This window comes from Phyllostomus hastatus, unplaced genomic scaffold (genome assembly GCF_019186645.2).
Source record: "Phyllostomus hastatus isolate PE091 unplaced genomic scaffold, TTU_PhHast_1.1 phas_scaffold_585, whole genome shotgun sequence".
NCBI classification, from domain to species: Eukaryota; Metazoa; Chordata; class Mammalia; order Chiroptera; family Phyllostomidae; genus Phyllostomus; species Phyllostomus hastatus.
The window spans coordinates 21,326,822-21,469,796 of NW_025334037.1; the positions used below are offsets into that span (position 1 = coordinate 21,326,822).

At 47.2% G+C, this 142,975-nt stretch overlaps 2 protein-coding genes across 10 annotated transcripts; one reads left to right on the forward strand and one right to left on the reverse strand.

The window, feature by feature from the left end:
* Window positions 1-22,766: 22,766 nt before the first annotated feature.
* PRR5L (proline rich 5 like) lies at window positions 22,767-92,441 on the forward strand. Of its 9 annotated transcripts, XM_045825632.1 has the most exons (12): window positions 31,926-31,941; window positions 32,323-32,487; window positions 32,799-32,931; window positions 33,875-34,091; window positions 42,624-42,916; window positions 44,301-44,381; window positions 61,079-61,127; window positions 71,980-72,037; window positions 76,424-76,515; window positions 79,457-79,597; window positions 83,749-83,875; window positions 89,649-92,441. In XM_045825632.1, exons 5-12 carry the CDS (start codon window positions 42,753-42,755, stop codon window positions 90,041-90,043), a joined length of 1,107 nt encoding a protein of 368 aa, XP_045681588.1. In that variant the 5' UTR covers window positions 31,926-31,941; window positions 32,323-32,487; window positions 32,799-32,931; window positions 33,875-34,091; window positions 42,624-42,752; the 3' UTR covers window positions 90,044-92,441. The 9 variants fall into 9 exon arrangements, with proteins under 9 accessions (XP_045681595.1, XP_045681593.1, XP_045681587.1 ...); XM_045825633.1 differs by lacking the exon at window positions 33,875-34,091; XM_045825634.1 differs by lacking the exon at window positions 31,926-31,941 and having other exon boundaries at window positions 32,419-32,499.
* A 15,326-nt stretch (window positions 92,442-107,767) lies between these two features.
* Window positions 107,768-130,235, reverse strand: TRAF6 (TNF receptor associated factor 6). Its single transcript, XM_045825253.1, has 7 exons — window positions 129,860-130,235; window positions 123,464-123,781; window positions 120,365-120,515; window positions 119,499-119,657; window positions 117,813-117,884; window positions 115,716-115,793; window positions 107,768-114,382 (listed from the first exon to the last, which is right to left on the reverse strand). The coding sequence occupies exons 2-7, from the start codon at window positions 123,757-123,759 to the stop codon at window positions 113,513-113,515; spliced, it is 1,626 nt and encodes a 541-aa protein (XP_045681209.1). The 5' UTR covers window positions 123,760-123,781; window positions 129,860-130,235; the 3' UTR covers window positions 107,768-113,512.
* Between the last annotated feature and the right edge of the window lie 12,740 nt (window positions 130,236-142,975).

The following is a 142,975-nucleotide window of genomic DNA, read 5'->3' on the forward strand; positions in this document are numbered from 1 at the left end:
TGTATTGCCCTGGCTGGTGTGGCTCAGTGGAGTAAGTGCAGGCCTGCAAACCAAAGGGTTGCTGGGTTGATCCCCAGTCAGGGCACATGCCTGGGTTGTCCGCCAGGTACTCAATAGGGGGCGTGTGAGAGGCAGCCTTGCATTGAGGTTGCTCTCCCTCTCTCCCTCCCCACCCTCTATAAATATATAAATAAGGTCTTTTTTAAAAAAAAAAACCCATGTATTGTTTAAGAACTAGGTGCCAGGAACTGTGGACATTTTCAGAGCGGCGGGTGGATGAGAAGGCTTTCAAGGGTTTATAAAGCAAGTGATGGGACAGTGAATAATCATCCCTGAGATTTACAGAGTCTCACAGGGAATGGGAGAAGCCAGAGAGGAATTCAACAGTTCGATGATGTAGATAGAAAACCAGAGAACGTACAGCCACGGGAGTCCACCTAGGATTGAGCTGCTCAGAGCATGGACTTCAAAGTCAGGTGCACCTGGGTCTGAATCTTGGCTTAATAGGACTTGGGCAAATGGTTTGCGTAACCTCAGTTTCCTTATCTGTAGAATAAAGATAATAGCAATACTCAGCTCATGGCTGTCTTGCAGATTCAGTAAGATAATGCATGTAGAGCTCTTTGCACAGAGCCTGGGACGTGGTAAACACCCAAGAGTCCCACAGAAGCTTCTCTAATCATCTCTCAGCTTTTTCTACTGTTTTATATAGTTAAGAACAAAGTCATGCCCTGCCTGGTATAGCTCAGTGGATTGAGCGCGGGCTGCGAACCAAAGCATCGCAGGTTTGATTCCCAGTCAGGGCATATGCCTGGGTTGCAGGCCATGGCCCCCAGCAACTGCACATTGATGTTTCTCTCTCTCTCTCTCTCTCTCTCTCTCTCTCTCTCTCTCTCTCTCTCCCTCCCTTCCCTCTCTAAATAAATAAATAAATAAAATCTTTAAAAAAAGAACAACAAAGTTGTGCTCTCAGCAAAAGCACACCCACCACCACTGAAGAGAAGAGTAAGTCATGGGGTACTTATCTTAGTTTCAGCCAACTGATTGGCCCTTATTTGCGGCTTGTTGGTTGTATGAGTGCTTGGTTTTGAGGTGCCTTGTGAGTATTACTAAATCCTTTCCTATGTGCACAACAGCGATGAGAGTTTGAATGTGTTACTTATGAGAAATGTTTGCTCATAATGGAAATGAAAGTAGAGGTCACTTTTTGAAATCGAAAGTCAGAACATGCAGAATTTTGCACGGGTCTGTGAGGCAAAGCATTGGACCCTGGGGACCATGATACCTGTCAAGTTATTAGAGACAAGCTTGGCACCTAGTAGGCACTCAAGAAGTATCTTCCAACATCATCTTCTTCATCATCATCACCGTGCAGAACAAAGAGGGAATGCTAGGTATGTGGAAAACACTGAGCTTCTGCATTCTACGGTTACCAGCCGGAGGCAAGGAAAAGCGACAAGCAAATTGGAAAGCATCTCAAATATGTGGCAAGAGCTGAACCTCAGCCCCAGAAGCCTCATGCAAATGTAGGAGCCGGCTGGGGAGTGGAGATGCCAGGAGGGTTCAGCTTGCAGAAAGTGGAGACTGCCTTCGGAGATGTTTGTCGCCAGCCATGGGTGTTCCACGAATTTAGGGTTCGCTTTAATCTGTTCCTCATTAACATGGATCTCTGAGGCCCTTATGGAAACCATCTGGGAAGGGAGTGTCATGATTTGCCTCAACAGATTTCCACATTGATCTATTTTAAGGAAATATGCCCAAGAGAGGGATGTATGAACACAGCAAGGAGAAACATTGATTTCAGAGCATACACTAACACCTTCTATTCCATGGATGGATGTGCGAAGGGGTACTGCCAACTTAACTCTTCTTGGTGCACTTAGATTTACAACAACTCAAATTTATTGACTGTGTAATATGTGCCAGATAGCGTTCTTCACATATGTATGGACTTTCATCAAAACCCTGTGAGCTGGGTACTGGTATGTTCCCATTTGGTCTATGTGAAAGCTGAGGTACCACTTGCTCAAGGGATCCATCCAGTCAATCGTGCAAGTAAGAGGTGATCCAAGCGGTCTGGCTCCGAAGCCCTTGCTACTAACAGCTGCACTTACACATGGCCTTGTAACACCTGAGCTGTTTTTAAATATAAAAGCTTCTGCGTTATATCATCATATTGCTATTAGGGAAGCAGGTCACTGATGTCAGGAAGAGTGACAACCAAGTCAGAGCCATTTGATTTCGAAACAAGCACATTGTTGACCCTTGAATGGGTGGTTTCGGAGAGCTCTGGGGTGGCTCGTGGAAGTCAAGGGGGTGAGAAGAGGGAGGCCCCAGTGTATACATCACTTCCAGGAGTTTGGCAGGAACAGGCGATACAGAAATAGAATTATGACTACTGGGTTGGCCAAAAGTTTCTTTTTTTTTTTCTGTCAGATAGCTCTTAGTAGCTCTTAGTTGTCTTTAACATCATTTGAAATGATTTTGTTAGATTGTATTGTGACAGTTGTCATAGCAGCGTGTATTTAAAAAAACAAAAAAATTGGTGAATTTTTGTGTGGCCAGTTTAATATTGAAGATGGAAGAAAATACACAACACTTGCAGCATATCATGTGTTATTATTTCAAGAAAAGTAAAAACATGACTGAAATGCAAAAAAAGATTTGTGCGGTGTATTGGAGAAGGTACCATAACTGATCGAATGTGTCAAAAATGGTTGGCGAAGTTTTGTGCTGGGGATTTCTCGCTCGACAACGCTCTGAGGCCGGGTAGACCAGTAGAAGTTGAGAGCGATGAAATCGAGACATTAGTGGAGAACAATCAACATTACACCACACAGGAGGTAGCCCACATACTCAAAATGTCCAGATCAATAAAGTTATTGGTGAAAATGAAAAATGTCTCTTTTATACGATGGAAGAAAACGAAACAGACTTTTTGGCCAACCCGAGCAGCCAGCCCTGTGAACACTGCTTCTTCTCCCCCAGGAGATGAATGCACATTGGAGGGAAGAACAGGGGACTGGGAGCGGGGAGGAGGATGAGATGCTGAAAAGGAAGGGGAGAGGTTTCATAGGAACACCTGGGAGGGGCGGTGTTCATGGCACTGGTGGGAGGTTGACATCGGCTGGGTTTGGAGCTGTTTGGGGCTTTACTTGTTAACAATCCACCAATGAATCAGTGGTTACATTTTTAGTGATCTGGGCCCACCCTGAACTGAAAGCCCATATTCCCCCAGTGTGGGTGGTTCACTATCTATCTAACTATTAGAAGAACTGGGTGTGGCCCGCCGAGTTGCTTTATTACATAGCTCTGTGATCTGGACAAATTAAGTCCCTTTTTATCTCTGAGCCTCAATTTCTCCATCCGTGAAATGGCAGATTTAAAGGAAAGATCTTGGGTCTTTTGTACTTGCAAAGTAGTAACTTTTAATAGGAGTAAAAGAATGTCCTGCCATTTTAGATGAAGAATTAATACCCGTAGTATTGTGTGGTTTTTATCGTAGAGTGGGAGAGAGGCCACTGTCACTTCCTTCTATGCTAGAGACGTTATTTGACCAGAATCGTAAACGGATCTGCTCTATATTTACAAACATGTATTATGTTCACCGAAACTGTCTACTTTGTTACCAAGATTCTAAAGGCATCGTTCTAAATACTATAAAAACTTATGACCTTTAGTGGCCGTGCACATATCTGAGGTTCGGGCACACGCTGAAACACGGGTAGCTTGTTGCTGGAGAACGATGCACACTGCCACCGCGGTCAGTACACGAGTCCACCCGTCAGTGGTGGGATTACTGACCTCCCTAGGAGCCTAGTTCTCAGGAAGGAGAACCAAATGGCATATTCTACTTGTGTTGCCAACCATCTGGGTCATTAACAACATCTAATAAGTATCCCTCTGGTTACCAGCATGGTAAAATTCAACCCAGCAAATGCAGAGAGTGGCTACTATGTGTCAGACACCCAACAGGAAAATGCGGACTATAGAGATCAGTTTTGTTGATCAAAGCCTGTAACCACAATAAAAACACAAAACAGGAAACCATGACAAGTATCTGACTATCTGGTGTGCGACCATTAGGAACACAGGGGTGCCACCTGTCAGCTGGAGGGGTGTGTGGTCAGCGTGGACTGACAGGCTGGATAAGGCAGGTTTTGCAGTAGGTACCCACGGAGAAAATCTGCACAAGTTATGTTTGTACTGTGCTACAGCTACACTGTCGCTCAAGACCACTGACACCTGATGTTCCAGCAGCTCCAATACCACCCCCCCTCCCCCACCCCCCACCCACACACACTCCTAAATCTCTAGTGCCTTGGTGTGCACTCACGGCCCACAGCCAGGCATTTGGTTCAAAATGCACGTAGTAACCATAGTAGCACTTCCCAAAGTGTGGGGCAGGGGCCTTTGAAGTTGCCCTTGGGGCCTGGGCAGTCACACACAGGGTGCCATGATCAGTTCGATGCTCTGCTGCGGTTGTCTTGCAATTCTTAACAGCTCTTGAGCAAGGCACCCCACATTTTCAGTTTGCTCTGCAAATTTTGTAGCTGGTCTTTGTTGCTTGATACCCTTTCATGGGGTCCGTGAGCTCAAAACTATTTTAATAATAATAATACTCATACGCAATAATAACACATAGTTTGCCCTTTCCACTTTCATTCTCACACAAGCACACAGTGGGGTTTCCAGAGGCTATGTGACGTTGGTATTGCAACAGGTCGAATGCAGAAGCGGATGTGAGAATCCAGCTGTTTTCTCTTCAGCCAGGCATTAGAGAGATTCTGCAACCCCCCCAAAAAAACCCAACCAAACAAAAAACAATGCCACTCTTCTCATTGCATATACTTTGCTTTTGGAAAAATATTGTCAGTTTTTACAAAAAAAAATATGTTAGTTATGCTCTTTGTTATTAAATGAATTAAATCATTTAAATTTTTTCTCAGTTTCAGTTTTTAATATATTAAATAAGGATAGATACAGTTCACAAAAACTGAAGGTTTTGGGGGGTCATCAATATATTTTAAGAGTACAAAGGGTACTGAGTTCACGAAGTTTGAGAGCCACGGTTCCATAGGTAGGTATTTACTATTTCTACTAGAAGAAAAAAACTGTTATGGAATGTGGTCAAAAGATACAGTGTGTTTGTTGATACCTGTTGTATTAGGCACGGCTCACCAGAGAAACAGCACCATGAGGGTATGAGTATAAATGGAGATTTAGTATAGGGATCAGCTCACGTGACTGTGGAGGCTGTGAAGTCCCACCATCTGCCCTCTGCCAGCCGGAGAGCCAGGGACGCAGGTGGTGCCATTCAGTTTGAGTCCTAAGGCCTGAGGTCTTGGAGCACCCATGTCCAAGGGCAGGGGCAGGGGGCCGTCCCAGCTCAAGCAGAGAACAAATTCACAAATTCACCCTTCCTCTGTTTTTTGTTGTTGTTGTTGCTGTTGTTCTATTCACACCCTCAGTGGACTGGATGATGCTCACCCACATGGGGGAAGGGGATCTTCTCGGCTCAGTGCACCAATTCAAAGGCTAATCTCTTCCAGAAACATCCTCACAGACACGGCCAGAAATAATCAGCTACCTGGGCATCCTTTAGCCTAGTTGAGATGACACTTAAAATTACTCATGAGACTTGTTCTTTCATGTAGAAGAAGATATGTCTATTAAAAAAAGGAAGCAAAGACCTAATCTTCCCCTTCCCCTTGAACTTCTGCACAATGGCCCAAAGTGTTATCTAAGACCATTGTGTTGTTTTGACTTGTTTTTCTCCTTCGAAGATGTTTCAGAGGGGCAGGTTTGGGGTTGTCGCTGGCCACTGGAGCTTTCCGGCATGGAGTGGCTTCTTCCAGAGGGAGCACACACCTCCTCCCTCCAAGGGCTACGGTGGAAGCCAGCTGCCCACTGCGGGAGGGAGGGCCGCTGGAGAGGATTCCAGCACGAGGCAGCGAGTTGGACAAAGTGACCTGAGAGGTCCCGGCCCGTCTGGAATGTTAGTAAACAGGGGAGTGTTTCCGCTTACCCCCTGCAAACTCACAGGGCTGAAGTAGTAATGAATGGGTACATAACTTAAAAGGAAAACAAGAAAGAGAGAAAGAGAGAGAAAAGATACTCTGTCAGCACCAACGCAGTGGAGTGGACACGAGAGACCCTGCACGTGCACAGGATGGCGGGGCCCCAGCGGGAGCCTGCCAAGAGAACCATCTCCTCCAGACGTGCACGAGGAAGAATGGGGTGTGGGCGGGGCAGGACGCAGTGGCGATGGAAATGCCACGTTCTCCTTCTCACGACTCTGTCTCACTGAGATTGACATTTTTTAGAGTACACAGATCTTTCTCTTCCCTTTTAGCGGTTCCTTTCCTCTACTTTTAGCATCAAAGTGTTGACATGCTTTCTCCCCACCTGCCTTTTGAAAATCCAGCTTGTACAGGAATGCTGAGGTATTTATTGGCTGCTGACAGTTGAACACATCACCCCTGGGAAGGAAGCAAGGAGACCCTGCAAGTAGTATCTTACTGCAAGGAACACAGCTCCCACGGAGGACATTTCAGATGCTGAGTAGGCAGAATAAGGCATTTGGATGGGAGGGTAGGAGTTTTCTAGCATTTCCCAATCACACCTGTGGTTTTAAAGGGGTACTTAATTTTGTCTGCCCTCTCTTCCTCTCTGCATCTGTCTATTCTTCATTCCCATTCTTCCTCTTTTCTTCCATAAACTCTTTTAAAGAGCCTCCTGTTTTACGCCGGGCACTGCCTAGGTATGGGGGATTCAGAGATCAATAACGTGGCATCATTGACGTCATTAATTGGTGAGCAGAAACAGAGAGGTGAACTGATCGCTGTAACAGATGGAGGCAAATGCTGTAGGGGAAGGTGTGCCAAGGCTAGGGCAGCCCGCCTGGGAGGGAGGGGATGGGCACTCCTGTCCCTGCTCCTGGAAAGGAAGTGGGTGTTTATACTGGGAACAAGAGGACAAGGAGCTCCAGGCCCAGAGGGGTGAAGTCAGGCACCCAAGTTCACACTGGCGTGTTGCTGGACCAGAGCTGATAGTTGGTTTCAGAGCCTGTACTCTTGACCTAAACATAAGCAGCTCACCTGGCATAAGAAAAGAAAGAGTGACCAGGAATGAGTCAAGACGTCACATAGCATCCCTTTAGTTATGAATGGTCCACAAAAAAGAAGGCAAACACGCATGGACCAGAGGAAAACAAAGTCCATTTCTTCAAGGTGCTGTTAATGTATGTTCGCGCCCCAAGTTACTGGACACACAGCCATTGGGCGCCTGCCCTGTGCCGGGACAGACACCACTCCCTCCACTCTTGGAGCTCACGTCTCTCCAGAGTAGCTGGGGACAGCTCCTGGGCTCAGCAGGACTCACTGTTAATGGCTCAACATCATTTCTGTAGAGGTTGTGGTTGCAGCTTCTCACCGCTTCCTCAGAAGACCTCTGCCCCTCCTCCTAACAAAAAACCCCCAACTCACATCTTCCCCCCCCCCCTTTCCTTCCTCCCGCTCCCTCTATCTGAAGTGCGGATGAGCTGTGAACTGACCCCGCGGCAGGTTTCCTGCGAAGGCGGAAGGAAGGGGTCCACCGGAATGAGCAAGTGTCTCTGCCTGCTCAGCTCGCTTGACAAAGGGACTTGGCCCTGTTCACCTGCCTGACGCTGGCTGAGAGCTTACTCTTCTAGAAACAGCAGGCCCGGGGAGCCCGGCCCGCCCCTCCCACAAGAATGCAAACTAACAATTGGCTATTAATTTCCAGTAGGAAGAACAGGAACCCATTCAGCCAGGAAATCTAAATTGAAGAGTGATGAAGTAATTCAAGCTCCCCGGTCCCTTTAACTCCCAGGAGGGCAGATGGCTCCGCATTCCTCTGAAAGACCATCTAGCCACTGATCTTGGGAGCGGACTTCACTTTTAGGTGAGGTGCCTCCCTGTGCTCTGAGGTGGTTCAGCCAGACCTCTCGGTTTGGAATCCTGCTCTGCCGCTTTCTGTGTGATTTTTGGGCAGATTACTCAGCTCTCTGGGCCTCGACTAAAAAACGGAAATAATAATAGAACCAGTCTCACACTGTTTTTGTGTGTGTGTGTGTGTGTGTGTGGTATTGTGAGAACTATACTAGTTGATATTCGTGATGTGCTTAGAATGATATACACATTTTTTAACACTTTTTACAAAGATTTTATTTATTTATTTTTAGAGAGGGAAGGGAGGGAGAAAGAGAGAGAAACATCAATGTGTGGTTGCTGGGGGCCGTCACCTGCAACCCAAGCATATACCCTGACTGGGAATTGAACCTGCGATTCTTTGGTTCACAGCCCGTGCTCAATCCTCTGAGCTACGCCAGCCAGGGCAATATACACATTTTTAAGGGTTAAACTTATAAAATAAACATATTATCCAGCTGCAGGTTGGGTCTTGCTTGGGTCTTTTCCTGTTCTCGGTATCTGTCATTGGACAGAAGGAATGGATTTTGTAAAAAGGATTCAGAGCAGGAATTTTGGGACCAAATGGCCTCAGTTCAAATACTGACTCCACCACTTAATTAGAGGTTGTCAGCTAATCTCTCTCATCCTCAGTTTCTTCATCCATAAAATGGGGTTGTGATTGTAGCTATTTCTCAGAATGGTCTCAGGGAATGAGCTGGGTCAAGTTCTCAGTGTAGTGCATGGAACGTAGAAAGTACACACTAAATTTCAGTTCTTAATTTTTAGGCATCCTGGGGAAAAAAAAGTGTTGTATAAACACAGCCATTTTGATTGCACAAGTTAAAATAATGCCAAAGCTAACGTATGGAGCAAATGTGGCCTGAGTCTCCAGCCAGCCCCTAGCGTTACCACAATCTTGGCAGCGTGGCGAGGTGTGGAAGAGCTCAGTTCTTTTGCCTTTTGAGTTCCGGCTCTCCTGCTGGCGAGAGGCGTGATGTTGGGCAAGTTAACATCTCCAAACCTCAATTCGTTTCCTTCCTCCCACCCTTCCTTCCTTTAATAAAGATTTATTGAGTGTCTACTCAGTGGAGGCACAGCGCCAGGCTCTCATCTTCCCCTGAGGGACAAGTCAATATGCGTCCCAGGCAGGCGGTAAGACTCAAAGAAGTCCCTGTCTGCTGGGAGCCTAGTAGCAAGTGGGCAGAGGGACCTGGGCCCTGGGCCCTGGGCCCTGTGTGCCCTGCTCACACTGGTTTGCTATCAGATGTCCTCAGATCACATCTCCAGTCAGTTTCCTCGTCCCTTCTCATGGCTGGTTCTCATTCATTTCTCCAGCCCAGATGAGACGCTTAGGCAGGTCAGGGGAAATAATTGTTCAAGGTTCATCGTTTTGTTTTTGCAATGGAAAGTAGGCAGGGATATTTTTCCCCCAGTAAATTTAGAATACTATTAGTAGATTAGTCACCCAAGAAAGTAAAAAAGCAGAAAGCACAGTCTACTGAATGGACTCAGTTAAGATTTCCCCTTGATCTTATTTAGTCCCGGGCCTTTTTCAAAGCAAATTTGACCAACATACAATTCTTCTGTCTAGGACAGCATTTCCCCATTTGTAATTCGTGGAACTCTAGATCCTAAACTGTTAATCGAATTCCATGGGAAGAAATGAAATTATTGAATGTTTTTTTTCCAGCAGACCACTTCCAAGTTCTTAATATATGAATGCACATTATGCTATTGTATGCAGTCTTCCCATAAATTATTTGACGAAGGAACCTTTCTCCAGGAAGACTAACCACATCCTGTGGTATTACCCTTCCTCAGAGGCCAGTTTAAGACATGTCCATCTAGGAGATCTGAGCCAGACTCCATTGACGGAAGCCACGCTGAAACACCCCAACTCTAGTAACATGAGTATCATATTTATAAGAAGTGAAGCCCTGGCTGGCGTAGCTCAGTGGATTGAGCGCGGGCTGCGAACCAAAGTGTCGCAGGTTCGATTTCCAATCAGGGTACATGCCTGAGTTGCAGGCCATGACCCCCAGCAACTGCACATTGATGTTTCTCTTTCTCTCCCTCTTTCTCCCTCCCTTCCCTCTCTAAAAATAAATAAATAAAATCTTAAAAAAAAAGAAGTGAAACAGGTGTTGAGTGAGGGGCTGGTCTGTGTTCTTATCAGACCAGAACGGCCCAGTTAACGCTGGAGAACACACAGAGTTCTTTGTGAGTGGCAGCCATTGACATGCTGGCTTGGCTCCTCTTGACTGGGGAAGACACTCGGGCACTGCCGGGCACAGTTGTCCTGTGGGACAGAGCATCTTCGCTCTGCCCGCTTGCTACTGCTGCAGAATTCTTCTCGTTTCCCACGTCCAGCAGGAAGCTTCCCTATGGTTGGTGGTTTGGGTGAGAGTATTTATCTTCCCTCAAATAGCTCTGCTACTTCCTTTTCCTGAACGGGGAGGTCAAGATGGCTAAAAGTTGGGAAGAATTTACAATGGGAAATAAAACCTTGTAATTGGTGGTTATTTCTACCTCTGAACAGTGGTGTGACCTTGGGAAAGGACTGAACCATTTATTTTAGCCTCAGTTTCTTCATCTGTGAAATGGGGATAATAATAGCAAGCATGTTGTGGTGCTGTCCGAGGAGTGAGATAGTGCTTGCAAAGCACCTGGCATGGTGTCAGCATTTTGTACGTCTGCAATTAATGCTAGTGTCAGTTGTGATTGTTATTATAGAGTCTGCATTTGTGTGCGTGTGTGTGTGTGTCTGAGAGAGAGAGAGAGAGGGAGAGAGAGAGAGAGAGAGAGATGATAGAGAGAGGCAGAGAGAAGGGAGAGAGGAAGGAAGAGTGAGGCATACGTAATGCTTAGGGTATAATGGGAATTCTGTCTTGCAAAGGAAGATTTAGATGGAAATGGAAACTGAATAAATTTCCTACTAATGCTGAGTCTTTCACCTAAAAAGATGATTTATAAATGTGATTCTAGGCAGAGTCCCAGGGACCAATATTATTGATTAAACACTAATATCTTAGTTTACACATCAATCTCTGGAAAATGTAGTTAGTATGAGTCAATCCCCAAAAGCTCACTTTCCATGGGATGCACCTTGTTGGGGTCTCATGGTACCCAGGAGGCTGAGTTGGTGGTGAGAGGGTTGTTTGGTGGGCACTGGCTCCAAGGAAAGGGGCCAGGTTGCTGCAAGGGATTTTTCGTCTGACCGCTTGACCATAGTCTAGAGGAACTATCTGGACCAGAACCCTTGTACAGCTGCAGTCCGTCTGTCTCTTTCTCCTTGTTTCTCCTTTTCCCTTCGGTCACCTCCCCACCTCCTCCCTCCTCTTGCCCAACAGGGATAAATAAGCATCAACTCACTCTCACTTATCCCACTTGCCTTTGTGTACATCCAATGCAGACTATCGTCTTATGTCATCATATTCATAGAGAATTATGCTCCTTATTGTTATTTTATCTGTTTTTGAAGTAGGGAGAGTGTAAATGTCATGTCTTTATTTTAGAATTATCATTTATTTCTATACTCTTAGACCACTTAATTGAAATCTCCTTTATTTTCAACAGTATTTTTGAATATAAAAATACTTTTGTATATTTGTATTGCAGTTATACAATAAATATTAGAGTATTAAAAAAAGCTAAAACGTTGTGAACCCAACTGAGAATTGAGCACAATACTAGGCTTTACCATAAAGTAATTGGCATTCATTATCTAGGAAAACAAACATTACAGACAATAAACACACAGAAATCTCTTATTTTTAATCTGGTGATCATTATTTTTCTATTGACAAGTTTCTATAGTGCCAAGCACTCTGCCAAATATTTCACATAATTCTCCTAAACCTCACTGAGACCTTAGAAAGTCCCTGAACACCAGGCTGTGTCTGCAACTGAGATTCAGATAGATTGAGAAACTGCCCACTACGTCTAAACCGAAGTTTGGGTTTCTTCCCCAGAAGGGAATATGGCTTGGCTTTTATGAGGAGGGATAACCCTTCTGCTCAAGATATCTGCGGTGTGAAGGCCAGCCTGACATGTACCCTGCACCCCACTGTCTCAGATGAAAGGGGCCCCGGGGCCTCTCACAGGAACCAGGCAAAGGGGGCTTCACGACAGCTGGGGCCAGGAAGAGGTCTCTCTCGCCCCCTTGCCCTCTCCCTCTCCCTCTGTGTGTGTGTCTGTGTGTGCATGTGCACTCACACGTGTAACTTTTCTATCATGAGATCCTCACTATCTGAGGATCATTCATTCATTCCTTCAACAAGTATATGTTGAGCTCCCCTGTGACATGGAGATCCTGGGTGATGCTGACAGGTAGTCTCATCAGGATGGAGAGGATGAAAGCCTGATTGGAGAGGGTGTGAGAAAGGAAAATGAAAAGAAGTATCAGGGACAATGAAAATTCTTTCAAGTTGTTTACACGGCCTAAACCAGAAGGGTGGGGGTGGGGGACATGCTCCATGCTCCACTAGGAGATGGGGAGTGTAGGGGGACAGGTCTGGTGTCCAGTGGAAGGTGTAGCCCCAGATCTGGCACTGGCGGTTCCTCCCCAGCAGCAGGAGGGAGGCAGAAAGTCGCTGCAGGTTCTAGCAAGTGGGTGGGCACTGCAGTGCTAGTACTCATGTCTTAGCTCAGGCCGCTGTAACAAACACTACAGACAGGAGGCCTAAACAGCAGTCATCCATCTTCTCACAGTCATGGAGGCTGGGAAGTCCATGATCAAGGTACTGGCAGACTTAATTCTTTGTGAGGTCTCTCTTCATGGCTTGTAGGTACCACTTTCTTGCTCTGTGTTCACATGACCTTTCTTTGGTAGGAGAGAGAGATTGAGAGAGAGAGGGGGAGGGAGAGAGATCTTCTGCCTCTTTCTCTTTTTAAAGGGGCACTAATCCCATCTGAAGGCCCCGTCCTCATGACCTCATCTAGCCCTAATTACCTCCCAAAGTTCCCTCCTCCAAATGCCATCCACTGGGGACAAAGGGTTCACCATATGACCTGGGGGAGGGACCACCAACATTCAGTCAATATCATTATGGACATTTTTTTTTATTACCTGTTTCTGTATTCTCATGCAAAGAAGGAAGGAAGCTTCTCAGATGAGAGTGAGGATGTGGGAGAAAACTTTGGAATGTGGGAGCCAGCGTGAGAGTGAACAGACCGGAGACATTTATTTGACGTGGGTGCAGGACAGCGGGGTGGTGTGCATTTCTCTAGCCATATTTATACTGACACAGGCACTGAGTAGGAGAACAGAGGGACTGAACAACTTTGACTTAGCAAATCAAATAGAGTGAAGTGGGAAAGGGGCAAGGGAGTCCCGGATGCATGCAAGGAAGTTAACATAATAATGGGATCTACTCTGGGTGAAGAGAGAAGTGAGGACATGAGAGGAATGAGAGATCATAAAAAGGTAGTATATCTCAGGGAGCTGAAGAATTATGGGAGTCAGAGTCCTGGAGGGAGTGAAGTGGAAAGTTAGAGAGTGGGGTAGGGTGGCAATAGGAAATGACAAGGTCAAGGCTGACCACGAGAGTGAAAATCCATGGTGAGTGTGGAAGACAAGGTCACCGGGGCAGAAGTCAAGGATCTGAGGTGCCAGGATATTGAATAGGATTCTTCCTATGGACATTGAAATGACCACACATTATGACAGGGGCAGTAGCTAAGGGCGTGACCGTGGACCAGGCGTTAGAGCTTCAGGGGAAGAAGGGGATAACCCAAGAGTCAGCCATGACCACAACGAGGAGGGGAAATGAGAAGAATAGCCTGATATTTTGATGGGGATTTTTTTAGGGAGGAACTGTGGTTTTAAAGTGGCACAGGGAGCAAGGAAAACAACCACTCTGCCTCACAGTCCCGTGACACAGGAGGGTTGGACAGATACTACTACCATGTGAGAAGACTTGTGGGGAGGTAAACCAGGGTTCACTTAGAACAGTAATTCTCAAAGTGCGGTTTGGGAACCCCAGGGAGCCTCTGCAACCTGTCAGAGACTCACAGATCCCAAATTGTTTTCATGGTAATACTAAGCTATTATTTGCCTTTCAGTCTTATTAGCTCACAAATGTACAGTGGAATTTTCCAGAGGCTATATGATGTGTGATAATGCAACAGATTGAATGCAGAAGTGGATAGGAGAATCCAGCTGTCTTCTATTAAGCCAGAAGTTAAAGAGATTTGCAGACATGTAAAATAATGCCATTCTTCCCATGAGTTAGAAGAATACATAGTTATTTTTTCATAAAATATGTTGTGATAGTTTTATTATAGTTATTTTAAATAAACTAATTTTAATGGTTAATTCCAAATCCAGTAAGAATTGGCAGATATAACCTACACAAACAAAAGCTCTTTGGGGTCCCCAATAATTTTTTAGAGTATCTTGAGACTAAAACATGTGAGGACCATTGAATTAAGGCATAACGTCTAATGAAACATGCAGAGAAAAACAAAGTGAGGGTATAGGGTGGATGGACTATGGGTCCATCCACCCCATGGGTATAGGGTGGTGGGTATAGGATGATGGACTATGAGTTGCTGACCACATACAACAGAAGGTTTTGGAGGATGGGGAAGGGCTAGGAGACAGCTAAGAAATGGGAATGAAAAAGGCCATGTGGTGATGACAGTCTGGGGGATGAAGGTAACCTTGAGCCTTGGTTTCTTGTGTTTCTTAGGAAGCCAGGAGTACACTGAGCCAGCTCCTGCTGGGGGAGGCATGAAGCCAGGAGACTGGCCAACTAACACAGTCACCAAGTCCCTTAGTTTCCATTCACAAAGGGCCTGTCTGATTGGCACTCCTCACCTGTCAACTGCCAGGATCAGTCACTGGCCACAATTCACAGGATGGTCTGCTGCCCCACCCTGCAGACCCTGAGGTGTGTGATGACTCCTAATAGAGGGTGTATAATATGGTTGGGCATTCCCAAATGCCTACTACAGTGACAAAGGAGGGTGATAACAGTTTTTTGGAACAACTTTGAGTATCTCTTTGGATGTTTCCCATTGAGTCCTGCCCTAGGTGCGGAGATGGGTTGACTGTGTGCTGATCTTACACTGTGACATAAGAACTGGGATACGTGGTTTGCTGTGAACATCTTGCATCATCTGGATGCAGGGCCTTCTGAGAGATGAACTGGGCAGTGCAATGCCAGCATCTTTGGATGTGTATAGCCAGATTCCTACACCACTGGAGAAAGTATGGAGCTGGATCTACACCAATGGTTGGCTGGTGAAGGAGCTGGCCCAGAGAATCTTTAGGTTAAGTCTGCCATATTGCAGAACTCCAGGAGACACCATTCACTGTGGGTCCAGGGACCCATATGTGTTGCAGTTATGTAATGCAGCAGCCCTGGTATGAGACCCTTCCCTGGACGGTTCAACATCTTACGGCCACACTGTTTCCTCTGTCATCGTTTCACCATAGTCTCAACCGGACAATTCACTTATTTATTTATTTATTTATTTATTTATTTATCAACAGGCCAATATATTGCATTTAAAAATGTGTTTCAATGGGCCACATTTGGAGAATGTATTCAAGAGAGTGCTTATTTCCCCACTCTCATCCCAGAAACTGAGTAGAGTACATAAATCAGTTTCCCTCTCTGCTGGATAATTCCCACCAGGCTGCAAAACATGCCTTGCTATTTATCACCCAATTAAAGAGAATCAGTCAAATAATCAAATCAACAGGATTTCTCTTGACCCTGCACCCCCTTCCAGGTATAGCCCCATTTCTCTGCTTTCCTTTTTTTTTCTTTTAAGCTTTTATTTATTTATTTTTAGAGAGGGAAGGGAAGGAGATAGAGAGAGAGAGAGAAACATCAATGTGTGGTTGCTGGGGGTTATGGCCTGCAACCCAGGCATGTACCCTAGCTGGGAATCGAACCTGCGACACTTTGGTTCGCAGCCCGAGCTCATTCCACTGAGCTACGCCAGCCAGGGCTTCTCTGCTTTCCTTTATAGCAAAACTCTTGAAAGGGTTGTTAGTATTCTCTGTCTTCATTTCAACTTTCTTTCTCTCCTCAACCCACTCTGTCAGGGTTTCCTCCCATGCCGCTTCACGGATAGGACCTTCATCAATGTCACCAGTGACCCATATTTTGCCAAAGAAAAGTTAATTCGAATTTTGCTTGAAATTCCAACAGCACTGGACATACTTGACTGATCCTTCCTTCTCCGAACACCTTCTCTCTGTCAGCTTCTGTATTCCACCCTCTTGGATTTCCTGGTCTCGTTAGCAACTTGCTTCTTTTTTCTTCCTCAGTTGGTTCCTTTTCTTTTGCTAGATCCTCTATTTTTCCTGGTATCTCTTCTCCATCCATAGTTACTCTCCAAGGCATCCCACCTTCTGCCTTGGTTTTCCTGCAGAAGTAATGCCAGTGAGTGTGGTTGGTAGGGTATGTGAATGTGGTTGGTAGGGTATGTGAATGTCTCACACACGATGGACAGCAATTTGAACATTTCACCTAAAATGTCATATGGTGTGTTTGAGTGTGATATTGTTATGTTACAGAATTACATGCTTATGATTTTGTAATAAAAGATTTTTATGTAATAAACAAGGGATGTTATTTGTGCCAGACCCTGTATATATGCGGAGAGGTCTGAAATGTGTCTCTCTGGGCCTTAATGTCATCTCATACATTCAAATGTCTACTTGACATCTCTCCTTGCCTCTCAACCAGGCATTTCAGACTTAACATAGCTAAAGCAGAGCTATTAATTCTCCTAACTTCACTCTTTACCCTGTTTTTCTCATCCTAGTAAATGACACACCTGTACACACCATTGCACAGACAGAAGCATCACGCATAACCCCTATGTTTTCCTCACACATGCAACTAATCGGAAAGTCCTATCATTTCTAGTTCCATAATGTTCTACAAACATAATTACTGCAAGCCTACTCTAAGCATCATCACCTCTTCCTTCGTTTACCGTGGCCACCTCCTTAAAAGAACCGAAAGCCCTTATTTTTGCCCCTTTTCTAGCTTATCTACCACATATCAGCCAGAGGGATCTTTCTAATACAGAAATCAGTCATGTCACTTTATACCTAAAACCCTCTGGTTATTTCCCACTGTGACCAAACTTTTACCATAACTTATCAGGTCTTATTTGATCCGACCCTAACCTATTTCTTGTATCTCATCTCAACTTCCCTTCTCCATCTGTCTGTTATTTTCAATCCTCCTGGCTTTCTTTGTTCCCCCTAACTGACTAGGCTTCTTCTTTTTTAAAGATTTTATTTATTTATTTTTTAGAGATGGGAGGGAGGGAAAAAGAGAGAAAGAGAGAGAAACATCCATGTGCGGTTGCTGGGGGCCATGGCCTGCAACCCAGGGAATGTACCCTGACACTTTGGTTCGCAGCCCACACTCAATCCACTGAGCTACACCAGCCAGGGCTAGCTTCTTCTTTTTAAAAAAAAATATTTTATTGATTATGCTATTACAGTTATCCCATTTCCCTCCTTTATTCCCCTCCACCCTGCACACCCCCTCCTACCCACATCCCCCCAGCCTTAGTTCATGTCCATGGGTCATACATATAAGTTCTTTGGCTTCTGAATTTCCTATACTATTCTTAACCCCTCCCTGTCTATTTTCTACCTACCATTTCTGCTTCTTATTCCCTGTACCTTTTCCCCCATTCTCCCTTCTCCACCTCCCCACTGATACCCCTCCATGTGATCTCCATTTCTGTGATTCTTTTCCTGTTCTAGTTGTTTCCTTTTGTTTTTGTTTTTTAGGTTTGGTTGTTGATGGTTGTGAGTTTGTTGTCATTTTACTGGTCATATTTTTTATCTTCTTTTTCTTAGATAAGTCCCTTTAACATTTCATAGAGTAAGGGTTTGGTGATGATGAACTCTTTTAACTTGACCTTATCTGGAGAGCACTTTACCTGCTCTTCGATTCTAAATGAAAGCTTTGCTGGATAGAATAACCTTAGATGTAGGTCCTTGCCTTTTATCACTTTGAATACTTCTTTCCAGCTCCTTCTTGCCTGTGAGGTTTCTTCTGAGGAATCAGCTCATAGCCTTATGGTCCCTCCTTTGTAGGTAACTGTCTCCTTTCTTCTTGCTGCTTTTAAGATTCTCTACTTATCTTTAATCTTGGCTAATGAAATTATGATGTGCCTTGGTGTGTGCTTCCTTGGGTCCAATTTCTTTGGGATTCTCTGAGCTTCCTGGACTCCCTGGAAGTCTATTTCCTTTGCCAGATCGGGGAAGTTCTCCTTCATTATTTTTTCAAATAAGTTTTCAATTTCTTGCTCTTCCTCTTCTCCTTCTGGCACCCCCATGATTTGGATGTTGGAATGTTTAAAGTTGTCCTAGTAGTTCCTAAGCCTCTCCTCATTTTTTTGAATTCTTATTTCTTCATTTTGTTCTGGTTGAATGTTTATTTCTTCCTTTTGGTCCAAACCATTAATTTGAGTCCTGGTTTTCTTCCCTTCACTGTTGATTCCCTGCATATTTTCCTTTATTTCACTTTTCACAGCTTTCACTTTTTCCTCTATTTTGCAATCATACTCAACCAATTTTGTGAGCATCCTGACTGCCAGTGTTTTGATCTGTGCACCCAATAGGTTGGCTATGTCTTCATCACTTAGTTGTATTTTTTCTGGTGCTTAGGTCTGTTCTTTCATTTGGGTCATTTTTTTTTTTGGTCTGGCATGCCTGTCACATATAAGGGGTGGAGCTTTAGGTATTTTCCAGGTCGGGGCAACCTATGTCACTGTGTTGTTGTGCTGTGTGTGGGGGAGGGGTCCGAGAGAGAATAGTGCCGCTAGCTTAGCTCTCTGCTGGTTTTCAGTCACTTGTCTCACTACCTTCAAGCAAATTGGGCTCTTCTGGTGCTGATTCCCGGGTGGGTAGACTTGTGTACATTCTAGGACCCTGTGAGTCTCTCCAATGAACTCTCTTTTGAGGCTGGGAGTTTCTCCCACTGCTGCCTCAACCCCCACAGGTGTTTTCGATCAGAGGTTTGAGGCTTGATTTCCCTGTGCTGGAGCCCTGGGTTGCATGGTCTTTTCTCGCTCCCCAGTTGTTCCTCCCAGTTTATCCACACACAGATGTGGGCCCGCCTGGTCTGACAGCCTCAGCGTCACCTGCCCTGGTCCTCCAGCTGCCACCTTGCCTAGAGTCCTTTCCACCCCAGCTGCCCATCTCTGCCCCTCCTACCGGTCTGGGTGAGTATGTCTTCTTTAACTCCTTGGTTGTTGGACTTCCATACAGTTCAATTTTCTGTCCGTTGTGGTTTTGTTTTTAAATTTGTTGTTGTCCTTCTTTGGGTTGTGCAAGGAGGCACAGTATGTCTTCCTATGCCTTCATCTTGGCCAGAAATCCTCAAGCTTCTTCTTGACTCAAGGCCTGTGTACTGGTCATTTATTCTGTTTGGAATGTACTTTTGTTCCAAAGGAATGCAGCCCTTCTTTTATTTAAATCTCAACTCCTAAGTTATCTTCTCTGAGAGACTATCCTGATGACTTTAAATGAAGTCCTTTTCTTCTTCCCCCTAGTCCCTCTAGAATTCCACTTTGTCCTGGTCATGGCACAAAACGGTACTTCAAATGACGTCCTTTATGAGTTTGTTTCCATATTTATTGTTTGCCTTCTGCCTGTTGACGTTCGAGACTTTGTGTTCCTTGTTCACTGTGGCACTCCCAGTACTTGATACTAATAAGTGACCAGTCCGTACTTGGCAACCAACTCACTGATTTAGAATTGTGGAAAGGAATAATTGAAATTTGGGTAATCCAGGGGAAATTTGTATAAGGTTGCTAAAATTCTTTTCACATTTTTAAAAAAGGTTTAATTAATTTATTTTTGGAGAGAGGGGGAAGGAGAGAGAAAGAGAGGGAGAAAATCATCAATGTGTGGTTGCTTCTCACACTCCCCTAATGGGGACCTGGCCTGAAACCCAGGCATGTGCCCTGACTGGGAATCAAACAGGTGACCCTTTGGTTCCCAGGCCAGCTCTCAACCCACTGAGCCATGCCAGCCAGGGCTCTTTTCACATTTAAGCTTTGCTCATTCAAGTCATTCTCAAAATACAGTCAGATCAAAGTGAATACCAGCCTCATTAGAGTGGGTGACAGATACTTCCCAAAGCCAAAGACAAAAAGGAGGGTAAAAACCAACATACCAGAAATACCCCATTGTTATTAAGAAAAGGGTGAAAACTATGCTTTGTTCGTATCCTCCAAAATTCTTCCAAAAACCCAACTTCAAGGTTCTCAGTGTTTCTACTGTGGAAGTTAAAAGGAGAGCCAAAGGAAGGTCACTTAGTTTTCATTTGTGTATTAGGTTTTCCTGCTGTACCAAAGGTCACCGATTTTACACCCTGGTGTTAGATCAGATGCTGAGCTGATTTCTCAAATGGTCCTGTTTTTATGGGCGGTGCAGTACTGTTGATATATATGGAGTGCTTATGCAAGTTCTATATTTAGATGAGTATTCCTCATGAGTAACTACATTAACTTATTTTATGACTGGAACTCTGAAAACTTGAAAAACTGTGCGCTTTAAGTCTGCACAGGCCTGGGGGACCTGCTGTACCCCTCACAGCCTCCATACCACGCATAGCAAAGGCTCTTTCCAGGGCCTCTATTTTTCCATCTACATAGAGGAGCTAACTTATGGACGGGTGTGATGTTTCCTTCCCTGGAATAATTTTCTGACATGGTGTGAGATATTGAAGTATTATGAAAGGAGGCCCAGGCTGGAGGTCAGACCTTGAACACCTTAATTCACCAGACATTTATTTCCTACCTATCGTAGATCAGATCCTAAGACATTAACTGCTATGACTCTGTAAGACTGAAGTGAATTTCACCATTATGCAGAGATGGAAGTGTTCAGTCAGACCAAGAGGGAGTATAGTGTGGTTCAAGAGCACTGAACTGGGATCAGGGATCCCTACCCTGTCCTTTCTTGTCTGTGTGTAACTCTGGACAAGCACCCAGCCCTTCCCTGAACTCAGTCTGATAAGATGTGGGGGGTAGAAATGTGCGAAGGGGGATGGGGTGGGCAGGCATTGTTATGGGAACAAAGGAGGGATGGAAGAGCAGGCCTCTGGAGGAGCAGGAAGTGGATGGTGGTTTTGATGCCAAGGCAGCCCCCTAGGGAGGCTCTCTGCTCCTTCTCCCTGTCTCGTCGCCCACTGGCCTCCCCTTTCCCCCCCAGTTTCTTTTACTTCCGTGCTGGTCAAATTATGTGAGTCCAAGCAAATCTCGGTTAAAAAACCCTGTTGCCATGGAGCTGGGGACAAAAATGGTATGAACCCCTGCCATTTTATGGCATAATTTCTGCTTACTCATACCTCTGGCCCCTCCTGATATGCGCGAGCCTCCCTTCTGTAGCTGCATCAGGGCGGGAGGAGGTGGGTGAGCAGGCTGGGAAAGAGAGAGGAGGGAGTGCCCTGGCTTGTGGCATATTGGAAACTGCGTCCCCATCTCAAGGGGAGAGAAGTGCTTCAGCTCTAGCTGATTGTGGCTGTGTGGGCCTGCGGCACAAGAGATGGCAGGTTTTCCCGGCTTTTCGAGGCAAGTTGAACGTCTGTGTTTTTCGTGAACTTTTCTGATTTTTTTATGTGTGAGCGATTGTTGTTAAAAGTGTTGACACAACAGTGGCAATTAAAGTATATACATCTAATATACATCTAGCTGGTCCTCCCAGACCTGTGGGATAATTATAGTAATAATAGCTTAATATCTGTTGAATCCCAGCAGAGATTCTAAGTGCTTTCTCCGTAGGAATTCATTAAAGCCTCACAACAACTCTAGGCGATAGCTACTACCTTGTCTTCACTTTCGTGATTGCGAACTGAAGCATAGCAAAATTAAGTGACTTGGTTCCTGTCCTGCAGCTAGTAAGAGGAGGTGGTACACACACCTTGACCTTCTGACTCCAGGCTTTGGCTCAGAAGCCCTCAGCTGCCTTGAAGACCTAGCTCATCTCCCCTCCCAGGTCCTGCCTCCTCAAGCTTTTCTTTCCCCAGCACGTGCCTAGGGCCAAGTTCGTTCATTGTATACCATTCCCGGGATAAGATTTGAAGTCTCTCCTTCATCCTGGAGTTTGTACCAAGAAAACTGGAGCTTTCACTAATGTCACTGGGCAAGTGGGGTACCCAGAGCTCCACCAATTCCTCCTCCCCTTTGGGCCCACCCTGACCAACAACCCTTCCATAGGCTTTGTAAGGTCACCATGCTCAAAATAAACACGATTTTTTTTCTCTGTTTTGACTTAAAAAGACACATCTTTTCTTCAGCAAATGTCACTGTGGTTTCAAAGCCTAAGTGTGATGTGTAAGCGGGCAACATTTTTAAAGTATTTCCTGCTCAACCATAGGGTGAAATTATGCAAGCCAGTGAGTCCTGAAAAACAGCTGCATCAAATTCTTAACACCTGCAAAAAAAAAAAAGATTTGAAAATAATTTTACATTGTTTTTAATTTGGGGATTGGTTGGTTTTCTGTTCTTTCAAACGCTGAAGGACCTCCCAATTTATGAAACCTTCAGTGATGAATTTGGGAGCTTTAAAAAGAGGTTTGCAAATCTGAGGGCGAGACTTCACTGAATTTGTATTTTCACGAATGCACTTAAAACAACTTCTGGAATGGGCCTGGGGTCCGTTCCTCAAAACAACAAAAGTGTCCGGGCTCCAGTTCCCCAGTGAGTCTCAGCATCGCATCGCCCTTGGGCTTCTTGGTAGTGTTTCCTGTTGTGGGGGCCTGGGGGGGGGGGTGATACCATCGTGGGGGGTGGGGGGATCTTGTCCTGTGTGAGGGAAATGCAGGACCGAGCTCCCTTGACCTGTTGCATCCTCCCGGGCTTTTCAAGTTAAAGAGTTGGATTTCCTGAAATTGTTGAACTGGATGACGGTGCGGGCGCCCCCTTCCCCCTTCTCCCCCTCCCTAGCAGGGCGCGAGCTGCTGCTGGGGAGGAGTGGGATGGAGGGCGGTGGGAGCCCTTGGAGAGAAACTGAAGCGATGAACCCAGGACAGGAAAAGTGGGAGGAGGAGGAGGCGGGGGTGGGAGGGGGAGGAGGCCGTAAGCTGAGAGAGGAGGGAAACGTGTCACCATCCCGGCTCTGGGAGCTCCGCGGCCGCTGGGGTTGTTGACTCGCGCTGGAGAGCACTTGAGGCTGGATGGGACCCTGCGGAGGGCAGAGCTACGAGAGGACCGAGGTGGGTGAGCTGGACGGAGCGTGGCGGGGTGCGCCATCCAAGTTGCTCCTTTCTCTCGGGTGAGAAAACTTTCTCGGGAAGACCGGAAACTTTTTCCTGGGCTCGCCGAGTCTGGGGAGGAGGTGAGCTGCGGGTGTGCACGACTCGAAGTGACTCACTCTCGGGACTCAAGGGGGTGACTGGGGAAGTCTCCGGAAGGGGCAGAGTTGTTGGTTCAGCAGTGGCACAGGATTGAGAACGAAATCGCTGGGCACGCCGGGCACAATCCGGTGGGGCACCAGGGAAACAGGGCGTCGCATTTGGGGCTACTGGCTAGGGACCCCTGCGAGGTTGAGTATCTTTGGATTAGACGCTGCCAGCAGGCGTAGAGTACTGGACTCGAGAGCCCCTAGTGGGAAGGGGAAAGGCTAGCCCCGCGTCCACGACTTACTGTGGGCGAGGCACCATTGTGGGCTGGGATGGAGGATGCCACCAATCGTGGGACCCACGCTGAATCAAGAGATCGAAAAAGAAAGTTTGCTTGTTTGTCTCTCTCATTCTCCATCGGCCTGCGGGATAGCCCCGAAAGAGCCCATCTTTTCCTGCTGTTCCCCTTTTTTCCGGAGGGAGGCGTGGGAGGTGAGTGCGGGGAAAGGAGCAGCTTTGTCCCACGCGCGGCTGGACGTGCGCCGACTCGGGGCTGGGGCGCCGCACGCGGGAGACCGGGCTGGGGCGGGTGGCTCTCAGCTCCTGCCGCATATCCTTTCACTTCATCTTTCCCGCCCGCCCTCCATTTGGCCAGGCTTTCTCCTGCGCACCTACTATGGGCGCGCAGCGTGCTCACTGCACACAGGGGGCGCTCTGGAGCCCCCGCCTCAGCGACTGGCGATCCTGCCGTCCCAGCCTTCCTCCTAGGGGCGGCCGCTTCGGGTCAGAACTGGTTGTGTACTTGGAAATAGTGCTTCAGAAGTCGGCCCTGCGTGCCTCCCTGGTTGGGAGTAGGGTTTTCCCCTGCTCTACCCGGCCTCTGCCCTCGGTCACATGCCGCCGTCTCTACCCCCGCGGTGCCAGGAACCCGCGTTTTGTTCGTCAGCAGTGAGGCGGCGAGTATTTATAGATGCCACTGCAATCCTGCGGTACGCAGGGTTTCAATTATACCATACGCCCTATAAGACCGACGGCTCACGCGCGCCGCTCAGCCGCGCATCTGCTCAGAAGGCCAGTGCAGAAAAAGCTCTAGCCTGGGGGTTTCCTAGTGGAGGCACAGTTCTGGACCACACCAGACATGCAAATTCAAATGACCCATGCAAAGGACCAAAGCAATCACGAAAGCTAGGGGTACAGATTGTCCCCATCTTCTGCCATCCACCCCCACCAAAAGGTGCTTGCTGATCAAGCCTCGGAAACTGCCCTTTTTGACCTCCTTTCGGTGGTCCTGACCACCCTGCGTTGCAGACTTGACATTTCATCGGCCTAAATGCGGCAAAATGTCACAGGGCTGCGCTCTGGTAAATTGTTGTTCTAGGGTGGGAGGCTCTGTTGATAACATGCAGCAGCATGTGAGTCAGGAGGGGAAATGGAGCTTGCAGAAACTAATGTAGCCACGTTTTAAATTTAGCTTGTGGTGTGAGGTTCCTAGTGCGACTGAGAACAGCGCGGCTCTCCTCTGTGGAACCTGAATGGCCTGCCTTCTCGTTGCAAGATTGAGCTGTAGAATCTGACCTAGCGTGCTGTGCAGAGCATGGAATGTGGCAGATAAGGGAAACTATGCCTGCCTGGTCAATTCACAACTGTTGTAGGTTTTTCCTACGGCATCCTTTCAGTATTTTATTGACGCTTCTAATAGGCGGAACCATTAGCAGTGTAAAAAAGAAAGGCATCAGAGATAAATTAGTCTATTTTTCTTTCTCTCTCCCTCTCTCTGCTTTCTCTCTCTCTCTTCCTTCTGTCCTTCCTTTGTCACATAATAGTGGCTCAATTATTTGGGATAAAAAACCCCCATCCTGTCTTTAGAACCCTTTTAAATTGCTATGTGAGAATTTCATGCTGGTCATCCGGAACTAAATCATAGTCTTTTTTGTTCATTGATGATGGATGTGGAATACTTGAACCATTTATCAATAGCAAATTGAATTTAGTAAGGACTCTGTGGATTTCTTAATTATTTCTCTAGCCTAAGGTTTTGTGGCATGCATGTACATATTTCCCTGTGGCCATTCCTTTCGTGCTGTCCTAGTACGAGATAAAATATATCAAAATCTTTCTAGAATTGCAAACTTTTCCCTTTTAATCTTTTTTTGCAGAGCTAGGTTAGTGGAGAATTGATTTGAGAAATAGAGCTTGAGCCCCTCTGAAATTTCCCTACTGTGTTTAACCTGTCATTGAAGTTTGTTCCCTAGAGTTGCCTCTCTATATACAGAATGCAAATGCTTGGTAAAGACAACACTTATAGAAACTATCATTTGTTAACAAGTTAGTGTGAATTCATATCTCAGTTTGTTGAAATTCAGGAATCAAATATTTTGTGAGTTTTTTATGGGAGATGGGGTTAAGAATTTGGGAACAGAGAGAGTGTTACCCTCTTTTTTAAAAAAAGATTTTATTTATTTATTTTTTAGAGAGGGAAGGGAGGGAGAAAGAGAGAGAGAGAGAAACATCAATGTGTGGTTGCTGGGGGTCATGGCCTGCAACCCAGGCATGCACCCTGACTGGGAATAGAACCTGCGACACTTTGGTTCACAGCCCACGCTCAATCCATTGAGCTATGCCAGCCAGGGCTGAGTGTTACCCTCTTTACAAGGCAAGATCCCACTTGGAGCCAAGAGGGAGGAAGGGAGCGTAGATGATGCAAAGTGGTGCTGGCACATTAGAGGTGAATTTGAGTTAATTCACATTTTTGTTAAGGGCTGGGGATCTGAGGCTTGTTTTGAAACGTGAACAGTTAAATGAGCCAACTTACGTATTGGGCAAATACTGAGAGCCAGGTACAACCATGGTGACATTATCTGAGCCTTCCAACAACCTGAGTGGTTAGATATTCTATTCTCCACTTTAAGGTGTGAAAATGGAGCTTCAAGAGGCGCTTGACTTTCCTGAAGTAACACAGCCATTAACTTAAGCTCTTTGTTCTTTCCAGTACATTTTGATCTCTAACCTTGAAGGCCTTCCAGGAAGAACCCAGGGTCAAGGTACTCAAGAAGATCTTAGGTGTTCACATGTAAGTTTCTGGATGGGAAGTTGATCCCAGAGCAGAGCAGGAACTCTGAAAGGAGGGGACAGGATGGGAGGTGGGTGAGCAACGGAGACACTGAAGGGACAGTCTGCAGAATTCTGGCAGTAGCTTTTCCACGGAAGATGGAGAGAGGCGCTGTAGGTAGTGTGACCTGGCAGGGGATGGCTTTCACGTTCCAGAGCAGGACCTGGCAACCAGCCTCACGTGCCAGACCAGGTGCCCAGGGGAGAAGAGCTGGGGAGGAAGTACCTCAGCCTCCCTTGGCATGCCTTCTGTGCTGGAGATGCCAGTTAGAATCCTCAGGTTAGAGTCCATGTAAATTAGGGCACCCGCGAGACCTGTTTTCATTTTAATTGGACTTGGGCCTTTGAGGCTGCATTTGTCCAGTCACTCTCTTTAAACACTCTTTTCTTATGCTTTGCCAGTGTTTTGGCCTTTGTAGATCAATTCTTGCATTATATTTAGAGGAGAGGGAGAGAGAGAGAGAGAGGGAGAGAGAGAGTGTGAGGGAGCGAAAGTGAGAGAGAGGAAAGAAAGCAGAGGTTAGTGATTACCTAAATTGGATTAAGTTCTGTCTAGCAGGGTTTGAAGAAATACTGTTTGCTCTCTAATTACCATCAACCAGGAATTTAAATGGTCTATTAAATTTGACTTCTTTTTTTTTTTTTATATCCTTGATTGTTCCAGCTCCAACATATCCTGGGATTTTGGAGGCTTTTTTCTCTTCCTGAAAGTGCAGAGGACATTCTCAGCCTCTGTACTACCCTCTTTTAAAAAAAAATAGTGCATTTCTGTAGCAGGATAATAAATATTGTATATACTGGTGCCATTCAAAAGCAGAAGCTCACAGCCGGGTTCAGCTGGCCCTGTTCGCCTCTGGGGAGCAAGGCAGTCAACCAGGTTCTTTGTCAGGAATTGAAGGACACCTGTACAAAGCTTTCTGGACAGTGGGGCTTGTTCATTTTTTTCCCTATAGTAAAAGGATAGGCCTAGAATGAACATCAGCCACCTTTACTCTGTGTTTGCACTTTGAGAAAACATGTGAGTGTGTGGTGTGTGCACTGTGGGGATGGGACTAGGCTGTGGCAATTTGAGGCGTCAAGGGGGTGAACCTGGGCGTCACCCGGAGAGAGTGCCTCATGGGCCTGACCCTGTTCTCGGCCCTGGGGTGCCGAGGGGTCAGCTGTGCCCAGAAGCGTTTGGAAGAGCAATGAAACTCACGGAAAGATCTCCCTCTTTTGATCGTGGGCCTATGGGAAAATGTGGGCTTATGTCAACATCTCCCCCCGCTACTGCCCAGTCAACCTGTTGTAATTACCTGTGCGGTTTGTTTTGCGTAGAATCATACAGTACATAAAAAGCATGTATTGGCCTTGCCAGGCTGTCATTTTCTTTTCCTCCCCTCAGTTTTGAGGCGTGGACATTTCTGTCACGCACCTGTTGGTGTTCTGGTTCCACTCTGGCTGCTTGCCAGACACCAGCAACACCTTCCGTTTCTTGCTTCTCTCCGCGCTGGTCCCAGAACTGCCTGCTATTTTGTGGGTTCTTTTCGCCGCAGGCCAGGTTCTGTGTTCTGTGGAAGGGTCCGTGCCAGCTGTGAGGTTTCTAGCAGATACTAGGATTCAGGGACCCCTTTGGGCTTCCTCAGCCGTTCAGGAACTAGGCTGTACATCAGCTTAAGCTGAGCCAGCCAGGGAGAATACCTGAGAGAATTTGTCTCTGTCTTTTTCCCAAGGACTGGGGCACGAGTCCAGCAGGGGCTGTGACGTGCGTCTGCATTTTTCTGAACTGAGCTGCCTCAAACCCTGCCACAACCTGTTCATGACCTCAGCTGCGTAAATCCTCCGCGTAAACCCTTTTACACTTGGCGGTTAATTCTAAACACTGCTTTGGAACGGGCTCGGGATCACTCCCCAGCTGTCTCCCGGGGAGACCGTGCCAACTGCTGCCATCAGTCGGGAGGACTCTGCTCCGGCTTGCTGGCCGCTGGGGTCGCCACTATGGCAGCCGCATGGTCACGTTCATTGTAAAGTATCTGGAGGAAAAATTAGTGGGCCACCTCGGTCCTCCTTTGTGGTGTTCTGAGATAAGTTAATAAAAAATTCTTTTGTTGAAAATAATTGTTATTTTATTACAGTTGTCCCAATTTTTCCCCTTTGCTCTCTCCTGCCTGCCACCCCCACTCCCACAGTCAATCCCCACCCTGGTGCCTATGCCCATGGGTCCTTCATACAGGTTCCTTGACTAGACCCTTCCCTTTCTTCTCCCCCTTATCACCCTCCCCTTCCCTAATAAAAAAAATTCTTGACCAACAGGACAGTCATTTCCTTCTAGGCTTCACAAAAGCCCCCTAAACACCTAAAAGGTCGGTATCCACTTTGCAGAGAGGAGAGCTGTTGAAGCAGTTCGAGCACTGGTCCCAAGTGGCATCTTGGGACGACACAGGTCAGGGAATTGAAATTGCGGTCTGATCTGGGCTCTACCGTGGGCAAGCCATGGGACCAGGGGCCAGTTGCTCTGTTGTCCAGGGTCCCAGTTTTCCTGTCTGCAAAACCACGAGATTGTCCTACTGTGGAAGTTCCTTTCTGTTCCGAAATTCTGGGTTGGCCAAGGGAGTGTGGTGGCCTAGAGCAGGGCTCAGACTGCATAGAAATTACCTTTGGGTCTCATTAAACCAAAAATCGGACTCAGTGATGCTAGGTTGGGGCCAGAATTTCTAACAAGCTCCGAGGTAGTGTTAATTCTGCTGATTCTCAGATCACAGGTTAAGAAGCCAGGCGCTAGAGTCTAAATCATGGTTTCCCAGCCTTGGCCGTATTGACATTTCCAGCTGGACAACTTGTTGTGGGGCACTGTCCTGTGCATTGCAGAATATTTAGCAGCATCCCTGGCCTCTGCCCAGGAGATGCCTGTAGCATCATCCATCCCCACTCCTCACAGTTATGACAACCCAACATGCTTCCAGACATTGCTGAACGTCTCCTGGGGGAAGGGAGGGGGCGGCAACATCACCCCAGTTAGGAACGTTGGTCTAGACCAGTGTTTTCAAGCCTGGTTATATATCAGAGTCACTTAGAAGATGTCTAGTAAGTGCAATAGCTTGGAGGTCTTCTCTTTGAAATTCTAGAAAAGCAGATGTTCTGGACTTGAGTCCCAGTGTGACCCTCCATAGCTGTGGGACCAGAGTTCACAGGCTCCAAACCAGAAATTCTTCAGTTCTAAAATAGGGGTAATGGTACCCCTAATGGTACCTGCTTCATCAGGCTGTTGGGAAGATCAAGTGAGATGAATTGACATTGAACTTGGAAACTATAAAGTACTGTGCAGATGTTAGTGGTGAATATTATACCACAGGCCTCTGGAGTTTTGTTTGATTGGTCCAGTTCCTTTGTTTATTTTTCCCAGGACTGGGTTCATCTTCCCTCTGGCCTGCTGCAGTGACCTTCGCCCTGTCTCTCCTCTGCATTCCTCCAGTCTTGGGCATGGTCCTGGGCACGGTGTCCTGCAGTCACTCTAACCCGAGGGCCTCACACTCGCATTGCAGCCTGTGGGCCAAGCTCTGCCATCAGATGGGTTTTGTTTGGTGTGAATGGTGTTTTCCACTTGTTGCCATCCCCCCTTGGCCTTCTAACCATGCTTGTGTTCCCTGCCTCAACCCCCTCCCCCCTCCCCCCAAGGCATCGAGTTTGCCATCCCTGCCTTTGGCCTCCTGTCCTTTCCTTTATCTTTAATCACGACCAGTTATTCTTCCCTTTTGTGCATTACTGGTAGAACCATATCTGGCTCATCTTGGTGCCTGGGGGAGTAGGTGCTCAGCAGATGTTTGTCGAAATGTGGTATGTTCATTCCACCCTTGCCCGTCACAGATAAAAAAGGATATTCATTGAGCTTTACTTATGGCAGCTTGTTTTGCCTTCCCAAAATTTCTTTCCCGGTTTCTAATGTCCATATTCTTGAGCAGAACAGGGCAAGAAAACGGGGAACTCCTTTTTCAGCTGGCCTTCCATTCTTGTTGCCTTGTAACTGGAGGTGGTGACTGAACCTTTCTGCCTCAATCTTGTTGCAACTGCCCATCTTCAACCACAGCCCTTGGTGTCCAGTTGCATTTATAGCATTTCTTTTGAGTATTTCCTGCAAGAACATGAGCCCCTTGCAGGGGGTGGAGGGGCAGATACTCCATTCTCCTTTCCTCCGGTGTTGAAAGCACTTGAGTTGAACTCCTGACCTCTGGGAAATGATCAGATCTGAGAGCCCATATGGCTTTCTGACCCCCTATTCAAGGCTCTTCTACCTGACTACGTGACATGGGCAGAAGTTTCCTCTCCCTTCATCTCCTTTCCTTATGAAAAAGCATTTCATCCTCTTCCTGCAATTGAGAGAGTGCAACTAATTGTTAATAAGTAGCACATGTTCGTCTAGAGCCCATTTCCCCACAGTTGAACTCGAGCTGGCTGCCAGACAGTAGCTTTGGCCTGCTCTGTCACCCACCGGGGTTTTAAGTATGTTACAGGTCAGAAATGCAATTGCTCACGTCATGGTCCGTCAAGCTCCCACTTGCTTGTGTCTGGACTTTTCGGTTTATCCTCTGGTAGAGGCACAGGCAGAATCGCCCTGGAGGGTGTTGGTATAGGCCACACCCAAATAATTTGCACTCCAAGAAACTCGACACTTACTGGTGGGCAGTATAGCTGAGTAAATGAGATGTGTGGTTATTCCCCACAGTTTTGCTTGACTGGTACCAAAGCAGGGGATTTTTCTGGTGATTACACAGTGGTTTGCAGGCTGGGGTGGTGATGATGACGTGATGAAATAATTACTGCTCGACGAGTCTAAATCGTCAGTGCTCCGAGTCCCGTGGACGTTGAGCCACCGCTGTCGGAGACAAACACTGGAGCTGGCAGTGGTTAACCGCTGCGCAACTGCGGACTTCCAGACTCTCCTGTCTTCTGCACTTCAGTGGAGTGCAGAGAAAGTTGTCTCATTCTCCCTGTTGAGCCTTTTCCACAGTCCACCCTTGACCCTTAACATTTTCTCCTTTGTAGCAGTGTCTGTCCCTTGGCCGGCTTTTGTCTCCTAAGAGTTGCGAAGTTGGTCCTCAGTCAAAACAAACATGCTGTGCTGTGCAGAAGGTGCCTCCCCTCTGCCACGTTCATAGGCTCCACTGACCAGCAAACAGACCTAGGGTTCACGTTCAGAAATGCTTAGCTGGACCCAAGCTCGGTCAGCTGTGAAGGGGATCTTTCTGGTCCCTCGGACATGGGAAAGCCGTTCTTTCCAGTGGCTTGAAAGTCCACATTTCGTCCCATCATTCAAGAATATTTCCTGGGCCCCATGCATGTGGCCAGCCAGCACTGTGCTCACAGCAGGGTACTGCAGTGAACCCGGCAGGCAAGGTCGTTGACTTTGAGGAACTTACACGCTATGAGGAATAGTCAGACAGGGAACATGTAAACAAACACGATGACTTCAGCTGGCTTGGTAGGGGCCACAACGAAACAAAGCCTCTTTCCTGTAAGGGCCAGAGTGCACTTGCTGCCTGTGCTTGCTGCCTGGACATGGTAAGAAGCTGTCAGTGATGGCCAAGACGGTAAGTCATGGGTGGCATTTAGCTCTCGCCCATGTGTGTGCAGACATGAGGGTTGCCTAACAAGGGGATGAGGAGCTCAGGCCCTGGAATCAAATAGGATCCGACTCTGGGTCCCTCTTACCAGCCTGACTTTGGGCAAGTTAATTCCCATCTTCAGTCTTGTCAGCTGCAAAATGGGAATAATGAAACCTACTTCAATGGTGTAGGGTGGAAATGAACTGAGAGGACAGGTGCCGACAGAGCCTTGCCACCACCCTGACCATCGCAGAGACGCAGCCTCTGATGGTAGACACTATGCATAAAACAGCCTCGTTAGGCAGCTGATTAGCAAAATGGCCTGACTGTGCTTGCAAACCTACTTCTGACTTGGTTTCCATCCAGTGGGCAAGGCCTGGTGTGTGGAGTTCAGATCCAGTTCCCCAGGCTGGCTCGGTGGGTCCTGTTTGCCGTGTGTTTCTTTTAGCCATACCCCGGGTGCTGCTGGCCTGCACGGTGTGGAGAGGGGATCCGGGTGTGTGTACAACGCAAGGAGGAATTGAGCACTCGGTGAGTGGTGAGGTAAGAGAGAGAGAAGGCAGAGAGCTGGCTGGTTAAGAGGCTGGCCCGCTGGGTGATGTGGTAGATGGGAGTGGAGACATCAGCGGAAGGTGCTGGGTGTGTGCTGTGCTGCCTACTCCCTCAGAGGTGCCCAGGCTCTCACGTGGGGGCTGAATGTGTACCTGGCGATGCTGAGAGGTCATCATGGCCACCGACTAGACTCTTAATTAGCTGATAAGTCAGAAGCTCTAGGGAAGGGAAGGGACTTGCCCAGGCCCACAGTGGCTGGTTCATGCATGCTTACATTATACCTGGCTTAGGCGCTGGCTCAGAGGTGGGACATGGCTGGTGGCCGTAGCTGCGACGGGAGAAAATAAAGGCCACAGACCTGTACGCTGGCCTCCTGGAGTGCTGGTCGGCTCGGTGAATGAGGTGCCAACACTTCCAGATCAGGTGATTTTCCATTTTTAAACAACTGCATTTCTGGCTTTTCTTGGAAAATTCGCATCTGGCAAAACTGGGCTTACATCCCGAGATGGTAAAAGCCAGATTGGACTGAGTCATGGCATGGCCGCCTCCTCGAGCCTGGGCGGCCTCGTCCCCTCTCTGTGATGTTCCAGGCCTGGACCTTGGGGCAAACATGGTGCGAGAAGGAAAGAAAGTGGTCCTTCCTTCTAGCTTCTGTTCTTACCAGGGCTTGTTTCCTGGCCCATGTGTCCTTACACAAGGCAGCTCCTTGGTGGAATAAGTGCTGAATAAATACATTTGTGTTGAATGAGTGAATGGACTGTAATTGATCGGGCACTGAGCTTGGGATGAGAAACCAAGTGTGGATCCCGAGTTCCTGCAAACAGCTGAGTGACTCTGACCAAATCCTACAACCTGTATTTTGGTTTTGTTTTGTTTTGTTTAGAGAGCAGGGAAAGGGGGTTCACTGTGATTCATTCTTACTTATTTGAATAAGCAGTACATTTTCATGTTTTAAAATCCAAAAGTACAAGAAGGTTTATCGAGAAAATTCTTCCCCACGGTTTTTCCACCACCCACCCAGCTCCCTTCCCTGTGGGAAACCCGGGCTAACAGTTTCCGGTTTGTCCTTTCAAAGCTATTTTGTGCACACATAGCAAAATATGTAAATGTTCTTTTTTTGCATAGATGGAAGCATAATATGTACACTCAGGATTCTGCATTTAGCTGTTTAGCACACTTTCATTTGCAGGGGCGTCCAACCCACAGCCTGTGGGCTGCACGTGGCCCGGGATGGCCGTGAATGTGGCCCACCACAATTTGTACTTTTACTTAAAACATTATGAGATTTTTTTTTTTTTGGTTTTCATTAGTGTTTGTGTATTTAATGTGTGGCCCAAGACACCCCTTCACCCCTTCTTCTCCCAAGGTGGCCCAGAGATGCCAAATGTTTGGACACCCCTGCGAGTGTTCCCGGGAGAGCACCCCGATCAGTGCACGGAGAGCTCTCGCCTTTCGGGGGAGCCTGCAGGATTCCTGCACATGGGACACCACAGGTTACACAGCCGGTCCTCTGCTGCTGAGCACTTAGGTTCTTTCCGACCCGCTGCTGGTGTAAAGAAGGCTGCAGTGAAATCCCTTGTTATGTAAGTCACATGACATGCCTGGAGTAAAATTCCTGGAAGTAGAAGTGCTGGGTCAGAGGCCATAGCCTTCGTCATTTCAGTGGGTCTTGTCAAATCTCCCTTTGGAACAGTGGCCCCACTCTGCTCTCCTTCCAGCAGTGTGCTCGAGGGCCTGTGGCCCCACCCCCTGGGCCTCTGTCACCTTTTGGAGCCTATGATGGTTTAGTGAAGAACACGGTGTTATATAAAAATGTTACTGCTAGCTACAGTTTTTTTTTGGTGGGGGGGTGGTACCCTACTAAGGGCCAGGCCATGAACTAGGTCATCTCGTTTAATCTTAACAATGTCGAGAGCAGTGTCACCCTCAGTGGACACATGAGGAAGCTGAGATGCAGAGAGTTTGAGTCACTTGCCCAGGTCACCCGGCTAATCCATCGTAGAAGCTGGATTTAAACCTACGGTGATCTGATTTCAATACAAGGATGTTTTCGTATGGTAAAGCTGCACATAATTTTAGGTGTTGGTGTTCTCAGGTGACACTTCCGTTCCTGTGTCCCTCCCAGCTATAGTACCTCTCGCATGGCGGGTTCATGTGCTCGTGCATCACATATCTGTGAATTCTTGCCCTATACTCCCTGGGGATGCATCTGAGGACGGGATAGATACATTCCCTGTCCTTATGGACCGCCCAAAAACAATAAGAAGTCGTTTCGGAGGAATTGCTGTGGTAGATTGTGATAGGACAATAAAGGAGGTGAGGGGGTGGCCCGTGGGGCGATGGGACTGAAGCAGGGGCAGGGGTGAAGGGAACCTCTGTGAACAGGTGAAGGACTGGCGATGAAAGATGCGGGTCTGAACCTGGAGAAGCAGGTGGGAAGTATTTCACACAGAGGGCACAGCATGTGCGAAGGTCCTGGGGTAGGCAAGAACAGGTTGTGTTGGAGGGAAGGAAGGAAGGCCAGTGAGCCTGCCTGCAGTGGTGGGAGGTGGGGGTGGGAGGATGGGGTTTGGGGATTTATTCTAAGAGCTCTGCAGAGCCTCTGAAGGCATCAAAGCTCCAGGGTGATGTGAGCATGGTGGGTCCTGGACTGTTGGGTTCTGGCCCCAGCACCACCTGCCACAAGCCACAAGTCACTGGGCACTCCATTTCCTTCTCTGTAAAATGCGGCCAGTAACAGCATCCTGGAGGTTGTGAAGATCAGACAAGGGCATTCACACATTTTGAGTGCTAGAGACACACACATGAAATGTGTGGTCCATGTTGACTCGGTACACATGAGTACACATGTAATAAATACGTTTCCCCAAAATGCGATCGGTGCACTCTGATGATTTCTGAGCTGACCTATTTCACTGGAGATTTTGGGTGAAGACCCCCGACAGTCATTTTAAAACCACTGAGAGAATTCATGCTCCGTGCCTGCTCCATCCACGACTGGAACTCATTGATTGATGGCGCTAGCATTGTCGTCCTCGTCCTCACAAAGAGAATTCTGGCTGCAGTTGGAGAGTGGAGCCGCCGAGTGAAGTGACATTATCTAAGTCTTGAAGGATGTGGCCCTTTGGTTCCGGTGTTCCTGTCCCGGGCGAGAGTTCCGCGCTGGGGACCCTGGCGGGTGGGAGGTCCTGAGCGGAGCGTGTAAGCCGGCTGCCTGCCCGGTTCCCCTGGGAACTGGCTTTTCCTCATTTTTGGGCGGTCACATCAGACTGTGCTGAGTTTTCTTTGACTTTGTTGTTTACTCGCAGAATGGCTTTTTCCTGGAAGCCTCAGAGTCATTAGAAGCCGCCCACTTCTTTATTTTAAGTTGTGCCATTCATCTACTTCCCTTTTCAGTGTCAAGGTTGGTGCCTTAGTGCAATTTATTTGCATTTTCCACTGAGAGTTCCGCCTTCTTCTGCCCGCCGGCCCCGCCCCCTGGCAGTGCCCCTCCCGGTGCCCCTCCCTGCGCCCCAGCCCGGGCAGCAGGGATGAGAGAGCACCACTTCACCGTCTTTTTCTCCAGAAAACATGTCCCAGATGCTAAGTATGGAGCTTCTCAAACAAACCCCCGCCGGGTGAGCCTGGGAGAGCGTGCGCAGTGATGAGGCTGGATAACGCAGTAACTGCCACAGCGCTTCACGAATCTGGGACCCAGCCTTCCAGATAGTGGACGCGAACCCTTTAAGCGCCAAAGTACTTAGCCTTTAAATAATTTTTGAAGCACGATTTTCTAAATGTTAACTGCATGGGCCCTCCAGAAGAGAACACATACCAAAACGCTGCCTTTTTTTTTTTAACCGACACATTAGGCAAAGAACTTTCTGTGATGATGATGATGATGCTGATGGTGGTGGTGGTGGTGGTGGTTGAACTGTATCCTCCCAAAATCTGTATGTTGGAGACCTAGCCTCCAGCCCCTCAGAAGGTGAATGTATTCAAAGACAGAGCCTTTCAAGAAGGGAGTGAAGTTAAAATGAGGTGGTCAGGGTGGGCTCTGACCCAATCAGGAGAAGAGGAAATTTGGACAGACGGAGAGGGACACTGGGGAAGCTCACACACGGAGGAAAGGCCGTGGGAGGGCGCGGGGAGATGGTGGCCATCTGCAAGCCGAGGAGGGAGGCCTCAGCAGAAACCAAACCGGCCGACACCTTGGCGTCCAGCCTCTAGAACTGTGAGCAAATGAATGTCTGTCGTTTAAGCCTTTCACTCTGTGGTATTTGGTTACGGCAGCCCTAGAAGACTAATACAGTGGTGATGGTGGTAATAAAAATAAATAATGGGTACCATGTATCAAGTACTTCCCGCATACCAGGACAGTGTTAAACCTTAGCTGAATCATTCCATCCAACCCCATACCCATCCTAAGTCACTTGCCCTGGTCACAGGGTAAGCCTGACTCTGGCACCTTTGCCTAAACCTCCGTCTAGAACTTGCATAGTTCCAGGAATCATGCCAGGCACTTCATAGGCAGCTTTTCTTGTCACCACAACTCCCCAAGGTAAGTCTGGCTGTTTGTATTTTTCAAATGTAGGGACTGCAGCTCAGAGTGATCCCAGGCTACACAATGAGTGCACTCACTTCTTGTGGCTGCAGTAACAAATTTCCACAACTTTGGTGGCTAAAAACAATAGCAATTTATTCTCTCACAGTTCTGGAGGTCAAAGGTCCAGATTCAAGGGGTCACAGGGCCATATACCCCCTCTAGCAGCTCTAGGGGACAATCCATCCCTCCCTCCCTCCCTCCCTCCCTCCCTCCCTCCCTCCCTTCCTTCCTTCCTTCCTTCCTTTTTGCCCACAACATCCCAATTTCTAGCTGACTTTGGGGGATCTGTTTCTTTTCTTCTCCTGCTTTGGTGGCTGCCGGCATTCCTTGGCTTGGGGCTGCATCCCCCCAGTCTCTCCCTCCCATCTTCACATCACCTTCTCCTCTTTGTCAACCTGTGTGTTTTTCCTCTTCTGTCTCCGGTCTCCTTCTGCATCCCTCTTACAAGGATACAGGTGATTGTATTTATGGGCCCACATGGATCCTCCAGGACAAACTCCTTCTCTTGAGATCCTTAGCTTAATCCCATCTTTTGCCATCTAAGGTAATGTTCAGAGGTCCTGGGGACTAAGAGGTGACTCAGTCTTTGGGGCACCAGCTTTCCTGCCCAGCCCAGTCAGTGAGTGGCAGAATGAGCATTGATGCCAGGGTTTGTCTCATTCCAAAGCCTCAGGAGACGCCTCCTGCTTTGGCGCTCCAGGCCTGGTGCACTTTCTGGGCCGTGGTGGGGGCGGGTGTTCGTCACAGTGTGGAGCTAGCTAATGATCACCGGGCCCTTTGACCCAGCAGTTCCACTTCTGGGAATGTACTCCGCACAGATGGTCACGTGGTTGCGAAGAAGGGCAGATGTGCCCCTTCTCTGCAGTGACACAGAGCTGGAAACTACTAAAATACCCACCTGTAGGGGACTGGTTAAACTAAGTGCGGTATCCCCTACATGAAATAGTTAAGAAACCATTACAAATAGCGAAGTAGATACATACATAGTGACATGGGCAGATGGCCATGACGTATTGTTAAAAGGACAATTTACCCATTTTTATTAAAATAAGTGTGCACATATGTATGGTTCTTAAGAATTAAATGACATTAAGATTCAGTTCCTCAGCCACGAAACCACATTTGAAGGGCTCGGTAGCGAGGCACACGTGGCCCGCGGCTGTCACAGCAGACAGCACAGCTGGAGAACGTTTCTGTCGTCTTAGAGAGGCCCGGGCAGCGCTGCCCTGCGTGAGTCAAGGGCCAGAGGGAGGCCTTTCCTTTTCCATGTTGTAGACGTCTGTGAGCGGTTACCCTTTTTACAATAAATAAGCAGGTTTGCTGACATCAGAAAAGTAGAAGCAACAATGGGATTCTAAGGTAACATTCTAAGGTAGCATTCTATTTCTTGAGTTGGCGGTAGTTATTTTATCCTCAGTGAAGGTGTATGTGTTTGTGTGTGTGTGTACAAACTCCTTTTTTAGTTTGTGTCATCATGGGAATATTTAAAAATGTACCAGGGGCGGGGCAGGGGGGTGGAGAATTGCCCGGCAGGGTGTGCATGGCTGGCCGGGCCTGAGGCTGGGGAACATTCAGCTGGGTCTGCTTCGTGGACCCAAAGGTTTCCAGCCTTGGCCATGTCACCTACGTAGCCCATTGGGACCTCAGTTTCCTAATTTGACAGAATTCCCCCTCGACTTGCCTTACAGGGGCAGAGTAAGATTTAGAAGGGTGGTGGTGTGTGGAAATACTCTGAAACTGAGGAACGTGCTACACAGATGTGAAGGGTCAGTAAATACCGCCACGAGCTACCCAAGGCCCGACGGGACGAGGCCCCAATACACGGTGACCACCACTGGGACTAGAGACCTTGCTCCTCCCCAGCAGTTTCCAGGTGTTGCTGAGGTCACCACCAATAGCAGACGGAAGTGTTGTTGTATTCCTGCTAATGCCCTTGCTTGGAGACTTAGAAACAATTTGTTTTATTTATTTAACACACAGCGATGTAACATTTGCTGCTTGCCTTGCACTGTTCTACGTGCTTTTATGCTCACGCAATCCTGAGGTCGTCACTGTTAGGCTGCTCATTTCATGCAGGAGGAAGCGGAGGCTCAGAGAGGTTAATTTAAGAAACTTGCCCCGGGTCACACAGCTCATAAGGAGAGGATGTATAACTAGGGCAGGCCATGCTTTCTCCTTTCATCCTGCTCCTCTTGCCCCCAGCAGATGTGGTCATAGAGTCCCTTATGTCAAGTTACCTCAGGGGCATGAGATTTAAATTTTGATAGGAAATCTTGTGACTCTGTGTTACCTGACTCACTTGGTCAGTTTGATTCCATTTCATGGTGGAGTTTGGTAGCACGACTAAGTGGGAATGGGCTGTAGCATTAGGCCAGTCTGGGCACCTCTCCCTGACTTGTCTCTCATTAGCTGTGTGACTTCTGGCAGGTTACTAACTTCTCTGATTTTCCAGCGGGGTTTTGTGAGGCTTGAGTGTGTTTAGCTTCTGTGACAGTGCTTGTCATCCTGTCCGGCAGGCAGTCGCTGCTGCTTCAGGGGCTGTCCTTTCCTTCATCCTTGCCTCAAGCAGTACGCTTAAGCTTGAGGATACGGAGATGAGTAAGTCCCCATGTCTGTCTTCAAGGAGTTTACAAAACGGCCTAGGTGGGGGCTGGGGGCTAGATCAGGAGTCAGGGAACCTGAGTCCCAGCCCGCTAGCCTCTCCTATCTTGGTGACACTGGACAGGTTCCTCTGCTCCTCTGGGCTTCACCTGTGAATGGGGTCCTGCGTTAGCAGCGCTCCAGGGCCCCATCTGTCTCGTCACTTTCTGTTTGTCACAGTTAATTCAGGACACGCCTGTGTCTGCGGGGCCAGCGCTGTAGGGCGCCAGCTTTTCCCTTCTGGCTGCTCTTGGCGGCACTGCCAGTGGCTTCTTTTCTGTGGTGCCCTGCAGAGGCCTGTCCAGATGTCGGGGTGGTGGGCTTTGGGCTGTCTGCAGCCCGTCAGGATCTGAGGGTGGCAGATTTCCGGTGAGAAATGAGTCAGAGGAAGCTCCTGGTTGTGTGATCCTCTGCAGCTGATGGGAGGCTGTGGGATCTGCAGTCCTTGTGGGTTGAAAATTACCCTTCTTTAAAAAGGGTCGTCTGTGCTGATGAGGCTGCCTGTGTGTCTTGCTGGATGCATACGTGGCTTTGAGTGGGAGACCTGGGGAGGGGGGGACACCAGCTGAGAAGTGGGGGGGACACCAACTGAGAAGTGGAGGGGACAGGAGCCAGCCCTGTGATCCCCGGTGTCACACAGCCTTCTGGAGAAGTGGTTGTCTTGGCAGGCAGCCGGAAGGTAAACACCCGAAGTGATTCATTCCGCTCGCCTTTCTCCTTTCCTGTACCACTGCCACGGAGTGGGAGGCAGCTCCATCACCTCAAGTTTAAGAGTCTCGTAAAAGGAGTAATATCCTGTAATTGCACAGATGAGTTGCACTTAGCAGGCCCATTTAAAGAAGGCAGCAGAATGGATTCTCTCTTTATAGTGTGGCCTTTGCTGGGCGAGTCAAATCCCCAAACCAGGCAGTTTAAGGATTCTGAAGAGGCGTCCGTGGTTTTGTGACTTCTGTGCCGCCTTCGCTGATTTGTATAGCGCTTTCCAGATTCCAGTGGCCCTTGTAGAGTTCCTGAGACCCTCTGCGACTTGAGCACGCATGTTATGACTTCCCCCGCGTTCGCTGATAGATTTTGTCACTACTGACTCATTCTGAGAATGGAGTGGAGGGACAGAAGACTGTAAAAGTCTGCTTCTCTTTAAACTTCACAGGTGTAGGGCAAGCCATTCCTTCTTTGGCTCATGATCTTACAAGTTCATTGTCAGTGTGACCATTGCCTGTAGTATAGACAGCTGCTGACCCCTCCCATGCCCTCCAGTTAGATGGCCTCCTTGCCTGTCTCAGCCTCATTGCTCTTCTGACCAGAGCAGCATTTGATTGTGAGATGACGCCCGGTTTCTCCTTCTTCAAATGCTACAGCTGGGGCTGCAAACCCTTCACCCCCTCTCAACCTGAAGGTAGACATTTATCTTGCAGCGTTGGTTTTGGGGACATAGCAGAGCTAGCTGGTGAGAGAGGTGGCAGTGAGAACACTTCTGGGCTAAGCTGTAAAACTCCTGAGAAAAAAGTGACTCTAACGTCTGTGGTGTTCCCTTTTGTTCTTCACTCTGATCAGCTCCCAAACTCACTTTAAGTCATCAGTTGGGACTTGGGGACTGAAAGGACAGGTCCAGAGGTGCTGAGAAAGAAAGCAATTGGTCTGCAAAGTTGGGAATTACCAAGAGTCACGGGCATGCAAAGTGCAGCACAGGGAACAGAGTCAGTGATGGCCCTGGGTGGGGCCAGGTGGGTACTGGAAACGTCGAGGGAAACACTGTGTCAAGTATATGACTGTCTAACCACTAAGCTGTACACCTGAAACTGGTACAAAATAAAATTGAAAGTAAAAAAAATGAAAGCGATCGGTCTGAATGGAAATAGACAGCCCTGGAAAGTATGTCACATGGCCTCATTTCGTGCCTTGTCAGTCCTGTGAACTTGACAGCGCTGGCAGCTGAGGACTCTCAGACTCCTTGTGCCCAAAGTCTCACAACGTGGGAGTGGCCTCGTTGAGCCTCGAACCAAGGTTCACTGCCAAGCCATTGCCATAAACCAGGAAGCCATAAAGTCTTCCCAGAACTGCTCAGGGGACAGTACCCTTGAACCCAGCCCTGCAAGGTGAGTTAGATTTAGATAAGTGGAAAGGACAAGGAAGGAATTCTGGGTGAGAGGAGCAGTAGAGACAACCAGAAAGCCTGGGAAAGGGAGTGAGAGTGTCGACGTGGAACGGGGCCTGCTGGTTGTGAGCTGCACAGGGCAGGGACCACGGTCTTCTGGGCCACCGTTACATCCCCAGGGCCCGAGGGAGGGCCTGCTGTGTAGTAGGTGCTCACTAAATATTTCTTGCGTGAGTGAACACACAAACAGACGTTATCTTCTCTGTAGACCATGAGCCTCTCGAGCGCAGTCCTGTGTCCTAGAAATATTGGGATGCACCAGCAGTTAATCAACAGTAAGCACTCAATAAATCAGTTCTGATGGGATGGATGAATGAATGGCAGGTAAGGGATGGTGGTGGACGTGCCTGAGTGAGGAGGCACAGACACTTTAGGAAATACTGAGCAATGCACTGGAGCTGTCTTTTAAGGCACAGCGTTGTGGGGTCCACAGAAATGCAGCCAGTGCCTGAACTTTGGTGGGTGTGCGCAGGAGCCACAGTGAAGCACACTGAAAGATCACCTTTCTGTAGGGCTGGCCTCAACCTGGCCCATTGGCGCTGCCTTCCTACTTTGGGGTGACCACACTGTTTAACCCAAAAAGCTTGTGACTGGGAACCTGCAGGGTACCGGGGTTCCTGGAGGGTCCCAGAGTTGTTTTTAGGATAGTTTGGCTGGAAAGTCCCAGCTAACTTCCGCTCAGAGGTGGTCTGCTCAGCCTAGGAGTTCTCAATAAGAGCTGCCTTCTCTTTTCAGATGTTGGCTGAATGTGTGGTTTTCAGAAAACCTGAGGGCCTGAAGGCGGCAGCCCTGGGATAAGCAGCCCTTTCTGTGGGCAGTCGGAACCTTCCGGTCCAGAGGAGCAGCCGTCCCTCACCTGGACTTATGACCCGCGGCCTCGTCCCCAGCCTGCCTATTGAGATCCACAGGATGGGCTCCTTCCGCAGGCCCAGACCGCGCTTCATGAGCTCTCCAGTGCTCAGCGACCTGCCCCGATTCCAAGCCACGCGGCAGGCCCTGCAGCTGAGCTCCAACTCGGCCTGGAACAGGTAAAGGAGGCAGCCAGGTGTGGAGTGGGGGGCTGGCTGAGCTTCTGCGGCTTCTGAGATCTCTGCTTCAGAAGGTCATGGTTCTAGAGGCAATTCGTGAAGAGAAGATGTTTTCCTGCAGAGAATAGATCCATTTTCGAAGAGGCAGAGTGGACCCCTGGGGGCCTCTGGGCTAGCAGAGTCAACTAAACAGCCCGGGGCAGATGGGTTGGAACTTACAGTTACTCTTCCTGCTCATTTGTCACATCCCCAACTCTCAGAGGACCCAAGGGTGGGACCATGTAAGGAACCTCAAGTCCCTCCTGCCCCTTTGGGAAGATAAGACAGCTGTCTGTGAAAAGTCGAGCAGCATAAACCAGAGATCAATACCTCACCGATGAGTCACAGGTGGTTGGGAGAGGAGGCACCGGGCTTGTTTTGCAGGGTGTCCAGCTGACCTTTGCACACCCAGCGCTGAGTAAAAGAACCGATACTCTGTCTTGTGCTTCTGAGGGCCACTGTTTTTCACATCGATATGCACTTACTCTTTGGACAAATGAAATGTATCATTATTTGAAAGCATTACTGACTTCTTTTGGATCAGATGTTTGGATCCTTATGGATTTTCTCAGTGAATGAACAATTCTTATGATGGGGAGGGAGAAGGGACTCTGAAATAGTTTGATGTTAACCAGGTCCTTGTTCTTTAAAAAAAAAAAAAGGCCTGGAACCCCTGGTAAAGACAAGCTTGTAATCAGCTCCTTGCTGAAATATTGGGCTGGGGTCCCAGAGAAGGCGGAGTCGAGACTTCACTGTGGCCCCTCAAGGGGTTAACCGTACTGTCTGTATACCTCACGGGGGTCGGGATGGAAGGGGCGAGTGAGGCCAGCGCCAGGTGGGAGTCTTTCTGAGGAAGGTACTTTTAAAAAAATAAGGTAGGGAATGAACATGTCTTACTAGCCCGGGGCTGCCCTCTGAAGACAGCGCCTCCCAGGTGAAGGAGCCCCAGGTGCGGGTGGGTCGGCTGCTGCTCGCAGTAAACACCTTGGCAGACCCTTCCAGGCCCAGTGGTGTGGCCTCTCAGTTTCCTGAGCTGATCCCACTGCCTGACCTTGATCATTGCCACTCTCCCAGCAGGGCTCCGGGGAGCTAGGTGAGGGGGGAAGACTGCCAGCCTGACAGGGGGGTGTGGGGGGAGGGGCCGCTTTTGGGTCCTCTTGACTTCAGTCTTTCTTCCTCTCCAGGCACCCTGGAGGGAAAAGGATGGGTCCCAGGGGTGGGAAACGTGGCCGTGTTGGTGCTGCGGAGTTTTGGCCCTTTCAGCCCCCTTCGGCTCTGGGCTGCTCGCTGAGATGGCCCTGGGGAGGCAGGTCCCCTAACCAGGGGTTGTTTCTATTCCCTGCAGCGTCCAGACAGCTGTGATCAACGTCTTCAAAGGCGGAGGCTTGCAAAGCAACGAGCTCTATGCACTGAACGAAAATATCAGGTATGTACAGCTCAGGCCAGAGGCCGCTTCCTGTGGGCCTGAGCTGGGGCGGAGGGGGCTACCCCACCCGGAGCCTCAGCTTAAGTTTTGTTTTCTGCTTGGTTCTTGTTGCTCCGTCTGTTGGTTCTTATGGCTGTTAAGTTCTGAGACCCTTATCCTTCTAGACTTCTACTCCAGAGGGGTTCATCCATTTGTTCAAATATGTAGTGTGTGTGTGTGTGTGTGTGTGTGTGTGTGTGTGTGTGTCCGGAGTAGAGGGTAGCTGTTGTTGTCTTCTTTTTTTTTTTTTAAGATTTTATTTATTTATTTTTAGAGAGTGGGGAAGGGAAGGAAAAAAGAGGGGGAGAAACATCAGTGTGTGGTTGCCTCCTGTGCACCCCACACTGGGGACCTGGCCCACAACCTAGGCATGCGCCCTGACTAGGAGTTGAACCAGTGACCCTTTGTTTTGCAGGCCAGCACTCAATCCACTGAACCACAGCAGCCAGGGCAAGGGTAGATGTCTTCTATCCTGTGAACATTGACTGTGTCCTGCTCAACCCTTAGGCACCATGTTCGGCAAGATGTCTAGTGGTTGGAACCAGACTGCTTGGGATTTTATTGCTGTTCTTTTTTCTAAGTGACTTACCAACTTTTTGGTGCCTCGGTTTCCTTTTATGTGAAACAGGGATAGAAAATGTGTCTACTTCCATAGGATTCTGGCATAGGTTAAATTGAGTTGTTATATAAATAACCTGTTAGAACAGGGTTTGAACACACTAACTGCTTGGTCCTGGTAGCTCTTCACATCAGTCTCAGTTACTGTCATTCCTTTAGGTTTTGGCAATACAACCCTCAATAAGACATGGTCCTTGAGGAGGATTTTTTAAAAAGATTTTATTTATTTTTAGAGAGGGGGGGAAAAGAGGGAGAAAGAGAGAAAGATCAATGTGACAGAGAAACATCGATCGGTTGCCTCTCCTACGTGCTCCACGTGGGGTCTGAACCTGCAACCTAGGCATGTGCCTTGACCGGGAATCAAATTGTTGACTTTTTACTTTGTAGGACAATGCCCAACCCATGGAGCTACACCGGTCAGGGCAGGTCCTTGAGGAGTTCTGTCTTTCAGAATCTTCTCAGTAGAGTAGTGTCAACTTTTCATTCATTCATTCATCAAATATTTGAGCCTCCCTATTGGCCAGGCACTGGAGAGATAACAATGAGCAAAAACAGACCTGGACCTTGCTCCCCTGGAATTTATATTCCGTCTGGGAGATAATCATTAGTCAACCAATCACACCTACAACGTGGAGGAGTGCAGCTGTGACAGGTGCTGCCACACAGCTGAGTGATGAAAGCACTTGTCACGATGACCTGGTCCTGCCAAGGAGGCCAGGAATGGTGATGTGATGCATCTGTGGAATGAACTAGGCGAACAGGGCTCCAGGTGGTAGGAACTGCAGGTGCAAAGGTCCTGCAGTAGCAACGAGCAAGGAACTGAAAGAAGACCCACGTGCACAGAGCACCAGAGGTTGGGTAATGGTGTGAAGTAAGGGCAGAGAGGCAGGTGAGTCTCCTCAGGACAGGAGGTTAAATACCAGGTCTTTTAATGCCCTGGTGTTCATTCCTGTCTGGTGCGTTAAGTACAACACATCCAGGCAAAAGACCCAACCCTGGAGTGGGCAGCACAATAAACAAGGCCATTATTCAGGTCCTGTTTACATTTAATCAAGACCTGTGTCTAGGGTCCATGAGGTATTTTAAGAACTCTGCTTTCATTACAACCTTTAGAGCTCAGAAGTAAACAGCGTTGTGTTCAATTTCTACCCAGGTGCTTGAATTTCACATAATCATTAGGCAAATGTGGAAAGGGTTGATACATATCATCTAGCCCAAGGCCTCTTTTCAGGAGGGAGGAAACTGAGGTCCCACTAAGCTGAGTGACAGAGGCAAAGCTGGGTTAGCCAACCCTGAGTTGCAAGAGCTCCGTTTGACTCTTAAGAACTAAGACCCTGGCCTCTCCTCTCTGGGAAGGCTGTTCAGCTCACAATAGAAGTATAAATAAAAAACAGTGACTCAGAAATGTGCTAATTGTTCCTCACTTCAGGAGACCAACCCTGAACTTGTACTTAAAATCCTTGTTTCTGGGCAGCTAGGAAAAATACAGGCCTCGCCAGATTTCACCAGCCCTGTTAGTTAGCTCAGGGGCTGCTAACTCAGAAGCCTTCGGGTGCCAAGCAGGTCTTCCGAGTAGGAGAGGCCTGGGTGCCAGGAGGTGAGAGTTCACCCCCTGCCCAAAGGGGATTACCCCGGCCGGGAGCCGGTTCAGTGACATCTCACTGATTTCTCAAGAACAGGAAACTGTGAGTTTTATATGAAATTTCCTAGCTGTTACACGTTGATAAATAATCCACATCTTCTCAAACATTGGTCCAGGCCAAACAAAACACATCTGTGGGGTGAATTTGGACCATCAGGTTACCTGTTTATAGGGTCAGCTGTGGCATGCATGCATGGGGGAGGCACGGCCGATGGGGGTGTCGAATCCCAGAGTCTGGCACTGAGGCCACTCCAGGGGGGAGAAGGCAGCTCTAGGAACTCCTTAGGAAAAGCTCTAGGCACCTTTCGCCTGCGTGATCACATTTCCCTCCTCACAGCCCCATGGGCCAACCGTTGTCACTGGTGGTATATCCACAAAACTGTGGATAAGGAAAACAAAATAGACCCTGGCTGGGGTAGCTCAGTTGGTTAGAGCATTGTCCCAATATGCCAAGGTTGCAGGTTCTATCCCTAGTCGGGCACATAAAAGAATCGACCAGTGAATGCATCAATATGTGGAACAACAAATCGATGTTTCTCTCTCTCTCTCCCATGTCTCTCTAAAAATCAATAAATAAAAAGACAATTTAAAAAACAACAAAATAACTTGTCTAACATCATGCAGCCATGAAGGGTGGAGTCAGGGTTTGAACTCCTGTCTGACTTAGACGCCTGTATTAGTTTGCTCAGGCTGCCATAACAAATGCCATAGCCTGGTTAACCAGTAGCCATTTCTCACTGCCTGGAAGCTGGAAGTGTGAGGAGCACTCTCTTCCTGGCTGTCATCTGGCTTGTCCACATGGCTTCCTTTTTATGTTCACCAGGGGAGAGCAAGCTCTCTGGTGTCCCTGCTTCGAAGGGCACCAATCCCATCATGGGGTCCCACCTTCTGACCTCATATGAACCTAATTACCTCCCAAAGGCCCACTTCCAAATACCATCCTATTGGCAGGGGAGAGTGCAGGGCTTCAATATGTGAATAAGCGGGAAGATACAATTCAGTTTATAGCAACACCTGTGCTCTTTGCACTATACTGTAGTGTCGGAGAGAGGTTTTAGGGAGAAGGGTTAAGGGGATGGTCTTTAACTTTCTGCCACCCTCTCTTTCATGAGCCTCGGAGCCCGTCTCTCATGTGCTGTGATTCTTTTTTTTTTTAATTATTGATTGTTCTATTACAGTTTTCTCCCCCTGATTCTGCCCCTTTGCTCCCCTCCACCCAGCACCCTCCACTCCTTCAGGCAGTATCCCCATCCTTGTTCATGTCCATGGATCATGTGTGTAAGTTCTTTGGCTACTCTCTTTCTTACACTGTACTTTGCATCCCCATGGCTATTCTGTAACTACCCATGTGTACTTCTTAATCCCCTCACCTCTCACCCATTCTCCCACACCCTTCCTCCTATCACTTTATCTTTAACCTTTGGCATAATCATTATGATGTGTCTTGGGGTGGGCTTCTTTGTGTCCATCTTGTTTGGGACTCTGTGCTTCCTGGACGTGCATGTCTATTTCCTTCACCAAATTAGGGAAGTTGTCTTTGATTATTTTTTCAAATAGATTGCCAATTTCTTGCTCTTTCTCTTCTCCTTCTGGCACCCTGAGGAAGCGAATGTTGGATTGCTTAAAGTTGTCCCACAGGCTGCTTACACTATCCTCATTTTTTTTTTTGGACTCTCTTTTCTTCTTGTTGTTCTGATTGGTTGTTTTTTGCTTCCTTGTGTTTCAAATCATTGACTTGATTCTTGGCTTCAACTCTACTTTTGTTTTCCTGTAAATTGTTCCTTATTTCAGCTGGTGTATCCTTCATTTCTGACACAATCTTTTTTATGCTGTTAAAGGTCCTCACTGAGTTCCTTGAGCCCTGGACCAGTGTTTTCAACTCTGTATCTGATGGATTGCTTTTAGCAATCCATTTCATTTAGCTCTTTTTCTGGAGTTTTGATCTGTCCTTTCACTTGGGCCATGTTTCTTTGTCTTCTTGTTTTGGCAGCCTCCCTGTGCTTGTTTCTATGTATTATGTAGAGCTGCTTTGACTCTGCATCTTGGTAGTGTGGCCTAATGTAGTAGGTGTCCTGTAGGGTCCAGTGGCACAGTCTCTCCTATTATCCAAGCTGAGTACTTGAGGTGCTCCCTTCTTGTGGGCTGAGTACACCCTCCTCTTGCAGTTAAGCCTTGATTTCTGTTGGCAGATTAATGGGAGGGATTTACCCAGGCCAGTCAGCAGCAAGGATTGGCTGTGCCCTCTTACCACCAATCTTTGTCCTCCATGTAGGATCTGCTGTGTAGGGGCAGGGTGGTGGTGCTCTGATGTGGTCTGTAGCTGTCCATGGGGTACACTGGGGTAGGGGTTTTCCAGGTGGTGCAGGTCAAAATCAGTCGCCACCTGTGTTTTGCCTGGGGCAATGCTTCCTGCGTTATAAAGCAATCTGAGATGGCTGCTACTTGTGCTAGGCTTGGAGGTTCCCAGGTGAAGCCAAACTATGAACATAGGCTGCTAATTCTGGGCCTGGGGCTCACTGCGGCCAGCTGTTACTTGTTTGAGAGGATTTAGGAAGTTGTAAAGCGTGAGCCAATACCAGTTATTCATGTGGAAAAGCAGTTTGGGTGGGCCAGGAGGTTGGGTGCAGTGGAGTCTTTGGGGATCTCCAAGGTGGGTCAAACAGTGTTAGTCATGTTGCTGGAATCTTAGATTGAATACCAGTTTGCTGGCTCTCTGGGAGGAGGGCCCAGAAAAGGGATGATGACCTCTGCTCACCTTGATGCCAGACCCCTCAGCCTCTCCCTGCACACCACTGGTGCCCCTTAAGCTGCCTCCCTGGCGCTGGAGCCCAGAGGGAGTCTGAGCAGGTGGGTCTGTGTATGGCTTCTTTAAGAGGAACTGCTTGAGGCTCCAGAAGTTTCTTCTACCTACTCAATCCCTGCCGGTTTTTGCAGCCAGAAGTTGTGTGGACTTAACTTCCTGGCACTGGAACCCTAGGCTGTGAGGCCTGCTGTGGGGCTGGGACTCCTCACCCCCAAGATAGTCCTCCCAAATTTTATCCACCACATGTGGATGTGGGACCAGCCTGTTTCACATCTGTGACTCTCCTACCAGCCTGGATGGGTGTGGTTTCTTTAAATCGGTAGTTCTCGAACTTAACTCGATTTCTGGTGGTTCTGGTGGTTTCTGGTGGTGCTGGTGGTTCTATATTTCAGTCATAATTTTGAAGTGGTTTAGTGAAAAGGTGAGCCATGTCTACCTATGCCGCCATCTTGACCGGAAGTCCCATGTACTATGATTCTTAACACAACTCTCAGTTGCTGGGTTTTGGGAGCTGCTCTATGTTTTGAGCGATTTTTAGGCTGATGGGAAATACATATGGTTGGAGTTTGAAGCTGATTGCTCAAATGCGAATTGAACCCAGAACAAGTCCAAGCTGTCCAAAACCAGATCTTCTCTTACCCATGTTCTGTACTGTCTGTGCCCTGGCCCTAGGATGGTGGTTAGACCGAAACATAAAATGTGTCCCAGGCCTATACGTGACCTGGTCGTCCAAGCAGAATCAAGTGCGCTGAGCTGGCTGCACATGTGTCCGCATCTCTAAGTGCCCACATGGAAACACACATAGCTGCCCTTTTTGCAGTCATGAAAATGCCAAGGGAGACATACTCTTCTCTAGTTACATATGAATAGGCAGTTGGGTTTTGATTTTCCCTTTCTTTTCTTTTTCCTTTTGAAAAACCTGTTTACAGAATAGATCCAGAAACTCGACAGTGCTGAGGCATGACCCTTGTGCACTGTGTACGCATGAGGGTGGGGAGCAGAGGACAGTGGGAATATAGGGATGAAGATCTGGAAGGGGAGAAGGTAAATGATTCTCAAGCCCATTTTTCAATCAGTTGTGATGGTTCTTTGTGCAAGAAGGTCTGTGCCAGGTTTGGTAGAAGTTTTTAACTTGTTAGGAGAGTAGCTTTTGGGTTCAGAGAGACTGGGGATCATGATCAGACTAACAGTGGGACCTTGGGCAAAGCATTTTGTTTTTCTAAATCTCTTTTTTTTCTTTCATATAATGGGGTCATAATAGCATTACCTCATGGTGGGTGGGTGGACCAAGATAATGCTAAGCATGCTGTTAGTACAGCACTCAGAGTATAATATTATCCTGTTATTGTGAAAACTTAGCAATACTGAAGTGATAAATGATGGTGAGTGCCACCCGTGGGCACACAAGGCAATGTGATGAACTTGCCCGTGCACAGTATAAAAAGTTCTCTAGCAGTTTGAATGAGGTGAGCTCACTTTGAACTAGGCAGGTCCTGGATGGGTCCCTCCAAGAATGTGCTGGACTTAACATTTGGGTGAGGCTCAGTTCTTCCAAGGAGAGCCAGCTGTGTCTGTCTCCTTTCCGCAGAGAAAAGAACAGAGGAAATGACTCTCTCAGTTCTCCATTTTACTCAAGCCAAACAGTAATAAATATTGTTGGATTGTTCAAGTCCAGTGTCAAAGCCTCAGTCAATCAGCTTCCCCGGGTCACCCCAGCCAGTCCTGGCCTTCTTTCTAACTGTGGCGTTAGTAATATTCCCTGGGAAAAGTGAGTTCCTTTAAATACAGGGTGTGGCAAAAGTAGGTTTACTGTTGTTTGTATGGAAAATAATACAATAGTTAATAAATAATGATACAAGAACAAACTCTGCGTTTCACATACTCACACTGTAAACCTACTTTTACCCCACCTTATATTAGCCGATACAAAGGATGACCAGGAAGGTAGAAGTTTTATGTAACTGGGTCCTTAAATGCAGTCATTACAATTAGTCCTTTCTTTTCGACCTGTCATCCAAAATGAACTCCAGTATAAATTGTAGCAGGTAGACTTTGGAGTAGCTATGAGGAAGAACTTTGGACTGAGGATAGTCAAATTCTAAAACATGTTATGAAATCAAGAGAAGGGTGGGGAGGCCTTTTAAGAACAGATTCCTCAGGAATGTCACACCTTGATAAAGTGGCTAATTTCCCCAGATAAAAGTCTGGGCACTGGCTCTGTCAATAGGAAGACCATAAATCCAAGTAGCTTCTGTTGAAACTGCCTTAGAGAGCAGGATGTACACACTGGTATATCCCTAAAGGCGAGGAAACAAGGACCTTTCAGAGCAGACACAGCCTAGAGAAACGGAGTACGTGTGGTCTGGTCATCTCAGCCCACCATCCGCCTGCCCTGAGTTACCATCTGCCCTGGCCTGGGCTGGTCCCGGGTGTCTTCTTGATTTAAATTCTCTATGGGACATCGATGCGGTTTTTAATGCCCCCCTCCTGTCCCTGTCCTGAGGTGGCTGCATTTTGGCCATGGGGACAAGTCTGGGTTAGAGGTTTGGGTTCCATGAGCTCTTCCGATTCCAAGAGTGGCCGAAGTCTGAGACACAGGAACACACTCTTCCTAAACGTTCTTTTCAGCCAACTGTTCTACCGATTGCATGTGACCGAAAAGAATTAGAAAAATGTGAGGAACCTACAATTTACGTAATTTACTGTTTTTTATAAGAACCTGTGCAAGGAGGTTCTTCAAAGTGCTTTCACTTTTTGATTGGCTGGAGTGTGTGTGTAGGGAGGGAGGGGTCATTGATTTACTTATGCTGTCTTTAAAAACAACTTTTTTATCTTCACCCAAAAACATTTTTTCATTGCTTTGAAAGGGACGGGGAATATTGATGTGAGAGAACATCGATTGATTGCCTTCTCATATGTGCCCTGACCAGGGATCGAACCTGCAACGTGGGTATGTGCCAGCTGGGAATCGAACCCACAATCTCTTGGTCTACAGGATGATGCTCCAACCTACTGAGCCACACTGGCCAAGGGCGTCTTACTCGTGTGTTCAATGGATATTTGTGGAGTGCTCTGCCAGGTATTGAGCCAGGTTCCGGGGTGGCCATTGAGGTAGCTGGTTCTCGTCCTTGGAGGGCTTACCACAGACTGAGAGAGGGAGACTGAGCAGGCACTTACCGTGTGGTGTTTTAAGTGGGACGATGGCTGAATCCAGAGTGCTGGGGGAGTGAGGAGGGCGGGCACATAATTAGATTCGGGAGAGAGGGGTGCCTCAGTTGAAATCTGAAGGATGAGCAGGTGGGAGGCTGGTGGAAACTAACTGACGTGCCACCTCTCCATGCCTTCCCGCCCCCTTGTTCTCCCTCACGGCATTTTGTTTCTCTTCAGAAATAAAATACTCTGAGATGAGGTTTTCCGGAAACCATAGATGAGTTATCTGCAGCTGGCCTGAGGCAGGAAACTGACATTTTCCTTCTCCGTCCAACCACCCTGCTTCTCTGTTCTTGCTGGGAGGGAGGTGTGGTGAAGGAAACCCCAGAGGTTTTCAAGGAAAGAGGAGGTTCCAAGAATTGTGTTTGATCGTTGACAGGTCTGCACTGAAGCGTTGTCCTTCACAGTCAGCTGGCTGCCTGAGCCCTCGAAGGGAAATCCACCTCCGAATTTTCCATCTCAGTGAGGGTGTCTCAGGGACCCACAGCTGAGGGAAGGGCTGGGAGCAGATGAGAAGGTGGAGCAGACCAGTCTCAGTAAGATTCTGTGAGGTAATTAATGGTACTAGCAGACATTTGTGTAGTGTTTAGCAGGAGCCATGCTTTAGACGTGGTCTCTCTTGTAAAACTCACCACATCCTTATGAGACAGCTGCTCTACCCCTGTCTTACAGAGGGGGAAATCGAGGCACAGAGTGGTGGACTAACTTGCCCAGAACTGTTAGCTTGTTAGTAGTAGAGCTGGGATTTGAACCCGAGCCTCCTGTGTTCTTAAAAGCAGTACGTTGGCTGCAAGAGGTACACAGAGCTGGTGTTGTCCACATGAAGCCCTGATGATCTGGGACATAGATGCATTACAGATCATAATTTGGGAGTGCCCTAATTTGGATCCTAGTTTGGGAGAGCATAAGTAAGATCTTCTCTTGTTTTGGTCCAGGTGACTCTGCCTATGTGTTGACACATTTTGTCTGCTCTGGTTAAGAAACAGACTTGACTTTGAAGGGTAGGATGGATAGTTAGAAGGAAGTAGTACGTCCAACATCTCTGGGGCTGGTCCATGTGGTGGTTGTCCTGCACAATGTTTAGCAATATAGATATTTCCCCTAAAAGTCCAGGGATCTCTGGGAAGTTCCACATTGGGCATTCCCATACTGGACCCCAGTCTGGCCTGGTACTGGTCAGTGGAGGCCGGAGCCTGGCTGCTGGGAGGAGTTTCCTGCAGCCCCCTGGCCCATGCCCACTGACCCCAGTGGTCATGGGAGGTACTGCTGGCTATGCTCCAGGTGCCTTAGTTTGAGTTGGGATCTTCCAGTGTATGGTCCAGACAAGACTCTGAGCATTGCCCTTCTCATCTGCAAAACGGGGATAAATCCCTACTTAAGAGGCTGTTGGAGAACTCTTGACACTGTGTGCTAACAGCCTAACATCTCGTGTGCACCGTAATTAGGAGCTCAGTAAGCGCTTTGTTAGTTTTCTCCATCTTTTCACTGTCCCTACTGCCACTCACTGGGGTGCAGGAAGCAGAGAGGTGCAGGATACTAGCCTTTTACCTGAACCATGGACACCACCTTCAATGGGTCCCCATAGAATGGACCCCAGAAGGAGAGTGGTGTTTCCATGTATTGTTGCTTGAAACACGTCCTGTTGCAGAAGCGAGGAGAGTCGTCTTTGGAGGATTTAACAGTCAGGTTGGACAGGTACTGACCAGCTGTGGCATCAGGCACGGGATCCCATAGGCCCCTGCTTTTGGTGGATCAGGAGGCCCAGCAGGATCCCACCAAGGGGTGAGGGCAGAGGGTCTGGGTACTTGGGGGGAGCCCCTAATTGCCAAATGGCGCAGAAAGATTTAACAACCAGTAGGCCGTCCCCACTTGCGCTGACTGAACGAGCCCTGTGGCACCCTGTCTCCAAGCGGCTTCCTCACCCTCTGGGGTTTTGCTGCCTTGGGTTTTGTCCTGGGTGCCTGGGACATTGTGGCTCCTCTCAAGGTGATTTCTCTGTTGTTTCTGCCGACCCCCACTCTCCTGCCCTCCTGTCATCCCCGCGCCTCTCACCCAGCTGAACTCCAGCTCCAGCAGTGCCGCCTTGACCTTCAGGCCCACAGAAGCGGGAACGTGGGTTGACAAGCCTGTGAGGGGCAAGATGGTGGGACTGTGTGTAAAAACAGGAAATCTTGTCATCGGGGGGTGCTGTCTCACCCGGTCAGTCTGGGAGGGACAGGGGATGAGATAATACAGACCAGTGAGTGGTTCCCCATTTTTTTCTGTTGTGGTCCTTTTGGCTTCTGACTGAACTTCACACCCCGCTTGCTTCCCTTTAGGGCTGGGTCCCACATGCGCGTTCCTTTCCCATTCGTCTCAGGTCTCCACTTCCTTCTCCTTCTAGCTCAGTGGCTGCTGCTGGTGGTGGTGGTTAGTGACCGAGTTCTGTTTCCAAATGAAGCCTGGCATGGAAGTCCAGGTGTGAAGCAGACGAACTGGGAGCTGCTGAAGCCGGGATGCTGCTTCCACCACAGCCCCCAGGTCTCTGCAGTCTTGCCCCCAAGCTCTGCCTCGATTGGCTTAATTCCACCATTTATCGGGGTGGCCTGGCCCCTGCTCTGTGCGCCCTTCATGAGCTTCCCCTGGGTCCTTGGTGCCAGGTAAGCTGCTAGCCTGGCAATACTTTTAAGGAGATGCCGGCGAGCAGTAGAATGGACTTCTTAGAGGAGTGTGGGCTTTGGGGGCAGACGACCTGGACAGATCACCATTGTAGCCAACACTTGCCAGTCTGGCTGTGTGCTGGGCACTGTTCCAGGAACTAACTGGGCTAGGATTACCGTACTTTGCCTTGTATAATGCGCACCCACGATTTTTGGCCCAAACTTTCAGGGGAAAAAAATCTTTCGTTTTAATTTTCTTAATTCAATCTTTTATTTATTTATATTTAGATACTTTTTTTTTGTATTATAATAATATCCTTTATATGGGTTCTTTATATCCTTTTGTATGTATAATAAATTAGCATTTATTTTTGAACATATTATGGTATAAGAAATTTTATGTGGCAATTACAAAACACAAGAACAGATACAAGGTAAAAGAAATTTAAAAAATAATTAAAAGCATTTATATAGATACGGAATCACTACTACCCATGTACAATGCTCATCCTTATTTTTCCCTCAAAAATTTGGGCAAAAATATGCACATCAGACTTGGCAAAATCCCTTTAGCCATTGCAACAAGCCTGTGAAGTGGGTATCTCATTATCCCTACATTCCAGTTGAGGGACCAGGCCCAAGGGACTCACCTGGGAAGTGACCTGCACAGCTTATCGCTCAAGGCCGCCACTGAGCGACAACGGTTGGGCTCAGACCCAGGCAGCTGTCTCCAGACCCTTGCAGTCGATGAGGCCCCTCTCTGCTGTGGGCGCAGGCCATGCCCTCCTCAGCAACCTCCCAGGGCTTGTTTCCTCGTGTACAAAAAGTGGAGGTACTACTATTACGGTCTAGTTTGGTTTCAGGCTTAAATGAGGAAACACATGTACCGTGTTGACAACGGTGCCCACTACTTAGTGAGTGCTCAGTAAACGTTAACTGGGGAAAGATAGTCAGGCCCCATCTGAAGAGTAGTTTGGCTTTTATTTCTTATTCATTTCTCTCTGTCATCTATTTTTGCTCCAAGAATGCCTTACTTTCCTGTTTCCCAAGGAAGAAACCTGAGGAGAGGGTGGAAGGGAGGCTGCGAGATGCTAGGCCCCTGTGCCTGGCAGGAACATAGGTCCTAGAATCGAGATTTTCAGCTCTGTGCATCTGGGGGACCACGGAGCACAGGCTCTTGAATCCTGTTGTTTTTCTCCTGCTTTTCTCGTTTCTCGTGCCCTGCAAGCTGAACTGGCTGGCTGAGCGAGGAAGCGTGCAGGGCAAGTTGTCCCTCTGTGATTGTAGGTCTGTGCATCTCTAATGCTTGGACACGTTGACCCCCACTTTTTGGAGAAGATGGTGCTCTTTTTGGAGAAGAGTGGCCCGATGGGAAGAAATCACTGTCTGAGATCAGACCCATCCTTTCCCTCCAGCACCCGGCACCGTGGCTAAGGCATTGTGGGTTTTCAGTAGAGAGTTATGATTCAGTACGTTCATTCTCAGGGTCCCTATTCTCTACCAGTTGCTCTGCCCTTTTTTGGAGGGAAGCTACTGCCGAGTTCCCCCTGGAGGTGGTACATCGAGTCAGAGGGCTGGAAAATCCCTCTGTTTCTCAGTTCAGCTAAGACCAGGGTAGTTTTTCAGAAGTGCTTTTTCCTTGTAAACCAACTGCAAGCAGAATAAACATGGGGTATAGAAATAGAAAGTGAATTTTGCAGTATGATTCAGCCGCAGTCTGTTCCCAGGTTGGCTGGGCCAGCTCTGCCCTCTCCTCACCCCTTCTCTCTCTCTGAGTTAAGTTCTTGGGTTACCAGCCCTTGGGGGGTTTGGGCTGCCAGGTTCTCAGGCCTGTGGGGTTCTCTGACACCCCTAGGACAGCCTGCTTCCCAACATTGTGTCCTTCATGGGAACTCCATCCCACAGTTTCTTCTTGGCTTTAAGCCATCCAGGTAACCTTGGTGGCAGTTATTGTTAATTCAAAAGAAATGTGTAATGGTTTTGAATAGGATTGTGTTCCTAGGGTACACAATTTTAAATATATAATGACCTACGCGGTGAAGAATTTCCCTTTCTGGTACCCCAGAAACTCAGTTCCCTTTGCCATCCCCCACCCCAAAGATGATACTATAACAACTGCTTTTTGTCTAGACTTCCAGAGCTTCTTTATGCCTATATGAGAAATATGTCTGGAAAAGCAGGTGGGGATACTCGACCCTTTATACAAGGTCCACAGACAACATGGTATGGTGTCTGCAAGCCAGCGCCTCCTAACTTCAGGGAGTACAGTTTGCTAAGGGGTTCTGTTGCCCTCCCTAATTTCCAGCAACAGCTCCAAGCTTCTCCACCCTCTTACTTGGGGAGGTGAAGAAGAGGAGACCAAACCCAGTGCGTTTATATGTAATTTTTAAAATGTATGTGTGTTGTGTGTGTTTAAAAATCAAGGTGCTATCTATTTCAGTGCCAAGGGCCTCCCGGAAAGCGAATCACACAGATACTACAGAACAGCAAGTGAGAGCCGTTTGACAAGTGACTGTGTTGGTGTTGCGTAAATAAAAATGGGTGTCTTTCTCTCGTTCTGCGTCTTGCATTTTTCTTTTTACTTCATGAAACTTAGATCTTTTCATAGCATTTCTTAGAGCACTTCTTCATTCCTTTGTTTTCTCCCGGCTGCACAGAATTCCATGGTCTGAATGAACCATAATTTTCCTGCGAGCACTTCAGTGATGCACGATTGTGCTGATTCCTGTGTTTTGCTGCAGTGAAAGTTCTGAACTCAGATGCAGTGACCTTGTCTAACCCATAACCTGCTCAGACAGAAATAAGACGGGACTTTGTACGGGACAGAGGAGCTTACTGATTCGCCCTCCCAGGATAAGAATAAGAGAGTGTTGACTTAAACGATCAGATAAGGTCAACTCTGTTTAGATCATTCTATGTGACGATACCTAGTGGCAAAGGTTTTGAACTTGGACTTGATAAAAGGACAAATGTGTGGTCCTCTTACCAAACCTGGTTATACCACTACGTCTAACGTGTAGAAGGCAGATTCCCACACCTGTGTCTGGTCCCTTCTCAGTAAAGGGTGAGGATCAACCTTATCAGTGTGGTGGAAGCCGTCTGGGTTCTGCTGCTTTATTCTTACCCATCCCCATCTTGCTACCCCTGGTATGGCTGCCTCTAGTTGCAGAGTCCTTTCTGCTCAGTCTTTGTCTGGGCAGTTGCATCTAGTTCACTCTTTAGCGTCTGCTCCGTTATCAGCTGATTCCTACCTCCAGCTTTGTCTTCCTGTGACGTCCTGCAGAATCCTGGCTTGGCCATGGCCTGCTGTAGCCCTGGCTGCACCATAAGGGGCCATGCCGTCCCCCTCACTGCAGCCTATAGGCTTTCCACCATCCCTAAGAAGTGCGGGGAGGAGACCTCTTGGGTTTCTCAGTGGGCTACTCCGTGATGGAACACTGCTGTGAAATGCCCCTGGGCAATCATGGCCTTCAGCCCCAGTTAACGATTGTTGTGCTTGGGCAGATCCCTTTTCCACCTTGTTCCAGGAAGGGCTCCGTGGTTCTTGACCTTGAAGCCTAGCCTGCCTCTGATCTCTTCTCTCTCCATTTTACCTGATGCGTCTTCGTGAGCGCACGGTTTTCCCATCGTGGGTTCCATGCTAGGAAACTCCAATCCTGAGTCCATGCTGAGGACACCAGTTCCACGTCATTGGTCTCAGGATCATGTTAGTTGCTCAGCATCGTGAATACTCAGATATGCTGGGGAAACTGTTTGGGGTAACCCATTAATGGGACTAGTTTTTCCCCATGTTGATGAAGCTTCTTCACCTCTGGTTTAGAGACTTCAAATCGCCATGAAGACTCAGTTGGGAGATGTCTTCCCTCAGAAGCGGCCTCCCTGCCCTCCTGTTTCAAAGCTCCATCAGGGGCTGCCCACTGGGTTTGCTACTTGTCTTAAGACTCTCCTTTAGAGCCCTGGCTGGCGTGGCTCAGTGGATTGAGCGCGGGCTGGGAACCAAAGTGTCCCAGGTTCGATTCCCAGCCAGGGTACATTCCTGGGTTGCAGGCCGTAACCCTCAACAACCACACATTGATGTTTCTCTCTCTCTCCCTCCCTTCCCTCCCTAAAAATAAATAAATAAAATCTTTTAAAAAAATTATTAAAAAGAAATTAGCTCACAAAAACAAAGAATTTTAATTAAAAAAAAAAAGACTCTCCTTTAGCCTCAGACAGCCCCGATGGCCTACCTGCCGTTGGTCCAGTGACCGATGCGGCCTTTTGTCTCTGTCAGACCTGCCCTTACCTGGGGGGGCCCCATGAGTTCTGTTGATGGGGTGGCCTTTCAGGAGCTTGCCATTAAATTGGATCTCAAAATGTAGTAGCTGCCACAGACACATTTTCTGTTCTGGGAAAAAGAAGGCATTTTCCTTGCTCAACACATACTCGCAGCTGTCCAGGGCTCCTTCTGGTACAGAAATTTAGATTGTGGGTGTCTCTTTCTTCTGTCTCAGTCCCTCTGGGTCTGTGTTCTGCACAGAACACTGTCTCGCTGCAACTTCCTGTTTATCCTGCACGTGGGAATGCGTTTTGAGGGGGGAGGTACACCCAGCAGGTGTTGTCAGAAGCGTTTTCCTCCTTAATAACCGTGGCTGGCGGGATGAGTAACTGGAATCGTTTGAAGTCATGAAGAGTGTCTGCCCAGGGACCTCACTGGGGCTGGGATCTAGTTTTTCTCATTTTTTTTTTTGTACCTTTGCCTGGTTTGGATCAAATTAAAGAAAGAGCAGGAGGGAGGGTCCCATGAGTTGTCACAGGGAGATGGAAATCTGGTGCCAATATGCCTATTTAAAAATTTTTTTTAGCACTTAAGACTCCTTAGGTTTGTCTCATGATTGTATTTATTAACGTGCTATCCACCCTCCTACCCCCCGCCCCCTGCCCCAGAATGGAAGCTCCATGAGAGCAGAGACCGAATCTGTCTCATTCACGTCCGTGCACCTGGGCTGGAACTATCTCCGGTCTGTAAAGGGCAGCTCAGTCACTGCTGCTGGGATAAAGACACCCTGCCCTCCCCACTGTGGTCCCCTTGTAGGACTGCCTCAGTCCCTCTGGGATGGGCAGTGAGTACCCCCAAACCATGGTGCCGGGTCAGTTGTCTCCAATGGATTCGGAGGAGGATGGGGTGGGGATTATGGGAAAAGGTGTTGAATTTTCACAAGGTCTGGGTTTGAATCTTAACTGTGCCACTGACTTATTGAGGGGGCTTCTCTGAACCTCCATTTCTTTATCCACATCGGAGGGGTAATAATGGGCCCTCCCTCCACACACACATACTCTCTCATCTTCAGTTGAAGAATGCATGAAAAATGCATTTTAAACCATAAAGCCTGCAAATGTAGGGGCTTACAAAATTGTGCTCTTTCTCTTCCTTGGTTTTTTGTCTGTCGGTTGGCTTGTTTCACACGAGGCGAGGGGCCCTGGCCTGCCTCCATTAACTCTGCTAGTTGGGGTCTCCGGTGGCTGCCTTCCTGAGGAGGCTGTCTTTGTGAAGTAGGGAGTGGATCCCCCTGTAGGGTTTTCATCACTCCAGTTCTCTGATAACGTGGGCACAGTGGTATTACCAGGGCCAAGGAGAGTGCACCCTTCCGAGGCCTGGCCCTGGTCCCTGTCACTGGACAGCCCTTCATCATCGCCACGTCCCTGTGACCTGGACAGCAGAAGCTGCACCTTCAAGGGCTGCTTGACGGTGTTTCTCTTTCCCCAGGCGGCTGCTGAAGAGTGAACTTGGATCGTTCATTACAGACTATTTCCAGGTAAGCTGGGGAGGGTCTGAGCACCTGTCATTATTGTGCATGTGGGAACGTGTGCCTAATGGGATGGCCAGTGCTATACACCTGGGCATTTGTTCAACATTCAAAATTACATACCCAGGTTCTTTCTGTGCCCGGGAGGCAGGTGTGGTCTCTGCTCTAGGGGATTATAGTCTTGGGCAGTGGTTCTTGGGCTTTTTGGTCTCGGAACCCCTTTATGCTCTTAAAAATGATACCTATTTGGATTATCTCTACCTATTTTCATATTAGAAACTAAACCTGAGAAACTTGACAATATGCCTTAATACACGTAAACAATAAACCCATTACATTTTGGCTTGAACAATTTCATGAAAAATAACTTGCGTAATAAAAAATAGAAGAGTGGCATTTTTTTATGTTTGCAAATCTCTGCCCTGTGTGGCTTCTTGGAAGGTAGCTGGATCCTCCTGTCTCCTTCCCGTTCGGTCTGTCGGGATTCTGGACGTCGTGTTGTTTCTGGACGACTCCACAGTACGCTCATGGAGGACACAAGGGAATGAAAGTCTGGCGTTTTTAAGGAAATAGTTTTGACCATGTGGAAAAGGTCGGGGGGATCCCCCAGGGGACCCCCAAGCCACAATTTGAGAACAGCTTTTTCTAGTGAAATTCCTTCCCATACCTATATATTATATGTACCCTTATATGGATGCATTATATGTACCCTTTAGCCACATTATTTCTTGTCGATAAGCCTCTTGGTCTGTTCTGTTAAAGATAGAATTGTGTCAGGTGATCTGACATTTCTCCTGCCTAAATGCTGTTGCTATGGGGTGAATGAGGTCAAGGTTCCAGGTTCAAGTATAGGACAGTTTCTGATGCACTGACATACCTGCCTCCCCTACTCTGCCCAAAAGCACGTGGAGAGAGGTGTTGCGTAGCACCTTAATGCAGTCAGCATGCCTGCTTATTGGCTGCCAGTGCTTCGCCTCTCTGTGCCTCGGTTTCCTCATCTGTAAAACAGGAATAAAAATATGGCCTACCTTATAGGTCGTTATATGACTTATATGAAATAACACATGTAAAGCACTCAGCACTTAGTGTATTTTGGGGGCAGCTTATGAGAGTGGTCAAGAGCATGGCCCTCAGGCTTCCTGGGTTCAACACCCACGATAGCCACTTGCTAGCTGTGTGACCTGGAGCAAGTTGCTTTACCTCTCTGTGTTTTAGTTTTCTGTTTGGTAAAAACAGAGGTCATTGGACCTAACCTTATAGAGTTGTCGTGAGGACTAAATAAATTATTACTTGTAAAGTGCTGAGAACGGTGGCTAGTACAGAGTAAGACAGTGGTGAGTATTCATTACATTTCTCTGTGTTCATAGTTCTTATTCTGAAGTGTGATCCACCTCTTTTAATGGGAAAGTGACAGAAAAACCCATGACATCGTGGTTTCAGGTTGGTGGTATTCTGTATCCAGGGTGAACATACTTCTAAGACAGTTTAAAGAGGTTTTAGGGTTTAAAAACCACATAGGCATGCTTCTGTTTATTTTTTTTTCTTTTTACGATGCAGGAAACAAACTTTTATGTGACTGTATGAGAATCACAAATGTCAGTCGTCACATGCACACACACGCACACGCAGAGGGAATCAGCTGCTCTGAACAGGGACACAGCGAGACCCCACAGAAGCCTGGAATTCGGCTGGGTCAGCTGCCTCAGCCGCTTGAAAGAGAGCTCCCACCCTGGGAGAGATGAACATAAAGATTAAGAAAGAGATAATTAGTCACAAATGTGAATCATTTCAGCTGCCCTTGACTCAAAGGTCAGCATTGTCCTCAGCTCCCTTCTCTTGCTGCCTCGAGTGATTGATTTTTAAGTCCAGCCACAGAGAAGTGGTTTTTCGATCAGTCCTGGAGCAGCCTGCCACCCCAGCCGCCTTCCTTGTTGACATTTAAAATAGACAGGGGTTCGTGCGGTTTCGATCAGGTTTGAAATGTCAAGTCGCCGTTTGGCTCCAGGGGCTACCCTGAGGCTGGGTGGGGACTTGTTTATCGGAGGAAGCCCTGAGGTTTGCTGGGCGGTTAATGCTGCTTTCAAAGTACCCAGACACTTAACAGCTAATACCCACGTGCCATTTTTCTGTTGAGCGCTTAATCAGGGAGACTGCTTGGTGAATATTCAGTCCCCGGGGTCGGGATCGGGGACTGCGTCCTGGTTTTCAGAGTTTTGAATGGGGTGGCGGGGGTTTCCTTGGTGTCGGGTATTAGCTGGGAGGTTAGGCTGCCCGGGACACTGTTCGTTTAAGTGTAGTTTTCAGTCTCGTGCGAGGTCGGAGCCTTTTTTATCTTTGACTGTGTTAGGTCCTAGGTATGTAGGAAGTACCAGGTACATAGTAGCATCAGCCACGCTTCTTAGGGGGAGCGGGTGGGCTTGTCCACCACTGGTATGTGAGGCGTCCTAGGTGGTCCATGCAGCGGCATTAAACAACATGAGCCCGTGTGGTGAGGGAGTGTTCCCCTTCCTTGTTTCCCTTGAGGGCTCCTGGTGGTGCCCGGGAGAGCCGTGGTTTGTGCCGCTGTCCCGTACACTTCTCTGCAAGCCTGGTGGCCTCCCACTTACCGTCCTCAGCTGGGGACACTGTGTAATTAGGATTTTACAACCCATTTTGTTTGTGTTGAGTTGATCATTGAGTTGCACTCTATTTATGGCAAATGATGTTGCTGTTGGTTCCTTTTTAAACATTAACACTCTTTAAAAGTGGGTCCATTTTTAATATGGAATAAAAAGAATAATAGTGTTGGCAGCCCTGGCTATGGCCAAATCGTGAGGGCGGTTCAGGAGAGACTCGGGTTTGGAAAGCCGCATGCTGGGCACTGCTTGAAAATGGGCTGGCTCCAAAGCAGAGCAAAGAAGAACTATCCCTGTGGGCAGGAACATCCGGGAGGGAAGGCTTACGAGGCCAGTGTTTACGTTCGACTAGCAGAAGTAGTTTTAAGAAAAAAATCAGCTGGGCTCCCAAAAGTTTGTTCCTCTGGCAAGGAGGTGGGATGAAGGTCTGTGACAGGCGAGGAACAGAACCCCGGGGGTGGACAGGTAAGACCCCAAAGCCATGCGTGTGGCTGTTGGGGGGCATGATGAATGGGCTGCCGGGCACTGGGCTTCTCAATGTGGGACAGGATCAGAGGGTGGCCTCCCAGCCATGCCGTCCGCATTCGGCAATGAAGTCCGTCTTGTCCCAGAATCCCAACCTGATACCACCCACCTCTCATAAAGCCATCTCTGTGACTGCTTCTCCCTTGGAAGGTGAACACAGTTCATGCTGCAGCTTTAAAGAAAGACTCACAGAAGAAGCATCTCCAGTGGAGAACAATGAAAATGCCTCGAGGTGAGGCAGGGGGAGAGCACCTGGGAAATAGCACTCATCTCCTGTCCGCACGCATAGAGTACAGGCTGCTCTGTCTGCAGCAGCAGAGACTTCCATGAGACGCTGGCCGGAAGAATCTTTGACATTTCCAGCATGGAGTTTTCTTTTCCTCTGTTTTGAATTGCACCTGGAAGGAAAGTTGAGGTTTCTAAGAGGAACTCTATCCTGGTGAAACCTCCGAGGGATAATCAGTTCCTTATAGCTTTGGAAACCGGTGATATGAAGGGCTTTGCATTTTTCTGTCGTGTAATTGGGCACCTTGGTGGTTCAGGCCATGGCGATGGGAGGGTTTGCCCCTCTGCCGTTCTGCATGTGCTGGCTGCACTGTGTTCATGAAAAGCTTTCCTCCAAGCCCAGAAAGTTCCGTTTCTTTTGGTTGGAGCTAGTTTTGCCTGATATAGAAATTCACTCTACAGTCAGTGGTTCTGAACAAGGTAGCACTTAGGAAAAGGGAAAATTAGTTACCACAGTTGCCAATAGGTAATGGGCCCGGTAATGTTTGATACAAATATTTCCATTTGCTGCCCATGTCAGTGAGGGATCCAGAAGGCCCGTGTCCCCTTAGCCCGTTATTATCAGGGAAGATTCACTGGGCTCGTGGCACAGGACAGAAAGCTGGAGGAAGGGACCCAGTGTCCCTGCCGCCATGGAGTTTGGAACTGAAGACAGTGCAGAGATAAGGATGCATCCACACAGGTGACACACAGCGTGGTGTTAAACTGAAGACCTGAATGGACGGTAACAGCCCAGAAACAGGCCCTGAGTGAATACATTTTGGAGGAACAAAGATGGAACTTGGAGGAATCTATAGGAAGTTGGGTAGAGAAATGATGGAGAGTGGGGAAAAATTTTTGATGCTTTTCAAACCCACCTTAAATAGGGTGGAAAAGCTTTAGCTCTTCTTTGATCAATATGGGAAGGCTCCTAACGTGAGTGGAATTCCCAAAGTGGAAAAAGAGATACTTAGGTGGATAGAGGGTCGTATGGGACAATTCACATGTACTCTGCTTTGAATGTACAGTTGGGGCCATTAGACAAAAGGGCTTTGAGCAGAGGAGCTGAGGTCCAGGGAGAAGACAAGAAGGTGAGAAGGTCACTAGAGGTTGCATTTGGCATTTGGCCAGTACTTGGAAGAAAGGCATTGTCGGGGGGGAGAATGGGATGGCGTCAGTCAGGGTACTGTCGGGGGTGGGGTCTGCCCGCCAGGCAGGGGTTCCCTTTCATCAGCTTCATTCTATTTACTCTCCCTGGCAATTACTTGAATTTTGTGCAATTATTTGAATATTTTTATTACACTCTTCTCAAATTTTATGAAGATGAATGGAAAGATAAATCCCGAAATTGGTAACCATAGGGCTTCCTATAATTGAGATAAAGATGAAAATCAGTAGGCATGCTGAAATGGCAAATCTTGGGCCTCATTGGACTGAGGTTATTGCACATTCAATTGCTAAAGAAGGAACATGTAGGTACAAAGTACCGAAAATACATCAACCAAAGATGAGCTTCGAATATGCAGTTAATTAGGGATTTTATCATCCTTTTGAGCTTGATGGGAACAGAACACCTCCTTATATCCTGTAAGTGTCTTGTTCCACGCGAGTACATGTTTTCAGGAACCCATTACGTGTGAAATTGGGTGACTTCCTACGGACTGAGCCAGGAATCCAGGAGCCTGCGGGGGTGTTGTGGGGGCGGGGTGGGAGGCAGGGGATGAACACTGGAAAAGGGGTATTTAAACAGTGGGAACGTTCAGCAACTTGGGGATCATGAGAAGTAAAGACCGAGAGCTGTTGGAAGAGCTGAGAAATATTGGTCAGAGAGGACGACTTTCTCCGAGGCTGTTGAAGAGCTATAGGAAGGACGGAAATAATGATATTAGTAACGACAGCTAACACCTTCAAGATTTATGTGCCCAGCATTGTTCTCAGCTGGTGGTTCTCAAAGTGAGGTCCCCGAACCGGCATCTTCAGTATCACCTGGGAAGGCGCTGGAAAAGCATGTTCTCAGGCCCCACTGCTGACTGTGGGGGTGGGGCCCAGCAGTCTGTTTCAGCAGGTCCACCGTAATTCCGATGCACGCTCAAGTGTGAGAGCTGCTCCGAGCGTGTCCTCTACTAAGTCATTTGTTTCTCCTGAGAGTCGCTGGGGAAGATCTTATCACTGCTTTGCAGATCCTGCAACTCAAGCTCAGAGAAGGAAGGTTATCCAAGACCATACAACTTAGTAAACCGTAGAGCAAAGCTCAAACCCAGGCCACAGGCTACAGATGAAAAGAATTTGGATTATACTTTATTAAAATGCTCTTAAAGCATCCCCTGAAAACTCCATAGAAGAGAAATTTTAGTGTTGTGTGTGTTTTTTTTTGTTTTTTTTTGTTTTTTGGGTTTTTTTGGTGGCGGGTGGGGGGTGGGGAGGGTGATCCAGACATTGACTGTTTTCCTGCTTCCTCGTAAGAACAACTTTTTAAGAAACCCACATTCACCTTTTAATAACCACTGATGAGGTGCTGAATGAAGAATTAGTATTTGTATCAAGTTGTTCATCTTCTTCATTCTCCATCTGGGGATTTCTGTCTGGTCTCATCACACCCACGCACGCACCAGAACTGATTTATTAGGGACTCTCGGGCCTGGGGGTGAGTTGTGCTTATAAGACGTTTTGTGGCTTACCCAGGAAAGCATGAGCGTTCACAGGAAATGTAGGCATCCTTAGAGATGATGGCCGTGCTTTCAAAGTCTCGGAGGGAAACATGGAGGCGGCCCGTGATTTCCATCACTGGCTGACGACAGGAACTTTTGTAGACATCAGTGTTTCTGGAAACAAATGCCTGGAGTGGAATCACTGGTTAGTACGAGTTCTCGGTAGGCGGAGTGGCACACTACCAGGCCTCCCCCGGGTAGAAAAGAATGTCTTAGTTGGGAATTGAATCCCACCCAGGAGCCAGGTATTCACTTGTTAGACATCACCTGTGCATGGTGGCGATGAAGGCCCGGGAGAGGTGGAAGCTGGGAAGCCGGTAGCAGCAGCAGTGGCCCAGCTGGATGGGAGCCGTGTGGGCGAACCTAGTCACGTGGCTGGAGATTGTCGAGCCCGCTGCCTCCAGGATCTGTGAACCTGAAATGGACCTCTGCTACTTTCCCCCGTGGGCGAGGACCTAAGAAACTTCTCCCATGAATGGGGCAGGAGAGTGTGGTGGTTAAAAGCACCAGCCCTTCTGCCAGCACTGTAGCTTGCTGTGTATAATGTGCACCCACATTTTTATACATGGGATTATTATACCCATGGTATACATGGCAAAGTTCAGTCTGGATTCCAATCATTTCAATGCTTGCTAGAACACTTATTGGCTGTGTGACTGTAGGCAAGTTACTTAACCTTTCTGAGCCTCAGTTTTCTTAGTAGTAATCTGGGTATAATCCTAGTACCAACTTCAAAAGGTTGCTATGGTTACTAGATGAGAGGACATATGCAAAGTGCTTGGTACATAGTCGGCAGTCAACAAATGATGGCTGTTTGTACATCAGTATTTTTTATGTTATCATTGCTAAATTAAATCAGAGGAATATATTGGGGGAAAAAACATGGGCTTTGGACCTGGACCAACCAGGGTGTAAATTCTGGTCTCACGTGGGCTGTCTGCTTCCCTGAGCCTCAGTTTCCTCATTTGTTAAAAGGGGATAGGATTGTGGCAAAGGTCAATGAAAAACATGCATGAATAGGGTATACTACAATGGCTGGCAAAGAGTAAAAGCCAGCAAATAACGCCATCATTCCACCCATTATCATTATCATCATCACCGCTAATGCGTTAGAAGCGATGGAGGGCTGGCAGCCTCATCATTCACAGAATTTCTACTGGGTGTCAAGTTCTTTCTTCTGGGAAGACAAGGGCAGCATCAGCCTCCCTGCCTCCCAGCCTTGTTGGTTCCCCATTTCCTTCGGTCCCTGTGGCTGGTCGGCGGAGGTGTCTGCATGCGCAGAGGTGCACTGTTCACAAGCTCCTGCACTGCAGCCGCCTGGCCTCCTCCTGCCCACCCTCTGTGATCACCCAGGATGGGCCGGGTCTTTCCCACCCACTGAGGACTGGATGCTTTTGAATGCGTTTCCCCAGACATCTTTGTTTTGTTTTGTGTATTCTTCCTAGCGGAACCTCATTTTTGTGTTGGCAGCCCATTTTACGATTCCTTAGGAAAAAAATAGATATGTCAGCTGTTTTTCATTTCCGGGCTTGTCTGCCACCTCATTAAAGTCTTGTGTGTCCCATGTCTAAGTTCATTTATGGAGTGGAGGGATGCATTAAGTAACGACGGGCCCAGTTCCAAGTCCCAGATCGTTTCCTAGGTGGCTGCTACTTAATGTACCCATGGTTTGGCCTGACGCCTTTGAACTGGGGAGGTGTGGGTTTGGCGCCGTCGGGCAGGGAGTGGGACTAGAGGAAAAAGCTGGTTCTTCTCCAGCTCCATCACCGCTGCCCTGCTGCCAACAGTGCCCAGCGCCTTCCAGAGTCAGGCATTTGTCAGGGGCTGGGAACACTGGGGGGTGAGGTCCGGGGACAACAGATGCTTAGAAAGACAGACAATGCAAGATGGCTGCCTGAGTCAGGGCTGGTTTTCTTCTCTTTTTTCTTTGGTCTCAGCAGCCTTAAGCACCGCCCCCCATATCCAGTTGGTGTGTCATTAGGTGAAGTAACCAGCAGATAGGCTCTATCACTTGTACGGCCCTGTGCAAAATGAAAATGTGACTGCTTTCCATGGGCCTGTGAATGGGTGACTCCCCCCGAGAGACTGCCTCCCCAACAGTTTGGGTCCATAGTTCAGGGAGTCCAGATTCCCCCACTGAGTCACCAGCACATGCGTCAGAGAGCTCCCTGTCTAGGTTGGGGAGGGCTGCACTGACCCTAACTCTCCCCACACCAGTGTCCCCCACCACATGACCCTGTCATTGCCTCAGGGGTAGGATGACAGTGATGGGGAGACCCTGCTGGGCCAGGCCCTAGGAGGTGGGGAGCAGGTGCCTAAAAATCCCTACTGGGGAGGTTGTAGGAGGCAGGTCCATGAGTGAGCTGAGGCCCCAAGCCCCCGGTGCATGCTCCATCGCCCCATCAGACTTCACTTACAAAACACGAAGTCGAAGGTAAACATGTTAAGGAGTGTAGCTGGAACTGCAGAACATTAAATCCCAAGTGCGGGGCCCTTAGGAGTGCAGGGCCCATTGGGCATAGGGGCCTGGTGACTGCAGATTCCCAGGAGAGATTGTTGGCTGTGTGAGACCAGGCAGGCAGGAGGGAGCATGCGGGCTGGGGTCGGGCTCCACAGGGTAGCCTGCAGGGCTGTGGCTAAGCTGACCTACAAGGTCCTTCCCTAACAGCTTGTGCTCTATCCACAAGAGATAGGGCCCCTATTTACTCCACTGTGAAACAAACCAACTACAAAGTCCCAGGAGTCTAAGCATTTGCAAGATGCTTTTGAAAGGTGCTTTAGCTTGCTGGGAAATGGGTCCCCTCAAATATCATCAAAATCATGCGTGACCGCTGGATTTTTAACTACAGCACTGGGGAGAGGGAAGGAAGACTTAGATGATCTTTAAGGCTCCTTGAACCCCAAGTTTTTGTTACTCTTATTTCGGGCTAAGCTACAGAATTTCCATGCTGTGTGTCATGAGAATTTTTGAAAGAATGTTTTCTTTTCCATATACACAAATACCTTCTTTTCCTTGCGGGAAGGTGGGGAGAAACGCTTTTTTTTCTCAAATGTCTTCCTGAAGGGGAAGAACTAGAAAGAAAGGAAGGAGTACCTCGGCTATTTTAAAAATGTGATTCTTTAAGGTGTACAATGTGATTTTCATCAGATGAAGTAAATGTCAACAGATTTAAGGATACTCTACCACTCAGTCTTGATCTGGATAGTCTAAACTCGGTGCTGTGGTGTTTTCTGACCCAGAAACTGTGGGAATTCATTTGCTTGGCTGGAAGGTAGAGAACACGGTCAGAGTTTTACCTTGATCACCTCTCCGTTCTGTTGTCCTTTCGGGAGATCACTTTGGTTTAGGGTTTTGTCTGCCATCTTGAAACTAAGTGGTGACCAGTTTTTAAAATTAGGCCATGTCTTGTGAATTTTAGTAGGGCCTATGACATTCTGTTTATGTGTGTTAGTCACAAAGGTGACAGTGCCTGTGGTAGAACATTTTGATATTTTTTTTCTAGTTCTGTTTAATACACACTCTCTTTACTTTCCACTCCTCCTGGGAAGATAGTTGGGCTATGAGAACAACTATCATCATCACTCTTTACCACCGGTTACTAAGGACATAAAATACTCTGTGTGTGTCTGTTTGTAGTGATTGATTCTTATAAGAACTTTATGATATTGCTGGTATGATGCCATTTTACCGATGAGGAACTCAGGACTCAGGGAAATGAAGTCTAAGATCACACAGCTAGAATGTGGCCGAGCTGGGACTCGAACCCCTGCCTGATGCAGATTTCTTTGCCCTCTGCTGTTTCATGCCCTCACTATAACAGGGCTTTAGGGTTTTACAAAACAGGATACTAAGAAATGCATTAAGTTTTGTTGTAGTATACACGCCACCTTGGGCCTCCCCACCCCAGAAGGGGAGGCACCAGCCTGCTGTTGCTCTCCGAGCTTCTGTGACATGTGGAGAGGATGTTCTGTGTCTCACGGGACCAGCTGGAGCCTTTGGAGGGAAGGAAGGGGTCTGGGTGGGGAGCCTTGCCAAAAGGCAGCAAAGCAGACTGGAAAGAGCCCAGCTTCTGGAGCTAGGAAGATCAGCTCAGGCTCCTGTGGGCCAGTCTTTACTGCGAGCACCAGGGAAATAAGGGTAAAGGCAACAACCTGATAGGATTATCGGGAGGGTTGGATGTAAATGAGATGAAGGATATGAACCCTCGGGTATACACAGGATGTGTCACTGTTGTTAGTTGCAATTGCAACGCGATTAAATCTTACCCTCTTTCTACAGCTTTCCCGTGCACACACCCAGTGGCGGATGCACACTCTGCTGCTTACGATTTTGCCTACAGTCTCTTTCATGCCAGCATGAGATACCCTAAATTTATCCTTTAAAAATCTATTGTTTCTGCATAATTGTCTCACTGTCCTTTTTCTGAGTTTAGATTAAGAAATTGAAGGGCATTGGGTGTCCACGTCCATCTGTAGAATTCAGCCAAGCTTGCGGCATGCCTCTTCCGTGGCTGAGGGGGTGGGGGTGGAGGTTGGGTTCGGCTCTTGTCTCACTCCTTTGCTATGGGATGTCTCCCTGTCTTCTCCTGAAGCCTTGGCCTTCCAAGGGGACAAACGGCTTCTGAAACTTGGAGGCGTGATGAGCTCACAAGTGCCCAGAACGCTGTTTCCCTCGCCCATTGGAAGTGGAAGAGGGTTGTCACGCTGCACAGTAGCTCAACTCTTGTGTTCTTTGTTCTCTTTTGGCAGAACCAGCTTCTTGCAAAAGGACTGTTGTTTGTGGAGGAGAAGATTAAGCTGTGCGAAGGCAAGTACAAGGCTGCCCTCGTAGAGCGGGGTCCCCGTGACTCAGCCTTTGATGTTTGGACAGCTGAAGTGCTTCTGTTCAAAAGTGACAGGCTGCGAGAGCGTGATTCACCCCAGCCGGCGCTTCCCCAGCTAGGCGGCAGCATTTCCATTTGAGTCAGCCACTTGGGGCGATGCAAGCTCGAACTGTGTTTTGAAACACGAAGTGGACTGGGGGAAGTCTCTTTGGAGACCCTGTTTGGATGGGGGTTTTGTAACAATGTGTGCCGGTGGTCTCCGTGGATGGGGTGACCTACACTGTAGACCCTGTCATGCTGCTCTGTCTCGTCTGATCCAGGCTCTTTCCTGTCGGCCTCTGTCGTATTCCTTGTGGTCACACGTGACCGGAGGCCTGTCCGTTTGGGAAACATTAGCAGACACCCACTTACGGGGGTACGATTTGATAGGCAAAGGAAATTTTTCCGGCTTTAAATGGTTTTTAGAGCCCAGCTGACAGGGCAGATGGAATTGGAAGATGTGTCCAAAGGCAAGAATCCACCAACTCCGTGACGCCACCGGGGACCACCGTCAGCTCCTGCCTCTGTGGGTCCTGATCTTTGCTGCCACCTGCTTTTTGGGTGGCTTCCGGCAAGTTTCTCATTTCTCTGAGCTTTGGTTTTGATTTTCTTTAAAATGATAAAATTCGGGTAGAGATTGCAGGCAGGATAAAGTGTATGACCAGTGTAGCACCATTTCCAGCACATAGTGGGTACACAGACTGCTTCCTTCTTTTTTTTTCCCCCCCACTACAGCCTAAAGACCTTTACCTTACTTCTAGACCCAGACATTTCAGGCATTAGATCAGCCCCTTTCTCCCCTCATTCTCTGGGAAAGAGACTGGTGTGCAGTGAAGTGTTCGCTAGAAAGACAAAGCGGGAAGAAAATGAGCCGACACTAGACAGTGAGTGTCTGGGAGTGGTAGGTGCTCACTAAACCTTTGGAAGGATAGAGATTAGAAATGTACCTCTCCGTATGCAAGTTGACTGAACCTGTATGAATCTATCTAGGCTAAGACTCTTCACCCTTAAAAATGCCCGCTAACCCAAGACCTTATTCCTAAGTGACTTGCTTTGACAAGACCTTAGTGGGCCTTCCACACTTCGGTGGTGGTCTAGTTCCCATGTGTAGAAGGTGGCCGCCTCGGGAAGAGGGACAAGAAGCATGGTCATGGCCACAATCTTTGTCTGTAAGTCACTTGGGGAGTTATTACATGCTTGTGTAAATACGGAAAAATACCAGCTTTATGACAAAGATACTGAGCAAAACCAGAGATCTGAGAGCCCTTCAAAAGGAAAGTTGGCTGTCTCTCGCCCCAGCGACACTCAGCAGACACATTCAGAGTGAAACCTCAAAAATGGAGCTGGATGGGTACACAGAGGTCACCCAGGGTTCTGTGTCTCCGCGCCAGAGTGGCCAGAGAGCACTGGGCCGGGGCGTGCTCTCTGGGGCGCTCAGTCCCGGGGTCCGGGTTTCAGGGTCCTTTCTGCACAGTGAAGGGGCGGGAAGGGAACCTTGCAGGGTTTTTCATATCTTCAGCCCGAACGTCTCTACTTTATTCTGTGTATTACGACTCCAGGAAAGGTTTTGTTTGGATAACAAGATTCTCTTGCTATAAGGTATAGTTTGGAAATGACTGATAGGATCCATCCTGTTGCTGAATGAATTTCACTGGTTGCTTGTATCTGCACACCCGGGTTTCCAGCTGCGGGAGGGGCAGAGGCAGCTCCCACCCGTGTGTGGCTCGTTTGTGGGGCATGGTATAGGACTCTCAGTCACCTGCTTCAGGGCTTTGCTGACCTTGACTTTAAAGAAGTTTCTTATTCCTGTTTTTTATACCGCTGGTGATCATAGTCCATTCGAGGAGAGTTTCCTAAGAGAGTCATCTAGAACCTTCTGCCCAAACCCCCTGCCCCTTTGCAAGGAGCTGAGTCCTTGACCTGTGGGCTGTTTCTGCAGGGGTCCCCACCTCCTTCCTTGAACTCTGTCTACCCCATAGCTGCCCTGTTTTGTTAGCCTGTGTCTGAAGTTCTTCTCTGAACACGTTCCAAAACCTTCATTACTCTCTGAGGTTTGCAGCCAGCAATTACACCCAGGTTCCAGGACAGGGGCCCGCCTGCTGCTGGGTTCAAGGATCACCTCGTATGCCGGCGAGCTTTCTGTGTTGGGGCGAGGGGGAGTAATCAGGCACCAGCACCGGCCTGCAGGGTTCTCCTTTCCTTCCTTCAGGTTCGGAGGGCCTCTGCCTTTTGTCTTTGTGATGGGAAGCTTAGGGTAAGGGCTGTCAACTAAGGACCAGGAATGCCTTTTTCTCCTTTGAGGTCCATTATTCCAGGTGATGGGGTTCACCTCGATTTTAGGATGACCTGACATTTCAGATGGTCCTTTTGACTTCCCTAACTCCTCCCTGCAGAGAACTAGCATAGATACATTTGAAAATAGGATTCTTGACTGATTGATTTGAGCATTTGTTGATCATCTGCTCTATGCCGGCTGCTTTCCTAGGTGCTGGGGACACAGTGGGGAACAGAACCATCACAGGATGACAGGCCCTTGTGGGGCTCACAACCCGGTAGTAGAGACAGATACGAATCAGGTCATCCCATCCATGCTAGGGAGATTTGACCGCTTTCCTGTGGAAGTGATGTTGGAGCTGAAACTACAAAGATAAACAGATGTACGTCAGGCACAGCGGAGGGAAAGAACAGTCTGGGCAAAGCGGCTAGCACATGCAAAGGCCCTGGGGCAGGAGGGAGCATGGTGGGTGTGAGCGGCAGAGATAAATTGACATGGTGGGGGCCCAAAGGCTGAGGGGATGCAGGGGAGGATGAAGACACAGAAGAAACAGACTGCCCAGACACGTTGCTCACGTGACGGAGGTTTTCTTGAAGCAGAGGAGAGTGTTGGAACTAACTTTTAAATCTTGTTCTGTCCCGTCCCATATTTGGGTTGAAGGCTGACTTCCTTCCACTCACCAGCCCTGGCATTTGCCAAAACCCTCTATACACCTATCACTTGCCATTCATTCATTCATTGTTTCAAAGATTTCTCAAAGTTGATTTAGCGATATGTCTGGCACCATGCTAAGCACTACAAAGATAATGGTGAGCAGGACAAAAAGGGCCCCTACACTCACTCCCGTTCTCGTGGAGACAGGAGACAAGTAAAATGAGCAATTACAACACAGTGTGATTAGCACTTTGCGAGGATCAAGTAGAGAGTGTGATGGGTTTGCATTTCCCCCGAACACATTTCACTCCGACCTTTCCGCATCTGCACATGTCTGGCCCTGCCAGCCGCTGGTCATGCCCTTGCTCTTCTCTCCCAGCCGCAGCTTTAATTGTCCATTAAATTAATAGACGGAAGATGCTAGAATGAATCTTTCGACATCACTTCAGTGGAACTGGCAGTGCTCTGCCAAACGTGACTCTCGGTGTCTGATCTTGGCTGACCCAGTTTCTCTGCCTCAGATGAGCAATGACAGTGCCCCATCGGCTCTGTTATCTAGGTCATCGAACAGCAGCCACAGCGCAGCCCCCTCTGTGCCAGCACCCACCTCTCCTGCGTGTGCAGAGTTCCTTGCACAGCCTTCCGGTGGCATTGGGTGACCTGTGCACATCTAGCCTGGGGTGGGGGGGTGGTTAGCCATGCACGGCTCAGGCTTCCTGGTCCTTGGGGTGGGAGTAGGCACCGTATCAGGGTGTGGGTCCTGTGTCTTGCAGGTGACCACTTCAGAAATGCCGCCCTCCCGGTTACCGCAGAGCAGTGGGCGTAGGTTGCAGTTTCCAGGCCCTCTTTCCTCCTCCCTCAGTTGACAGCTCAAGTCCAGAATCAGAAGTCTGGGTCTCGGTGATTAAAACAACAGCAAGCAATATAAAACTGTGCACATGGTCTGCCCAGGTCACGTTGGTCAAGAACATGGGGTCTGGAATCCCAGCTCTGCCTTCTTGCTGTGTGACTTTGAGCCGTACGCTTGGCCTCTCTGAGCCTGTACATGGGGTAATAGAGTCTACTCATGAGATGTCATAGATAAGTAGTTTAGCACAATGACTGATGATGTTGTAGCCATTTTGTGTGATAATAACAGTTATTATATGATTTTCAAAATTCAGCTCCCTTTTCTGGTTTGGGGATAGAAGGTACATTTGCATATTTTCGGTCGAGCCTTTCCGTCCAACCCCGTGTTGACTGTAGCCACACCTAACAGACCACATGTAGGTAATGAGCTTTCTTCCCCTGCGCCTCCTTGCCCCTGCTCCATTTGACACGGAGCTGTCTTCTGGCCTCCCCTACAAGTAATGACAAGTTCTTTTCTTTCTTTCTCCCCTCCCGTCTTCTCGCCCTTGTGTAGGTGCAAATCGCATTGAGGTTCTGGCTGAAGTCTGGGACCACTTCTTCACTGAGACTCTCCCCACCCTGCAGGCAATATTTTATCCAGTCCAGGTCAGTCTCGCTGCAATGGCCTCGGCTTGGCCTTTGCGGCCTGGAGCCTCCCGGTGGGTGGGGGAGAGCCAGGAGGTCGGGGCCTGAGTTGGCTAAGGACTTGGGGGGGGTCTCTGCAGGGCGTTCTGGCTCTGTATTTAGTGTCCAACCTCACGTAAAGAGGGGGCCCTGCAGAGGCAGCAGTCTGCCTGCCCTCGACCCCCTCTCGGTCTGGAGCTTGTCTGTGCATTCTTGCAGAGGTTGCTTCTGTTAGTTTCCAGAAGTAGAAAAGGTGGGGAAAGCAGAGGTCTCCTTTTCTTTCCCTTTCTCCCCCCTTTCTCGGAAGCACGATTTTAAGCAAGTTTCCTGTTGCTCCCAGGCTGTGGGAAAGGAGTCGTGTTCCTTGCCCTCCATGAGGGATTCCTGAAGACAGTGTAGCAGGAAGAACACTGGACTTGGGATCTGGTTGGGTTTGGGCGAATGCTTTTCCCTTCTCCGAGCATAGCTCCGTTTCTTGTCCTGCAAAGTGAGGAACTTAGACTGAAAGATGAGAGGCATCTCTCTCGTGTTCTTGTTCTGTGACCTCAGCTCATTCTGCCCTCTGAGTCCCCGCTGCCATCCTGCAGGACGGGTCTGTGCCAGGCCAGAAGGGACATCCCCTATGGCAGGCTGAACAAGAGACCACCTCTCCAAAACATAAGTCTCCGCCACACCCCCGCGCTGCCCCGTGCCCACTGCCCCACCCACTCCTGCCCCAGGGTCAGGGCTTCACATCCAACCGGGCTGCGTGGGGGCCGGAACTACCTCGTGCCAGAGGTGATGACCCACGTGCTTTGTTTGCTCTGAGTGCTGCTTTAAAGGAACTTGGGGTTCTTTGAACTATTTCTCAAATATTTAAACACCGGGGGGGGTGGCTATCCCTGTAGAGTCCATTTCCCGTTCAGGACCTGCCCCTCACAGCTTCAGTGGAAGCCTGCAGTCGCTGCTCTCATCCCCTCACCCTCAGCCCGTCCTGTGCCCCCAGGAGAGGATGGATGGCATGTATGTGGCCAGGCAGCCCCCCCCCCCCCCCCGAGCTTCTCCCTCCCCTGCAGTAGTCACTCCTCGGCCAGCAGTGGGTCTCAAGAAAGACAGTGCTGGGATGGAGGGTCGACAGATTTAGCAAATGAAAACACAGGATGCAGAGTTAAATTTGGATTTCAGACAAACACGAATAATGCAATGTTTGAGACATATGCTAAAAACTATCCAAATTTAACCGAACAGCTTGTGTTTTATTTGGCAACCCCCCGAAGGGAGTTTGTAGTCCTGGGTCTCTGGTAGGACCAGTTGGGCGTGGAATTCCCAGGTGCAGGCACCCAGGTGGGTTTAGAATGGGGAGTGTGGGATCTGGGTGGGCATGGTCCTGGGGCGGTCATCACAGGGCCAAGGGCCCTCTTAGGCTCTGACCCAGGCGGGACCCCAGCTGTGCGGGTCAGAGGCTGCTACTGCCCTGCTTCTCTGGAAAAATGGTAAGATCTGAACAATTGGTGTAGCCCTGTCCATCTCCCCCTAATTTCTCTAGTGATGCTATGGTTGGTCCAGACACCCCACTTTCAGATCCCCTGGCTTAGGGGTCCTCACTACTCCAGTAGCACCCCCCGAGGTATCTGTGAGTCCAGCCAGGTCCTTCTCATAGGTCCCTCGTCGGACAGGTGTGGTTCTGAGTGCCTGCTCTGTGCGGGGCTGCAGACCTTTGCCCACCTTCTTCTGTCTTGTAAAATGAAATGGCTCCTGGAGGTAAAGCGAGGGCACAGATTTTTATGGGATGAGTAGTCAGTGCCAAGTGCTGGGTCACGGTGCAAGAAAGAAATGGAAACTGTGGGACCTTGGGAAATACGGGGGCGGGGTGTGGACTGCTGTCAGGGCAGATGGTCTGGAAGCGGTGGTTGAGCTGAGCCTGTACGGCGTGGGTGGTGCTGTGTGTGTCTCTTGGGGCTGCAGGGTAGGGGGTGCAGAGATGGCCAAGCCCTCTCACCTGTGTTTCTGCAAACCTTCCTGAGGTGTTACAGGAGATGCAGAACTCAAACCTTGGGAGCCTTGAAGGAAGGGAACCTATGTCCTATTTGGTAGGGTAGGCCTGAATGATGTTTTTGTCTCTACCGAGAGCAATTGATATTTTGTATGTTCTGTGTATATACACACAAAGGAGAGCCTTGGAAACGGGTCCTTTCCCCCCTTTTCTGTCTGGGTAGACTTCGGGAGCTCTAAAATCAAGTAGTTCAGGGTTGCAGTCTAGCTCTGCGTGGGACAAATGACTGTCACTTTGGGCTCTAGGATTTGTCACCTGTGAAGTGGGTTTTAGGATAGCACCTCTATCAAAGGGTGGTCACGGGCACTGAATGTATTATTTACCTTAAGACTACTTAGAATCGTGCCTAGCCCATAGTCAGAGCTCAGGAAGTGTCAGTTCTTAGGGTTATCCCTGCACCCACCCCACACAGTTGAATGAGTCCCTTTCTCCTACTTTCCCAGTCACTCTTCTTCCTGAGTAACATGCATGCATGTAAGAGTCTAATAGGTCCCACACTTTCCTCCTTTGCCTGGCATGTGACTGGTGCTCAAACATTTAATGGATAAAGCGAAAGAAGCAGCCTTGAATGTGGGGAGGAGGTGGTGGCTTTTTCTCGTTTCCCCCATTGTCCTCTCTTTGCCTTCTTTCTGACCACTCATGGCGCCCGTGACAGACATGCCCCCCCACCCCGCTTCTATGTAACATCTTTGCATTATTGAGGCAGGTTGAGTCAGAGCTTTCATTCTGAAGGGTGGGGGCCAAGTCTCTGACTCTTTGGCAGCGCTGCCCCCACCCTAGGCCTTGCAGACACCCTGTCCTCTCCCATCCTGGGTGCTCTGTACCCCAAGTGGTTGATGGCAGGTCCTGTGAGCTCTCCCCTCCTGACACTCTGCCTCTTCCCTCCTCCAGGGCCAGGAGCTGACCATCCGCCAGATCTCCCTGCTGGGCTTCCGAGACCTGGTCCTGCTCAAGGTGAAGCTGGGCGACCTGCTGCTTCTGGCCCAGTCCCAGCTGCCCTCGTCCATTGTCCAGATGTTGCTCATCCTGCAGGTGAGGCCCTGGTAGAGACACGCCCCCAAGGCTGAGAGAAGAAAAGAAGGGACTACGGGGAAGGAACCAAGTGACCAGAGCACCTTAGCTTCGTGTCGTGTCCTTTAGTCACTTATGTTCCTTTGTCACTGAGCATCTGCAAGGTCCCTGGCACTGTGCTGGGATCCCAGTGGGGAGGGAGCAGCAACGCCCTGTCACTCACACAGTGGACACCCTTCTCTCCTCTCCTCTGTCAGGGAGTCACAAGTTATGAATAACAATAAGAACCTCCTGCAGGCTAGCTCAAGCCAGACCAGGACTCCCTGGAAGGTTCCTGGGGCAGATGGGCTTCCCAAGGGACTGCAACCACGGGGAGACCACAGTCGGGCCACAAAGCCCGTCTTTCTCCACCTACTGGTCTCTGCTTCCGTCTGGTCCACCTTGGTTCTCTCTGACGCTGCCTCTCCTGTCCTGGCCTCTCCTGGACCCGGCCTTTCTATCTGCAGAACTGCATTCCGTGCCTTGGTCCGCACCTAATGAAACGTGACGTCTCATAGCTCGTGTGTTTCCTCCAAGAGACAACCCCAGATGGTTGTGTGGCACCTCTTTGTCCCGATTCTAAATCAACAATAGGAAGACGAGCTCACATTTGCTGCTTCCTGCCAGGCACGTGCCAAAGACTTTATTAAGTGTGTTGCTCTCTGAGTCAAATTATCCAAACGACCGCGTGGTGAGGTGGGCACTGTTGTGGTTCCCACTTTACAGGTGAGGAAAGTGAAACTCAGGGAGTTTATGTGCTTGCCCGAGGTCCCTTGGCAAGGTGATAAGATTCAGAACTAGGTACACTCGGGGAAAGACGGTGATTGCCCCAGCTTGAACTACGGAACTCACCTCAGCACGGCCGGCTATGACCTTGAGTGGGATCAAGGAGTACAAACATGACCTCAGCGATCCCAGTCCTATGGATGGGGGTGCATACTTCTCAAGGAACAGGGCTTGTGGGCTAGGGATACCCCCAAAAGGAGATGACTAACCAACCATCCTTCACCTCTGTACCAATTTCAGATGCTGCAGTATCAGCTCTGAGCCCGTCCATGGGAAGACAGTTCCATCCTTGTCAGGCAGCCTGTGACCCCAGGGGGTCCTCTCAGCAGGGGTGGGACATCAGCCTTGGGGCCCTGACATCTCCCTTCCCCTTTGGCCATTCTCTTCCTGCTCCCTAGTTGGACCAAGCTTCTGGGCATTCTCCCCCTTTCCTGAGACCAGAGCAGAGGCAGAGTTGCCTCACAGGATGAGAGTGGGCGTAACTGGCTGGAATGCCGGCGCGGAATTGTTACGGCGGGGAAGGAGAAGGTGAGGGGTGGAGAAGTGCGTGTGCAGCTCCTGTCTGAGGAACAGAAAACAGAGCTTGGAACCCAAATAAGGAACCCAGAAAAGGGCGCCTGAGGTTTCGGATAGGAAGATTAGGAAAGTGGGGTTTCCACCCTCTCATTTCCGTGTCTAATATTTCAGGAATGAGAGGTGATTCCTCTTTTGTTGTTTTTTTTTGGGGGGGGGGGAGGAGAGTTGAGGGAAGGGCTGTCACCTGTGAACAGTAGACCAAGAGGGCCTTAATAAACCCCAATATTTCAGGCCCTGTGCCCAACAACCCAGCCACGGTACGAGACAGCTGTCATCTTCCCCCGTGGAGTCCCTAAAAATGGTTAGTCTGCTGTCCCAGGGGAATCTTCCTCCTTCCACCTTGGCCCCCACTCCACTTTGCTCCCCACGGGGCAGCTTTAACTCTTCAGCGGTCCACGGGGATCTTAGGAAAACAGCCCAAGTCTGCACCCTGGCCTCTGGCCCCTCCCACCTCCCCCGCCTCGCTGGAACCTGACTTCCCAGCTGTTCAGCTCTCCAGCCACACTGGCCTTCTGGGCCTTTCCCTGCCATGCAGGGACCTTTGTGCCCCTGTTCCCTCCACCCAGAGCACTGGGTTTCCAGCAGCCCACCAGGCCCCTCCGGTCAAGGCAGAGCTGTGTGTCTTCTGCCTTCGGCACGCAGCACAGTCTGTGGCACATAGTAGGTGTCAATTAAACATTCGTTCGGTGAATAAGGGCACCAGGTAGTAAGAGCCGCAGTAGGACTGAACCCAGGTCTCTGGCCTCAGCCCTCTCGGTGGTGAGCCTCACACGGGGATTCCAGCCTTGGGGCGGGGCGGGGGACGTATATCTGGAGAAACTCTGGTTGTGACAAATTTCTGGGAAGTCGGGCAAGGGAACAGCCCCCACTTTCCCTTTTCACAGATGTGGGGAGGTTCAGAGAGGTGGCCGAGGAGCCCAAGGTCACATCTTAATTTTTAAGAGATGAGTGTGTCAGTCATTCCTCAGCTCTTGCTTTTTCTACCTTTCCACTCAGCCTTTCTGGGCTATGCCCGCCTCCGCTGCCCCCTGCAGTCTCCCGAGGTACTTGGAAATGCCCACGAGCTTTTAAGATGGTCCCTCTCTAACACAGAGCATTTGGCACCGTTACCCTGGGGCCCTCCTGGGACTAGTGCTAAGAGCCCAGGTTTGCCCTCCCTCACTCAGACCTACAGAGCCTGGGGCTGGGAGTGTGACAGGGACACACACAGGGTGTCTTTCCTCCGTCGAGGTCCATCTTCCTGAGCAGGAAGGACAGCAGCTTCTGGGTCTGAATGGGACTTGCAGGTTGCACTGCTCTGGACGCAATCCTACCACAGGAAATTTGGGTCCCCCTCTCTCCCCAGCCCACCACCTTCCAACAGCGCCCTGAGGTCCAGGCTGATTTTCCCTGCCTGATTCTCTTACGGGGCAAAGAGCCATTTCTCAGGCCTTGCTCCCTCCCTTTTCCAGTGCGCTTCCAAAGTGTCCCTGATCAAACCCCCCCACCGTTTCCAAAACACACACGGGGCTCCAACTTTTCTGCTGTGTGCAGCGTGGCCCCGTCCTCAGGCTGTCCCGGGCAGGGGCTGAACTGGAGACTTAGCCCATCGAGGACTCTGGTTCCTCCTGGCAGGTGCAGGCTGGTCCTGAGATCACCCTAGGACGGCGCCCTGTGCCTTTAAAGCTGCCCCCCTACCCCAGCCACCCCAACCATCCTGGAGCCAACAAGGGACCAAGTCAGCCTGCTTCTCTGGGAGCACCCACCGCACCTGGTGGTCCCCAGCCTGCAGGAGTGGGCCCTCCAGTTTTATTGCCCGACCGTCTCCCTCTGCAGTCCCTGAAAACCTAAAGTGGGTTCTCACTTTAAAGGGGGGGTGATCGAAAACCCATTCCACCTTGAGAATCTGACTGGCAGCTCGCTGGGCCGGGGACAGCCCCCACGGATCCCTGTCTCTGCTCCCCTGCAGGCCCTCCACTGGAGAGCGTGGCCTGGAGTCCTTCCCAGTGGTCAGCGGAGTCCCCCAGGAGTCCGCTGGTTTTTAAGGAAACCATGGTTACTTCCCGGCTCCTCTCCGGGTCTGACTGCTGTGCCCTTGTTCTGGCTGGTGTCTGCTCTGGCTTCAGCTCAGAGGCCTCTGGTTGTGCTGGGCTTCTGAACTGGCTTCGTCTCAGTGCTAAACCTACATCTTGTTCCACAATGACTCCCCCTTTCTTCTACTGTTCTGGACTTTTTCATACTCTGTCCCCCTTTCTTTTCTAGCCTGTTAACAAGTGTCAGTGAGATGTGCGTGGAGCCAGACAGCCTGGGTTCCAGTCCCGGGTTTTTGCCAGTCACCAGCTGTGTTTTCCTGGGCAACTTGCTTAAACCCTCTGGGCCTGAGTTTCCTTGTCTGTGGCCTGGAGAGGAGAGTGTCAATGTCCTCGGGTTGTCGGGAGGCCTCTGTGCTTTGACACGTGTCCCGTGCCTGCCTGCTGAATGTGGAGCAGTCACTGTGACAGCGAGTCTGGGGCACCATGGTTGGGACCACACCCCAACCTCAGAGCTGGGGTGGGGACTGTCCCGACCCCACTGTGTTGGTGGGACCTGTGGGAGAGGCACCATGGCACCCACCATACACAGTTCTGATCACGGGGACCCACGACAAGTTCCTTGGGCGTCAGGCCTCGGTTTCCTGCGCTGTGGTCACGAGGATGCTGCCTGCTGGTACCACTGCCATGAATGTAGCAAGAGGGCCAGCCGGCTGTGGCGACTTTGACTGACATTTGCCTCTCTTGGATGTTTGTTTCCAGAGTGTTCATGAGCCCACAGGCCCAAGTGAGGGTTATCTACAGCTGGAGGAGCTGGTGAAGCAAGTGGTTTCTCCTTTCCTGGGCATCAGTGAGGACCGCAGCGCCTCGGGCCCCATGTACACACTGGGTAAGGGGCACAACACTCGACCTACCTGGAGCCTTGATGGTCACACCGCCACTGGCTACGTTTTACTGGGCCCCGATCATGTGCCAAGACGTTTGCTTCTGGGGCAGGTCCATGCAGATGTGTGCGTGTTGACCCCTCCTGCTTTCTGGCTGGCCCGTGTCTCGGTACCCTCCTCCCCGAGCCGTGATCCCTCCCCCGGGGCTCGGACTGTGCCTCTGTGGCGGTGCTTGTCTGGTCCGTGTCTCGCTCAGTGGCTTTGACCTTTGTCTCGTGCCCACCACGTTCATTTTTCCTGTATCTGACACCAGAAACTGGGCGTTCCTGTACCACTCCCACTTGAGTGAAAACACCGCCCGTGGTCGTTTGCCTTTGAAAGCTGCTGGAAACGGGAAGCCGGCTCTGGCACACGTGGCCCCATGAGCTGGAGCTGCTGCCCCCCACTCTGTTTCTGGAGGTGCCGCTGGGGCCTTCGCCCCAAGGAAAGGGGCTCCCGCATTTGGAGACCAGTCCTACTGGGGACTGTCTTGGGGTCCGGAAAGTTAGTGTTATTGAGTGTCAGGCTTGGTGCTAGCCACCCCAGGGAAGCTAGAGATGAATCGGGTTAGTTTTTTTTATCTCAGTGAAACCTCAGTCTGGCTGGGAAAATAGCTCTATAATAAGGCTTACCATAAAGGACATTTCTCAGTTACCCTCTGAAACAAAAGCTCCCCAAACGTCAGGATGTTTTGTCGGCTGTTCTATCTCCAGTAACTGGCATGACGTCTGGTATACAGTAGGCACTCAGAAATGTATGTTAGATGGATAGCGTCTAATGGAGCGTAGATGGAGGCCAGGGTGACCAGCACCCACATAGGTGCAGAGATGGAAAGAGATTCCCCGAATTTATAACCTGTGGCCCCTTCTCCTTGCTCGAATGGAGCTGGAGCTGAGCTTCAAAGCCGAAAGGAGAGGAGCAGCCCCGGCGAGGCGCCTGCCCCTCCCTGGGCCTCCCCGCTGCAGAGAAAGGCAGGGCCGGCTGCAGTCTTCACAGCCCCGTCATGTTTCTCTGGAGACATCAGCTTAACCACAGCCACCGCAGATCGGAGGGTGCCGGCCCCAGCCTGCCGCCTGCCAGGTTCCCCACCGGCTCCCTCCCCTCCCTCCTCTCTCACTCATTCCGCACAGGAGCTGGAACCAGCCTGAGTAGAATCTGCCCTCCTTGCTGTGACTGGTTGCCGTGTTGCCGTGCCCTCCTCGGAGACCAGCTTCCCGCTCGGGCTCAGCCCACCGGTCACCTTGCCGAGGCTCCCTGAGTGGGGCGGGAGGACCCAGGCGGATGTCGGGACGCCAGCAGGGGTTGGGGGGCCGTGGCAGGGACTCCATCCATCGTGGCCGGGCCTAGAGCCAGGCAAAAGGGTGGATGCAGAAGTGTGTGCAGTGAGGATTCCAGGAGGGGCGCCTTCAGTTTTCCAGCCAAACGAGCAATACATACTTTTTCAAATTATGAAGCAAAGGCCTAAGGTTTTATTCTTATGCCAGGGCCAATCCTTGCCTTCTAAGGTGTTGTCTCAGTAGGGGTAGAGAGGGAAGGAAATAACCGTCTTTTGATTTGTTTGTTATTATTAATTAAGAAAATGCACTCTAAGGCCCTGTTCTGGGCACCTTGTGGGGTGCTGCGGGTATACCTGTGAACAAAACTGACCCAGCCCTGCCCTCGGCGAGCTCGGTCCAGTGAGAAAAGTCACAAACAACAGGCGGTGACTCATCAGGGCACAAGTGCTCTGCATGGGGAAGTACAGGGCCAGGGCCCCACGGCAGGGGAAACTTACCTGGAGGGGAAATCAGGGAAGGCTCCCTGGGGGAAGTGGCAGGGAAGCGATATCTCTGATGGGACCAATAGGATGAATATGAGTTAGCTGAACAAATGGGAAAGGCGGACTGTCCCTGAGGCCAAGGGCAGGATCTGCGGGAGGGCTCTGGGGTGGCGGTAGCGGTTGCAGCATTTGAGGAACTGAAAGAGCTTCAGAGCTGCACAGTGGCTGGCGTTCAGGGAAGCCCCAGGCACAGGCAGTGTGCTGGGCCCTGTGCTGAGCGGCCTGGGCACCGTGCCACCGAGTGGGCACCGTTGTTCCCGTTTCACAGGTGAGGGAAATGAAGATTGGGGTCACTTGGCTGTCGGAGCCAGGCTTCCAGACCCGCAAGCTGCCTGCACTTCCCCACAAGCTCTGCCTCACCCCCTCACCACCCTGGGAGATGGGCCTTCCCTCTCATCCCCAGCCCAAGAGGCATCAGACCAGACACCTCTGCCCTCCCTTACCGAGGACAGTCCTTTCCAGACTGAGAGAGGCCTCTCCGGGCCTCCGTCTCCCACTCTGCAACATGGGGACAGTGACCTTTACCCTGCCCGAGGGAGAGCCGTGTCCAGATGGCCTGCTGACGTCCAGACTGAGGAGATGCGCTGGACACGAGAAACCCCTGCACCCTCAGGAGGGCTCTGCCACCGTCCCCTGGGGCCTGACCTGGGCCGGGAGTGGTCCAGGGCAGCTGGCGATCACCTGAAAAGCCACCACGTAGCAAACACCTGTCCCGTTCCAGGAGCTGGGCCAGGTGCCTGGCCTGTATTCCTTCCGTCCTGGCACGACCTGCAGGAGGCAGGGCCGGGGCGGGTGCTGTGGCCACCTCCATCTCCGCATCATTAAGACACATCCCCAGGGTCACGCAAGGGCAGAGGTGACCAGAACCGGAGACGTGGTTTTTCTAAGACGCTCCCAGGTTTGATCCCGGGATTTGTGGGAAGACTCTTTCTCTCTGCCAGCCAGGCCCGTGGGCTTGAGGGATAAGCCTCATTCCCTGGACACGCAAGGCTTGCTTCAGAGAGAAAAGATGAGTCTGAGACTGTGGAGTGAGAGTGCCTGTGTGTGTGTCTGTGTCCCCTCCAAAGCCGTCATTTTTCTCGGGCAGTGGGGAAGGGAGGGATGATAATGATATCTTAAATAGGCCGATCTGTCAGAACCCAGGCCCCCATCCTACCTTTCTCCAGAAGTTCCCAAATTTTCCAAGCCGCTGCCCCAGCTGCAGACAGGGCCCTCGGATCAAACACTGCAGGCTCCATTTCTCCTGCACAAAAGCCCTGGCCTCCCACACGCCCCCCGCCCCCATTGTGTCTCCAGGGGGAGGGCCCTTCGCCTCCAGATACTGTAACTTCTCCTCCTGACAAGTAGGCATTCATGGGCTTTCAGGTGCAGCGGCCTGGAGAGGGACGCCCACAATGGACTTGGTGTGCAGGGGTCACAGTGCCTGCATTATGGCCGCCACTCCGGTGGGGCCTGGCCGGTGAGCCGTGGAGATCAAAGGCCTGGGAACCAAGTCCCCAACAAAGGGCCGGGGGACCGCCTCACCCAGGCTTTCTTCTCTCAGTGGGTGTGAAAGGAGCTGCCATTGCGGGCTCCGTGCAGGGCGAAGAATGCCAGAGCTGGGCGGTGGGCGGGTGGTGGGGGAGCCTGGTGCCTGAGGAAGGAAAAAAGGCTCCCCTCGCCCCATCCAGAGTGAAAGGCTGGAGGAGGCCCAGGGGTGGGTCCCTTCTCTGCGCAAAGGGCACCGAGGCAAGGGAGGGACCTTTTTTTTTCCTGAGGCCCCAGGGGATGCTGACAGCTTCATCCGTCCCTTGGTGGGAGGTTTCCTTCTCTGAGTGGCAGGACCAGGGCTCCCTGGTGCGAAGAAGTGGGGAGAGAGCAAACAGCAGCAGTGTGGGGAGCTGTCCGTCAGGCCTGGCGTCTGTTTGGAGGCCTCCGGGGCGCCCAGTGGGGGCTGACCCCACTGGGGATGCAGTGGATGCACTTGTGTGAGGGGTGCATCTGGAGTGCGGTGGGAATTCGGCAAGGAAGCACTGTCTGCCCAGGGGACTCGACACAGCCCCGAGGCCCCTGTGGTCTGGGCTCTGCCCACACCCGATCTTGGGAACCAAAACATTTCGTCCAGAAAGCAGAAGGAAGGGCTGTTGGCCTCTCTGGTGAGTCATCGCAGGGAAGGCAGGGAGCAGCAGTAAGGACAGAGGTGGGGCCAGCTGCGGATGGAGCCGGGCCTTGCAAACTACAAGGGCTGCATTTCAGCTGTGTGGCCTGGAGTAAGTTACTTCACGTCTCTGAGCTGCCAAGGGCTGAGCGCAGAGGAGAAAGGCGTTGCCCTGCCTTAGGGCAGGACCCAGGCAGAGCTGCACCCCTGCTAGAGGTGGTCTGGCCCCTGAGGAACCATTCCAGATGAGGCGCTGTGTGTAGCTTCCCCCTCCCTCTCCTGGACCCTGGACCACATCCTGGCACCAGCCATGCTGTGTAGTCATGGCCTAATTATCTGTCGACCTGCCCCTGAGACTGTGAGCTCACCGAGGGCAGGGCGCACGTGGTTCCCCTTGCAGCCCAGACCCCAGCACAGGCCTCTCAGTGAGTGAGTGGATGGCCAGTCTGGGTTCCATCTGTCAGTCACTCTCAGAGGAGCGGGCCCATCTGACATGACCCCTCTGCGTGACTCCTCCGAATCCCCACAGTGCTTTTGTAAGTACCTCTGCCTTGACATTGGCCATGTGGACCTGTTTGAATTGTTGGCTTGTTTGAATAGTTGTCTCTGTATGGGCCTCCCAGGGGTCACAGGCAGGGCCTCTGGTGTTGGCTTGGGGCTCGAGTCCTGGTTTCATCACTAACTGTGACTGTGAGGTCATGTAGCAGCTCAGCCACACGTGCCTTTTCTGCAAAATGGTCTCCAGGAGATTCTGTGGGTGAAGTCCGTCCTTTTGTGATTCAGTACCCAGCACATAATAGATGCTCAGTTAATGGCTGTGCCTAAGACAGCTCCCTCCCACACGTGCATCTGAGCACTGGGCTCCTGGCCCTTTGACAGGCTTCATATCACATTCATGTTTCTCTTTGTCCTGCAGTGAGCACGGCATTTTGCACTTTGTAGCTCAAGAAGTGTTTATTGCAGGGGCAGGGGGAGTATACAGGAGTCATGGGGACCCCCTCCTCAGGTTGCCCACCTTCACTCTGGGCCCAGCTCTCAGCAGCAGCCCCACTGGCCCCTCTTGTCAGTTTGCTGCCTGCCAAACCCTCCGAGGACTTTGGGCAGCTGGACTGACGATGTCAGAGAGGTGGACGACACCCTGGTGCCCGTCTGAGACAGGCTTCCTGTCTCCTTCTACCGGGTCGAGGTCCGTGGATACCATCAGTTGCATTCCCATGTTTCCCGGAGATGCTGCTTGTGTCTGCCGTGCACATCTGTCCCCCATGCCCTCAACGCACCTGTGCCCTGGGCCCCGCCTTCATTCTGGCCCTTTCCTTGTGCTGCGCCTGCAGCACCCGCACGTAGGAAATGCTCAGCGAGCACTCTCACCCCATCACCAGCCAGGCCGGCTGGAGAGTGGGGGCCACAATATGGGTGTTGCCATTGCCAGTCTGAAGTGCTTGTGTTTAACAGCAGCGGGAGAGACATGACTTGTTTTCAAGGGCATTTTTAAAGGATGGTTCTTTAATGGGGTCTCTGCTTCTTTGAACTCTTCTCTTGCTTCTGTTTTATAGGTATCGATTTTGTGGTCATAAAAGTAATACATGGTTATTGTAAAAATGTGGGGACATTATAGGAATGTGTGGCTTCAGACAAAACCTCTGCCACAGGCTGGCGTAGATTCTTCTGTCTTGGTTGCTCCCTGGCATTTTGTAGCCTATTCTTTCTTCCTCGTTGATTAAGAGGTTTTGACCTCCCATTCTTTCCTCCTCAGTTACAGCCTTTGCTGGTTTTTCTCTTGCAGCCAGGCGCCACTCCCGGGTCCGGTCCAAGGTCACTGTCCTGAACTACGCCTCCCCAATGGCCACCATCAGCCGGCCACTAAATGAGATGGTCCTGACCCCTCTGACGGAGCAAGAAGGGGAGGCCTACCTGGAGAAGTGTGGCAGTGTCCGGCGGCACACGGTGGCCAATGCCCACTCGGACATCCAGCTGCTGGCCATGGCCTCCATGATGCACCCAGGCTTAGGCGAGGAGCCCGGCGCCGAGGACAAGTGCCTGCTCCTGCCGCCCAGCTTCTCCGCACCCCACCGCCAGTGCTCCAGTGAGCCCAGCATCACCGACGGCCCCGACCAGGTGGAGGAGGTGGCGGGGGGCAGCCAGGAGGACTCGGAGGCAAACAGTGCTTCCCTTGGCTGAATGCCCACGTCCAGGACGTCCCAGCTCCGGCCCAGCAACCAGGATAAGGACGGTTCCATCCTGTGAATCACCAAGGGGCTCCTCCTTTGGGCAACTGCTGCCTCCTGTCTTCTTGGGGACAGGCCTAGCCTAAGTGCCCTAGGGGAAACCTAGTTGTAAACCTCTCCATTTTCGTGACTGTGACCACCTCTTCGCAGCCACACGGACCCAACTGCCTAATGTTCACTTGCTGACTTCCAGCCTTGCCTGCCTGACTCGGATCCTCGTCTCTGGGCTCTCCCCCCTCAGATGCTGGACTGTCCCATGGTCCCAATGCAGTATCCCAGTGCCCTTGGCATTGCCATAGCAGGAGGTTATCTGAGCGGCGCATGAAGCCAGCAAGGATGTGTTGGCTTTTGGAGTTCCCCTATAGGTCTGGTGAGGCAGAGGCTTGTGGGTGAAAAGATACCTCTCCTCCCCTGTGTGTGTCGGTGCGGAGGGAGAGGAGAGAGCAGCCCCTACCTACCAGGACTCTGGGCAAGTGCCTTCCTTGTTTCAGTCTCAGAATTACTGGGAAAGAATTGCCCACTGGCGGTAGGGTCCATCCGGGTCCAGCGGGGCGGGGCCAGAAGGCAGGAGACACCTGGCTTGGATGAAGCCTCTGCATTGCCCCCTCAGGCTTCCTCCCAAGCTCAGGGAACTAACCTCCCTGGTGGAGTAGCTGATGCCTTCATCTCTTTTACTTTAGAGACGGACCGTTTTCTGTTTGTTGTGGGTGAAGGGCCGGCTGATACCGACCCACGAGTGTGTTCCTGGATTTGACTTGAATTTTCAAAGCGTGCATCGTCTCAAAAACAATTGTTTGCAAATATTTGCACATAGGATGTTTCACTGCTCCTTTCCGACGGGGTGTGTCTTCAAGCTGAAAAATAAGGACGCCCTCCAGGGAAGGGAGACTGGACGGGTTCGGGGGCGAGAGTGGTCCGTGGTGGGCAGGGTTCAGAGGCGGCGGAACTCGAGCAGCTGGATTCGCATCTAGAATGGCCTGTGTGTGTGAGCGTTGTGGTTTGTAGGAGAAGCTGCAGCGAGGTAGGGAGACAGCTTGCCTTGTGGGCAGACGGTGGCGGCAAATGGAATGTCTGCATGCTTCCCAGTGGGGGGAGATGGAGGAAATGTTCATTCCCCGTGATTAAAGGAGAATCTGGGTGCGCTGGGAATTTCTGACGTGGGAGCTCTCCACGTGCGGTCGGGGCAGCAGGCTTTGGGGCTGTGCTGCCTCCGCACCCTGCTCCCCCAGGTCTGGGCTCGCGGTCCATCTCGGACCTCTGTTCCTCTCTGAATTCACCTGTTGGCCCCACTCACAACAGCTCCAGAAGAAAGGAGAAGGCTCCTCTGGACCCTTCTGGCACCCTCTGGGTACCCTGTTGGGCTTGGAAGCTCTGTGAATAAAATCTAGAGACATGAGTCAGCCTGGCTTCCCCTGGGGGGGCGGGGGGCGGCTACGAGGGCAGAGGACAGTTGCAGCAGCTCCCCGAAGCCTTGACAACCTTTCCCTTCTGGGGGAAGATCTGAAACGTGACCAGAGTTGTGCTTCTGATGGCTTGTGATTGGGACATTGTGTCTAACGAGTTTCATGTTCATCCTGCTACGAGAGTGATGGGAGAGAGATGTTCAAAGGAGACCTGAGAATTTCAAACGACCACAAAAAATCTTGGGGTGCGCGTTGGATAAAGCCCACAGATTGACTAACACGCATTAGCAGATGGCACATCAGTAGGTAACAACCTGACAATTTATTTAACTGATGGCTTCTGTCCTGTGGTACACTAAGCACTGGGGAGTGGTATTTATCGATCCAGGCAAAGTAATTAATGATGCTTGGGTCTAAGGTTTTTTGGGGTTTTTTTGGTTTTGTGGTTTTTTTTGTTTGGTTTTTTTTTTTTCGTTTACAACATTAGCAATACACATGCTTTTAAATGCCTTTTCTGTACCACAAATGACCCTGATGAGGACGGCAGTCACTGGGTCAAATGTGTGGGTTCGGACGGGGAGTGCTGGGCCAGACCCGGGGGACTTAATTTTGCCGGTGACTGTTAGCCGGTTTACAGCTTCACCTGGATGTACATGCCTGAGGTTTGCACAGCAAACATTTGGGACGGTACGTAGGAAAATTGTGTTCATGTTCACAGGCATTTTAACACTCTCAGAGCTGGTGCAAGAGGGACAGTTGTTGTGTTTTAACCACTGCCTCTGCCCTTTACGAGATGAAGATTCATCTTCGTCGTCTGAGCGAGGATGTTCCTGTGGCTGAGGTTTAATGACAGGAAGCGATCACGACGCTAAACTCTGAGCGAGCTCACAAACCAAAACCCTTCCACGGTGTCTGTTTCCAACACGGATTCAATAAACATCATTTCGTACGCGTTACCACCCTGTGCCCACGTGTGGTGCCTTGATGGAATTTGCGAGCAAGCGCAGCGGCCCGTCTCGCACCCTGTCCTCACCCTCCCTGTCCCCGCTCTTCCTGCTTCCACGTCCCTCCTGCTGCTGCCTGGTCCTCTCCCCCAGGGCTAGGCGGCAGCCTCCCCGCAGCCAGTCTCCCTGGGGTTTGTTTGCATCCTTGTTTGGACTGGCAAGTGCTTTCCTGGAGAAAGGGCCTGTCTGCGGTGCTTGGAAAACACCGCATAGCGTCCGAGAAGGCAACACCCCTTCTCACACCAGCTCGGTCTCTTCCCGGAGTGTCTGAGCTCGAGGGGACGCTTGACCGTATTTACTCACCGACTTTCTCGGATTCCCCTGCAGTTCTGTGTGGCAGAAAGAAGGTATACTTCACTCTCGGCATGAGTTTTCCTAGCATGAGTTTGCAAGCTTCCCTAAGCCTGAGGCCTCTGGAAGTTTAGTACGAGCATCTCAAGAGGTGTGGCCCGAACTGATTGAAGGTCCTGGAGGACGTGAAGGGGAGTGTGTCCACTTTTGTCGAGTCTTCAGAGGCTGTGACTACAGCAAGTGGCCGCCGAGCAGTCTGCCTGGGTGGGTTTCCTGTCATTGGTGCGCCCCCGTCTTCACGCACCCATCCCCTCATCTACCCATCGCGGGTTTGCGGGCCTGCCTCTCTGTGTAGGCGCTTTCTTGGGCTGGGGATGCAGGGATGGACATAACCGAGGTGCCAGGTGTTTTGGAGCTTACCATCTAATGAGGAGGGGTAGCAGTCAAGTCAACACAGGAGTTGCAGGTAATGGACAACACCGGATGGAATGACGTGGCAAAACGCAGTGACTAGAGGGTGACCTGAGGGGAGGTGTCTAGGGAAGGTCTCTCTGACATGGAGCTGAGCTCTGAGTGATAAGGAGCCAGCCTTAGAGTCTGCTTTCAACTTCTATTACTGCCGTAGCAGATTAGTAGCTTACAACAACACACTGATTATCTTACGGTGCGGTAGGTTGCAAGTCTGACCTGGGGCTCACTGAGCTGAGATCAGGGTGTGGGCACCAGCTGCACTTGCACTAAAGGAGAATCCACTCCCTCACCTTTGCCAGCTTCTGGAGGCTTCCGTGCTCCTCGACTCCCGGCCCTCCTCCTCCATCTGTAAAGCCAGCAACGGCAGATTGAATCCCTCTTGCATCCATCACACCAACCCGCATTCTATTCTACCTCCCTGTTCCACTTCTAAGGACCCTTGGGTTTCCATTGAGCCCACCCAGGTAATTCAGGATGATCTTCATCTCAAGATTTCTGTGGGCAATGCCTGTGCTACGCCCTGTGCTGATGTTCCTGGTAATAGAAAGGCCAGCCACACGGTGTGCTGGGGACCCCGGGAGGATGAGGCTGCATTGGGTAGTGGGCAGGGGTTGGGCTGGTCTCAGAGTCCAGGGCAGACTGGTTGGCCTGTCCCAGAGTCCTTGGAGCCTGGCCTCAGCCCACTAGGGCCTGGATTCCCACAGTGGCCATGATTCTTGGTCCCTTGCTCAAATCTCTCTTACTCCTCATCTCATATGCCTGTCAGGCCCTCATCACCCCGTTTGGACCCCTCCGACTTGGTACCAACTTGCCTGCAGACCTCATCTCTCCCTGTGGACATCCCCAACTGGTTTTTTCTAAAATGTAGCCCCTACTTAGAACTTCCCCCTGGCTTCCAATGAAATCTACACACCTGAGCTTAAGGTGTGTAGAACACCTGTCAGGGTTCTTTCCAGGCTGACCCCCACCTGCCTTTCTAGCCTCCTTTGCTACCCTGGCTGCTCGCTGTCCTGGAAAACTGCCTTCTTCCTTCACTCCCTCCTCTGGGTACAAAGAGCCACTTCTATTTCTGCACATTCTCAGGCGCTGTTTGGCCTAGCAAAACAGAGTTTGAAGTCGTGTGTTGAATGAATTAGTGGGAAAGGGATAATTCTGACTTTTATGCCTCCCCCCAGGTATTTACAGAGGACCGTCACCCCCTTTCCTTTCTCCTCAGGCAGGGGCCTTCCCCATGCTGCTCTCTGAGCATATTCCAGCTGAGGCCATGTGGCCAGGTGACGCTGTGAGCACAGGTGAGGCCGGGTCTGAGCCCTTCCTGCCCCAGCCAGTGGCTGCCATGTCCTTGCAGAGAGCCAGCCCGGGCTCCACAGGGCTGCTGCTTTGCTCCTGGGCCTGTCTCCTTTCTGTCTAAGACATTCCTCTGGGGCCTGGAACATGCGCCTGAGGGAGGGAGGGCGCCAGGGCCCGTGTTATCTGCAGCAGGGCCATCTCTTTGAAGAAACCCTCCTGCCACGAAGTACAAGGAAGCCCTGCCGGCTAGCTCGGCTGGTTAGAGCATTGCCCAGATGGGCCAGGTTTGGGGATTTGATCCTTGTCAGGGCGGTCAGGGCATGTACAAGAAGCAACCAATGAATGCATAAATAAGTGGAACAATAAGGTGATGTCTCCCCTTTCTCTCTCTCTCTCAATAAATTTAAAAAAAAAAAGAGGAAGTGTCCCAGGCCAGTGTGGCCCTGATACCAACCCTCCCCTACCCCGCCCCTTCCCTCAGGATCCAGCACAGAGGAGACTCATATTCTGCTGCCCTGGTAGACCAAGCCCTATGGGCACGATCCTCACAACAGCGGTGTAAGGCAGGTATCACCCCCATTTCTTGGGTGGGGGAACTGAGGCCTGGGTTCTTTAGGTGATGGAGCTGGGACTCAACCCCAGGCTCTTCCACCCACATCCGGTGGTCATCCTCTCTACCCCGTGAGCATCCTGGCTCCATAGAGAATGAGGAAGCAGGACAAATTAGGCCAGGGCTCTAAGGCAAGCCGGTGTAAGAGAGGAACCAAGCTGCCACTCTTGTTTTTCTCCAGTCACTTCCAGAAAATCTCACGGTGCGGGGAGTGGCGTGGGGGCACTCTGGCGTCCTGGACAGCAGGTTTCTCATGTGGAAAAGATTTCAGTGGTTTTTTTCTTTTGAATAAGTTGAGATTTGGCTTTAGAAAATAATATTTTAATACATTAAATAATCACTTAAATACAATTAATCATTTCAGAATTAATATTCAATTTAGGGCAAATTTTTAAAAACCAGGTTTTTAAGTTTGGCTTATGAATTTTATTAGTTTATAAGTCTAGCTGACTTTTGCAATAACATTGGTGGAGGCTTTGACTAGTGTCTGGGCCTATTTACTAGCTCAGCTCAGCACTTCAAAACACTTTTAAATGCATTTATAAATTGAACATACTTATTTCTTTTTTAAGTGCTCCAGTTTTTCTGACAACATGCAAAATCTTCCCAAATCCTAAACTGTTATAGGAACTGATAAATTCAACTCACAAATAAGGCAAACTTCAAACATCCTTATACTCTGCTGAAACTTGGATGTCGCCGTGAACAAAACCACAAGTCTGAATTAGTTACTGAACTACACATCAGAAAGTGGAGCTCTCCAACTGTCGCTGGCACGGGTCTTATTGCCTGAAGTATCACATGTCTCTAAAACACCAACCGCGCACAGATTCCTCTCTCACTTAAAAAATACCAGTTCTGTAGTTTTGTTCCTCTTACATCTTTCTACACTGAAGCCTAATCTTCCTGGTGGTGTGGGCCACTGTCTCTCAGCTGCAGGCTTTTCCCATAGTTTGGGATACTGGGCTGGGAGGCTGCCCGCTACATTCCCGCTTTGTTAGCTGGTCCCTGTTAGCTCTGCCAATGGGGGGCGCTAGAGGGAGGCCGGTGGAGTGAGAAGGTGCCTCTGCCAGCATCTCCTGGCAGGGATGAGTGCCTCTAGTAACCACAGGTAGTTCTGTCTGCAGTGTTTCACAGTCCCAGAACCAGCTTCAACGTCTCCCCACGGCTGGCCCGGCCCCTCCTCAGAAGCCCGAGCTCCGGCTCTCAGGGCCACTCCTCCAACCCTGTGAACCTCAGTCACCTCCAGCTCTCCCTTTTGTTTCCCCACATCTAGGGGTGGCAGTTGCTCCCTGTAATTACCACATCCAGGATTCCTCTGTGTCCCCCCGCTTTGCCATTTGATTTGTCCAAAACCTGATTCCTAATACCAACAACTGTTGGTATTAAACACTCTCTGTTAAAATGATGGATGAGGCTGTTGACCCCTGAATGGACCCTGACTGATGAACAGGGGGTGAAAACTGCACGCTCCCTGAACAAGACAATCACCATCCCGGTTAACTGAGGTTGCTCATGACCAGAAATTTCCTTTGGATGTGAGACCCAGAGCAGCAGACATTCAGGGTGATTCTTCTCACCCTGCACCCATCTAGAGAAATTAGTATTTCAAGTGATTTTGGTAATTCATGAGATGACGGGGGAAGTGAACTCAGTTCCTGTCCCCAACAGCACCTGGGTGACATTTATGATGGCTGAGTCAATGACTTCATAACCTAAAAACGTGCTCTTGCAGGCAGTTGTCTCGCACAGGTGCCTGGTTCTTCGCTCTACCCTCAAAAGCACACCCTCCTCACCAAGTCACTCATGAACTTGGTTCTTAATTTCCTTGGTCCTTTGCCCTACATTTGATGACTTTTGGGAAGAATCCTAAGCAATGTAAGTATCTTGAATCTTAATAGGCTCCAGAATTCTTTCGTAGTCTCAGGACCAATAACTTTTAAGAAATGCCTAAACTTCTGTTTTGTATCAGTGGAATGTCTCAGGTAGTTTCATCTGGGATCCATCTTATGAGGTCATTCCATTTTTTGGGGGGAGACTGATCTAGGATCAAGTCAATTGCCTGTCAACAAAAACTTCTGCTGCCCATTCTAAGGTAGTTCGAAGACAGGCTCAATAAATGGAAATAACATAAGGCTTCTGGTTCTGGCCATAGGGGAATGGTTTGTCTCAGATTAATCTTCCTGCCAAAATACTTATAAAAGTTGGACAAAATATATAAGGTAATTGTTTGAAGGAATTGGAGAGCACCCAGTGCGGGCAGGATTTGAGAGGCTGTGGTCCCTCAGAGAAGGGAAATGTATTTGGCACTCTTCACGTTCATTCTGGTTTTTCCTGAGGGCATTTTGCCAAGTCACGGGTGGGGGTGGGTGGTGGGAAGAATGGTGATAGCAGAAGCGGCAGCCTTTCTGGGCTGAGATCAGAAGGTAAGGCTGCCAGAGTAGCTGGGACTTGAAGGGAGAATGATGGAGAGGACTTAATGAGAAAGCTACTCTTCACGTTGTTGGCTGACTCCTAAGTTGAGAATGCAGCGAGAACGCCAGGAAACGCTGCAGAAAACAACTGCTAGAAAGCTAAAGCGGTGAACGGATGTCAGCTGCTGAGAAGACAGAGGTTCGAGTCCCACTGAGGTAGAGGGGTTTTGGTCAACATCCTGGGCTTTAGGTTAAGACTCCAGAAAGGTGACTCTCTAGGAACAAAAGTCCTAGTGCTCAATAGAAAGATGGTAGGCTAAAACACAACTATATCCGTAATTACATTAAATGTAAATGGACTAAATGTTCCAATGAAAAGACAAAGATGGTCACACCAGATTGAAAAACAATATGCTGTTTGTAAGAGACACTTTAAATGTCAGGACACCAAAAGACTGAAAAAAAAAGATGGGAAAAGATATATGCCATGTAAACACTAGCAAGAGAAATTTGGTGTTGCTAGTTTAGAGTCATGCAAATTTCACAATGATAAAGGGCGATTCAAAAGAAAGATACGCATGATAATACATAAAGTATCATTTATTGGTCATCAATTATATGCGAAACACCACCCTAAGTATCTCACATTCATTGTTTTGTGTGATCCTCTGATGGATTTTATCAAGTAAATGTTACCATCCCCATTAGAGGAAGAAATTGAAGCTTTGAGAGACCGAGAAATTCACCCAAGGTCACACCACTACAAAATAATGGACAAGATTCGAACCTGGTTCTGTCTGACCTCTTGCCAAAGAGCTTTTAATCGCTGCTTTGCTTTCTAAGTACCGCACTGCCCATTGGAGAGGACCCCTGAGGGCACAGGAGAGGACATTCTGTGGGGACTCCTGGACTTCTGGACTGGAAACCCTTCAAGAAATAGACAGTCTGGCTCCCTTACACATGTACATGCATCACACACACATACACACACCTGTGTAAATGCTCTGCTCTTCCATATACATGATCTGCAAAGGTACAGAGACCTTCCAGTTTGTGGACTATTGAAGCCTGACTTCTTCGAATTTCTTCATGCAAGTTCTCAAGAATATGGTCTGGTTTAAAGAATCATGTATTTGCCCCTGATTCAGTCAATTGGCCAAACTCCCCAGAGAAACCAGGGGACGCTATTGATGATTTAATCTTTCTCCTCTGTTTCTCTGCTGCCACTATGGTCACTCAAATCCTTTTCCATGTCCAGCGACTAGGTGACCTTTGGAAAGTTACTGAACCTCTCTTTTCTTCTTTTGTAAACTATAGTTAATTATACCCACTTTGCAGAGAAAAAAAGACACATACACATATACATATGTACATACACTTACATACATGTGATGCATTTGCATACATATAGGTTAATGTAGGTTCTTTCTGGGCAGTAAAATCATGAGTGTTCATAGCAGCATTGTGTGTAACAGCTCCAAAATGGAAACAACCTAAACATCCGATGATGGATGAATGGGGTAGACAAAATGACGTATGTCCACACAGTGAAGTTCTATTTGGCAATAAAAAAGGAACAGCCTATGGTACATACTACATGATGGACAGACTTCAATACATTATGCTGAGTGAAAGAAGCCAGACACAGGAGACCATGTGTATAATTGCATTCATATGAAATATCCAGCAAATGCAAATTTATGAAGACAAGATTGATTAGTGGTTGCCTCAGGGGAGAGGGGGGTGAGGATTAACTGTAAATGGGCATCAGTGTTCTTATTGAGGGAATGGAGATGTTCTAAAACTGACTTACGATTTAGTTACAAAGTTACTAAAAGTCTTTGAACTGTAATACCTAAAACCTCATTTTTTTCTTTTTCATGAACTTTGTTTTTTTTTTACATTTTTTTATTGTTCAAGTACAGTTGTCTCCATGTTCCCCCCACCTCTCACCCCCACCCCAGCCATCCTCACTTCCCACCCTTGATCCTGCCCCCCTATGGTTTTGTCCATATGTCATTTGTATATGTTTCTGAAAACCGTTCCTCCTTCCCCCCCATTATCTCCTCACACCTCCTCTCTGGTTACTATCAGTTTGTTCTTGATTTCAACATCTCTGGTTATATTTTGCTTGCTTGTTTGTTTTGTTGATTAGGTTCCACTTATAGGTGAGATCATATGGTATTTGTCTTTCACCACTTGGCTTATTTCACTTAGCATAGTGCTCTCCAGTTGCATCCATGCTGTTGCAAAGGGTGGGAGCTCCTTCTTTATTTCTGCTGTGTAGTCTTCCATTGTGTAAATGTACCATAGTTTTTTGATCCACTCATTTACTGATGGACACTTAGGTTGCTTCCAGCACTTGGCTATCGTAAACTGTGCTGCTATGAACATTGGGATGCATAGGATCTTTTGGATTGGTGTTTCAGGATTCTTAGGCCATAGTCCCAACAGTGGAATTGCCAGGTCAAAAGGCAGTTCCATTCTGGTTTTCTGAGGAAATTCCATACTGTTTTCCACAGTGGCTGCACCAGTCTGCTATCCCACCAACAGTGCATTAGGGTTCCCTTTTCTCCACATCCTTTCCAAAACTTGTTTTTTATTGATTTGTATGTGATGGCCATTCTTGCCATTGTGAAGTGGTATCTCATTGTGGTTTTAATTTGCATCTCTCTGATGGCCAGTGATGCTGAGCATCTTTTCATATGTGTCTGGGCCCTCTGTATGTCCTCCTTTGAGAAGTGTCTGTTCAAGACCCTTGTCTGATCTCTGAAACTGAGGGTCACTCCACCCACCATGTCTTGTATGCTGTTGTGCAGGTACTGCCGGAAGAAAACCACAAAGCCCTGGGTACGAACTCACATCTGCAAAAATCTCTCCTCCCCCCATTCCAATTCAGTATCAACAGCAAATGAACCAGTATTAATAAAGGTGTAAAGAGATTAAGGCTATTATTAAGAAGGGAGAGAAGTAAACTATAGTATAAACTCTAATGACTTCATATGCACAAACTTGCTGGACAAGAAATGAATGTTAAAAAATTGTGCAAGAAAGAAAATATCGCTAATCATGGAGAAGACCACAGTGGAAGATTTTGTCTAGGTAGCCTCTAGTATTTACCATTGTTTTTTTTTTTCTGGATTCACCTCTGGTGATGTCAGATATTGACCCCATCTGACCTTAGGCAGCCTGCTCTGAGACTGCCAGGGATCTGCTTTCTATGGTTGTCTCCTTCAATTGTTAATTTAGTCACTCTGCACTCAGCAGTCATGTTTAAGCACCATAGGCAGGGCAGAATTTCTCCAGGAGTTGGGGCTATTCTTTCCACTCAGGCTGCTGCTGCTTGGAGGTCAGTGGTCTGTCTGAGCAGGATGGCTGCTGCAGTATGGGTGATTACTCAGCACTGGGGTTCCTGCGACTACTCTCTCAGTTCTCTCTTCCAAGCCTCCTCTCCTAGCCTCTCCTCCTCCAGTCTCTCCTCAAGTTTCTCTAGTTTGCTCTGACCCGCCTTTTGCAGGGATATATGTTTGTGGCTATCTCCTTCACTTGTCGATTTAGTCACTGCACTCAGCAGTCAGGCTTAAGCACCACAGAGCCAGGGCAGAGTCTTGGGGGCGGGGCTGTTGTTTCCACTCAGGCTGCTGCTGCTGCTGCTCAGAGGGGAGTGGTCTGCCTGAGCAAGATGGTGGCTGTTGTTTGGGGGAGGACTCAGCACTGAGATCCCTGCAGCTACTCTCTCCACTCTCTCTCCAAAGCTTCTGTCCCCAGTCTCTCCTCGGGCATCTCCAGCCTACTCTGCTCCTGCCTTTGCTGGAATCCCAGGTGAGTGACAACAAATGAAAATTTGTAGGTTGGCCCTTTAAACGGCAATTTGTGTCTCTGGCTGTCTGTCTCTGGCAGAGAGCAACCCTGCTGCTTTTCACCACTGGTTGTTATCTGTGTACTTTTGGGCTCTGGTGCTCTGGGCTGGGGATCCCAGGTTAGGGTTTAGACCCCATTCTTCTCAGGGGGATCCATACTGATGCTTCATGAGTTCTCCAGTGCTGCCACCTGTGGGTGCCCAGCCAGCACTGTCGGGTCGCCACCACACTCCTTACCAGTCAGATTTGCTGAAGGTGGTTTTCCTGTCTGTCCGAGGTTATAAGGCTTCTCTTTCGCTATTGTTCAGTTGTTTGTTCTGGGTAATTTCTCCACAATTTAGTTGTAATTCCAGATTGTTCCTGGGGGAAGGTTAGTGTGGCTTCCAGTCACTGCTCTGACATCTTGCCAACCCTCTTAAATCTCATTTTTTTTTTTACCTGTGGTAAATAGTGCATGCAATTTGCCATTTTAATCATTTTCAGGTGTGTAGTTGAGCAGCATTAAGCACATCACGTTTGCATTGTTGTGAAACCATCACCACCATCTCTTCCAGAATGTTTTCATTTTCCCAGCTGAAACTGTCCCATCGAACAAATCCCGTTGCCCCTCCCCCAGCCCCTGGCAATCACCATTCTGTTTTCAACTTGTGTGGTTTTTACTATTCCAAGTACCTCATGCAAGTGAAATCATACCATATTTGTCCTTTTGTGCCTGGCTTATTTTGCTTAGAATAAGGTCTTCAAAGTTCATCTATGTGATAGCATGTGCCAAAATTTTATCTTTTTTAAGACTGAGTATTATTCCACTGTACGTATATATCACCTTCTGTTCATCCACTCATCCACTGAGGGATAGTTGTGTTGTTTCCACTCTTTGGCTATCACAAATAATATTGCTATGAATATGGGTGTACAAATATCTTGAAATTGCTGGATTTTATCATATAGAAAACTACCTCAATAGAGTTATTTTAAAAGAAAAAGTATTTTTCAAGATGTAAATAGCTAATAAATGGTAGATACTATTACCAATAAGTTAAAGTTGGTATTTTTTATCCAGCGAGTTCTTAAACATTAAGTTATTTAATAAAAAAGACATGTTCATAGTTTTAGAAAAGAAGTATACAGAAAAGTATAAAGAAGAAAGGAAGTATCTGTAATCTCACCTAGAAATAACATGGAAAGTTTACTGTACAAAAGTTACTAAACTTTAATTTTACTTTAAATTAGCAGAAGAAACTAAAATGAAATGAACTGAGGCCCTTTATTCACAGCAGAGCTGTTCATTCCTAAACTACCTCTGTAAAAACAAAATGAGTTATGGAAAAATATTGAGGTTGGCTTTTCCATTTAAAAATGTGTTTCTTGATGGTCAAAGTTGAATTCCCCCACATGGACAATTGTTTCACAAAAATCAGAGGATGTTTTTGATGTTTAAACAACTACATGCCTGAATTTTTAGATTAAAGACAAAAGAACAAAGTTGAAAAATCTCAGCAAACTTTCAGATAAACTTCAAAGGGAGATTATTAGGGAATGACTAGTTTGTGAGCCAAATATTTACAAAGATGACAGATCGCTTACTTTAAAGGCAGGGAGAAGTGATTGCAGCTAGTGTCTAAAATAAATCCAAGGAGGCTATACGTGAATCCTGAATTTCAGTCAGTTTTCTCCTCCCTCTGAATTAATTGGTTCTTGGTTTTGCATAGATCTGCTGCAGCCTGACTGTTCTCACTCGGAGGTGTAATAAACACATCCTGTGGTCAGCTTTCACTCACTGCAAAAAAAGAGTTATTTAAAATTTGGAAATAAGGCAGAAAGTTAGGCTGCATATTGAAGGATTATTTAATTTCCCAGGAGAATGTATCTGTGTTTGATCTTGCTATGTATTATTTGATTACAGCCCAGATACTGTGGAGTTACACATTAATTTGTATTTTTCTATCTGGCAGGAAAGATAACCCCATAGCTTGTGATTTTATTAGCCTGCAGGACATCAACCAGTTTCTTCTGTAGCCTAGCAATCTTATCCTAACATTCTTTCTTGTTTTGAAAATACTGGTGAGTCGCATAAACTCTTTTTCCTTAAATGCTCTCGGAATCAGCTTTACCATCTAATGCTTCCATTATAAATTAATGAGCTGAATAAAACCCGTGACACATGTCTGTTCTCTGTTTGAACGAGAGCCATGATTTTACCACTTTAACAATGAGACTTAGTTGATAGATCTCGGATGGTACTTTGTCACCCCTTCTTCTGTGACTGTGTGTGTTGCCTGCTGTTGGGTCACCTCTAACTCTAGGTGACTCCGTGAGTGACGTCCACAGTGTCCTGTCCTCCACAGCCCTGCTCAGCCCTTGTAGACTCGTGCCCACGGCTTCTTTTATGGCGTCCGTCCCTTTCCTGGTTGGCCTTCCTCTTCTCCTGCTGCCTTCTCTTTTCCCAGCGTTATTGTCTTTTCCGAAGAGCCCCGCGGTGTGTGCCTGCAGTGGGACAGCTTCAGTCCTGTTGATTACTTACCCTCTTTTGCAGAAGAGTCACCTGGGGTGCCCATTCAGGATTCAGATCCCCCAGCCTACCCCTCAGGAAGTCTAAAGCCCTGAGCTTGGCATGAGGCCTAATGACACACGTCTCAACAGGCAGCCCAGGAGATCCTGAGGCTGTGGTGCTCCGACCAGACACCTTGGGAAAGCCCCACAGTGAACTGCCTGGGGGTGCCGGTCCCGATGCCGATTTGGTTCTCACTGCTCAGCCTGGTCAGAGGCGGAGGGGGTTAAACGTTGATGCCTTGGGATGGACTGCAGTCCAGCAGTCCATTTTCCTAAACTCCCTTTTGGCAAAAGCAGTTGATCTCATATGTTCACCCACTGACTGGCTGTGAAAGAACTGGGATGGGGAGAGGGGCACCCAGGAATCTGTGTACACAGGTTGGAATTGCTGATAGTCAGCTCTTTCTGATATTACAAAAATGGCAATTTTGTATGGGTTGACTTAATAATTCCTTGGGTGTTTCCCATGTGAAGCTAATTTGGCAGTCAACTTGTGACTGACAATGGGGACATGGAATTTCCAGTGTCTGGGGAAAGTGTCTTACGGCTTCTATCAGATTTAAAGCAAAAACAAACAAACAAACAAACAAACAAACAAACAAACAAACAAACAAACAAACAAACAAACAAACCCAAGATGCTCTTCCCAGAAAAATGCTCAAAATACAACTTTCGTACACAATCTCAGGAAGTTTTATGGATTCAAAAGGCCAAGGACTCCCGTTAACCCTGTTTTTCACATTTCTTTCTGAGGGCTGCATCCTTTAGAGATGGAGCTTTGCTGCCCCCTAGTGCCACGTGGTTCTCAGACTGGGTGGGTCCCCTTCGCACCTGTCTTCCACTTTCGAGTGTTGCAGGAGCTGGAACCGGCTGTCATCTCACGCCCACTGATAGAGTGGCCCTGTTCTAGGCAGGAATGGGCACCACAGGTGTGCTCTTTTCTCATTCACTCTTTATATTGAACTTCTGGTAGTACCGGGTGCAGGGAAATGCCATGCTTTGACGGAATGCCCTGCCTTGTCTGGTCCAGAGCACACCCTTCGGGGGGATCAGATTCTGATGCTGAGGGAGCCCCTTCGCAGCTCTGTCCTGTGGGTAACTGAGAGAGAAGCAAAATAATTCTTGTTTCCACACATCTTGATTTCTCTCCCCTACCGAGAAAGAAGCTAAGTCTTGCCTCCATTTGGACATTTATTTAAATATTCCTGGTTGGTGTGTCTGCTTTGGGCTCTCTTTGAATGGGTTATAATATCTGCCTGGTTTCTTCAGTAAGCATTAATAAAATCTTTCGTTTTTAATTTATTGAAGCTTGACAGTCCAGAATGATTTTTTAAAAAATTTATTTATTTTAGAGAGACAGGAAGGGAGGGAGAAAGAGAGGGAGAGAAACATCAATGTGTGAGAGACACATTGGTTGCCTCTTACATGTCCCCAGTTGGGGACCTGGCCTGCAACCCAGGCCTGTGCCCTGACCGGGAACTGAACTGGTGACCTTTCAGTCCATAGGCTGGCGCTCAATCCACTGAGCCACACCAGCCAGGGCAGAGTTAATAAAATCTTTAATACCTGCTCATTTGATATTTGTATAAAAACCATAATTTGACTCTTTTTTTAGAAAATTATTCTTTAACAAAGGCCAGGATCACATTAGGCATCTGTGATTGCCATCTGGGATATGAACAAGCGGGCCCTTTCCTTGAAAGCTCACAGTCCAGTTGAGGAGGCACTCAAGGTTGCAAGTAACTCTCTGAGATTTGAAGAAATCCACCCCTCTTCTCTCTTCCACCTTTCCCCCACCTCACCCCACCGTTTATTCAAACAGGGAGCACACTACCTTGGCATCACCTCAGGGGAGGTACACCAGCAAAACACAAAACAGAGTCAAACAAAAAGCAAAGGGGTTTGTAAATCTTTCTAGATTTTGTTTTCCTGAAGCTGGAAGAATTGAGGGGAGCAGTGGAGGGGCGGAGACCCACATGCGGGAGAAACGGGGGAGAGGGGCTGTCCCTTCAGTAAAGCACCAATGTCACTGCTTCCGGAGAGGCAGGGGCCATAGGGCCAGGGAACAGCAGAGCGCATCGGATGTGTGGCGGAGGCAAGGGCTTCATAAACCTGTTGTTGCCCTTGAACCAGCATACATATTATTTATTCCTATCTATCTACCTACCTATCTATCTATCTTTCTATCATCTATCTATCTATGTATCTATCTATCACTGTAGGTAGTGGGCCAAAAAAAAAAATTGCAAAACACTGACCCTAAAGGCATTTAAAAAGAGCCAAATTCAGCTCCTTAGTCTAGTTGTGTTCAGAAAACCTTTCTTTCCCTTTCCTCTGAAACAATGTCTCCAAAGGACTATCCCATTAGGTTTGGAGTACATTTTACTTTCAGGTTCCCAACTATTCCAAAGGGAATGACAGTTACCTTCTTTAAGGACCCTTAAGGGGGCTTGGTCTACTTTATCTAGACACCTCAAGTGCCGTGGCCAGCTGGGGGAAAGGAACCTGGGGTTGAGACAGATTAAGACCGAGGCCAGACCCCCTCAGACAGCAGCCCCCCTCCCCCATCCTCTTGCCGTCTTTCTCTCTCCCCCTCAGCCAATCAGGATACAGCAGGATGGGAAGGATCATTTTTTCAGGACTTGGGGATCTGCTTTTTAGTGTGGTTTTATTATTAAGCCTTCAGGAGCATAAATTCTGTGAAGATTAGACTCCCCGACTCACATTTATATTAAAAACGTGCAAATCCCTAGCCAGACCAAGCCCCAAATTTGTGATTATGCATCATCTCCCGACAAGGCTGCACTTGTTACTTTATGAGGTAATCCTGTCCCTGCTGGTCCCTGTACAAAGGTTAATTTTTTAAAAAGATTTATTTATTTATTTACTTTTAGAGAGAGAGAGGGGAAGGGAAAAAGAGAGGGAGAGAAACATCGATGTGTGAGAGATACATTGATCGGTTTGCCTCTCTCACGCCCCCAGCTGGGGACCTGGCCCAAAACCCAGGCATGGGCCCTGACTGGGAATTGAACCAGCGACCTTTTGGTTTGCCGGCCGGTACTCAACCCACTGAGCCAGGGCTGTACAAAGGTTAGGTAATTTAAAAAATGTGACAAAAAAAAAGTGTCAGCCGTGTAACAGACATTCACAAGAATGAATCAGAAGTGTCAAGAAGCTACCCTAAAATAGAGGTGGAATGTTTTTAAAAAGTTATGGCTTATTCTGGGATGAATACTAGTATTTCACTTTTGAAACTTTAATTGAAAAAGTTAAGGTGGAGTTTTGTAAAGCATTTACACGTCTTACCAGCGCCTCCACCCCATTTGGGGAGACAGTCTCTTGAGAAGAGACAGGCTTTGGCGCATAGAAAGCGTAGGAACGGTTTTGACTGCCCCACAATGGAGGTAGCCATCCCGTAACAACTCACCTGGGGCGGTGGCTGAGGGGAGGCAGCCACGCCTGAGCTGGGGAACCCAGGCTTTCATTTATTAGTTGGAAGTAAGTTCATGCTGCTGTCTGTTGCTTGGTTTCACACTTTCTATTTACCTGTATGGGGGTCCACTCTCTCTTGCGGCCTCATTTTGTTTTGCAAAATGCATTCTTAGTGGCCCCAGGGCAGGAACCACAGCTCAGACCAAGGACGAGAATGAGTCCCCATTTACTGTTCCTTGAAGGAGCTAGATATTAATTTTGTTTATTTCAAGTGAAAACGAGTGCCTGGAACCGTACTTCCCTCCCACTACAGAGTTACAGTCCCTGAAATAGAACAAAGATAAAGCAAAAATCAAAGCAGTCTAGTTATTTTATTAAAAATATCTGGAAAATCGCTTATTTTCAATATATACATATTTCATTTTGATTCAGAGCACTTTCCGGGTAGAGATATGAGTGCATTATACAGGCTGGGAAGAGTATCAACAATAAACAGGAGGAATAAGGCGTGTCAGTCGAGCACTTGTTTTCTTTTCATTAATATTCTGTGAGGTGCCACTCAAGGAACAGCTTTGCAACCAATGTCCTTGCAGCCACTACTAAGATGTGACCTGAAGCAAAACCTCCGTGTGCCTGTGAGACACATGTGATTCCACATTCATAACTTGGGTTTAGAAAGGGCAGGTCACAGAGCCATGAAACGGAGTGCGGAGACCCTGCTTCGCCCCAGCGGCCCACCCTGCAGCTTGCTCGGTGCAGGGCCCTGATGGAGACAGCCAGAGGCTAAGCCACGGGCCTGCAGGACTGGGCGGGGCTTGTTTTCTGTGGGGGCCGTGGGGGGAGCCAGCAGTGGGGGTGCCGTGGTCAATCTGGGTAATTCCTTGAAGCTCCCCGGCCCTTCCACACAACCTGCTCTTACATAGAAGACTGCTTTTCAGTCTGTCTGTGTGTGTGTGTGTGTGCGCGCGCGCGCGCGCGCGTGCACCCAGTGTCCCCCTCCTCCCACACGGCCCCCGCACTCCCTTTCACAACACACACTGCTTTCAGAGTCCAGATGGGCTGCGAAAACCGCTCACAAATGCTGTGGTGATAAGTTCTGAGCAACGGCAGGTTTTTTGGTAAAACTCCTTCACCACATGCTTTGATCTTCCAAGTCAGATTTCACTCCATAGCTTGTCACAGTTATAAAATTGTAAGAGGCTCCCTGGATTCATGAAAGTGTCTTTCTTAATAGGTCCACACATTACTACCCATTACTTAGCAACATCTACATTTCAAACTTGAGCCCCTATGTTGCAGGTAAATGGACACAAAGACAAAAAGAGCTGATTTGCCCATGTTCAGTCAGGAGCAAAACCTGGACCCCAGCTCCCGATTTGATGGTTTGTGTGCTGAATTACACAGCCTCTTTGGTCCTCTGGGAGCACAATCCTGGAACCTTCTACAAGCCAAACGGAGCCCAAATACATTCTCACCACAGAAATCGGACAGTTTATCAAGCATGAAAAGGACATTAGAATATTGTGCACAACTGATGATGGCTTTCAGATAAATCCATTACAAAACACAGCCTTTCGGGCAAAATAAATAAGATGAAAACTCAGCATAACAGATTTACAAGTTTAAAACGAGCTTTAAGTGTGGACTAGTTCCCACCTACACGCATACATCACATTTCCGCAGGGCATGACAGTTCCCCCGAGACTGTTCAACCACCTTAGCTGTGAGATTTTTGTTGAAGAGAGATACCAGGCTGCAAGAAGTGGCAGTAAAAGGAACATCCGTCAGATGACACGGCAAACGTAACAAAATGTTGTTTGCAGGTTCTAGGTGACGGATGTTCCCCGTACAATTCTTTCAATATTTCTACATGTTTGAAAAATGTCATAGTAAAGTGCTATGGGGGAGAGCAAGGGAGATAACATCTATGCCTTCCAACGGAAAACCGACATGACACACTGTCAAGAATTGGTCAGCTGTAACCGGTATTCTCACCAAATGTTCATTACTAAACGAACATCTGGGTGGAATTGGAGGCAAGCCAAGAGAAGAGCAGCAGTAACTGAACAAGGGAAAGTTACTTCAGAGTCCTAAGTTAGGGAAATCTCAGATAGTTAAAAAGGTTCTGGTCATGAGGGATGAGAGGATTCTCTGGATAAAGGAATGACGAGCAACTGCTCCTCCCGGAGAATGTATCCTAACTGAGTGCAGAGTCCACGCACATGCTCTGACTTGTTAAACTCACTGGCACAAACGGTCATGGAGGACAGTTTTAAAATTTTATGCCTACCACAAAACCAATTGCTAGAGATCGTCCAGTATCTCCAGATTAGTCCATCATTAAGGGGAAAATAATCTCACCTTTCATTTCATTTCACTGTTTTTCTACTTGTAGTCTTCAAAACAAAAGTTGTATCATATTATAGCAGCGATTTTCCACTTTTTCCATCTCAGGGCACACATAGTCTAATCACTGAAGTTCTGTGGCCACCAAAAACCGTATATATATAGCCGATTTAACAAAAAAGTAGATATAATTTTGATTCATTCACACTGGATGGCTATTGTGCTGGCTGTTGTCATATTTTTATGACAGTCTAAGGGAAAAAAGGTCAGTGCCCCTGACTAAACAGTCAGGTGTTGCATGGGTTAAAAATTCCCGTGGCACGACGTTGGAAACCGCCGTGCTACAGAACAGCCAGAAACCGTAACTGCCCCACAGCCAAAGGACAGTGGAAAACTCCCGAACTACAAAATCAACATCCTGACTTGGTCTCTGATAGAAAAATGTATCTTGAGGCAAGTTTCATTCAACACTGGGTTGGATATGTCTGGGAAGCAAGGAAACAATTTATTTTCAAGTTAGCAATGTCCATGAATGGTGTCAAAAGATTAAGTATGTTAAAAGGTTGATAAAGCATCAACACGTGGTCCAAATACTTGTAATCCAACTGAGCTAGTTTCAGAGAGCCTGGCGGGAGATTGGAGAGACAGACCAGCTTTCCAGGAAAGACCTGATTCTGAGTGGAAGTCGTAACAAATGTTTCTATTTGCAATGACCGTCTGGCTTACTTTTACCGGCTATTGACAATGAATGAGTAGTATAAAGTAAGTGCTGGTTTATTACAAAATGCCAAATGTTGAGGGTTAAAAAAATTGCTTATTAAGATGAGACCCAGATGACAGACACTAAATTGAAGTGAAGTGTTATGTCAGCAAAAAATAAAGCCATTTTCTACTGGCTAAATCCTTTTGTAAGTACTGTCGACATGCTGCTAGTAAGAACTTAATTTCTTAGAGCAGAATTTTATGGTGGGAGTGGACCTTAGAAACAGCTAATCTAACCGCTTATCTTACAAATAGGAAACCTGAAGCTACACAAAAAAACTGTTATTGTTTAGATTAACATTCCTGAGTAGGGAAAACAAAAACAAAAAACAAAAACCAAGCAGGAAATGACTCCTCAGTACCTAATCCACAGCCACGCTTTTAATAGAAATTTAACCAGACCAGGGAGCTTTTAAATATCATTTCCTTTTTTGATGGGGTTGCATGTTTTGTGGCAACACTTAATTTTTTGCTCTGATAAAAGTACATTTTTTAAAAATAGAAAATGTAAAGCCTACAAGAAAGCACAAAGAAAATAAGTCATCAAAAATAGTGTATTTCCTTCCGGCTTTCTTCTGGGCAACAAAAATAACTACCGCTCACTGTGTAAATGGAACGAACTGGAAAACTTGCTTCACGGACACACGCTCTCCCGGACAGCGGAGGGGCAGCTGCTGTGGTGCTTCTCAGGGGCTGGCCGGAGAGCAGGGCAGCTGCGGGGCAGAAACTGCCCGCTAGTCCCTGGGTGGTGCAGACAGGGGAACCGGGGACTCTGTGGGACCTTTTCACTTCAAAGAGAAACCCACCAGAGCAGGGGCCTAAACTGTGGTGGATGGGGAAGGAGGGCGGAGAGGTAAGTAAAGGGAAAGGTCAAAGTGACCTTTCCAGGCTGGGTCTGCCTGGAACTGAAACCATTCTTCTCCACAAAGTCTCTTGGCTTCCTCTTAATATTAAGGCTGATCTTTTCTTTCTAAAAACTTGTATTAAATTGATCAGGGTGACATTTATGAATAAAATTATATAGTTTTTAAATGCACATTTCTATGATTCATAATGTGTATACTGCATCGTGCGCCCACCACCTGAAGTCAAGTCATCTTCCGTCACCACATGTTTGGCCCCCTTAACTGCTCCCTCGGCCCCTCATTGCCTCTGGAACCCACCACACTGTTGTCTGTGTCTGTGAGTTTGTTTTATATCCTGCATATGAGTGAAACCACATGGTTCTTCGAGTTTTCTGAGGCTGATCTTTAACCCTGGCCAGGGAGTTAGGATCTGGCTTCTCTGGAGACACAGTACCATCTCTCATGACCGCACAACTTTGAACCACCTTGTGTATGGGTCCTCTTAGATTTTTTAAAAAATTTATTACCCACTACATAACACACTTCATGCTACGTTACACACTGCATGACCTTCTAGCAGGGGTAGATGAGCATAACTGAGTTATTTTTCATCAATCAGGAAAACGCTTCCTCAATCAGTATTTTCTAAACCCTCTGACACACAGCAATGATCAAGTCCAGGGACAAGCCCGTCTCTCTCCAGCCAAGTCCACTGCCGCGCATCACAGGCAGCCCGTTTCCTCGCCCCGTCGGTGACCCTGTGGAGAGCAGCAGCTCCGAGGATGGGGAAGCACGTGCCCATGACGGAGACAGATCCCTGGGACTATCTCGAACCACACCGTGGCAAGGTTGCCAAAGCCCTTAGATTCTTGGTAAGAGTCCATACTAGTTGGGGGCACCCTGAGAACTAGATTTCACCGTAACATTTAATGCCTATGGGCCTTTAACAAATATGTAATGGCACAGAAACCATCTCTCCCTATTAGGAACATTTAGTCACTTCAATACATTCTACATGATCCTTCTCGGGTATGAACTGCTGAACTAAAGCAACTGCTCAAGCTAAGTCCTGATATAACCACTGTGACTTCCGACCCTAGTCTGGTGACCCTCAGGCACCGCCCTTGATCTCCCAGGTATTAAGGAATTTTGCTTTTAGAAAATCAATTTTGTTCCACTAAACTGAATGAAACCAGAGAGTGTTCAAAGGAGCTGACAATTTGTAGCTCAAATTAGAGGGTTAGTTGAGCCCCTTTAATTTTTATGTTGGTAATTATACACATGCATCTCCGTGTCCTACAAGTATTAAGCATCAGAGAACATAAGCAGGGCTGTGGGGTTCAGGCTGCACTGAACAGACAAAAAGGGGTTTACACAGCAGCATGACACTGGGCAGTAGGTGCCCATGAGTGTCCACATTCTAAACTTTGAAGATGCTACTTTGTAGCCTCAAAGAAATACGTAAGCAAGGTAGAATGAAACACCTGAACAAGAATTATTCAACAGACATGTTCACACTGAGTAAGGTTGTTAGGCTCTAAACTAGTCCCTGAGTACCCTTAGTAACAAAACACCCTAGGGGCAGGGAAATGGGGTGAATGAGAACTTAAGCTTTCCAAGGATTAAGGCTCAAATCCTTTGAATGTGAGGTCAAATAAAATGAGAACTCAACTTTATAGTGGTAATTCTTCTTGCTGGCAACAGCACGAGGCGGTAGTGATTCTCAAGTTTAATATATTACATATATACTATAAAAATAAGCTGGAGTTATAAGGAACATTATTTTGAATGGTTTAAGCTCTGCTACTCTAACCCTGGGCTTCTGACAGAACATTCTGGAGCAAAAGCCCATGAATCCACAACGAAGAGGCACACTGACAAATAGGTGCTGCAATATGCCACAGGCACTTCGGTTTTAACAATTTGAAAAAGCATGGAACACGTAGATTGCAGAGGAAAAACTGCTGTAGGTATTTATGACGGAAAAAGCGGCAAGCGACCCGGCTCAAAACACTCACTGGCGCGTATGCCGTCTTTCCCACTGTCTGTCTGTTTGCTTACACATTGTTATCGAGAGCAGGGCTAGGAAAGGCACTGCTTTCTCCAGAAAGGCTTTTAAAAAACAAAAAGCAAACGAGGGGATGCTATACCCCTGCATCACTACTCCGTGGCTGAAAGCCCTCCCTCCGAAGACTACCCATGTCGAAACGAGTGGTGACCTCACAGCGTACCAATAAAGTATCGTCCTTGATGAAGGTTCTTTGTCTTAGGGCTTCCAGATGCATAAAAGTCACATAGCCAAAACCTTTTGGGTTCCGTGGGATTGTGGGCCTCTGGAAGGCAAGCAGCTCTGGTTTGGCATCCATTATCTCCTCATGGTTCTGCCTTACCGGTGCTTCAGACTGATCGAGAATTGTAAGGCGTATTGTACCCTGGAAGGGCCAGGGCAGGTGGCTGTCATACTCTCCCTGCATTGTGTGGACGAAGAGGGATATGTAGTTCGCACAGCGCTGAGCCGTTGGTAACTGAAGGTGCAGGCGCATGCAGAGTTTGTACCCAGGTTTGCCTGTGTAGAATCCAGGGCTATGAATGACAACAGGTTTCTCCTCCTCTTGAGATTTCAAGTGCATCCCAAAGTTTCCAATCTTCCAGATGTAAATCCCATTGCACTGCTGTGCTTCTATTTCAGCAACTTTGTCCTCAAGGGTTCGAATAGTTCGTTTGAGCTCACTGACATGCATGCTCTGAGTTTCCATTTTTGCAGTCAGCTCCCGGATTTGATGATCTTGTCTTACAAGGCGACTCTCCAATTGTTGAATGGTTTCTTGGAAATTCTGGACCTCTGGGTGACACCCAGAGGAGGCTCGGGGCAGAGAGGAAGACTCATACAGCAGGACGTCACGCTGAGGCCGGGGAGCCATGGCGAGGTTTAAACTCTGAACAGCCTGGGCCAACATTCTCATGTGTGACTGAGTATCCTCTTGTAGGTGGCGCGCCAAGAGAATCCTCTGCATCTGAAAACCAAGCACAAGCTTTAGGCTGGGAATAGGTACTATGAGGACGAGAAAAGGGCCCTAGCCAAGCCAAACGAAAGGTTTTTGAGTAGTGTCACCATTTCCCTCCATCCCCTACAACCCTGTCTCCACCAGATTCTGGATCCAAAGAGATGGTCTTGTCTCTTGCTGAAAAGCTGAGGCTGTCTGTTGAATACGCTCCCCTTTCATTCAGATAAACCTCCCTCCCACTTACAAATGTATCAGGATCCGCACCCATCCTTTTCTTCTGACTCAGAGACGACTCTCTTCTTGTCCAAGGTTAATGCTTCACCTGGGCTCTTCAATGGCACCCACCCCTTTCAACACCTCAGAGGTGCTGCTCAGTTACTCCCATCCTTCTTTATCTTCAAACACTCTCTCCCCCTAACACTTTCCCTCAGAATGTAATTATCTTTCCTGTCTTCGTACTCTTCACAGGTCATCAAGAACACTGTAATTACTGTATTAAAAATATATTTTTTAAAAATTCATTTTTATTTTTAATTTTAGAGAAAAGGGGAGGGAGGGAGAAATACAACTGTTCAGAGAAACATCGATTGGTTATCTCTCGCACGCCCTCAACTCAAGAGCTGGCCCACAACCCAGGCATTGGCCCTGACTGGGAATCGAACTGGTGACCTTTCAGTTCGTAGGCTGGAGCTCAGTCCCCTGAGCCACACCAGCCAGGGCTAAAAAAAATATCCTTGATATAACAATTTTTATTATAAGAATAATTTATGTACATTATAAAAATAAAAACATAGATGATCAAAAATAAAATAAGTTACCTATTATCTCAATTATTGTTCACATTTTGATATATTTCCTTGCTCCTTCTATTTTATAAAATTATTAAATGCATGCTTATTGTATTAAAGTTGGATAAAAACATAATGGAAAAGTAAAAGTATAACTGTACTCTCCAGAAAGAACGACTTTTCATAAATAATGATCTATCTGAGACATCTGACACAAGGGACCACTAGCCTTGAAACTAATTTTGGGGACTCTAACAACACCTGCTCCTGGCCTGGTTCACCAGCTTCGAAGACTGGCCACCACAGCTCATCTCCTGGCCGACCTTTCTTCCTTGTGCACACACACTCCGTGTGACCTCAGTCCCACACCTGCCATCCATTGTCACCTACTTCCCCAAATCAATGTTCTGAGCTGCAATTTCTCTTTGGAGCCTAACACTACATACAATGCACGTCAGCCCCTCCATTCCCACTGGTATTCTCCACTGCACTATCTAACTGAATTTTCTTTATCTATACTCAAGAATGAAAAGAAAAATAAAGAAACACCTTACCTTTTCCTGGCAACCGAAGGTACTGAATGTGCATGGAATTGGGGCTGTGGGACAGTCTAGATCAAAATGATTAGGCATCTGAAAACCAGAACAAAGGTTGAAAAATGCTTTTCTCTGCGGATCATGTTCTAGTTCGATGAGCTCACACTTGAAATAAAGGCTTATGTTTCACTGAAACACAATCCTGTATCATCTATGGCAGCATCACAACAGCAGAGTCCGATAGTTGCAACAGACACCAGGTAGCCCAAAAAGATTAAAAAAAAAAACAAAACAACAAACTTCCAAAAGTCGGAAAGAAAGGAAATATCAGTATTTCATATTATCTCCAAAATCACTCAAAATTTATTTCAAGAGTATGAATTTGTTCCTATGGCTGGAAACTGGAACCCTCTAGTGGCATTTTGAAGAAAAAGCACCTTCCGATGTCGACCTCACCTGCAAACCTAACCAGGACTCTCACTGTGTGGACTGTCCAGGCCAGTTCATAGATGCCCGTCAACTGTATACATTATGGACAACTGTATACATTACAGCCACAGACCACACCCAGCACCTCCCTTGTGACCACCTTTCACAAACCTCTTTGGCTTTTGTTAACCTGGGCGTGTTTTGGCTATAATGGGGAGAGGCTCAGATGTTAGAAGGCATTTTAATCACATTAATAAAAGTTCTAAAGAAATGTCTCAGCTTTTGATATGGGGACTGTAAAAGTCTTTAAGGTAAGATCCACTATAGAGAAACATATTCTTTGGAACTATCAAATTTCCTTTAGAAATTTAGGTTAGCTGTAGTCATAGATGTTTTAAGCAGAAACATTTGAGGCCATTTAACCCAATCCTTCAGCTTTGCATAATCTAGAACAAGGGTCAGCAGGTTTTTTTGTGAAGGGTCAGACAGTAAGTACTCTCAGCTCTGCAGGCCCTACGGTCCCTGTCCCGGGGACTCAACTCTCCACTGCGGTCGAAAACCAGCCGTGTATGACAGACAGACAGACAGACTCACGGGCACGGCGCCACTCCAATACAACTATTTATAACAGCAGACGTGAGCCAGACTGGGCTGGCAGGCTGCTGTGCTGATCCCTTATCTAGAATGTCCACTCTCTCGCCAGAGATCAAGTGGGCAAGCCATTGGCACAACCAGGGCGCAAACCTAGGTTTTCTGACTCTGAACCTAGGATTTTTTCCTATATTAAGCTTTATTTTTACTGGGTTTTAGGTGTGCTGCATGGTTTCCTTTAAATAGTACAACAGAGCAAAAAGAAAAACCAGGGAGGTGAGACTTCATAAGCAAAAAAAGTTTAACACCTTCAAATGAAGGCTTTTTTGGAAAAAAAAAAAAAAAACAACACCCCAAAACTATAGGACTCTGTTAAGACTGATGGAAAAGTTTAGTCGAGTGACAGGTTTCACATACCTCTAGCTAGTAAGGTAATCAATGATGATCTCTGGGTTTGCAGATTTCACGGGTGTATAAATAGTGACTAATATTCAAATCTTGTGGGCAAATCCCCCAAATGTCAGGAGAGAGCAATCAAACTGTTTTCCTGCCTCTAATAATAACGTGAATGCAGTCTTCTGCTGTACTTGCTGCTGCCCGTCCGTGGCCCCCAGGACCGCTGGACGGAGGGCCTCGGGTCCTGGATGGCTCTGCTCCGCCCAGCATGTCTCGGGCCGTGGGGACACACATGGCCCTGCTGCTGAGCAGACTGTCCTCTCCCTGTCCTTTCAGCCACTCTCCGGACACCCAAGATCCCGCTTTCACAGCATGTAAATATGTGTTCCTTAAGGCGTTCTTTCCTTTAACTGGGGGTTTTGATTATTTGTATCCTAAAAATACCTGGTTTTGTCTAGAAATTTTACACATATACATAACCATGGGTATTAAGTTAATGACTTTGAACACTTAGAGAGGGCTAAGTATTTTGTTCTTTCTGAAAGTATTCATTACTCTTCATTTATATGATCCATGTTCACATAGTCCTAACACTTTTTCACCCTGTCTTCCGTCTGCCCTATCGATTTAATTAAAAACCTAACTCACTTCTTTAATCCATTAATGGAAATACTAGTTCACGAAAGAGAATCGTCATACCTGTTCTCTGATGAGCATGGTGTTGCAGTATTCACAGACGACATTGGCCAAAGGGCAGTTCTGGTCATGGAGCTGAATTTTATTAGAGAAATAAAAGAGAAGCATGAGAAAATCTGAAAAAGTAAAAAGAACCTATTTTTATAAAAGTCAATTTTTCACTATAAACAAATTGAGGACATCAGTGTGTATATAAAAAAAGTGAGAATAATATATAAAAGGTATTTTCTCTCCCTTTGCCAATATAGTAATCAGATACATCTCGTGTTTCAGCTCTTTAGAAGAATATAGCAATACATAAAAGAACTTTCTAAACCGCTTCTTTTAACCTGAGGCAGAACCCTGTGACTAGTTGAGGACATCATTTACCAACACCATCCTTCTCCACAGGCATTCCTCCAAAAATCCCCAGCAACATCATGGTGATTTAAATGAAACTCTTAGCAGGAAGGTTAAAGAACAGAAGCAGTATTAGGACAGGAGGCTCTGGTGCCCAGGTTCTCATAGGCCCGGAAGGGTAAACCTTGTTTTCTAAAATACAATGAATTTAAGAAATAATGAACCCTTCAGGTTAAGTCCATTTACTTTACTTAAGTTCAGGAAGACATCGAATTGTTCTAACTATGCCCCAGATTTCTCCCCATTTATAGTGAGTTAGCTGACTTGTTTTGAATATTTCATCAGATTCATGAGTATGATATGCTCGATTTCTTAAGAAAGTAAGAAAAATTACCAAAATAAACTTGCAAGAAATAAAATTTAAGGAAGTATCTTAATAGCTATAAATGAATATAAGTTATCTGTAGGTTGTTTTAGTGAAAAGGACAGGGAATGGGTATCTGGAGCTAGGATCTCAGTGCTGGCATTACCATTACAACAAGAACATAAAATTGCTTATATTTATACAACTCATAAAGTTACTGAACTCGCTCACATCTCAGTTCCTGAGTGAAAAAACCACTCTGTCAGCATGACGCTGTCCAGTGCTAGGAAGTGTCTGCTTAAAGGTAAATGTTCTAATTGACGTATAACATACAGAAAAGTGTACAAAGCCCAGTGAATTAGCACCAAAAAACCACATGCTGTGGGATTTAATTTATTCTCCCTGAAGGTTTTAATGACCTAGTCTCTGTTTCAGAGAGCAGAGCACACGTCCGATACAGTAATCATCCTGCTTGTTTGTCTCGAATGTGCGACTGGCCATTCAGGTATCACACAGGAAAGCAGATCAGCACATAGCTTTCCCGGGAGGTTTCGTTATTTGCAGGTCTACTACAGTGTTAAGTACTACAAACAATGTTTTCTAAGAAAGATAGATAAATATAAACCTTACACTTATTTACTAAAATAGTTTAATGAACTTTGTTTCTTAAAAATCAATCTTCCCACAACTGATAATGTAGACTCAGAATTGGAGTAACATCCTCACCTACGGCAAAACCCCTCAAATTGTACATTAAAAAATAATTTAAGGCCTTGGCCAGGTAGCTAAGTTGGTTAGAGCATTGTCCTGATACACCAAGGTTATGGGTTCAATCCCCAGTCAGGGCACATATGTCAACCAATGAAAGCATAAATAAGTGGAACAACAAATTGATCCCTCTCTGTCCCCCCTTCTTCTCTCTCTAAAATCAATAAAACCCAAAATTTAGGAAGTAGTGAAATTAACAAATCCAAGTCAGCACATGCCTCTTTATCTTCAAACGCCATCGACATAGCACAGTTTATACAAGAAACCTGTCTCCTTGGACACTCCTTGAGGATGTGAATATTAAGGTGGCACTTTTGGAAGGGACGCTGGCATTGGGGACAATTCATAAGAGCAAACTCACAATGTGCTTGATGATCCTATAATAAGGAGAAAATAATCGATTAGTATCTGCCAATTCTTAAGGTATCTCCTAAACAGAATCTGTTCTGAGTATACACTGTTCTCTCTCAAAACAGCCACTCCTTCACAAGGAGCTAAGTAAATGGGGCAATTTGCAAGTATGTTTTAAACATTTTTGAATAGATCATAAACAATATTTAATTTCTCATAAAACCGCCAAGCTAAAAACAAACTTATTTAAAAGGAATTCCTTTTACCTGACTGTTTCAGTCAATCTCAGGTTTTAGAAGGACTTCATCACTTAGTTCATAACGAAATGCACCGTTTAGGGAAAGAGGAAACAGCATGATAAGGGTGGTAAGATGGTAGCTACGCCACCCTTGCTGTTTTTTCCCAAACAAGAGAAATGAAGTTATGGGATTAACACATGACACCTACATTTAGCATGCTCTTCAGTTTTATAGCAAAATAATGTTCCCCCCCCCCAAATTTGAAGAATACTGATTTCTTTATCATCATTTGGCAGAGCCAGGGTAGCTGAAATAAGAAATTTATGGTTTCTACTTATATATATATATATATCTCCAATAATGAAAGGGCTGGCATCTTAGTAAGCGACTATTATATGCTAGGCACTGGCAATACGCAGATGGACACAGCAAAGTCTGTGTTCTCCAGGAACTGCCTCGTCTATATGCTAATGGCTGGAAAACGACTTTAGTACCTCAAGATGTCTCAGTTCCATCTTGTGCAAACAGCTTTCATTTGGACACTTCACCGTCAGAGAAAGGATCTCTCGTTTTGCAAAATTGTCAGGGAACAGTTGAGTTTCCAGGAGTATTTCATTATCAACTGGACATTTGTGACCTGCATCCCTAAGAGAAACAAGTAAGGCACATACATTTAGTAGATATAAACAAATATTAACATTAAAAAGTTCAAACACTTTAATTCACTGTGTATACATTCTCCTGTTTATTATTTCCTATGGAAAATAATTTAACACATTGTATTGTATAATATTCCGGGGGGGAGGGATACCTGTTCTTTTGTGGGCAGCCCACGAACTGTTCTTTTATACAATGAATACAACTGGTACCACGTTGGTTACCTAGCAGAAACAATGGGATTTTAGATCATGGGATAGATCTCAACCAAAAATGAGGAAAAATTAACTGCATCAGGTCAAATTTTGATTGTCGTAAAAAAAATGAAGTAAAAGGTAAGGACGGGGAGTGTGCAGCGGCTGCACAGCATGCTAGTGAGAGGAACTACACACGCTGCTCGTAACACCAGCAACGTGTCTACAGTGTGCCCCTCAAGCAGGAGCAGAAATTAAACCAGCTAGCAGCACCCCTACCAGACCACATTTTAAGGTTTGCTCTGAACAGTCACTGTTAACATTCTGGCTCATGAACAACAAGTTTTCCTTCATTTTTATGTCTAGGGTACAATCTTGTAGGGGATTAAAGGACCTCTATTTCCTGCTTTCCCAGTGATTTGGTGGTTATTTCATTTTATGATGAGAAAAATCATCCTCAGGAAGTTTGGGTGTCCGTTCACTTCCCTTTAACTTTTCGGGATGTCTCAATCTTCACTCTCAAAACGTGGCAGGTCAGGTTGGCTACAGGAGCACTGACCAGTCACTCGGACGTCAGCTGAACACCCGTGTGGGGGCCAGCAGTGGCGGTGATGCCGTAAGCAAAAAGGCACTGGAAATGGGGTCTGCTGGCAAATGCCTTAGAACCAACAGAGGTGAGAGGCACAGCCAGTCTCGAATGGGGCTTCTCTCAGGCTGATGTGGTGAGTACTCTGTCAAATACTTATAAGAAGCATGGAAAACTATAAACAAAGTTATTAAAATATACACCCAAAAGAAACTTATAAAGCAAATTGGAAAGCATTATCCAGAGCAAATGGAAGTAGATTAACGTGGCTTTGATTTCACGCAGGACTATTTGGGTGAGAAATTTCTAAGCCATTCCTTCAAGAACATTAGAGTCACATCACTGGTTACTTCCAGTTGAGAGGGAGAGAAAAAAAATAAGCCTCAGACTTCCTTTTGTGGGTTTTACTTCCTTTTCAGACCACTGTCCATTACTTTCATGAACACCTTGCTATTAAAAAACTGTTAAAAAATGAGCTGCATTCCTGGGCATGATGACACTTGGTAAAATACTGTACATCTCGCTACAAAAAAAAAAAAAAAAATCAACAATCCACACTATGGTACATACAACTTACTAAGACTGAATCATAAAGAATCAGAAAATCTGAACATACTGGTTACTTGTAAGGAGACTTTCAATCAGTAATCAAAAACCTTCCAACATGAAAAAGTGCATGAGCAGATGGCTTCACTGGTGAGTTCCACCCAACATTTAAAGAAGAATTAGTGCCCATCCTTCCTAAACTCTTTCAAAAAGTGGAAGAGGAAGGAATACTTCCAAATTCATTTTATGACTTGCATTACCCTGACACTAAAACCAGACAAGGACACAAGAAAGGAAGTCAGTTTAAAAGCTGACAGTGAGTAGCCAGTTTAACCTACTTACAAATGATTTCGGCAATATAAACCAGATGCTTATTTACTGAAGAACATAAAATCTTCCCACTTCTTCCAGTGTTTTCTGTTCTGTACAAAACTCCTTAGGCACCTAAAATAGTCCCATCTAATACTTTTGAATTATAGTAAAATGTCTTTATCTCATGGGAGATGAACTTGAATAATTTGTGAAAATTCCATGTACCTCCATTCGGTTACAGCAACCATGATTCACTGAGCACTTACTGTGTGTCAGCACACAGGAAATTCCCAGGAATTAAACAGACCTCCACCCATGCTCTCAAGGAGCTTATTTTCCACTTACGTAAGACAGACTGGGAGTGTGCAGACAGGGGAGGCGTGCTCTGGTGTAGAGAGAGTAGCCAGAGCTGCTATGAGAGGTGAGATCCGAGCCACAGTGCAGGGAGTAGAAGGTGTTTAGCTGGGCAGTTAACTGAAGTGAGCCTGTTCCAAACAGAGAAAACAACTAATGCCAGCCCCCTAAGGCAGGAGTGTGCTTGGCATGTTGAAGGAATGGCAAAGAGGGAACTGGCGGAAGGAAGAAGAGCACAGCAGAGGGAGGTCAGAGAGCAGATAGGGATCTATCACACAGGACCTAACGGGCACTTTGGCTTTTTCTTCTAGATGACCTGCTACAACGTTCTGAGCTGAGACAACATCACCTTACTTATTTAGCCAGGTTCACTCGGGCTGCTATATTGAGAACATTCTGGAAGCAGGCAAGGGTAGAATCAGGGAGGCCTGTGACAGAGCTGATGGTGATTCAGAACTGGGTAGGAGCAGTGAAGGCAGTGAGAAGTGACTGAATTTTGGATAAATATAAAGGTAGAGGCACTTATTAGTACTTTTAAAAAATCCTGGTTATTTTACAGTTGTCTACAGGTGTCAGATAACAGACAGACTTTAATGTGGTCGAAATCATAACAACTGATCAATTAAGTCAGCATTCTTTGGTTGAGATGATCATATTTAATATCATTTAAGGCAGATTTATATTATTTTCTTAAAGCACAGTGAACTTATCTACTTATTGCTTGTGTATCTTAGGGTTAGAGAAGGGCAGGAGATAGAAATTACTTCACACGACAGTAGAAACTAGGATAAGAATGTTGATGTCTCAAGTTTCTGTCCAGTGTCTTTTTCCCTGAGCAGCTTTTTACATGTAAGGCTACTCATTTTAGTTGTCCGGTGTTCTGTGTACCCTGTTCTCTGCATTTGGTTCTGTTACAGGACACACTTCTCTCTTCTGTCACGTACCTTATTGATTTGATGATGCAGGCTTTGCAGAACCTATGGCCGCAGGGTGTTTGCACTGCTTCCCGTAACGCCATCAGGCAGATGGGGCACTCGTACTTGCTTTCCAGGGGTGGGTCAAACTCCACGTCGTAGCCCTGGATCTCTTCCATGAAAGAGCTGGAAAGAGTCCCCGTGCTGGCAGCCCCACTCACACTGTCGTCTTTGGCCGCGGCACTGCAGGCACTGGCCATGGCTGCACAGCAGTCGCTCTCAGACTGGCTGGACACGCAGCTGTCTTCACAGTTTAACAGACTCATAGTAACGAGATTATCAATCGCTCTATGGAAACAGCAAGGAAAAAATGCCTTAACACATACATACGTGCACACACATACATATAGCACAGCTTATGCATGCAGGTCACTTTTTAGTTTATGTACATAAGCTGTGCTAATATTATTTATGGAAAACTTTCAAAGTTTTTTGAGCTTTACTTCATGACTACTATTTTATAATAAGTAAAGTAATTCAAATAGGTGGATAGAATAAAAAGTTAAAAGAAGAAATCAGCTCAATTGTAATACTTAGCTATATCACAATTATCTGTTTAAATGTCTGTTTCCTGTGACTGAAGTCAAGAATTTAATTTTCATATCCTCAGTACTCAGCACAAGATCTTTCACATAATAGATGTTCATTAAGCCTCTGCTGAAGACCTTACTTATGCTGCTGAAGTTCCTTTAGGTATTTTGAGCTCGAGAGAACAGGAGGACCAGCAGGCGGTGCAGGAAGAGCAACATACAAGGGATTAGATGACCACACTCAGCCAGGAGGTGTGCGATTTGGGGTGACCTAACCTTCTGGATCTTGGTTTCTTTTTTGAGACCTAAAAGCTGTGAGTACTTCCAAATGTTCAGACATTTCTGTTATGTAGAATGAATAAAATTGAAGAAGTATATTTGTATGTCCTTCTGCTTTCAGGCATGTCAAATGACCCTGTTTCATTATCTGACAGGAAAAAGAAGTGAGGTTTTGTCTGCCTATGGAAAGCAGTAGCTTTCATGGGTAGGTGGGATGCCTTCAAATTCTAAATCATATGACATTTTTGATAAGCTGATGTCTAAAAGCAATTCATAGCCTATGTCATCGGGTCTCTGTAGTAGATAATTAGACCTATGGGAAATTCTTAATATGTGCTAGATAGAAATAGTTCTAGAAACAGAATGTAAGCTTCCAGTCAATGTGGTAGGCCACCATCCCCCTAGTGGGTTACAAGAGTAATCCTCTATCTTTTCTCAAATCTCTATAGACACCTTTTTTTTTTCCCTTCTCAAGAAGATTTTTGAGTACCATCTGATGAGCACCAAAATGATGAGGCCTGTTCTGGCTGCAGAGGCAGTACGGCGAATTGGCGAACCCCAGAGAGGATCGAACGTGTCGCTATGTGAAAGCACTCAGAACTGTGTCTGGGAGGATGCATTCCTGTTGTGAGCAGCCCCATACAGCAATTTTGTGTTACAACTTCATTGCTGCCTCCCCCTCGTCAAAAATGGAAACTATAGTACTTAGGAAAGGCGCAGTCACGTGCCGAGGACCACCCGGGGAGTAAGCACCGGCTGGAATCAGAACCCAGGTCTGCTTGGCCCCAGAGCCCGTGCCCTTTGTACTGCACCACGTTTGGCTCTTTGTGTTTTGACAAACTTGTCCATAAGGCTGCTTTTAAAATTTCCTTCCCTTTATTTATGTTACGCTGGACCGTAAAAGGTTGTTACGCTGGATTTTCAACCTTTTTCATCTCATGGCATACATATACTAATTACAAAAATCCTGTGGCATGACCAAAAATGTTATAATTTGTGCCAATTTAACAAAAAGTAGGTATACTTTTGATTTATTCACACTGGATGGCTGTTCTCATTTTTTAATTTGACAATCTAAGGGAAAGAGCTCAGTGCCCATGACTGAATGGTCAGGTAGTACATGTTTGTTTGTTTTTTTAAATCTTCATCCAAGGGTATGTTTACTGATTTTAGAGAGATGAAGGGGGAGACAGAGAAAGAGAGGGAGAGAGGGAGGGTGGGAGAGAGGGAGAGAGAGATGGGGGGAGAGAGAGACAGACAGACAGACATCGATGTGAGAAACATCTATCTGTTGTCTTCCGTACACACCCTGTCCAGGGACTGAACCCGCAACCTAGGTATGCACCCGGACCGGGAATCGAACCTGCAACCTTTTGGTGTATGGGATGACAATTCAACCAACTGAGCCACCTGGCCAGGGTGCATGTTTTAAAAATTCCTGTGGCACACTGGTTGAAAATCACTGCACTAAGACTAATGCGCTGACCACAGATTCTTACTAAACATGACCTGCCCAAGCGTTATTGTACTAGTTGATAGGATTTCAAAGATGCTGTAGAGAAAAAGTGACATTTAAAAAAAATTTTTGATATACTACTTTTGGAAAGTTAAAAACAGCTGTCAAAGCCTTGTTACAGCTAGTGCGAATTCCTCAGGAAGACTCGGACAGACTGAGGGGAAGGAAGGGATGGCAAGGGAGGGGCAGACAGAACCAGTCATTCCACCATTCCACCTGGGCTCCAGGACGGGGGTGGGGTGGGAAGACCCCCTTTATACCCTCCAAATCTGAGGACATATGACACTGTTTTGCTGCCCTAGGGTTTCTGTCCTTTGTTCTTCTTCTTCCCTTACACATCTCTGTGTCCAATACTTCCTTGGGCAAATCTCCTAGAAGCAGAATTACTAGGTGAAAGGGGAGGCAACTTCCCCAGGTTTTTAACAGACAATGCTCGCTATCCAATATGTACTGAAGGCTTCTTAACTCCCACTCCCAAAAGCTTGAGAGAGACCATTTTATATGTCCTTGACAATTCTAGGTATATTTATCTTTTGGGTCTTTAACCATTCACTTTTTTTAAAAATAATCACTTTGAGAACTTGGTAGTTGTTATTTAGTTGTACAGAATATATCCAAGTACTAGTCAGAAGACAAAAGCAAGCTGCTGAGCTAAGTCTACTTTTCTGCCCAACTGTCCAGCTACAATTCGGTTCACTGGGTAGTCTATATACTGTCCTCTTGCAGTCTGGTCCCAGAGTTGAAGGTTGTTAGATTTAAAGAGACCTTTTATAGCAAATGTGTTACTAAGAAAACCTGTGTAATCAGTCACAATTTCTTAAAAAGAATTCCACTGTAGGAATGCAGTGTAGAACATGCAAGTGAGTGCTCTTAAAAATCTAGAGGGCTTAAATTTTTCACATTACTTCTCCTCCCTCCCTCCCTTTCTAGAGACAGGGGAAGGGAGGAAAATAGAAAGGGAGATAAACATCGATGTGAGAGAAAAACATTGATCGGTTGCTTCCTGTATGCACCCCTACCAGGGACCGAACCTGCAACCCAGGCATGTGGTCTGACTGGGAATCAACGTGGCGACTTTTCAGTTTGTGAGATGACGCATAACCAACTAAGCCACACTGGTCAGGGCTATTAAGGATTCTTTTTAACTTCAGATGGTGCCTCAGGTATCCACTTCAGGAGAGGCTACAAAAGTAGGTTTTGGCTTTACAGAAGCTGTGCAGGATGGATGACCCGGGTGGGGCCGTATTACAATAGCCTGAGTAGTCATTCCAGAGGAACTGTCCTGCGTGCCTTATGTTTCTTTATCTTCCAAACTGGACCAAACCACCAGCGCTCTGAGAAGTCAGTAAGAAGAAGCATATCCTGTTTGTAAGGACTGATGAAAATGGACTTTGCTGATGCTGATGACTGAATCAATAACCAATCAATGGAGTACAAATCTAGTCTTTTGCCTGATGACCAAGCATCAAGCCAATCTACACAGTACAGATCTAACCTTACCTCGTCCAGCACCAGCGGTCTCTTCTGTAATATAACTTGCTTCACTTTCCTCCTGTTCCCCAAGATCCCTGTGCTTTTCTCCTGTGCTGGGGGGCCCTTTTGGGCTTCTGCTCCCCAAATTGCAATTCTACAGAATCCCAAATAAATGCTTACACTGTCTCTCATTTTGACTTTCTATTTTTTTAGGTTAATGAAGCTAAAATAAGAAAGAATATATATTCTTTCCATAAAATTTCTTATAGCCTCTTTTTTTACTCTTAACATTCAGAATTTATGTGGTTTCTACAGGAATTAATAGAAGGGATGGAACAAAGTTTACATCATTCCTCACTTTGCAGATTAGGAGTTTCACGACCGCAATTCCCTTTTCTGCAGTTGTGAATTTAGTATAGTAAACACTGCCTTAATTAAATATTTTGGGGTGTAGCTATTACTAACTTAACTCTATTGCAAAAAGAATAAATGTTGAAAACAGCCCTGTCATAAATCACAGCTCAAATCCACCTATGTGTATCTAGGAATATACCGGGTCCAGCAGAAGCAACACCTGCTTAAATGTGGTTGGCAGGGCAATAATATGGAAGTAATAACCTATAGTTTTAACTTGAATATTTTACCTAAAATGTCATATGTTGTGTTCGAATGTGATATTGTTGTTAGAGAATTACATGCTTATGATTTTGTAAGAAAATCTTTTGTAATAAAAAGCGGCATCATTTGTGTTGGACCCTGTATTATAATCCAAAGGGTATTCTGTTAAATGTCTAGTGGGAGGGTGAGTAGGGTGATGTACAAACATTTGTTTCCCTAAGATCCACAAGTGCTAATGAGAGAAATGTCTTAAGCTAAAGAAATCAAAAAGTTCTATCTTGAATTGGTCAATTTTAAGCCAATGGAAAGTCATTCACAGCTAAACATGCAACTCACAAGTAAAACCATATAAAACAACCAGATTATGTATCATACAAATGTCCACTTGAAACCTATATAATCTTATTAACTAAGGCTACTCCAATAAATTTAATTAAATTTTTTAAAAGAACAAGAAATCACCTTTAAAATTTTCTGCTAGCTTTAGAAATGGGAACTACTTACTAACTCCTTAAAATCTATTTTTAAAATGCAAAGACCTGCAAATGCAATACTGCAAAAATAGTCCATTGTTATGCTTTATTTTTGAATAGATTTAAGGGGCAGTCCCCTTTCTAGGTACTATTTGTTTCCCCCAGGAGGCAAAGAGTTGAATAACTTCTTTCAAAATCCAAGTAGCAAAAATTTATCAGCATCATGGATTCAAATTTATCCCAGAAAAGACCTCCAGGTACAATCCTGCAATACAGTGAAGTATGCAGCGGTTGCAGGTTGAAACTCATCATCACTCCGGCAAGAAGTGCCTGAAATACATTCCTTCCTTGACTTCCAGAGGCCCCGCTGTCCTCATCCCACCCCCAGCCTCAAAGTCAGAAAAGCCCCTTTGACCCTCCTTAGTAATCTAATCACCAGGGAATGGATAAAACGCCAACACTCAGAATTTCTTAACAAGCTTTTCTGTCCCTGTGTCGCTAGATATTCAGTAATTTGTTCTCCGGAGAAACAAAAGCAGCATGCAAACACTTTACATGCAAGCTGCTAATAAAATACTTTAGGTGCTTTCTGTTCACATTCATGACAGTCCTACCTCTCAGTTCGAGTTCCGCTAAAGCCAAATACTAGGAACAGCTTTATCAACCCAGCGTCTGGAACAATCGCTAGAACTACGAGTGCAGGGGCGGGGGAGGAAAGATTCGTGTCATCTGAGCTTTTTTTTTTTTTTTTTTAACCTGCTGCCTGGGACCTCTAACGATTCAACGAGGAACCCAAAAATAGCTTTCCCATGACAGTGACAGAGGAAGCCGGAGAGAACTTAAAGGGATTTTTTTTTTTTTTTTTAAAGCCGGTATCAGCTTGGTGGGACGGGAAAATCCAGGAGGCAATTTCCTTTTCTGGGAAGGGGAACGTGCGGGCTGACGAAGTGGGCGCGGGATTCCCACCAGGGAAAGGTGTTAGAGGGGAAGGAGGTCCCCGCGGGCTTGGGGCGCAGAGGGGAGGGGAGAGGTGGAGGCGTCCACAACCTGTGGGAGGCGAAGAGACAGGAGCGACGTCCGCAACAAGAGGGAAACAAGAGGACGGGGGCCGCGCCCCCAACCTCTGGGAAGAACCAGGGACGGGGGCGAAGTCCCCAACCGGAGAGAAACAGAGGAAGGGGGCGTCCCCAACCTCCGGGAAGCGAAGGGACAAGGGGCGACGTCCCCAACCCGAGAAAAACGAGAGGAGAGGAGGCAGAGTCCCCAACCTCCGCGAATCAAAGGGACAGGGAGCGACGCCCCCAACCCGTGGGAAACTAGAGGGGAGCGGACTGTGTCCCCAACCTTTACGAAGCGAAGAAACACCGGGGAGAAGTCCCCAACCCGGAGGAACAGAGGGGAGAGGTGGCGGCGTCCGCAACCCGTGGGAAGAGAGGCCGCGGCCGCCCCGGTGCGGGGACATCCGAAGGAGACTCACCGCTCTGGTCCGCAGGGCCGCCGATTCCACGGAACCGCAGGACTCCGCTCAGCCAAAGCACCAGGAGAGGACGGGCACCGCGCTCCGAGCCGAGGCGGCCCGGATGCCAAACTCCCGGCCCGAAGGCCGCTGCTCCCGCGTCCCCGGGCCGCCCGAAGCCCGAACCCCAGCCCCGGTCGCCCTACTTCCGCCTTCTCTGCCAGCCCCGGGGAGTCAGGGGCGGGGAAAGGGCCGGGGTGGAGACAGAGAGGCCCAGCTGGGCCTCTGCGCCCCCTGGCGGCGGTCCTCCACAGGTGCGCGGGCTGCGGCGCAGGCGCAGTGCAAGTCCAGCTGTCAAACCAGAGCACTCCCGCTGGGCTTCTCTCCTAAAGGAAAACTATGACGTTGAAACCTGTCCCGGAGTAAGTGTGAGCGTCCTAGTGAGCAGCCACAACACAGCAGTAATCAAAACTGTGTTTTTATAGCTTCCTGCATCCAATCAGGAGAAACCCCCACCTGGGCTAGATCACTTGACCTTCGGGAATTCTTATTACCACTCTCGGGCTGCACCTTCCTTGCCAAGAAAGTTTCCTTGGTAGGCAGAACCCACTATTATCACCTGGTCCTTCCGCTTCAACCAGTCCGAGCGAGTCTAGCTCATATGTTAAACGTTCACCCCTCCCCCGAGGCTGCTATCGACTACACCACCCATTTTTTTCTATCAACGAGAAAGCTATTTTGAATTTCCCCCGTTTAACTGGATACAAACCTCTCAGGAATGTTACAGGCACTTTGCAGGAGATGCACGAAAGATTTCTACCCACCTCTGCAAATTTGACTCATCTTTCACCTCTTGGGGAAGTATTACAGGGTGGTGGTTTTTATGGGTACATACCCTGAAACCAGAGTGCTTCATTTAAATCTAGTTAAATCTAAGTTCCCCCTTTATAAATTGTGACTTCAGGTAATTTCCTTAATCTGCTTTTCTTCCATTTTTTTTCCATCTCATCTTACAATGGGGATAATAATAGAACTTATCTCTTTGGGTTGTTGGAAAGGTGAGATTAACTGGTAATGTAAATTCATTATTTACAACGATTAAGTACAGCAATTTTCAACCAGAGTGTTGGCAAGAATTTAAAAAAACACTCAACCCCTCATTATTTAGTCAGGGGCACTGACCTCTTTTCCTTTAGATTGTCAAATAAAAAAAATGACAATAGCTAACACATCAATAGCCATCCAGTGTGAATAAATAAAAATTATACCTATTTTTCTCAGACTGGCAAAAGATATAACATTTTTCGTGGGCCACGAATTTTAGTAATCAGTGTAAGTGTGCCATGAGATGAAAAAGTTTGAAAACCTCTGATCTAGGATACAGTGTGTTCTCAATAAGGATAGCAACACTGTATTTCCTGCTTTCTGGCCGCCAATATTCATAAAAAATGCTTATGTTCTCAAGATAAGAACCTGTCACTGGTTCTCAGACTCCCTCTACCCTCCCCCTCTTTTTTAAAAACATATTTCGAGCCCTGGCCAATGTGGTCAGTGGTTGGAGTGTGGTCCCATAACCAAAAGGTTGCAGGCGATTCCCAGTCAGGGCACATGCCTATGTTGTGAGTTCATCTCTGGTCATGGTGCCAGCATGTGTGATCCCTGGTTCTGACACATAGCATCCTGGTCCCAGCATGGATCCCTGCTCTGGGTGCCTATGGAGGCAAGCGATTGATGCTTCACTTGCATGGATGTTTCTCCTTCTCCCTTCCTCTCTCCCATTCTCTCTCTCTCTCTTTCTCTCCAAATGAAAATGTCCTTAGGTGAGGACAAAACAAGAATAAAAGTAAAGGCATACTTTGAAGTATTTCAGACATAAAAAGAATTGTACACACACATTTGTGTGCCCACCATCCAGCTCCAGAAATAAAACATTGCCAGCAGAATCGCCAGTCCCTGTGTGCTCCTATTCTTCCCCAGCTCCCCACCTGCCTTATAAAAATGAATCATTTAGAGGATGACAGAGCGATCGTTATATGAAATTGAAAGATGGAGAAATGGAAGAGCAAGGGAGTTAGACCTTCCTCCTCTTATTAGTATAAGCTCCGGAGCAAGTTATGTAACCCTCATGAGCTTTAGCTTCCTAAACCATAAACACGGGGATACTATTTACCTTCCCGGCTATTGTCAGGATCAACTCATAAAAATGTACGTGAGAGAACCTGGCACTGGGCTTTCAGAAACATTAGGTGTTCTGTGTCCTCAAGGGGCCTCCTTCTGCTCCTCCAAAATCCTATTTCTTCTTCACTATTTTATGTATGGAGGAGAGTTTTACTGCTCATCCATACCCTAGGCACACAGGACACTTTCACTTCCCAGTCTCCTTGCAGTTGGGCAGTGTCACATGACTAGTTTTGACCTACAGGCTACGAGGGAGAAGGATGCAAGTCGTTTCAGGGCCAAAGCATTTGATTTTCATTGCAAAACCTTCCCCATGTGGCAACCAAAGAGACCATGGGGAAGCTCGAAAAAGGTGCATCACTAAATTGCTGTGTGTGGGGCAGTTGCCTTGGAAAGTCAGTCCACTTGCATTGGACTTATATGAGCAGGACACAAATGTCTGTTTCTTTAAGACACTGAGATATTGGGGTGCTTTCGGCAGGATGACCTAGCCTGTCCTATGCACAGTTCCTCCTTGAGGTCGTTTCTAACAGCTTGTTTCCGTATTGGACTAGGAGTCAGAACACCGAAGTTTAACCCCTGGCTCTGCTTGTTACCTAAATTGGAACCTGGTCAGGTGTTTTTATCTGTAAAGTTGGAATAAAATCCACCCTGTCTTGTTGTCAGAGCTGTGATAAGTTCAAGTAAAATCATATATGTGGAAATGTTTTTCAAACTAGGAAGTCCTATACAGATGAAGGGAAGGGAATGTTTAGATTAGCGGGGTTACCGGGTGTGTAGAGCTGGCCAGGTTTCCTGAAATGCTGCTGGTTTCAGATATTTTGCTCAGCTGTCCTTATACAAGTGAGTCAAAGTGTACAAAAATGTTATCGCCATATCATTCCTGGATTGCTGTTTTTCACATTCTATTTGAATAATGAAATAAAATAGACCTTGTAGACTGCTGCAGGTGAGGATGGGCAGGTGAGAGATTCTTTTCCCAAACACTTAACAATAAGATAGCTACGTTATAAATAAAAGTTAAATTATAAAATCAAAACACAATTCATTGGTTCAAAACATTTATTGAACAACCCTTACGTGTGTGTGGCAGCCAGCCCTGAAGACGTATTTGTGCCCTGTGTGATCCCCTTGCACAATGAATGGGGTGTAAGCAGTAAGATGTGAAAATGACAGAATGTGACTTCCTAGGCTGAGCTGACTCTAGGCTTCCAAAGGAACCAAGTCAAGAATTCACAGCTGCTGAGGGAGACTTTCTTGGACAACAAGAGAGATCCCATAGGAAATACTCTAGGTGACTGCGTTTTATTTTATTCAGAAAACAAACTCAAGAGAAAGCATAGTTTTCTATCATTCCTTCCATCTACTTCTTTCTCCCTCCCCTCCCCCTTTCTTTCTCTCCCTCTCTTTCTCTCTTCCTTCCCTTCCCTTTTCCTTCCTTCCTTCCTTCCTTCCTTCTTTCCTTCCTTCCCTCTCTTTCCTTCCTTCCTCCCTCCCTCCCTTCCTTTCTTTTTCTTCCTTCCTTTCCTCTTCTTTCATCCTTTCCTTTTCCTTCCTTCCTTCCTTCCTTCCTTCCTTCCTTCCTTCCTTCCTTCCTTCCTTCTTTCTTTCTTTCTTTCTTTCTTTCTTTCTTTTTTCCTTCTTTTCTTTCTTCTTCATCTTAACACACTTCCATTTGTCTATGTACTCATAAATGATGTTTACATCTATTTTAGAGTTAAAATTCACAAGTAAGATGCTTTTCATGATGCATGTTATTGGATTGCTTTTGACTGGAAACTGATAGAAAGGGAATCTGATTGATTGAATTGGTTTGTCAATGAGGACTGGCTTTGCTAATTAGGTTATGTGCAGCTCCAAAGTTTTGTAAAAAAATATGTAAAGTATGTGTAAAATATATGATATAGTAGAATTAGATTCTTTGCAATTATTTGAGCTTATAAAAATTTAGATGCCAACCTAAAAATATGCAATGGAACATATCATTTTACAAGAGTACCTTAAAGTCAGAATCTTTCTCGCGCCAGAAATTGGGCGAGCAAGAAAGTAAATATAATAATCTTTGATAAAACTATAGACAAGAAAGACTCAGTTCATCAGAAGAGGAACTGGAGATGCTGGAGCCTAGAAAAAGGTCAGAGCGATCCAGGGTGGCATTCCGCGCACGCGATCTGCTTGGGGGAGGAAGTGCCCTTTGCCACTCTCCTCTTAGTTGCCCATTTCCAAAGGCAGGAGTTTTGGAGATGGCCTGATGTCATTAACCTTTGAGTGGTAAAAGCAAGTACCTATTCAATGAATTCATGCTTGCTAATAATGGCTAAACAAAGCCTGCCCTGCAAAAAAAGAGAAAACCACACAAAAGGATGTTACTCAATAGAGGACTCTGGCCTTGGCATAGGTTTCAAGTACAATAAGTTTTAGGGCTGCCCTCACCGTCTCTCCCTCCTTTTTCCCACCCGCTCCACCAAAATAGGGGAACCATCTCAGAGAGCAGAGGAGGGAGCAGTCGATGACCACTGGAGTGGCAGGGGCAGCCAGAGAAGGTGACTGAGGTGTGTAGACATGGGAGTGTGCACAGCAAGGGTCTCAGGGAGGGTTTAGGCAGCAATAACAGGCTTTGATGGTGCGCCCTTGGCTCAGTGCGCTGTCCAGGCTGAGAGCAGGCTGAGCCACCAGAAGTCAGAAGCTGAGTTTTGGAACCTGCCTTGGAATCGAGGGAAGTTCCTGGTGTTGCCCATGGTAATGAGTTTTCTTTGGTAAAGCCTGTCTACTAACAAGCAGTAAAAACATTTGCCCTGTCTTCTTCACCTTCTTCCCAAATCCCAATCGAGAACCCAAACTTTTTGTGGTACACCCATTTTTTCCTGCCCTTGGAGAAAGGAGAGGATGTTTTTCTTCTTCTTTTGGAAAAATGGGGAGTCTGGGCACATTTCCACTGCACTGGGGCCAGTTTTTTCATAGTTATACCACTGCTCCTCAAGCAAAGTTCAGTGGATAAGTTGACCCAACTTACTGCTTTCCTTGAAGGAAAGATTGTACCAGCATGGATGGAAGTATCTGATCTATTTGTGAGTTATATTTTTAATATAAATGAATTGCTTTTGTCTGATTTGTATACTTGTTTCCATCCACTTTCAAAGGCAGTTAGTGGACAGGCATACTGGGTGGATAATACCAGTTTTTAAATAAAGCCTTATGATGTCTCCTGGCACCTTCTCTTCTGGACACTTTTAAAACAATTACTATGAAGAAAAATCATCCAATGCTTCAGATATAGCAGGAGGAAGACTACATATCCTTCAGTGTTATTGTTTAACATATTCACGGAATAATTACTTAATTATCTATGTCTGAGTATTTACCTATATTGATTTCGCTATTTACTATTTGATTAGAGACCAGACACATTCACTTAGAAATTTCTGTCCAGTAAAAAATTAAACTCCAGAGGTGAATCCACTAGAAGATATGAACCAGTTTCACATATTTTTAAAGTATATTTTATTGGTTATATTATTACAGTCGTCCCAGTTTGTCTGCCTTTTCCCCCTTCTGCTCAGTGGCCCCCTTCCCTCCAGCAATCCCCCCACTCAGTTCCTGTCCATGGGTCTTGCATGTAAGTTGTTGGGCCTCTCCATTTCCTGTACTGTTCTTAACCTCCCCCTGTCTATTTTGTACCTACCAGTTATGCGTCTTAATCCCTGCACCTTTTCCCCCATTCTCTGTCCTCCTCCTCCCCACTGAAAACCCTCCAAAAGATCACCATACTGATGATTCTGTTCCTGTTTTGATTGTTTGCTTAGTTTATTTGCTTATTTACTTGTTTATTTTTAGATTCAATTGTTGATAGCTGTGAATTTATTGCCTTTTTAATATTCATGGTTTTGATATTCTTCTTTTTCTTAAATAAGTCTCTAACATTTCATGTAGTAATGGTTTGGTGATGATGAACTCTGTTAGCTTTACCTTGACTGGGAAGCACTTTATCTGCCCTTCCTTTCTAAATGACAGCTTTGCTGGGTAGAGTCATCTAGGTTGTAGGTCCTTGCCTTTTATCTCCTTGAATACTTCTTGCCAGCCCCTTCTTGCCTGCAAAGTTTCTTTTGCGAAATCAGCTGATAATCTTATGATGGGTACTCCTTTGTAGATAACTATCTGCTTTTCTCTTGCTCTTTTTAAGATTCTCTCTTTATCTTTAACATTTGGCATTTTAATTATGATTTGTCTTCGTGTCGTCTTCTTTGGGTCCAACTTGTTTGGGACTCTCTGTGCTTCCTGGATCTGTATATCTATTTCCTTTGCCAAACTAAGGCAGTTTTCTTTCATTATTTTTTCAAATTAGTTTTCAATTTCTTGTTCTTCCTCTTCTTTTTCTGGCATTGCTATGATTTGGATGTTGGCACATTTGGAGATGTCCCAGAGTCTTCTTATACTATCCTCATTTATTTGAATTCTTGTTCCTACTTTCTGTTCTGGTTGAATGTTTATTTCCTCCTTATGTTCCAAATCGTTGATTTGAATCCTAGCTTCCTTCCTTTCACTGATGTGCCCTGTAGATTTTCCTTTATTTCACTTAGGGTAAACTTTACTTATTCCTTTATGTTGTTGCCATACTCAATGGTTTCTTTGAGCATCCTGATCAGCAGTGTTTTGAACTCTGCATCTGATAGGTTGGAGATCTCTGTTTCGTTTAGTTCTTTTTCTAGGGTTTTGCTCTGTTCTTTCATTTGGGGAATATTTCTTTGTCTCCTCAATTAGGCAGCCTCCATGTATTTGTTTCTGTGTATTAGGTACAGCTGCTTTGACACCCTGTAAAAGGAAACTGTAGATTGTGTGTGGGGGGGTAATCGCCAGGGTGGGGCAACCCGATTCACTGCTTTGTGGGTCTGTGTAGAGGGAGGGCTCAGAGGCGGGACTGTGCTGCTGCCTGGCTTCTGGGGATTTGCCCAGCACTCACCTCATTTCCAGTCATTTTACTTATTACCCATATATGACTGGCGCCCTTCCAGCTGTTGCCCTGGTGTTGAATCCCAGAATGTGTGGGTTTGCATACCTTTTAAGACTGGGAGGGCTTTAAGCAGAGTTTCCTGAAAATCTGGCAGTTTCTTCTGCCAGCCCAACCCCCATTGGTTTTATGGGAATTTATTTCTCCCGTGCTGGAACCCTGGGCTGTCTGGTCTGGCCTGGGGCTGGGATTGCTCGCTCCCAAGGTATCCCTCCTGATTTTTATCTACCACCTGTGAATGTGGGACTGCCTGTGCCCATTCTGCCACCGCCATTGTCTTTCCAGGCCACATCACACCTCCTCGACTCTCTACCCCTTCTCCTCCAAGTCTCCGCTCTCCTACCCGTCTGGGTAAATGTGGATTCTTTAAATACTTGGTTGCTGTCAGAAAATTGATCTGACAGTTCTGGGTGTTATTTTTTTGAGATTCAGTTGTAATTCTTTTTGTGGTTGTGGGAGGAGGTGAAGCATGTCTACCTACACCTCCATCTTGACTGGAGTTCCAGAGTTTCCCAGTTTCATATCTTTTAAGCAGGTAAGTTAATTTCAGCACTCTTTTACTAACTATATAACATCTTGGTTTTTCCAAGTCTCCTTTGAACCAGCATGATCATTTTGATTCATTAATTAATGGATAGAATAAAATCTTAGACATATATTCATTCTATGTTTGTATAGCAGTCTTGTGTTTAATTTTTGGAAAATTATTTTTCCATTATAACATTCCTGCTTGACTCTGATTCTTTCCAATGTTTGCATATTGACTATATCACTCAGTCAGATTTTTTGCATGTTTGATGTCTGACCTCTTGAATGGGACAACGGGACTTCTTGAATAAGTACATCAGGATCCTTATTAAAAAATACCTTCTTCATTTTGTGCACTATAGCCCAAAACAAAAAATGTAATATTTTTAAACTTTTGGCTTACCCATATGCTGGAACAACTAGAGGCTAATCGTCTAGGAAGGTTCTGAATTCAGAAGTCTGGTTTGTGCATGTTCCTGGTGACTGCCGAGTGCAGAGGCTCTCACGGCAGCAGCAGTGGAAAGAGGAGCATCGGAGGCAGGGCACGAGGAAAAGTGTCCTGAACTGTGGTTGGAGCATGCTTGGTGAGGAGAACAGGAGTTATTGTGTATTTCCAGCATTCCTTATTAGAATTCACAATACGATTTCCCCAAAAGGCAATTAAATTAATAATATTAGTTTCCTCGAATTGCCCATGATGTAGTTGAAATAATACTTTGATGCAACAGTATTATTTTCAGTAATTGTGTTTTTTCATTGCAATATGAGTCAAATAGTCTTTTGTGGGGCAGGCTGGGAAACTGTTCCCAATTTATAACATTGTTTTTTATAGGAAATACGTATTTTGTTAGAAACAACGAAATAAAAATGCTTTGGGGAAGAATATACAATTCTTTTATAGATTGGGAACAGCCTATGATGAGACAATGAGGTTTATTACAATGACAAATTAAGTATATTAAAAGCTGCTTAACTATAAAAGGGAATGGGAAGCACGTGTGTGTGTTTGTGTGTGTGTTAATGCTATTACTAGCCTTTTAGGTTTTTTTTTAATCTTATAGAGTAGGTCACATTCCAAGTTCCTCTGAAGCCTTCGGCCACATTTGTATTTTCATATGGTGCTGTTGTTGATACCTTGTGATTGATTGTTAAGAACAAAAATAATTTTCAATTTCAGTATCTCATCCACCAAAAATATAACATACTTCCATCCCAATTTCTACCAGAAAAGAACGATTGTCTAAGTAGAACATTGCTTTCCTGAATAACATGAGACTGGCCACTTCCTTATAACAAAGTAATTCTCATTTTCTGAATGATAGTTTATGTGCTACTTCTTTCCTTAAGGAGATTCTGTAGAGGATACAACATATAGTAATGTTCAAGTGGTAATGATCTTTGAAGATTTGATATGTGCACATTGGAAGATTTCCAAGATGGCTTTTTGAGGATGATGATGGTAGTATTGTCCCCTTAAGGAATTTATTAAAGGTCATTTACATTCTTTTGTTTTCTGTACCAGTAAACTAGGGATATAAAGAGTCAATGCTAGAAATCTATATACGAGAGATGATTTTACTCATGACTGGAGGGTCATGCTTTCTGATCCTTCCAAACTAGATTGGAAAGAGCCAACCATTGTATTCCAGAGAGGAAATAAAGTATTTGAAATTGGAACACAAATGGAAACTGGCATGATTCATCAGCTATAGTTCCATTGCTCTTAAAATAGTTTGTATTTCATTTCTTCTATCAAGCATTTCCCATATGATTGAAATGCTATTACATAGGAAATAATAATATTAAAAATAATGTTCAAATAATATAATGATATTAATAATAATCAAAATAATATAAATAAATAGGAAAGAGAATATTAATAATAATATTCAGTATAAGAATAATCAAAATAATATTAAAGAATTAAAAAAATGTACAGTTTCCTACTTACATGGATATGCCTATGATAAATTAAGTGTTCCTCCAAGGTTATTTCTACTATATTTGCTTTTATAATGTGTCAATGAACTTTCGTGCATGAAACTTTTCCCTATTTTGAATTATGGCTTTAGGATGGATTCCTTCAACAGAAATTGGTAGGTCAAAAGCTATAGAAATTTATGACTTGTGTTACAAATGACTTCCCAGAAAGACTGTCATTTTGTGTTCCATATGGTTCTTGATGTGTATATAACTCATTCTCCCTAGAATTCGATGACTGAGTATCATTTAAAAAAAAACATAAACACACACCAATAATTTTAAAAAGAAATTCACGTTCACCCACAACATAATATAATCACATTACAGAAGGGTGAAAAGTAAAAAGGTAAAACTTCCCCCCTTATATTTCTGAAACTCACTCAGTTCTACTTTTTTGAAGTAACCACTAAGATGGAAAAAAATGTGGCCAACTTAAAATTTAAAACCAAGACCTTGCTATTTATACAACTACATTTGAGAAGGAAGGAAGCCCTTACCTGCTGGGGCTCAGGGACCACTGCAGCACAATCCATGCTTTCATCAGCGTCACAGCACCACGGCCTGGGTTCAATCTAAAACCACTTGTAAGCATTGCCTGGCCTTTTGCTGATGTTCCAGTGGAGAAGAGAGAACCCAGGACATTCAGTCAGGAGGGGAAGGTGGACTTTGGAGCCACAGGTTGGCAAACTTGAAAAGGCTGCTTAAAGGTACTGGTAACAGGCACCATTGAAGAGGGTTACAGTATCTAGTCCGTGAGACATTTAAAATTTATAAGAAGTTGATAGCATTGATCTATGAGAGTGGAAAAGGAGCCCTTGTGCTTGTCTATGTGAGACATTAACCATTCGGATTATAAGACGAAGTTTGTAACTACTGATTGTGGATGCTATTTGCCTCATTATCACTCTTTGAGCCTGTTTGCCTATCTTACAAAAATGTTTCATCTTCTCCCTCCCTTCTTCCCTCTCACTTTCTCTCTAAATTATCTGAGAATTTTTAAAAAATTTCTAAATTACTGGAGAGTTAGGTGTAGATGTTGTTAAACATTTCCTTTAACTTCAGTATACTAAGAATAAATGCAGTTATATAGTCTCTGAAATAACTGCAACACTATTACCACACTCAAAAATTTAACTTATATAATAAATTTTTTTATTAAGTTTATTGGGGTGCCATTGGTTAATAAGATTATACAAACATCAAGTGTACAATATTACAATACATCATCTATATATGGCACTGTGTGCTCATCACCCAAAGTTTAGTCTCCTTCTGTCACCACACATTTAACCCCCTCTACCCTTTATATGCCCACCCCCTTCTCTTCTGGTAACCGCCATACTGTTGTCTGTGTCAATGATTACTCATTTGCCTTTTAAAAAAACAATTTGTTGCTTTCTGTTTTATATCCTACATATGGTTCTTGTCCTTTTCCATATAATTCATTTTGCTCAGCATGATATTCTCAGGATGTATCCATGTTGCCGCAAAAGGCAGCATTTCATCTTTTCTTATGGCTGAGTGGTTTTCCATTGTGTATGTGTACAATGCAATCATCCGCTGAAGGACAACTGGGTTGTTTCCTTGTCTTTGCACCATGCGTAATGCTGCACTGAACATAGGGGTTATGTAATAAATACTAACCAAATGACATCCATATTTAAATTCCTCCAATTTTACCCCAAATAATCTTTTAGATCTGTTAATTTGGTTTTCCATCCAGGATACAGTTCAGATTTGCAATTGCATTTTCTTGTCATTAATAATTTATACAATTAAACTTTAATTTTGAGATAATTGTAGATTCACATGCAATTGTAAGCTATAATATAGAGAAATCCCATTTATCCCATGTGCACCAGTGGTAACATCTTGCAAAAACTATAGCACAATATCACAATATCTTGATATTGATCCACTAAAGATATTGAACATTTCCATCACCACAAGGATCCCTCATGTTGCCTTTTTGTAGCCACACCCACCTCCCCCTTGCCTGTACCTTCCTTAAACCCTGAGAACCATTAATCTGTTCTCCATCTCTATAATTTTATCATTCCAAGCATGTCACATGAATGGACTAGTACAGCCCATTAACTCTGGGATTGGAATGAGCTATGGACATTCCTGTAGAGGTTTGCACGGAAACAGGCTTTCATTTCTCTGGGTCACATGTCCAGGACTGTCGTCACTGAGTCCTATGGTGTTTGCATTTTAGCTTTTTAAGAAACTGCCAGAGGGGCTGTACCATTATACATTTTCACCAGCAATATCTCTGTGATTTGGGGTTATATTAGCCATTTTGATGAGTGTGTAGTGATATCTCACTGTGGTTTTAATTTGTGTTTCCCTAATGGTTAATGATGTGCAACATCTTTTAATGTGCTTATTTGCCATCTGTACATTCTCTTTGGCAAAAGTGTCTCTTCATGCCTTTTGCCTATTTTGTAATTGGATTGCTAGTCTTTTTACTGTGACCTGTTTTGAGACTAGGTCAGCTTCCTTCCTTTTTTCTTCCCTCCCTCCCCCCCTCCTTGTCTCCCTCCCTCTCTCCTTTCCTCACTACTTTCCTTTTCTCCTTTCCTCCTTGTCCTCCTCCCCTCTTCCTTCTCCTCCTTCTTCATCTCCTTCTTTTTCTGTTGTCTTTGAATGTCCAGTTAATCTAGCAACACTTATTTAAAAGGCTGTCTTTCCTCCATTGAATCATTTCAGCACCTTTGCAAAAACTCTATTGAGTCAAAACCTATGGATATGGAGGGATGACTGTCTCACATCTGTTTCCCTATTCATTTGTTGATAGACATTTGGGTTGCTTCTGCCCTTCGACTATTGCATTATCTTTCAGTTTCTCTGGGTCAGGAATCCAGTCAAGGCTTAACTGGTCCTATGCTCAGAGTTTCACTGGGCTGCAATTTTATCCGAGGCTTCACCAGGAAAAAGTCTGCTTCAAGCTCATTCAGGTTGTTGGCAGAATTCATATCCTCGAGGTAACGTGGCTGACATGTTTGTTTTTTTGCTGCCTGTTAGCTGGGGGCCTGCTCTCACTGATGAGAGGCCACCCAACTTTCCCTGTTGGGTGGTGCTCTCCACAGGCCCTCACACAATGTGGAAGGTTACTGCTTCACACTAGCAAAGGAGAACAGTCTCTGTCCTGGCTACTAAGACAGTGTCTTCTATAATGTAGAATAGCCAAAGGTGTGAGTATTACCTTTGCGATATACCCTTGCCTAGAGTAAGTCACAGGTTTTATCTGCATTCAAGGGAAGGAGATTTGCACATAAATATTTTTATGCACTTCTCTTTATGTGTAATATACTTCATAGTACATTTTAAAAAATAAATAAATTGAAAAGAGAAAATAAGCACAATGAGATACCACCTTACACCAGTCAGAATGGCCATCATAAATAAATCAACAAACAAAAAGTGCTGGCGAGGATGTG

Bases quoted from the DNA above. Each gene is read 5' to 3' on its own strand.
- PRR5L (XM_045825639.1), top strand. From the start codon at position 42,753: ATGACCCGCGGCCTCGTCCCCAGCCTGCCTATTGAGATCCACAGGATG. The intron at 76,516-79,456 runs GTCAGTCTCGCT...TCCCTCCTCCAG, and splicing joins CAATATTTTATCCAGTCCAG to GGCCAGGAGCTGACCATCCG. The intron at 79,598-83,748 runs GTGAGGCCCTGG...GTTTGTTTCCAG, and splicing joins AGATGTTGCTCATCCTGCAG to AGTGTTCATGAGCCCACAGG.
- TRAF6 (XM_045825253.1), bottom strand. From the start codon at position 123,759: ATGAGTCTGTTAAACTGTGAAGACAGCTGCGTGTCCAGCCAGTCTGAG. The intron at 117,885-119,498 runs GCATGTGCTGAC...AATAAAATTCAG, and splicing joins TGGCGTTTGAAGATAAAGAG to CTCCATGACCAGAACTGCCC. The intron at 114,383-115,715 runs GTAAGGTGTTTC...CTTGGTTTTCAG, and splicing joins CCTTCGGTTGCCAGGAAAAG to ATGCAGAGGATTCTCTTGGC.